Below are 144,179 nucleotides of genomic sequence, written 5' to 3'. Positions count from 1 at the left end.
AAGTTCTTGATTTTTCTCCACACACAACACTTCTATTTATACCTAAAAATATACCCGTTGGAAGAGATAGACGCTCCTCAAGACGTCAGCTGAATCAATCTGGAAGAGAATCACGTGGAAGGAAAATTTGCAATCTTGCAAATTGGAACACTTTTAGGCTTTAGTCAAAAGTGTACAAAAAAGCAAAAAGAAAAGTTAATTGAAATTATGTCATGTATGACTTTCCACATACTAATATATATGATACAATCAATGTTGTGTAAAAAAAAATCTAATTCCTCTCGTAATGTATATTATTTGTATTATATGCATTATATATGTAATGTTCTAATCAAATATTTGCATACACAGAAAATCTCTTTAAATAATTGAGAGGGTAATTTTTGGTGAAAATTGGGCCGAGCTATGAGATGGACTTTATGGCCCAAAGTATGAAGGACTGGGTAAAAAGGCTGAAAAGTTACTCCGGCCCAAGAGAAATAAAGTTACTCCGGCCCACAAGAGAGATAAAGTTACTCCGGTCCAGAAGCAACTTGGAGTTAGGCCGGTCTCAGCGTTAGTCCGGTCATGATGTATTATGGTTAGAACGGTCAAAACCTTGCTACTCGGTAGCTCGGTCTAAACACACCATGGGTTGAACAGGAGAGAACCGAGATAAGGAGGAGTAAAAAGAAACACCGAACTAGGTATAGTTTGGCATACTCTGTGGCTCAGCATAGCCAGTTTTATTTCGGTCATATGGTAGTTCGGCCATGGTAAAAACCATCTCACTGGGTTTAAGCAGTGAGGGGGGTGTGGAAGGATAAGCATTATCTTTCAGGAGTATGAATCCTAGGAGGACTCTGCTTGGAGGAATAGAAGTCCTACTAGGATTGTGCCACACGAAACCTATAAAAGCTCACAAACAACACCTTTGGGGAGGTAACACACAACTTTGCTTTCTGAATACTAAGAGCTTTGTCTATTTGTCAAGTTTGCTGACTTAGGCATCGGAGAGGTTTCCGTCACACACCCACCAGCTAGCTCACGTTTGTGTTTTCAGGTGACAAAGCGACGTCGTACGGAGGAGCACAGAGTCAACAGGATTATACGAGAAGAATTATTTCTTTCCCGTACAATTGGCGCCGTCTGTGGGAAAAACAGACAGAACAAAACCTCTTGATTAAAGCTTCTCCCCTTACAATCAATGGCACACATTGAAGAATTGCCGCAGTCCGCCGTCGACGGGCTAACTCTAGACGGAGGCGCAAGGTGTGAAGGATTACCTTCTGTCCCTCCCATGGCGGACTTGGAGTCCCAGCGACATAACTCCAGGAGAGATACTAGGGGAAGACGGACTCACAGCCCCCGTCAATCTCATTCTCAAAGTCCTGACAGGCAAAGGCGGAGGATTGACCCTCAAGCTCTAGAAGATCGCGTGAAAGAGCAAGATGAATTGATAAGAAAGATGGCGGCGGACATGGAGGCCTTGAAACGCCAGATGAAGAAAAAAGAAGTGGCGATAGGAGAGGGGCGCAAAAACAAGACGCCCCCTCGCCACTCAGAAAATCGTAGTAGGAATACTACGCCCTCGCAAGGAGAGAGCAGAAGCCTCAGGACAGGCGACACTCAATCTTGGTCTTTCAGAACTCGTCACTCCAGGTCTGAGAGGACGAGATCTGAAAGATCATACACTGAAGGAAGCACGTATTGGCCCTCGCATTCACACCAAACCAGATCTAGACAAATGAAGTTACCCAGGTCATCCGACTTACGAACCGTGCTCGAAGAAAAAGCACGATGCAAGGAGGATGCCAGGGCAAGGGATCCACACAGAGTTTCTGCCTTACAGCGGTTGGCTCCTCGGACGCATGGAAGCGTCGAGGGTGGAATGCCAATACCGCGCCCTGCCTACGAACCAACGGACAAAGCACTAGCAAGGCTGCAGACTTCGCCGTTTGTTCCAGCAATTGAAAATGCGCCCCTACCATCAGGCTTCCTTCAGCCGAAATTCACTACATATGAAGGGAAGACGGACCCGTACTCACACTTAAGCCACTTTCGCCAAGTGATGGCCGTTTATAGGCGAAACGAGGCCTTAATGTGCATACTCTTCCCATCTAGCCTTGGTGACCTAAGCTTGACTTGGTTCGAGAAACTTCCTGAGGGCAGCATAGCCTCTTGGGCGCAATTGGAGAAGCGTTCGTAACAAGGTTCCGAACAAACACTAAAACCCCGGTGGAGATCGACCAGCTACTCTCCATCGACATGGGCGATAAAGAGACCCTAAGATCCTACAACAGTCGCTACTGGGAGACATTCAATCAGATTGGGGACTGCCCCACCAATCTCGCCATTGCACAATATAAAAGAGGCCTTCCAGTTGGGAACAGACTAAGGGACTCGATCACCATGGCGCCACCCCTCACCATGGAAGCCCTGATGGAAAGAGTGCATCAGCACATCAGGGTAGAGAAGGATGGCGCATGTGCCAAAGCAAAATCTTGTGCGACCGCAGTACCAGAAAAGAAAACCTCAGCAAAGGTCAATACAGTGGATCGTCAGAACAGAAACGGACGTGGCAGACGAGATAACGGAGAAAACCCGGATAAAAGATGGTTAAGAATCCGCACTGCCATAACCACGGTGTTCAAGAAGCCGATATATCGGATTCTGAGCGAAATAAGAGATGAGCCTTTCGTCAAGTGGCCAGCCAAGCTGGGAGAAGCCCAGAAGGACTATGACGAAAGATCGCGGTGCACATTTCACAAAGAAAAGGGGCACCGAACTGAGAATTGCATACCATTGAGACAGCACCTGGAGGAGTTGGTGGCGGCAGGTCACTTGGACAAATACATTGAAGGAGGGGCGCAGCCTGCTCCCCAAGACCATAATAACCCCAATGGAATGCCAATCGACGCCCCACCTCAAGGCATTATCAATGTGATACATGGAGTCTTTGAACCTGAGCGTGCATGCGAGCTCAGGGGATCAATCAAAAAGGCTGAGCACTTTAGAGAAGTGCTAAGTGCCCAACCTGCCATCAAGAAGGGAAAAACAGAGGCAACAAACGTCATGTCTTTTTCGGATAAAGACTTGGATCGAATATACTGTCCTCACAATGATGCCCTGGTCGTCACTCTCCGAGTCAAGGATTTTGACGTCAAGCGGATTCTGATTGACCAGGGTAGTTCATGTGAAATCATGTACTATGAAACATTTAAACAACTGAAGCTGCAAGACAAAGACTTGGCGCCTGCAGTATCTCCCCTAATTGGATTCAACTCCATGCCAGAATGGCCCATCGGCAAAATAATTCTTCCAGTCAGAATAGGAAGCGTAACAAAACAAGTGGAGTTCTGGGTATTGAAGGTCCCCTCCACTTATAACATCATCCTGGGCAGGACATGGCTGCATGCCATGCGATCGGTGGCATCATCTTACCACCAAGTAATGCGGTTTCCCAACGACACCGGAATAATTGAAGAAGTCTATGGAGATCAGATCATGTCAAAGCAATGTTTCGCCACGGTGAATGGCAGCCGCGCTGCCAAAGGATATGTTCATTCGGTGGAAGAGCCTGAAAGCAATGAACTATTCGCGGATGTCGGCAAAGAGGCTGATCAGAAAGCAGTGAAGGACTTGGTAGAGGTAAAAATAGATGAAAAGAACCCGGATAAGTTCTTCTTGCTCGGCTCGTCGTTGTCCAGCACTGAGAGATTAGAGGTCTTGGAATTCTTGACCTCTAACGTCGAAGTGTTCGCCTGGACACCCTACGACATGCCAGGCATTGATCCAAACTTCATCAGTCACCAACTCAATGTCCACCCATCTGCCAGGCCGATCATTCAACGCACTCGCCTATCGGCACTTCACCATGCCGAAATAGTGGCGGAAGAAGTAGGTAACCTGCTGGAGGCAGGAGCAATTAGAGAAGTGCACTACCCAAGATGGATCTCCAACACGGTCGTAGTACCAAAGAAGAATGGCAAATGGCGTGTCTGCATCGACTACAAAACAGTCAACAAGGCATGCCCAAAAGACAGCTTTCCTCTACCACGGATAGATCAACTGGTAGACCTAACGGCGGGACACAACCAACTTAGCTTTCTGGATGCATACAGAGGCTACCACCAGATCGTCATGCATGAACCAGACCAGGAGGTCACGTCCTTTACGACTCCAAGAGGACTATACTGTTACAAGGTCATGCCCTTTGGCCTGAAGAACGCAGGGGCAACATTCCAACGAATGGTCACCAAGATGTTTGAACCATTGCTAGGCAGAACAATGGAGGCTTACATCGACGACATGGTGGTCAAGAGCAAGGATGAGAATGACCATCTTAAAGACCTAGGAGAGATGTTTGAGATCCTGAAGAAGCACAAGTTGCGCCTTAATGCGTCCAAGTGTGCATTCGGAGTAGGATCTGGCAAATTCCTAGGTTTCCTTGTGACCAACTGAGGTATAGAAGCAGACCCCTCTCAGATCAAAGCAATCCAAGATTTAGAGAGACCAAACTCTGTGAAAGAAGTGCAGCATCTCACCGGCATGGCAGCTGCACTTAACCGATTTATCAGCCGGTCGTCAGATAGACTACGACCATTTTTTCATGCCTTAAAGGCCAAGTTTGAGTGGGATGAAGAATGCGACCAAGCTCTGGAAAGCTTGAAAGAGTATATGTCTTCCCTACCACTGCTTGTTACCCCAGTACCTGGTGAAGAACTCTTCTTGTACCTGGCAGTCTCTCAGCACGCAGTTAGCGCAGTGTTGGTTCGTGCAGAAGGAATCCAACACTTGCCCATCTATTATGTCAGCAAGACATTGCTGGGAGCCGAAACAAGGTATTTGCCACTGGAAAAACTGGCATTAGCCTTGATGATGGCCTCCAGGAAATTGGCACACTACTTTCACGCCCACACCATAGTCGTCCTCACAGCTTTCCCACTAAAAGCTTTGTTTGAGAGGGCAAACTTTTCTGGGCGAATTTTGAAGTGGGCAGTAGAGTTGGGACAATTCGACATCAAGTTCCAACTAGAACCGCAATAAAAGCCCAATCTTTGGCAGACTTCGTCGCAGAATTTACTCCAGGAAGTCATCATATCTGCCCGGTCGACCTAACTGACACAACCGAACTAGGGATGGAAGTTGACACCGGAATAGTGCAACCCCTAGCAGACAGCACTCTGTCAAACTCCAAGGCAGACCAAATTAAAGACAGCAAAGAAGAAACAAACCAAGACTCACCAACAGTACAATCAGATGGCGAGGGGCAGACAGCAAGCAAGGACCTTGAAGAAAACACCATTCTTGACCCCACGACATCATCTGACCCCTCCACTTGCTAGAAGTTGTTCGTTGGAGAGATGTGGAAGCTCTTTGTGGATGGAGCATCCAACCGGCATGGTGCAGGACTCGACATAGTCCTCATCTCCCCAGACAGCCTGGTCATAGAGCAAGCAATCAACCTTGGCTTCCCAGCATCAAACAATGAAGTAGAGTACGAAGCACTTCTCGCAGGACTCAAATCAGCATATTACATGATGGCTACCGAACTAATGGTCTACAGCGACTCACAGTTTGTGGTAAACCAAATTTCTGGCGACTATGAAGCAAAGGATGATAGGATGGCCAAGTACCAAGAATTGGTCAGAACAGAGATCAAGAAGTTTGATGTAGTAAGGATAGAACAAATCGGCAGGGAGGAAAACAGCAGAGCAGACGAACTAGTAGGCCTCGCTTCAATGGCAGATACCTCCATACCTCATCCACTACTGATCGACTACCTACCTAGACCAAGCATTGAAGACCCCGAAGTAGAAGAGGTATGTTGCACAGAGCTAGGCCCCTTTTGGATGGACCCCATCATCCTATTTTTAAAAGACGGCATCTTACCAGAAGAGAAAAAAGAAGCCAACAGAATAAGAGCAAAGTCGCAGCGATTTTGGCTCTCTCCATCTTTGGCATTATACAAGAAGTCATTCTCAGGACCCTACCTGAAGTGTGTACATCCCAGCAAAGTAGAAGCATTCTTGTACGAGATACACGAAGGGGTGTGCGGAAGCTATCAAGGAGGAAGATCGCTAGCTTACAGGGCCATTTCACAAGGATACTAGTGGCCATACATGCAGGCAGACTCAGAAAAATATGTGAAGAAGTGTGAGAAATGCCAAAAATTCGCACACCAAATACATCAACCAGCAAGAGAACTCCTACCATTAACTAGCCCATGGCCTTTCGCAATGTGGGGCTTGGACATAGTAGGACCACTTCCAACAGCACCCGGCAACAGGAAGTTCTTTCTCGCAGCAACTGACTACTTCACAAAGTGGGTGGAAGCAGAAGCATTGGCATCAATCAAAGCAAAAGATGTGAAGAAGTTCGTTTGGCAGAATATCATCACTCGGTTTGGCATACCAAAAGCCCTAATCTCAGACAATGGCACTCAGTTCGACGGTAAAATCTTCAGAGGCTTTTGTGAAGAGTACAAGATAGAGTTCTACAATTCTACACCGGCATATCCTCAAGCAAATGGCCAAGCAGAAGCATCAAATAAAGTCGTCTTGGATGGATTGAAGAAAAGGTTAGAGAAGGCAAAAGGCAAGTGGGCGGATGAACTTCTCCATGTTTTATGGGCTTACCGCACCACACCTCGGCGATCGACAAGAGAGACACCATTCTCCTTAGCCTACGGAATGGAAGCAGTAATCCCACTGGAAGTTGGCCTCCCCACAATTCGAAGCGAAAATTTTGATCCAGACTTGAATGGAGAAGCCATAGCATTAGAACTTGACCTTGCGGAAGAAAGAAGGGAAAGAGCACTGGTTCACATTGCCTCATATCAACGAGAGTTAATCAGAAAATACAATAAAACGGTGCATCCAAGACAATTCAAGATCGGAGATTGGGTACTGCGCAAAGTGATGGGAAACACCTTGATACCAGGAGATGGCAAGTTAGGGCTAAACTGGGAAGGTCCTTACAAAGTGGTTGGATTAGCAGGCAAAGGGGCATACCACCTAGAAGACAAGGACGGCAAAGCAATCCCTAGGCCATGGAACACGGCCAATCTCAAGTTATTTTATTTTTAGCTTCTTTCTTTCCAAACATGTGTAATTTCTTTTTCTTCAATAAAACAATCAATTCTTTTCAGCATGCGTTGTTCTCTGTAAAAGTTAGCTTTAGTAAAGTTAGGAATATTGCAAACCTTTTATTCTAAGTTAGCTGGAAAAACTAACTTAGAGGTTGGCTGGATTAAACCAACACCCTTCCTAAGCCCAGGATAAGAATCCAGGCTGCAGGACGTTTGGTCGAAATAACCAAACATTCTTCTAAGTTAGCTGGAAAAACTAACTTAGAGGTTGGCTGGATTAAACCAACACCCTTCCTAAGCCCAGGATAAGGATCCAGGCTGCAGGACGTTTGGTTGGAATAACCAAACATTCATCTAAGTTAGTTGGAAAAACTAACTTAGAGGTTGGCTGGATTAAACCAACACCCTTCCTAAGCCTAGGATAAGGATCCAGGCTGCAGGACGTTTGGTCGGAATAACCAAACATTCATCTAAGTTAGCTGGAAAAACTAACCTAGAGGTTGGCTGGATTAAACCAACTCTTAGTACTCTTCAGCCGAAGTATGGGTATGGCTGAAGAGTGGTTGGCTGGATTAAACCAACTCTTTGTACTCTTCAACCGAAGTAAGGGTATGGCTGAAGAGTGGTTGGCTGGATTAAACCAACTCTTTATACTCTTCAGCCGAAGTATGGGTATGGCTGAAAGAGTGGTTGGCAGGATTAAACCAACTCTTTATACTCTTCAGCCGAAGTAAAGACACGGCTGAAGAGTGGTGGGTTGGATTAAACAACTGTGTACTCCTCAGCCGAAGTAATTATGTCGGCTAAGGAGTGGTTGGCTGGTAAGCATATTTAGTTTAAGCAAGCAAAAACCGAGATAACAGTTGAAAGCACAAAGATCATGGAAAAATCATAACAAGTACCAAAACGTACACATCAACCGAAGTAAGAGTTAATGAAAATTTTCATTCATCCGGAAGCAAGTACAAAGGAGGGGTCGTAGCCCGGTTACAACAGTAAAAAAGGTAGCCAAAAAAAAAAAAAAAAGAAGAAAATGTACAAAATCAAGAGAAAAGATCTTCAATTTCGGCATCAAAGGCAGCATCGGCATCAACATAAAGACCGGTTTAAGGCGGGAGCTTGTTCTCGGTCACAAGGGTGGTTTCGGTCGGAACCACGGTTTCACCTGGTTGTTTAATAGTTAGGTCTTCCACCGTGGGCTCCGGCCGAACTGACGGGTCCGCATTGACAATCGGAGTGTCCTCAGAGGCAGAGTCTTCATCAGAGTCTGAGCCTTCAAGAAATTGCTGCTGTATGGCATTAGCATACTCCACTAGGGAGTTCGGTATGAAGTAGGCTGGAGGGTTGAAGACCTCGGTCTGTGGATCGTGACCGAGCTTCTCAACAGCTGCCCTCCAGCCGCACTTGAAGAATAGTTCCTTGGCGGCTTCACACTGCCGGGTGTAAGCATTCTCTGCCTTCTTGAAACCTTTATTTTCGGCTCCTGTTGCGCTCTCCTTCAGCTGGGTTATCTCGGTATCCTTCTTCCTTTCAAGTTTCACCAGCTCGCGCAGATACTTGTCCTTTAGCACAATGGCAGCCTTCTGCTTTTCTGCCTTGGCCGAACTAACCAATCCGGCCAGTCGACCGTTCTCAGCTCGTAGCTCGGCCATCTATTTTCTGGCCTCCTCTAGCTCGGTCACCTTCGCTTCGGCTTCTGCACGGCTTGCCTTGTTGTTTTCCTGAGCTCAACCACCTTCCTGTAAGTGATGTTGTTTTTCTGAATGGCCTGAGAAAACAAAGACTTCCCTTGAGCCGAAGTGAAAGTTGGAAAAATTAGATAGAAAAACGGATAGAGCTACTTACCAAGATCATGGATTTTGTTGAAGACCGGATGGCCTTCAGTTCGGTGTTCAATTGCTTTTGGTGGTGCTCCATATCTTTGGGGAGGCACACACTCTTGGCCAGGTTGAAGGCCAACTAGTGATCCTTCTCAGCAACAATCGAGTCAGAATCTTGGATATCTCGGTTGTTGAAGGTAAGTTTTGGTACCCAGCAAGTAGTAGTTCGGTCAGAAGGCTTCGGTTGGGGGCTCGATGGCAGGTTTGGTGGAAGAGCAGTTTCTTCTTCGTCAACCAAACTTTGTTCGGTTTCGGCGGTCCGGGCGCGCTTGGTTCGGCGGGATGAGGACGGTTATTGAATAGGAAGGGCCACCACCGTTTCTTGGGTTTGACTTGCTGGTGGTACTTCGGCCCTGTTGGTTTCGGTCAGGAGAGCCCTTACTCTGTTCTTTTTGGCCATCTCCTCTTCAGCAGTGAGTGGAACTAGTCTGATTTGTGGTAAGGTTAGGTCCGGCTCTGGGGCGTCTTCAAGAAGAAAATCAGTCACTCTGGCTTTTCGGCGACCACTATATCTGTAGGTCGGCTCGAACTTCAGCAATTTAGCCCAGCTACGTTCTGGATACCGTAGTGCGGCGCGCAAAGTGGCTAGGTTTAGGTAGCGGTATAAAGAGTGAAGGTGCGCAGAATCTGCGAAAGAAGACAACTGTTAGTCCGGCTGAAAGATTCAAAAACCGAAATATAAGAAGGCAAGCAAGAAAACCGAAGTAAATTTACCGGGCTCTCCTTTTTTCCAATTTATAGGTCGGCCAGGAATCTGGGATTGATGATCTTCAAAGTTTTCAGACACCCAGAAAAAATCGTCGTCGTTTAAGTCTTTGTCCGATGTATATTTTATTATCTTCTCTCGGCGGCGACGTATTCTAAGATAATAGACCCACCCATCTTCTTTTGAACCAATGGAGTATTAGTGGAAGATTTCGGCCAGGCCAAGGTTTAGTCCGGCTTGGCGGTTCAGTTCAGCTATACCCATGATGATGCGGTATGAATTGGTGGATAGTTGGGTAGGGCATAATCTAGTTTGCCTAAGAAACTCACAGCTTAAAGGTTGGACTGGAAATCGTAGTCCGATTTCAATAATTGACAAAAGGGTGAAAGGGACAAAGCCTTCATTACCCCATGGAATGACATCTTTTTCGGCTAAGATCAAGTGGACGTCATCGGGTATATTATAATCTTTTCTGAATTCGGCTAGGCCGCCCGGAGTATTTACTAGATACCTATACTTACCCATTTGTTGTATAATTTACGAATAAGTTATATCAGTGCAAAAATTGTGCTCAGAAGCTCGGTTGAGCGCACGAAGGAGTGCCTGGGCAACCTAAGTCTGCAAAGTAGAAAACAAAGGGGTTAAGCACAGATCATTGGACCGTGCTACAAATTAAAGCAAGGTAAAAGAGCCCTACTTCGGCTTTGAGGACAGGTTCTATCTCGGTTCAGCAAAATGCTTGGTAGCTCGGTTTAAGCAGGGTTCTTATTAGCCAGATCTTGGCAAGCATCTCGGCATACTTGCTTCGGAAACGACTATGTTAGACCGGCTCATCGTCTAGGAGCAGCTTTCTAAGTTCGGTCTAAAAAAAACTAAGCTGGTTTAGCCCCAAAGGCCTAATTCGGTTGAACTATGAGTTTTGTTACTTCGGTTGAGCCTTTAGGGGCAGCTTTCTAAGTTTGGTTTAGAAACTAAGAAAGCTGGCTTAGCCCCAAGGCCTAGCTCGGTTGAATACCAAGGTTCCTAGTTTACTGATTACAAAACTTCGTTCGGTAAGCGTATCTCGGCTAAAGTGTATCTAGTTCGGTTATTGTCTGAATTGATCTACCTATATAGCACAAACAGTTTCCTAGTTCGGTTGGGACATGATTCTGGATCAAAAGCGAGTTTTCTATAGGATATATAACATATACTCATAGGTTTTACTGATTTTTCCATGAAAGCACAGAAGCAAAAACAAAAGTGTACAAACATGTTTCGCAAAAACATAGAAAGCAGAAATTAGAAAAACAAAGCAGATTTTGTGGAGCTTACCAGAAGAAGATGAAGCTGGTGATGGGAGCAACAGCACCAATAAAGAACACGAACTCAGGTTGGAGAAGCAGAGGCACGAAGAGAGAAGAAGGTAAAAAGTGCAGGTGAATGATTCAAAGGCAGAAAGCTTGTTTTGTGGAAAGAGAGAGAAGGGCGGGAACTGTTCAAAATTGCGAAATACGAAGACAGCGTTGACAGCTGCCTTCTACGAATGAGAACGTGCCACGTGTCATTGGAAAGAGAAACGTTACAGTCGCTGTGATTGCTGTGATTGAAAAGACGTTTTGACCGAACAAGTAGAGTCTGGAGTGAAATAAGCTCGGCTGGAAGGCTAAGGAGTTTTTTAGCTCTGCTGGAAAGGCTTAAAAACTTCAGCTCGGCTGGTGGACGGGTAATTCCAATCATGTTGTGCAGATGGAATTAAGGGGCAATTGAGAGGGTAATTTTTGGTGAAAATTGGGCCGAGCTATGAGATGGACTTTATGGCCCAAAGTATGAAGGACTGGGTAAAAAGGCCGAAAAGTTACTCCGGCCCAAGAGAGATAAAGTTACTCCGGCCCACAAGAGAGATAAAGTTACTCCGGCCCACGAGAGAGATAAAGTTACTCCGGTCCAGAAGCAACTTGGAGTTAGGCCGGTCTCAGCGTTAGTCCGGTCATGATGTATTGTGGTTAGAACGGTCAAAACCTTGCTACTCGGTAGCTCGGTCTAAACACACCATGGGTTGAACATGAGAGAACCGAGATAAGGAGGAGTAAAAGGAAACACCGAACTAGGTATAGTTCGGCATACTCTGTGGCTCAGCATAGCCAGTTTTATTTCGGTCATATGGTAGTTCGGCCATGGTAAAAACCATCTCACTTGGTTTAAGCAGTGAGGGGGTGTGGAAGGATAAGCATTATCTTTCAGGAGTATGAATCCTAGGAGGACTCTGCTTGGAGGAATAGAAGTCCTACTAGGATTGTGCCACACGAAACCTATAAAAGCTCACAAACAACACTTTTGGGGAGGTAACACACAACTTTACTTTCTGAATACTAAGAGCTTTGTCTATTTGTCAAGTTTGCTGACTTAGGCATCGGAGAGGTTTCCGGCACACACCCGCCGGCTAGCTCACGTTTGTGTTTTCAGGTGACAAAGCGACGTCGTACGGAGGAGCACAGAGTCAACAGGATTATACGAGAAGAATTATTTCTTTCCCGTACAATAATATTTATGATGAATTTGAAAATATATGCCCTCTTTAAACTATTGTATATGTTGTAGAGATTTTAAACTAAACATGTCCTACCACTCCATATCAATTTTGTCAAAACAAGACAACCCATCAATATCAAATTTGTCAAAATAATACAACCAATCAATTTGTCAAAAGATGAATAGTGATCAGCCTAATTTTTCAAAAAGTGAATAGTAAAGTTTTCAAAATATTTCCATTTGAATAATAGTTATAAAAAATATATCATACAACTTATATTTTAAACAGATAATATTTTGTGTCAAATAATACGTGTATTAAAAATTCATAGTTTTCAAATAATATTTTAGACATTATCAAAATTAAACAATATGATTAACAATCTCTCCATTTTTTATGATGGTAATATTTGTATGGATTTGATACAAAATAGAAATCAACAAGTTATTTGATAATTTTGCAACATAAGATATTTAGATATTTAAAGCACATGCACGCACAGCAGTTCAAAATCATATTTTTTCTTCCCCTTTGACATCATCAAAATAAAATATGGAGATAGGAAACAAACACATTTGATACAATAATCTGAGATGACAAAAATAAAATAATGGTCCTTAGGTCTTGTCGAGATCATTGTGGGAATTTTGGAGCATCTCTGGCGCTCGAAATGTTGACAAACAAAATATTTGAGCAGATACGCATCGAGTATTAGATCAGTGGAGTGTATAAAAAGTGACACAGATGATAGGCAAAGATACGAAACAATCAAGTGTGTGCAGTGAAAATTTGTTTTACCTTCTTGTGTAATCATGTCATTCCTTACGTTAACCATCAATGGTTCGGACATGTATGAGGTGCCTGTAATGCAGGCAAATGAGAGGTTTCTAGTGGTGCAGGCACCAGTAAATAAGGGTCCTAGAGTTATTGGTAATCGGAATGATATCGATGCTATTAATAACACTATGACTCTGAGTACACAAGCAATGACTGCAGTGTCCAATATGGCTCGACGATTACAGGCAAGAATACAAGAAAATTAGCAATGGAGAGATGAGGTGTGCTTGTTAAAACGACAACTAGCTAATATTCGTAAGGAGAAGAGAGAGCTAGAAAAGAAAAATGCGCAGTTGGAGAATGTTGTGCAATATTATGCAACAGTTATAATGCCAAGACTCACAGAAGTTGAAAATAAAGAGAGGCATGTAAAGGAGGCTCATGAAAAGTTGTTGAGAGAAGTGAAACGAAAAAAATCTGTAAAGCCTTCTGAAAACTTACATGTAATCGAGTAATATTTTCTCATTTTGAAATAAAATTGCAAGCACTTCTCATATTTTATTATTATTTTTTTTTTAAAAAAAATTTTGCCTTTGCAAAAAAAAATTTGTGGGTACAGATAAGGCGTAAAGAAAAAGAGTATATATACTCCCCCTAAAATTATGCGCAGAATATACAAACGCCTCCCTTTTTATTTTTTATTTTTTTTATATTTTTTTTTATAATTAATCTCAAAATATGAGTCTCCCCCTAAATTAATGCACTAAAAATTACGAAAATTGGAAGAAACAAATTACCAATCTATAATACCAAGGGCCATTAAGATCTGGCTATAAACAACTACACCAAGTGCATTAGCATAAAAAGAGAAAATAAAAATAAAAATAATTTCTTCAGACAAAGTAGAAGCAATCATTATTAAATCTAAAAGAGTTTGAAGCACATACAATAAGATAAACAATATAACACAGTGCAAAAAAAAATTTAACATGATGACCGATGATGACCTTGAGGATCAGAATGAATGGAGAAAATCGTGTAGATCAGTGACGAATTTTTGTAGATCGGTGATGGATCTTAGTGGATCAGTAACTGATCTTGTCGGATCGGTAATTGATCTGGATGAATCCAAAATGATGTTGAAGATCGATGATGGAAGTAGAGCCATGATGGATCTTGGTAAGTCGGTGAGGAATTTGAGAGGATGATGGTAGTGATGAAGGTGTTGGATGATGTTGTGGATGGTAGAGCTGATTGTGAACGATGATGAGGAAGAAGATGGTGTCGTCTAAGGATGAGAGGAAGAAAGAGAGAGCGAGAGAACGAGAAAAAGATAAAATAGAGAGTGAGAGAAAGAGCGGGTGAGAGATAGAGACAGAGTAGGTAAGAGAGAGAATATATATATATATAATTTATTATTATTATTATTATTGTTGTTGTTGTTTATTTATTTAAATATTTAATGTTTATTATTTATTTATAAAAAAAAATTATTTTTTAATATAAACATTATATTGGAGTATTCATTATACCAAGTTCAGTTCTAATATAACAAAATTGTTCTTCATTTAGAGGTTTGGTAAATATGTCAGCTAATTGATGATTTATAGGCACAAATTCGAGTTCAATGTCACTTTTGAGAACATGATCTCTTAGAAAATGGTGCCCTATTTCAATGTGTTTAGTGCATGAGTGCTGAATATGATTTTTTGAAAGGTTAATGGCACTTGTGTTGTCACATTTTATAAGAATATGATCATAGTGAAGTCCAAAATCTTGAAGTTGTTGTTTCATCCAAAGAAATTGTGCACAACACCCAGCAGCGGCAATGTATTTTGCTTCAACAGTTGATAGAGCCACTAAATTTTGTTTTTTACAAAACCAAGAAGTGAGAGAGTGTCCAAAAAAATGACTAGTGCCACTAGTGCTTTTTCGATCAAGTCTATATCCCGTAAAGTCGGCATCTGAGAACCAAAAAGTTCAAAGGTGGTTCCCTTAGGATACCATAATCCCAAATTTGGAGTGCCAACAAAATATCTGAAAATACGCTTGACTGCGGTGATGTGTGACTCTTTCGATGTGGATTGAAAATGTGCACACATACAAACACTAAACATTATATCGGGTCTACTTGCAGTAAGATAGAGTAGGGAACTAATCATACCTCGATATTGAGTAGCACTAAAAATATTACTCATCTTTGCCGATTTTTATTGATGTACTCATTGGAGTTGCTGCAAGCTTTAATAATTCCATTTCAAACCTTTTGAGTAGATCTTTGATATATTTCATTTGATTTAAATGGATCTCATCATTAATTTGTTTAATTTGTAGACCAAGAAAGTAATTTAACTCCCCCATCATACTCATTTCAAATTCACCCTGCATATCTTTAGCAAACTCTTTGCACAAATTTTCATTAGTAGCACCAAAAATGATATCATCAACATAAATTTGAACAATTAGTATATCTTCATTTTTTATTTTTATAAAAAGTGTTGTATCAATTTTTCCTCTACAAAAACCTTTGTCGAGTAGAAAATTACTCAATCTTTCATATTAAGCTCTAGGAGCTTGTTTTAAGCCGTATAAGCTTTTTGAAAGTTTGAAAATATGATCCGGGTATTTATGATTTTCAAAACCGGGAGGTTATTCAACATAAACTTCCTCCGAAATGTACCCATTTAAAAAAGCACTTTTAACATCCATTTGATATAATTTAAAATCTTTAAAACATGCAAAAGCAAGTAACATTTTAATAGCTTCAAGTCTAGCAACTGGTGCAAAAGTTTCATCAAAACCAATGCCCTCTTCTTGATCATTACTTACAAGATTCTTGGAAATAATGTTATTATATTCATCAAAAACAGCATGCACAAATTCTTCGACAAGTAGAGTTCTTTTATTGAATACTCTATAAGCTTTACTGGAAATTGAATAACCAAGAAATATAGTTTCATTTGATTTAGCATCAAATTTTCCTAAGCTATCTTTATTATTATTCAATACAAAGCATTTACAACCAAATGCACGCAAGTGAAGGTTTTCTACCTTTCCAAATTTCATAAGGTGTTTTCTTAAGAATAGGTCTAATCATAGCTCGGTTTACAATATAGCATGCAGTGTTAACGGCTTTTGCCTAAAAATCTTCAGGCAAATTATTTTCACAAAGCATAGTACGGGCCATTTCTTCAAGAGTTTTATTTTTTCTTTCAACTACACCATTTTGTTGAGGAGTTCTAGGGGATGAGAAATTATGATCTATTCCTAAGTCGTCACAAAATATAATAAAATCATCATTTTCAAATTCTCTACCATGAACACTTCTAATACTACAAATATTAAGATTTTTTTTTCATTTTAAATTCTTTTACACAACTTTGAAAAATAATAAAAAGCTTCATTTTTGTGTGCTAAAAATAATACTCATGTATATTTAGTATAATCATTAACACAAACAAGAGCATATGATTTTCCTCCTAAACTTAATATTCTAGATGGTCTGAATAAATCATTATGCAAAAGTTGAAGCGATTTAGTAGTTAAATCGATATTTTTGGATTTAAAAGTAATTTTAGTTTGTTTTCCAAATTGACAGACATCACAAAGTTTCTCTTTTTCAAAAACAATTTTTAGTAAACCAATGACTAACTCATTTTTTGAAAGTTTGGAAATTAAATCAAAATGGGTATGTCCTAATCTTCTATGTCAAAACCAACTATTATCATTTATAGCAGATAAGCATTTAATATTAAAATGAGAAGACAAATTATGCAAATCAAACACATATACATTCTCATGTCTATAATCTACAAATAAAGTTTTGTTTTCTAGGGTGTTCTCAATAGTGCAATGTGTTTTCTTAAAAATAACTCTATACCCTTTATCACATAATTGACTAATGCTAAGTAAGTTATGTTTTAAACCTTCAAAAAGTAAAACATTTTCAATAATAGGAGAAGGACTTTTACCAATACTTCCTACACCAATGATTTTACCCTTGCTATTGTCGCCGAAAGTCACATATCCGCCATCCTTTGGTTGGAGTGTGGTGAACATAGCTTTATTTCCAGTCATGTGCCTCGAACATGCACTGTCGAGATACCATCTATCGTTACTGGATTTTGTCTTCAAACATACCTACAAAAATTAAATTTTTCTATTGATACCCATATTTCCTTGGCTCCATAAAAGTTAGGATTTGACACTCTTGAAACGTCTTTAGGGACCCACATCTTTTTTGTTTTAACAAAACGATTTCTTTTAACAAGATATGAAGGTGAAATATGACCTTTTGTACCACAAAAATGACATGTGAGATGAGAGTGACTAGAAGATGCATGCACAAAGCCATTTTTGGTAGTTTTTACTTTTGAAAAAGGTTTATATCCAATTTTGGCTCTATCAAAAGTACAATTTTAATTTTTAAGAATTTTATCTAAAGTCTCTTTACTTTGAGTGAATTTTGAAAGAGTATTTTTCAAGTCTTCAATATTTTTTTTCAAAACAATTTGCTTATTTTTTAAAGACTCATTTTCTTCTTATAATACAACTAATTTTTTATCAGAAATTAAAAACTCTTTTCGAGTTAAAATCTCATTTTCCTTTTTCATTTTCATAGTTTCATTTTCTAAAGTATTTATCTTGGAATTTAAGGATTCATTTTCTTTTAATAAACTTGAAATCACTTTCTTTTGACAGTTACTTTTCAAACTAAGTTTCATAAATTCAGTATGTAATTCATCAAAAGCTGATTGTAATTCATCAAATATAAAAGATTCGATATTTGCCTCATCTTCGTTTCCAAGTGCCATTAAGCATAGGTTAGCAACCTCATTTTTGCAAACTTCAGTTTCTGAGTCACTTTCATCGTTATCTTCTTCCCATGCTGCAATCATGACTTTCTTCTTGTCTTTCTTGAATTGTTTCTTAAGTTCCGGACATTCTGATTTGTAGTGTCCAGGTTTGTTGCATTCATAGCAGATAACTTCAGATTTTTTATGATTTTCTCCCCTTTAAAAATCCCTATTGTTGAAATCTTTTCTGAAAAATTTTCGCACATCTTGTTTCTTTTTCACAAACCTTTTGAACTTTCGAGTGATGAATGCCATTTCCTTATCATCATCCGAATCATTTTCCTCATCCTTTTGATATTTCAAGATGGATTTGAAGGCTATTCATTTTTTATTATTGTTGTCCTCCTCTTCTTTTCCTTATTGCATTATGAGCTCATGAGTTAAGAGAGATCTCATTAACTAATCTAGACTTAGTTTTGATAAATCCTTAACTTCGGTAATGGCAATGACTTTTGTCTCACAACTTTTTAGTAATGACCTAAGCACTTTTCTTACAATTTCAATATTAGTATATATTTTTTCAAGAAAAGTTAAACCATTAATAATATCAGTAAAGCGAGTAAACATTTGAAGAATAGTTTCATTAGGCTTCATTTAAAAAAGTTCATAATTATGAACTAGCAAACTGACTCTAGATTCTTTAACTTACTCGGTTCCCTCATAAGTCACAATAAGCTTATCCCAAATTTCTTTTGCGGTTTTACATGTGAAAATTCTTTTGAATTCGTTAGCATCTAGGGCACAATACAACATGTTTGTGGTCTTGACATTAATTTGGGCCATTCTTGTAACAACCCTGATCCATGATTAACATTAATTCATGCTTAATTACGACTAATAAATACTTGAAGTGAGATGTTGCATCATATGTTGCCTTATGTGTGTATATATCTGTTTAACATAAAAAGATCTGTTCATATTTTCATTTCGATTTGTGAATTGAAGGCCTTATTGGCATCCAATTCAGAAATTGACTTGATTTATATGTTAATTAGAATTTTTAGAATTTTATGGTGGGTTTAATTGAAATTATTTTCGGAAGACTAAATTAGAGTAATTAGTGCTCAATTAAGACTAATTAATTAAATCCTTAAATCCAAGCCTAACTAAGGCACTAGTGGACTCTTATATACACCGATATACTCTCATTTCATTCTTTTTGGAGCTACAAACGTGAGAAAGGGAGAGAGAGACCAAAAGTGAGAGTGAGTTCAACAAGGAAGAAGGGATAGCTTACTAGAAATTGTTGAGAGTGAAAAGGATTTGAGATTTTCAACTTCAACACTTGTGAACTCAAGTCTCTAGGTAAGAATGTTATCCTTAAGCCTTGAAATCTAGACCATAATGCATGAACACAAGAGAATTATGTTGATTGATGCAAGAATTGAGTTAGAAATGAAGAGTATTGAGTCATACCATGCATGCATACATATTTTCTCACATTTTGAGCTTAATTTCCAAGAATTCCCTCATGCATGTCCTGAATTCACCTTAATTTTGGGAGATCATCAAGTTTCATGTTGTTTTGTAGCATTTGATCATGTTTTGAGGAGCTTAAGTTTAAAGGAATTCATGCATTTCATGTTAATGGATCATTCATAAATTTTAAGTTGAATTTTTGCACAATTGGCAAGTTATTTGGCCATGATTTCTTGAAAAGATTCTTAATTCATGTTATATTATGGATTTCTAAGTGTTCCTCAAGTTTGGCCCAGAAAAATCAACTTTTGATGCTTAATGATTGAGTTTTGAGCTTTGGAAGCAAATCTGGAAATTCCAGAATTCTGCTTCTACGCTCAAGTGACCACTCTGAGTGCGTGCACTTCCGCTCGAGCGACCATGAGTCCGCTCGAGTGTGAAATGCAAGCTCCCAGAAGTTCATGTGTTTTTGCAGATTGCTCGAGCGACAAAAGTCACGCTTGAGCGAGGGTTTGAGTCTAACGCTCGAGCGAGGATTGAGCATCCGTCAAGCATGCAAATCAAGTAACCAGTACTTTTTCAAAATTTACAGACCGCTCGAGCAAACCCTCATGTTTTGCATATCCGCTCGAGTGCCGAAAGCCACGCTCGAGCGTGGACCTTGTTTTCAGTAAGTTTTGAAAAATATTTTAAAGTACATTTTTGCATCATCATTCCATCCTAGACATTCCTATGCCAAGATTAAGATACCATAATGAGGATAAAGGCTAGAAACACACTAAGAACAATTAAATAAGTTATGTACACTCCGAGCGTGTGTTTCAATATATGTATCTGTTATGTTATGTAGGTCACGCGCCGCAAGATATCTGATTTGCTTATTCTGTCTGTTTACCTTGGAGCCTCTATTATCTGTGAGCAATAACTTGGTAAAGCTATGTTCAATTTATAAGTATTTTCTGAATAATATAAGATGATCTATTTTCTAAAATACTACTTTCTATATGAATGAACGGTTGTCCAATGTTTCTGAAATGTATTCGTAGCATTCTTATCTTCAGATGACATCTGTTATCTGTTCTATTACGTCCCAATTATGGGTCAACCGCACGTCTCATAAGCCAACTGTTATGGATCGTTTTGAATACGTCCCTTTATGGGCCAACTGTACGTCTCATGAGCCAACTGTACCGTCTCCGTGCATGTGAGTCAACTGTAAGCATTTATGGTCGTCCCTTTATAGGTCAACTGTATGCCTTTATGGTCGTCCCTTTATGGGTCAACTATTTCTGCTAATGCTAATGAATGTGCCACGTATGATTAATTGAAGGTTCTAATTATGAATACGACTCTGAAATTGTATCTGTTATGTACTATGATTCTTGAACATAATTACGAATTCATTTCTGACAATTATTGAATTCTATTTTCTGTAACTGTTATGGTCAACATTCACTAAACCTCTTTACTCTGTTATTATTCACTGAGCTCCAACTCACTATTTATAATATGTATGTAGGTGAGCAGGCACATGACCAGGGCCAGAGTTGACGGCCTATGTTTCTGTTTTGTCAGCTAGCTAGCGTGCCTCCTGAGGAGGTTCCTTTTGAGAGGTTTATGTCAGGGTTTTAGTTGAGCTTGTTTTGTATATCTGTACTTGGGCTATGTACCCTTTGACCCTATCTGTGTAATTAGGAGATGTAAGACTGATGTATTTTTGTCGACGCATCTGTATATGTATATAAGTTTGTTTGAAAATTTTTGTCCCATTTATGTCTACGCAGCTCTATGGACTATGTTAATTTTGTATATTTACTTCCGCAGCCCCTATTTTATGTTATCCTGTTCAGAGTCCTTTGGTAATCCAAGAATTACTGGCCTGTTACGACGCCAAACCCATAACGGCAGGTTGAGTGGTATCAGAGCACGTGTTATACCGCACACACGAGTCCATACGAGTTATAAGATGTCCTAGGAAAGAATTAAAGACATTCCATCCGTATGTGCAAGTATGTAATAATTTTTGTATATGAGAAAATTTCATCCGTACATAAACACATGAAATTGAATTGACTAAACTGAGAATAAATGTTCTGAACATTATGTAAAGGACTATTTGCCTATGTTTATTGCCCTTCTGTTTCCCTATAGCAATGGAAATACAAGAAGTGATGATACAGCAGGGTCGTCAGAGGCCTAAATGAACAGAATAAAACAGATGCTTGCAGCTCTGACTGAGGTAATAACGCAACAACAAAGACAATAACTTTTACCTCCTCCACCTCCGCCGGCCCAAGTTGAACTGGACAACAACGATATTATCAATCTGACTTAGAAGTTGATGAAAATGAAACTGCCAACCTTTCTTGGTGGAATTGAACCATTAAAGGCTGAAACATGGTTATTGGAGATGGAGAAATTATTTGAAGTATTTCCCTGTTTCGAGGTTTAGAAAGTTCTTTTGGCCACCTACACTCTGAAAGCCGAAGCTCGGAGATGGTGGTTATTGGTTCAAAACGGTAATGGAAATATGTCATGAGCTCAATTTAATACGATGTTTTATGACAAATATTTTCCACAGTGCTTCCGAGATCGAAAGGTTTCAGAATTTCAGGAACTCAAACAAGGCAGAATGTCTGTAGCTGAGTATAAGGCAAAGTTTACTGAGTTAGCCAGATTTGCTCCTCACATGGTGGACACGGACTATAAGAAAGCCCGCAAATTTGAGGGTGGATTGGATTTAAATATACTAGATCGGGTGGGAGTTCTCAACCTACCTACGTATGTGAATGTATTGGATAGAGCATTGATGGCAGAAGCCATTTTGGCAGCAAAAAGGCAAACTCCAGCCCCAACAACTGAATGGAAAGGCAAAAGATATGGATTCAGTTTTAAAAAGAACCGTTCAATTACCATGAATAAGAAACAAAATACGGGATCTTCTAACAGCTCAAGTCAAAGCAGTGGGTCTATGCCTGTTTGTACTCAATGTGGGAGGAGACATAAAGGAGTTTGCCATCAGGTATCGGGTGTTTGCTTTCGATGTGGCAAGACAGGCCACGTGATAAAGGATTGTCCAATCGGGTCAGAAAATAACAATCGTCCTGTGGCAAGTTCAGCAGGATCTGCTTCTAGGTCAAAAACAAATGCTAGAACTAATACTGGGAAAGAACCTTTGAGACAAGGTCGAGTGTTTGCCTTAATGCCTGGTGACGTACAGAACACCGAAGTTGTGGTGTCAGGTATACTCCCTATATGTTCTCAAAATGCATGTGTACTGGTAGATTCTGGTTCTACGTATTCATTTGTATCGCATGCTTTCTCTCGAAAATTAACTAGACCATTAGAACCTATGCCATATGTGTTATCTGTATCTGCACCGTCTGGGGATTCTATGATATGTGCTTATGTTTATCCGGCATGTGATATTGTGATTGGTGATATGACATTGTATATTGACTTGTTGCCCTTACGCATTGATCATTTTAATTGTATTCTGTGTATGGATTGGCTAACTAAATACTGTGCCACCATTGACTATACGAGTAAATCCGTTGTGTTTAGACTACCTGATACACCTGACTTTACTTTTATTGGAAATGGGTAGTTCCTCCACCATACTTGATTTCATTTATGAAAGCCAAGATGTTGTTGAGAAAAAGGTGTCGAGGCTATTTGTGTAGTGTGTTGACTATGCCTTCGGATAATACCAGTTTGGGAACTATTCCGGTAGTTTGTGACTTTCCCGATGTGTTTCCTAATGACCTGCTTAGGGATTTAATTGACAGAGAAATTGAGTTTACAATTGACATAGTACCTGGAACACAAAAATCCCATATAGAATGTCAACATTTGAACTGAAAGAGTTAAAAATCCAACTTTAAGAACTGTTAGACAATAAGTTTATTCGCCCGAGCACTTCACCATGGGGTGCTCCAGTGTTATTTGTCAAAAAAAAAAGACGGGTCTTTAAGGCTATGTATTGATTACCATGAGTTGAACAAAGTAACCGTCAAAAACAAGTACCCACTACCCCAAATAGATGACCTGTTTGATCAACTTTAGGGAGCCCAATTGTTTTTTAAAATTGATCTTAGATCAGGGTATCACCAGTTAAAGGTTAGGGCAGAAGATGTAGAGAAAACTTAATTCAAAACTAGATACGGTCACTAGGAATTTTTGGTAATGCTGTTAGGGGTGACTAATGCACCTACTGCCTTTATGGATCTTATGAATAGGTGTTTAAATCATATCTAGATGAATTTGTTGTTGTATTTATTAATGATATCTTGATTTACTCCAAAGGCAGGGAAGACCATGAGAATCACTTGAGAACCGTGTTACAGACTTTGAGAGAAAAGAAGCTTTATGCAAAATTGTCCAAATGTGAATTCTGGCTTGACAATGTAGCATTTCTGAGACATGTGATTAACAAGAATGGTGTATTAGTAGACCCACAGAAAATTGAAGGTATTGTCGACTGGCCAAGACCAACCAACGTGACAGAAGTTAGAAGTTTTCTAAGCTTGCTGGTTATTACAAAAGATTTGTGAAAGACTTTTCAAAACTTGCTATGCCATTGACCCAATTAACCCAGAAAAATGTCTCATTTGATTGGAATGATCAAAAAGAGTCTGCCTTCCAAGAGTTGAAAACCAGGTTAGTAACTGCACTAATTTTGAATCTGCCTAATGGTACTGATGGGTTTCAAATTTATAATGATGCTTCCTACAAAGGTTTGGGACGTGTGTTAATGCAAAATGGGAAAGTGATTGCTCATGCTTCTCGGCAACTCCGCTCTCATGAAAGGAACTATCCAACCCATGACCTTGAATTAGTCGCCGTAGTTTTTGCTTTAAAAATTTGGCGCCGTTATTTGTATGGAATGACTTGTGAGGTATACACACAGATCATAAAAGCTTAAAATACTTCTTTACCCAAAAGGAACTGAGCATGAGACAAAGAAGGTGGCTAGAATTGATTAAAGATTATGACCTGCAAATTTTGCGTCATCCAGGGAAGGCAAATACCGTTGCGAATGCATTGAGTCAAAAATCCATTGGGAATTTGTCGTGTTTGCTCATTGGCCAAAAGAAATTGTTATGTGACCTGGAAAAGAATGAAATTGAGATTGTGATGAGTGAACAGGGTGGAATCTTAGCTGTTATTTCCGCTCAGCCTGCAATCATTGAAGAAATTAAAGAGAAACAACCTTTAGATGAATTCTTGAAAAAGATCATGGATGAAATTGACTCAAAACCAAGGCCCGGGTTTGTACTTGAGAATAATGTGTTGAAATTTCAGAGTCACCTTTGTGTGTTGGCCTATGATGATTTGAGAAAACGCATTCTAATTGAGGCCCACAATCCCAAATTTGCTATGCATTAGGAAATACAAAAATGTATCATGATTTGAAGCATAATTTCTGGTGGTCGAGAATGAAAAAGGGTATCGAAGATTTTGTGGCTAGATCTTTATACTGCCAACAAGTTACAGCTGAACATCAACGACCTGCTGGTTGTTACAACCGCTTCCAATACCGAAATGGAAATGGGAGCACGTTACCATGGATTTCATTGTAGGATTTCCTCGCTCCTCCCGAGGTATGGATTTTATCTGGGTCATTGTTGACCGTTTAACTAAGTTTGCTCATTTTCTACCTGTCAAATCTATTTATAATGTAGACAAGTTAGTTAACATATATATAAATGAAATTGTGAGATTACATGGTGTACCAGTATCTATAGTGCCTGACAGAGATTCTAAGTTTACATCAAGATTCTGGCAGAGTTTACAGTAAGCTTTGGGGACTGAATTACAATTGAGTAGTGCCTACCACCCACTGACAGATGGCCAAATTGAACGAACAAATCAAACTTTGGAAAACATGTTAAGGATGTGTGTCTTAGACTTCCAAGGAAATTGGGAGACCTATTTACCATTTGCCGAATTTGTGTATAACAACAGCTATCATTCAAGTATTGAGATGGCTCCTTATGAGGCTTTGTATAGAAGGAAATGTCGTTCTCCTATTTGTTGGCCTGAAGTAGGTAACAGACCATTGTTGGGACCAGAACTTGTGCAAGAAACAACTAAAAATGTGAAATTGATTCGACAGAGATTGAAAACTGTACAAAGCCTCCAAAAGAGCTATGCAGATGTCCGAAGGCGAGATAGAGAATACGAAGTTGGGGATCATGTATTCATCAAATTGACTCCAATGAAGGCCAAACACGGTTTGGCATGAAAGGCAAATTGGCACCAAGATATGTTGGACCCTATGAAATCCTTGAAAAGATTAATTCAGTGACATATAGGGTAGCTTTACCACCAGTCATGGAACATATGCACAATGTATTTCATATCTCTATGCCTCAAGATTATTTAAGAGATCCACTACATGTGATTGAGCCAACTCATGTACTTCTGAATGATGATTATACATACGAAGAAAGGCCAATGCAAATTGTGAACTACCGAATCAAAAGACTAAGAAACAAGGAAATTCCATTAGTGAAGGTTGATTGGCAAAACCATGGAGAAACCTATGCTACATGGGAAACAGAAGAAGACATTATGAAGAGATATCCGGATTTGTTTCCGTTGGATCCAACATTTTTCCGAAACGAAGGTAATTCGAGTTTGGAGAACCAAACTCTTTAAGGGGGGAAGACTGTAACAACCCTGATCTATGATTAACATTAATTCATGCTTAATTACGCCTAATAAATAATTGAAGTGAAATGTTGCATCATATGATTCCTTATGTGTGTCTAGATCTGTTTAACATAGAAAGATATGTTCATGTTTTCATTTCGGTTTGCGAATTGAAAGCCTTATCGGCATCCGATTCAGAAATTGACTTGATTTATGTGTTAATTGGAATTTTTAGAATTTTATGGTAGATTTAATTGAAATTCGTTTCGGAACGACTAAATTAGAGTAATTAGTGCTCAATTAAGGTTAATTAATGAAATCCTTAAATCCAAGCCTAACTAACGCACTAGTGAACTTTTACATACACCCATATACTCTCATTTCATTCTTTTTGGAGCTACAAACGTGAGAAAGGGAGAGAGAAGAGACCAAAAGTGAGAGTGAGTTCAACAAGGAAGAAGGGATAGCTTACTAGAAATTGTTGAGAGTGAAGAGGATTTGAGATTTTCAACTTCAACACTTGTGAACTCAAGTCTCTAAGTAAGAATGTTATCCTTAAGCCTTGAAATCTAGACCATAATGCATGAACACAAGAGAATTATGTTGATTGATGCAAGAATTGAGTTAGAAATGAAGAGTATTGAGCCATACCATGCATGTATACATATTTTCTCACATTTTGAGTTTAATTTCCAAGAATTCCCTTATGCATGTCTTGAATTCACCTTAATTTTGGAAGATCATTAAGTTTCATGTTGTTTTGTAGCATTTGATCATGTTTTGAGGAGCTTAAGTTCAAAGGAATTCATGCATTTCATGTTCATGGATCATTCATAAATTTTAAGTTGAATTTTTGCACAATTGGCAAGTTATTTGGCCATGATTTCTTGAAAAGATTCTTAATTCATGGTGTATTATGGATTTCTAAGTGTTCCTTAAGTTTTGCCCCAGAAAAATCAAGTTTTGATGCTTAATGATTGAGTTTTGAGCTTTGGAAGCAAAATTGAAAATTCCAGAATTCTGCTTCCATGCTCGAGCGTAGGAGTCTACGCTCGAGCGACCACTCTGACTGCGTGCACTTCTGCTCGAGCGACCATGAGTCCGCTCAAGCATGAAATGCAAGCTCCCAGAAGTTCATGTGTTTTTGCAGATCGCTCGAGCGACAAAAGTCACGCTCGAACGAGGGTTTGAGTTTCACGCTCAAGCGACGATCGAGCGTCCGTCAAGCATAAAAATCAAGTAACCAGTACTTTTTCAAAATTTACAGACCGCTTGAGCGAACCCTCATGTTTTGCATGTCCGCTCGAGCGTGGACCCTATTTTCAGCAAGTTTTGAAAAATGTTTTAAAGTACATTTTTGCATCATCATTCTATCCTAGGCATTCCTAAGCCAAGATTAAGACATCATAATGAGGATAAAGGCTAGAAACAAACTAAGAACAATTAAATAAGTTATGTACACTCCGAGCGTGTGTTTCAATGTATGTACCTGTTATGTTATGCAGGTCACGCGCCGTAAGACATCTAATTTGCTTATTCTGTCTATTTACCTTGGAACCTCTGTTATCTGTGAGTAAAAACTTGGTAAAGCTATGTTCAATTTATAAGTATTTTCTGAATGATATAAGATGATCTGTTTTCTAAAATATTACTTTCTGTATGAATGAACAGTTGTCCAATGTTTCTGAAATGTATTCGTGGCATTCTTAGCTTTAGATGACATCTGTTATCTGTTCTGTTACGTCCCAGTTATGGGTCAACCGCACGTCTCATGAGCCAACTGTTATGGATCCTTCTGAATACGTCCCTTTATGGGCCAACTGTACGTCTCATGAGCCAACTGTACCATCTCCGTGCATGTGAGTCAACTGTAAGCATTTATGGCCATCCTTTTATAGGTCAACTGTATGCCTTTATGGTCGTCCCTTTATGGGTCAATTGTTTCTGCTAGTGCTAATGAATGTGCCACGAATGATTAATTGATGGTTCTAATTATGAATACGACTTTGAAATTGTATCTGTTATGTACTATGATTCCTGAACATAATTTCGAATTCATTTCTGACAACTATTGAATTTTGTTTTTTGTAACTGTTATTGACAACATTCATTAAGCCTCTTTACTCTGTTATTATTCACTAAGTTTCAGCTCACTATTTATAATATGTATGTAGGTGAGCAGACACGTGACCAGGGCTAGAGTTGACGGCCTATGTTTTTGTTTTGTCAGCCAGCTACCATGCCTCCTAAGGAGGTTCCTTTTGAGAGGTTTATGTCAGGGTTTTAGTTGAGCTTGTTTTGTATATCTGTACTTGGGCTATGTACCCTTTGACCCTATCTGTGTAGTTGGGAGACGTAAGACTGATGTATTTTTGTCGACGCATCTGTATATATATATATAAGTTTGTTTGAAAATATATGTCTCATGTATGTCTGCACAGCTCTATGGACTATGTTAATTTTGTATATTTACTTCCGCAGCCCCTATTTTATGTTATCCTGTTTAGAGACCTTTGGTAATCCAAGAATTACTGGCCGGTTACGACGCTGAACCCATAGGAGCGAGTTTGGGTCGTGACAATTGTAATATCTGATTCATTTTACTCATCTTTAGGTTTTGGTACATTGAGGCCATCTATGATTTTAGTAGGAATTTTTGGACCATTGCAAATAATTTTTCAACATTCATAATCATTAGATTGAACAGGTATGGTCATCCTAGTTTTTCAATAGTTAAAATTTGTGCTGCTAAACAGTGGTGGCCTATTAGATGCTTGTCCCTTAGGTAAGGAATAACTAAGGGTTGCTATGATTTACTCTAAGACGGTTAAGTTACACAAACTAGAGCTTAGGCTCTGATGTCAATTGTTATCCCAAGTAGGCAACCCAAGAGGGGGTAAATTGGGTTATTAAAAAAAATTACAATATTAAAATTTATAAACTCGATATTTAGAATTTTAACAAATATAAAACAGAATAATAATTATCAAAATAAAAAATTAAGAGAGATAGGGAGAAAAAATCAAACACTGAGATTTATAGTGGTTCAGCACGCTAAACCTATGCCCACTCCCCAAGGAACCTCCTTGAGAATTTCTTTACTATCAAAATGAATTAATACACCACCAAGTCTTCACTAAGCTTGTGGATTTTACACAAGACTTATTCTTATCTATTGAGTCTCACTCAACAATAAATGTCTCACTTTTACAAAAATCTCTCAAAAAATAATGAATAAAAATAAGTGGCACTTAAACAATCTTTTACAATAATTCTCTCACAAATAGTAAATATGAAAGTATAAGAACAAATGCTACACTTAGATCTAAAAGTGAAAGAGTAGAATACAATATACTCAAAATTTGGAAGCACACAGAAATTTTTTTCTTCAAGTTCTTGATTTTTCTCCACACACAACACTTCTATTTATACCCAAAAATATACCCGTTGGAAAATACAGACGCTCCTCAAGACGTCAGCTGAATCAATCTGAAAGAGAATCACGTAGAAGGAAAATTTGCAATCTTGCAAATTTGAACACTTTTAGGCTTTAGTCAAAAGTGTACAAAAAAGCAAAAAGAAAAGTAATTGAAATTATGTCATGTATGACTTTTCACATGCTAATATATATGATACAATCAATGTTGTGTAAAAAAAAATCTAATTGCTCCCGTGATGTATGCTATTTGTATTGTATGCATTATGTATATAATGTTCTAATCAAATATTTGCATACACAGAAAATCTCTTTAAATAATATTTATGATGGATCTGAAAATATATGCCCTCTTTAAAATATTGTATGTGTTGTAGAGATTTTAAACTAAATATATTCTACCACTTCATATCAATTTTGTCAAAACAAGACAATCCATCAATATCAAATTTGTCAAAATAATACAATCAATCAATTTGTCAAAAGATGAATAGTGATCAATCTAATTTTTCAAAAAGTGAATAGTAAAATTTTTCAAATATTTCCATTTAAATAATAGTTATAAAAAAATATATCATACAACTTATATTTTAAACAGATAATATTTTGTGTCAAATAATACGTGTATTAAAAATTCAAAATTTTTAAATAATATTTTAGACATCATCAAAATTAAACAATATGATTAACATATGGGTTTCAAAAATCCAACTGCCAAATCAGATCTGGACTAACATAGTCCTTTTCTCAGCCACTTTTTCTTATTTATGTGCAAAGTATGTCATCTTTTCTGACCTCTGAGCAGATCTTCTGGCACCATATCTTCTACCATGGAGTTGACTTATGAGATTGAGCATTAAATAAAAGCTTGTGCATTTAATGAACCTTCTCTTACCAAGTCCTGCCTACAGTCTGCGTTCGCCATACGCTAATCAAACACAGCTGGAAGATATCCTCCATGATTTGTTCCAATAGCTAGAAGATTCAAATCTCCTCTCTCCAACAGCTAGAAGCCATTAATGCTATAAAGATGAAGCTCTCCTTGTTCGATCTATACACTTTTACAATACAAGAAACCCAGAGCATTTAAGAGCATTTAATATACTTCCACTGTCATATCTGAGTGAGTATTTAGTTACTTGTGAGCTTACATTTTCATATCTATCTTTTGAGAGAATATTTGTAAAAGATGATAGTTGTACCTTGTATTATTGTTCCTTATTTTTTGAGTGAAACACTTATAAAGTGAGGCATTTAGTTAGAAGGTCCTCAACAGACTGAAGTAAGTCCTTTGTAAAAATCCACAAGCTAGGTGAAGTTTGGTGGTGCATTAATTCGTAATGAAGAAATTTTCAATGAGGTCTCTTGAGGAGTGGACGTAGACTGATGAGCCAAACCACTATAAATCCTTGTGTTGAACTCTTCTTTCCTTTCCTTTTATTTTCTGTGTATTTATTGATTGTCTGCTGCATTTAATCACTTAGTCTTTTGAAATCTATTTTCTGACCAAATTTTTTAATAACCCAATTCACCCCCTCTTGAGTTGCTTTCCTGTATAACAGAGACAATCATGATAAAATACAATTCCATTCAACAAATTCATTTAGAATGCAACCACATCCAAACAAAATACCATGCTCCTCTAAAACGCATTGAATTAAGTGAAGGCTATGATGCAAGTTTCAAGGCATCAATAGTTGCGTATGACTGCAAATTGGCTTGACATAAACAACAAAATTGCATGTCCTACCTAGAGTGGCATCATCCTGCAAACCTCATTGCCCTCCCATCAGCAAACAGGAGGGCACTACTAATGGAATTATGAACTAATAATGTTTTTTTGTTGGACATCATAGGAGTGAAAGTAAAGTTTAAAAAGGAAAAAAAAAAAAAAAAAAAAGAAAGAAAGAAGGAAGGAAAGATCTACTTGGACACTCAAATTGTTCTGACGATAAAGAAAATAAAGAAGGAAGGCATGATCGATCCAAATCCACTTATTCTTTCCCCAAAAAAGTGAAGGATTTGGCAGATTAGGATAAATTAGTTTGTGGTAGATGGCTTTGCCTGTGACCCTTTTTTCTAGTGATTTCTAAATTTTCCATATGACTCAGAAAATAGAATATTCCTATCCTTTATTTGGTTCTTCATTCATCAAAATGCTTTCACTCTCATTGTGTGTCTTTCTTCTCACTAAACATCCAAGCAAATAGATGGACCATCACTCTATTTCCCTTCCTTTACCTTCCTCTCCCATTTAGCCATCCATTTTTGCTTCATCTTTTGTCTAAACTCCAAAGGACAATGTAAAACAATATCATGAAATAAAGAAAGCAAGATTGAACACAAAGGCGACTCATACTAATTTCGGCCCAAACACTAGGAAATTATACAATTCTTCACAATTAAGATTCAACATCAACCCAAAAAAAAATAAATAAATAAATAAATAAACTCAAGACACGAATATGTTAATAAGACAAACAATTCATTTCAGACTCTAAATTTAGGACTTGTATAGAACAATTATTGAGCTGCATGCTTTAGAGGCCGCCCATTTGTGGGTGATTCGTAATTGTTGTTTGTGAGGCAAGCGAACTGGGAAAGGAGAAATTTTCTCGAAGGTCTGAAAGATAACCTGCAATGGATTCTCTTTCTTGGACATGGAATCAAAGCCACTTTGGTAATCCAGCACTGTAACCAAAAAATTTTTTCTCGTTTATATCTAACGATTTATTATGAGGGTTGTTATTAGCACTTACCTAATTTTTTAGATCCTCCGATTCTTACTTTTTTTTTAATTACAATTATACACCGAAGTAAAATTGCATTAAAGAACAATTTTTAACGAAACACCACCCACCAAATGAAAACAATTAGAATGATACTCTACAATATTATACACCCACCTCCACATATTCCTTACCAATCTAAAGTCTAATCGTATTCTTCTTCATCACCAACCTAAACTCACGTATTCATCTTCAATGAAAAACATTTGAAAATTACCTAATCAGTTAACGTTGCAAACAATCCTATTACAGACAACAGATTTCTACATTTGTAGTTGTTTTCACCACTCGTTGATACTTATAGAGTAATGGAGGACGATAACAACAACTGTGATAAGGTTGGCGTTGCATTAGTAAGTTTATTTATTTTGTATTTATGATTCTGGGTCATTTTCAGTTCGGTTCGATACTAGTTTGCCAACAGTTAAGGTTTTGTTCAGTAGTACAGTGCTGAACATAAACATTTTGTTCGGCATTGGAATACTGAACAGTTCCATTTTGTAGGATTTCTTTTCCCTATTTTTGTTTTATCTAAAGGTTTTTCCCTCTAAAACCCGTTGTATCAAGGGTTTTACTCGAAATAAACAAAAAAAAGTAATATGTGATGGGGAGTTGGAGGTTACCTAAGAGAAGAAGAAAGAGACAGAGATTTCCAACGAAATTTTCAACTAAGATACCGTTGTTTACAATAACAAGGAGAAAGAGACTATCATTTATGAGAGAAAGAGAAGAGAGGGACAGTTAATTTGTCTCTCAATCATTTGTTGTTCTCAATCGTTCATCATTTACTGAGAGAAAAAGAAAATAGAGTATGTAAAATTAGGTGGGTGTGTACTTAGGTGTGATGATATTATGAATATGGGTAAAAGTGGAGTGTTCAAAAAAATCTTATTAAAATTTAAAGTTTAAAGTGGAGGTTCAAAAAAATACGGGGTCCAAAAAAGTTAGGTAGGTGCTAATAGTAGCCTCCTTTATTATTTTGAGAAAATTATATATATATATATATAAGAGAATTTTATATGTGCGCATGGTTAAGGCTGCAAATGAACCGAGTTGTTCGAGAGCTGGCTTAGTTCAGCTTGTTAAGGGTTTGGTTCAGCTCATTTAGTAAACAAGCCGAGCTTAAGCTCGAGTTCGAATAAATTTGGCTCATCAAGCTTAGCTCTTTTATTTTTATTTAAATTATATAATAAATATTTAATATATAAATAATAATAAGAAATTCGGTTAGTTATTGAGTTGAGTTCGAACTCAATAAACGTGCTCAATAAGTAAACGAGCCGAACTCAAACTCAGTAAAGTTCGGTTCGATTCGGCTTGGCTCGGCTCATTTGTAGCCTTACGCGCGGTACGGTTCGGATAGTTTGAAAGTAAAATTATTAAATTAAATGACGGATTGACAAATAAAAAAATCGCAATTTGGGTGTTTGGAGCAGATTGACGGATTGAAGAATATTACTGACCAATTATCAATCATTTGTATAATATATAACATTAATTTGTATAATATTTTTCATATATATAATATAAACTAATTTTACATACGAATATTTTTCATATATAACTATTTATTTCTAACAAATTTCACATCTTAAATATTTTTCATCACACTCATTTTTATTTTAATATTTCATTAGAGGTTAAAAAATATATCCGTATTAACTATAGCAGAACGGAACTATTTCGAAGACAGACTATAAATTTTAAAATTTAATCTGCAATTAACAGATAGAATAGTGCAGATTAGTGCAGTTTTAGTGGATTAAATGATATTTTACACAACCCTACTTATAACAAAATAAACCTTGAATTTTTTATTTTTTCAATTTAAATTTCTAATACTTTGATTTGTTTTCAATCTAAATTAACTATCAATTTTTGTTAAGTAAAATTGATTGAAAAAATATATATTTTAGTCATTAAACTCAATAAAAAAATATAATTTAGACATTTTACGTAAATTTATACCCGAGTTTAATGGTCAAAATGCACTTTTTTAGTCAATTTTACTTAATAAAAATTGATAGTTTGTTTAGATTGAAAACAGGTAGTAGAAGATTTGTTTGGACACTCAAATTGTTATGACAATAAAGAAAATAAGGAAGGCACGACCAATCTAGATCCACTTATTCTTTCCCCAAAAAAGTGGAAGGATTTGGCAGGTAAGGATAAATTTATTAAATTAGTTTTTGTTTGATGGCTTTGCCTGTGACCCTTTTTTTCTAGTGATTCCTAAATTTTCCCATATGACTCTGAAAATAGAACATTCATATCCTTTATTTGGTTTTCCGTTCATCAAAATGCTCTCACTTTCGTTTTGTGTCTTTCCTCTCATTAAACACCCAAGCAAATAGATGGACCATCACTCTTTTTCCAATTCTTTAGCCATCCATTTTTCCATCTAAACTCCAAAGGACAATGTAAACAATATTGTGAAATAAAGAAAGCAAGCTTGAACACAAAAGCAGCTCATACAACACTAGGAAATTATACAATTCTTCACAATTAAGATTCAACTTCAACCCCAAAAAAAAATTTAAACTCAAAACATGAAAATGTTAACAAGACAAACAATTCATTTCAGACTAACCATTCAGGACTTTTATCGAACAGTTACCGAGCTTCATACTTCAGTTCACTATCTTTCAATACCAATCAACAAGAACACTTTCAATTACGAACTTCAAGCCAAGTACAATGAATTAAGTAGATTTAGAACGAGAAGAGAACTGGGTACCTCATTGAGGATCTCCTTTGGTTGGAAAAGAGTGGAATGTTCGCTTGCGATCAATGGGTTTGCTTTGAATGACGAGGAGAGAGCAAAGAGAGGCCACCCATTTTTGGGTGATGGGTAATTGTTGTCTGTGAGACAGGCGAATTGGGAAAGGTAGATTCAAACGCCACGAGAGATTTTCTCGAAGGTCTGAAAATAGCCTGCAATGGATTCTCTTTCTAGACATGAAATCAGAGCCGCTTTGGTAATCCGGCGCTGCGACTAGGTTTTTTTTTTTTTTTCCTTTTCTTATATCTAACGATTATTATTTTGAGAAAATTATATATATATATATATATATATAAGAACTGCTTAGCTGCATAAGATTTATCTTTTTTTTTTGATTTTGTCTTTTTATTTTGAATAATTTACTAATTGTGGCCCATATGTTGAGTGCAATTTTTTTCGTAATTACGCAAATATTCTTGGTCAATTATGTAAGGTTTTTTCGTAATTACACAAATATTCTTAGTCAATCATGAAACAAATTTTTTTGTAATTACGCAAACATTCTTGGACAATTATAAAACATAAATCTTTTATTTTTTAATAAATTATAAATACACCTATAAGGTTTGTTTAAAATAAGAATTGGTCTTATAATACTAAAAATTACAACTACTGTTTGTTATAAATTTTCATTTAACACAATACTCAACGGGGAAAAAAAAAATCTCCTATGCAATAATAAATTATCAAAATTATTTATTGAAAATTATTTCTCATATCATCTAAAACTATTAATTGACTTAATGATTTATTTATTAACAAAATGGTTAACTGAAAAATATTTTTCATATCATTACAAATTGTTAATTTACTTAATAATTTACTTATTAATAAAATTGGTCATTCGTTATACGACTATGATTTATGTGTTAATAAAATTAGTTATTTGTATATATATATATATATATATATATATATATATATATATATATATATGTATTGTATTTTGCTTCTTTACTAGTTTAGTGAATTATCTTAATAGTTTTTTTTAGATGGAAGAATTATCTTAATATTTGTTTTATATTTATCTGTTGAGAAAAGCTATATACACCATAATTTATTTTTTTTAGGGCAAATTACACTAACAGTCCCTATAGTTTGAGGCTCATGTCATTTTAGTCCTTAACTTTTTAATTGTGACACATTTGACCCTGAATTTTGAATCTTGTTTCAAATAAGGACAATTGAACATACCATTACTTAATTTCAATGGCAAAATCGTCAATTTGATAAAATATAAACTAATTTGACAAAAATAAATGTCAAAAAAATATTTTAAAATTATAAAAAATTAATAAAAATTACATGATCATCATCCAAATACATAATAAAAATTAATTTGGTAAAAAAAATAAATGTTTAAAAGATTTATCAATTTTATATAATTTTATCTTTAGTAGGTACAAATAATTTTAAAAAATTCAAAATTAATTTTTTGATATTTATTTTTGTCAAATTAATTTATATTTTATCAAATTGACAAATTTACCCTTGAAAAATCTAATAGTATCTTTTATTGTCCTTATTTGGAACAAGATTTAAAATTCAGGATCAAATGTGTCACGGTTGAAAAGTTATGGACCAAAGTGACACAAATCCCAAACTATAGGGACCGTTGGTGTAATTCATCCATTTTTTTTATAAATTTAGAAGAAATGTTAAAGACTCATAAATTCACCCAAAATGATATGGTAATAAAATTAAAGTCTACATCATTGGTTGTATAACAAATCAAAAAATGATACATATCATACCACATAATTCTATTATATACCTAATGATTTATTCTATTCAATTTCATAGAACAATATTTTAATTTTTAAAAAATTATCAAAATACAAAACTTAAATATACTGTAATAATAATTCGTGCCTTGCATGAGCCTTTTAAACTAGTGTGTATATATATATATATTTGAGCTCGTTTAGGATGAAGCTTTGGGCTAAAATAGCTATATAAGACAAAATAGGCTATTTTAGACAAATAGGATAAAATGTCACATCTAAACTATAATCATTTCATTTTTTCTCTCACAAAAGTCAAAAAAGTCAAAAAATTTATCTCAAACGAGACTTTTTAGCCCAGGCTAAAATAGTTAAAAAACTAAAAAGCCAACCCACATCCCAAACGAGCTCAAAAGAGAATTTTACCTTACAACTGTGACGTGGACGATGCAGTTTGAATGGTTTAAGAGTAAAATTATTCAATTAAATGACGGATTGACAAATAAAAAAAATCACAATTTGGACATTTGGGATAGATTAGTGGATTGAAAAATATTCCTAATCAATTATCAAGTATTTATATAATAATATGTATAATATTTTTTATATATATAATACAAATTAATTTTACATACTAATATTTTTCATATATATAACTACTTATTTGTAATAAATTTCACATCTTAAATATTTATCACACTCATTTTTACTTTAATATTTCATTAGAGGTTAAAAAATATATGTGTCTTAACTATAGCGAAGCGAAACGATTTCAAAGGCAAGTTATAAATTTTAAAGTTTAATCGGCGTTTAGCAGATAAAACAGTACAGATCGGTGAGGTTTTAGCAAATTAGACGATATTTTGCACAGCTCTACTTATAACAAAATAAATCTTGAATTTTTTATTTTTTTCAATTTAAACTACTAATATTTTGATTTATTTGCAATCTAAATCAGCTGTCAATTTTTGTTAAGTAAAATTGCTTGAGAAAATATATTTTAGTCATTAAACTCAATAAAAAAGTATACTTTAGACATTTTACATAAATTTATATTGAGTTTAATGATTAAAATGTATTTTTTTTAGTCAAATTTACTTAACAAAAATTGGCAATTTGTTTAGATTGAAAAGAAATCAAAGTAGTAAAAGTTTAAATTCATAAAATTAAAAATTAAAGATTTATTTTGTTATAAGGATCAAAACATATTCAGTGTGTTTGGTTTGAGTTTTTTGAATTAAGTTTTTTGAAAATTGACTTTTTTTATTTTCGTGTTTTTTTGTTTTTAGTGAATATTTTTTAAATTTTAAACATTTTTTTACTTTTTTAGATGCACCTTACTTAGATGTATCTAAAAAGTAAAAAAATTATCAAAAAATATTTTAAAAAATTAATAAATACATAAAAATACAAAAAATGTACTGAATTCTTGCATTTTTTTATATTTTTGGTATTTAGTGAATTTTTAAAAGATTTTTTTTAATTTTTTTTTATTTTTTAGGTGTATTTATGTTAGGTGTGTCTAAAAAGTAAAAAAAAATTACTTAAAATATTAAAAAAATTCAGTAAAAATAAAAAAACACAGAAAATAAGAAAGTATAATTTTCTGAAAAGTGTTTTTTGAAAAGTGGAAACAAGCAAGGTTTTTCTTTTAATTTCTCTTATATTTTTTAATATAATTTATTTCTTAAATTCTTTTTTTTTTTTAAAGTTCTACAATAAAACACGATTCTAAACTTGAAATATATAATCCATCCATCTCAAAATATTAGTTTTTTTTAGGAAATTTAATTTTTTTTAGTAGTACAATTATTATACTTCAAAAATATTAATTTTTCAAAATTGTAAAATTATAACACTTTAAAAATATTAATGTTATTCAATTTAAAAGAATGGCAAAATAAGAAATTCATGTGTATTTTTGCCCTTAATGTTTAAAAATAAACTAATATTTTAGAATAATAAGATGGGATTTTTTTTTTTTTTGGTCCCTGATATTAAGATTTTATAGGATAAAAGACATTCAATATTTTCATAATATCTAAGGTCCCTCAAGTCGATCCAGATAAAATTCTGGACTTTCCAGAGAAATTCTTTCCAAACCAAAGAAATTCTCTCCAAACCCGAGAAATTTGCCTTATTACATGCAGAGAATTACTTTGGGTTCAAACCAGTGGGAAAAAAATGCAAGAATCAAGCAAATTGATCAAAATGCCAAGTTAAAAATCCAACTGAATGATGGTTTTATTCAAATTAATTACAATTATAATGCATTTTAAGAACAACAGAGAATAGTTCTAGAACACAGTCAATACAATCAAAGACAAACTAGAACGAAAGATATTCAATTTATACACAAAAAATACATAACGTGACATCTAATTAAAAAAATAAATGATAAAAGGAAACAAAAATTTCAAATTCATAGGTAGCAAATAGAAATTAAATCTAACAAAAATTCAAATAGTAGAAATCATTCATACGACGAAACAATTTATTCAAAAATAAAGAGCTCTATACCACAAGAACACAAATCCGTGGTGCAAGAACAGAAGCCGACGAGTTCCTCAAAAGAATCATCTCCTCCATCCTCTGCTTGGCGGATCGCCAGAGGAAGAGACGGAAGCATAGGGAATATGAACTTCTCGAAATCAAAGGAGAAAAATTCAGACTTCTCAAGGAAGTCCTCCATGAGAGCCGATTTGGAGTCGCAGAAGCCATTTTTTTTTGAGGAAATCTAGCACAGATTCGATGCCAGAGAGAATTCAAGAAAAAAAAAAAAGCAAGAGCTAAAGAGTTAGACAGAGAGAGAGAAATGAAGTTTGATTTAAGAGAGTTAAATTTCTCTGTGATATATGGGTGTGAGATTGAGGGACCTTAGATATCACAAAATAATATTATGGACCTCTTCCATTATTAAAAACAAAAATGCTTCCTACCCCCACTGGGGGTCGACCCCCAGTGAGGTGTCACTCCGGGATTGGCCCAAAAAAAAAACTATTTTTTTTTTTTTTTGAGTTTTCAGCCAGTGCGGGCGCGCCACGTCACTGGGGGCGCGACCCCCACTGGGGGTATGCAGCGGGACTGTATTAAAAATGAGAGGGATTTTAGACTAATTTTCTTTAATAAAAAATAGAATAAATGACTAATATTTTAAAATAGAGGAAGTATTTGTTATATATTTGTTAATTTTATTTTATATTTATTTATTTATTTTTTATTTTTTTTGAGGAACAATGTTTACCTTTAGACAGCCTTTCTAGGGGTGTAATTTTGGCTCGGCCCGATGCATTTGTGCTCAGGCCTGGCCGGGCCCATGTCGGGCCTTGCGGGCTCCTGCCAAAAAAATCGGGTCGGGCAACGGGCCAGAAAACTAGGCCCAAGATATTCGGGCTTTGGACGGGCCCATGGGCTTGGGCCTGGGCTCGGGCTTTGGACGGGTTTGGGCAGGCCTAAACAATTTTTTAAAATTTTTCCCACCAAAATTTTATTATTTTCCATTAATAAAAAATGGGCATCGGGTGGACCGGGCGGGCCGGGCTTTTAGGTTGGCCTTGAGCGGGCCAAGCGGGCCGGGCTTCAAAACGATGGCCCAAGCCCACCTCGAGCCGCAGGCGGGCTTCGGGCCACCCGCGAGCCACGGGCCAAAATTACACCCCTAAGCCTTCCCTATCAAACAAAACTTATCCGCATTAAAGCTAGTCATTGTCACCAACATACTCATAACTATTAATAATAAATATTATTTTATTTTTTCATTTATAAATTTATATATTTTAATTCTTTAATTATAAAATATATCAATTTCGTCCTTGTAAGCCACCTAAAAACGATTTTTATAATGGATGACGAATGGATACATATTCATAAATAAAGGATAAAAAGTAGTTGAGGGATTTTAGTGCAATTATCTTTTTAATAAGGATTTGGTTAATATGTATTTGTACGGGTATGAAATATTCTTCCCGTATAATCCTGTTGATCAAGTCTGCGCTTTTCCGTACGTCGTCGCTTTACTCCCTGAAAACACAAACGTGAGCTAGCCGACGGGTGTGTGCCGGATACCTCTCCGATGCCTAAGTCAGCAAAATAGACAAACAGATAAAAAGCTCTGTGAATTCGAGAGTCAAAGTTGTGTGTTACCTCTCCATAGGTGATGCTTGTGAGCTTTTGTAGGTTCCGTGTGGCATAATCCTAGTAGGACTTTTACTCTCCCATGTAGAGTCCTCTTAGGATTCATACTCCTGAAAGATAATGCTTATCCTTTAACACCCCCCTCACTGCTTAAACCAAGTGAGATGGTTTCAAACCGGTAGTATGGCAAAACGACCGAGATAACATAGCCATGCTAAACGGGACAAAACGACCGAACTCTAGTTAGCCCGGCTCTGTCTTCACAGCTTGTACCCCGGTTTCACCTATTGAGACCGAGCTAACCGTAGCAAACTTAGACCGGGCTAACCAAAGCTAGGCTTACCGTGTGAAGTCGCCGTACCTCAGCTCCGAATGGCGTGACTGAACTAACTTCTTCTAGTCGCGGTGACCGAACTAACCGTTGCTCTTTTTAGGACCAGACTAATTACCAAGCCTTTTTACTTAGTCTGGCGGCAAAAGCCTTACTTTGGACCGAGCTAACACTTGACCGTGGCCCATTTCCCAAGCGTCTTCATTACGTCCCAAAGAACAGCCCATTGCCCAGCTCGACCTAATTTACATATAAATTACCCTCTCAATTGCCCCTTAATTCCATCTGCACTGCATGATAGGGATTACCTGTCACCAGGTGAGCTAAAAAGTTTCAGCCTTCCAACCGAGCTAAAAACCCTTTAGCCTTTCCATCCGGGTTAAAAACCCTTATAGCCTTTCTAGCCGAGCTAAATTCACACCGGGTTGTACCTGTCTGGTCAAAACGTCTCTTCAACCACACCAACTGAATCGCTTCTCATTCCTATGACACGTGGCATACTCTGATTGGCCCAAGGCAGCTGTCACGCCGTCTTCGTACTCCGTGTTTTTTGAATAGTCCCACTCTTTTTTGTCCTTTCTCCTTCACAAAACAAACCCTAGCATTTTTTAATCATTCTCATACTATTCATCTCCCTCTCTCTCTTTCGTCTCTGAGCCTCTTTTGTTCTTCAATCTGGTAACTGCGAAGCTCTTGCCTCCTAGTGCCATTTCCATCTTTCAGTGCCGCTTGACTTGATAAGTTACTCAAATCTCTCTTGTTTTTGTTGTTTTTGCACTCGCTTTATACAATCCATAGCATAGTGTTTGTGTTTTTGCAAAACATATTTTTTCCATTTTGTGCTATGCCTTGCATTTTCTGGAAAACACCTTGTAAAAACCACTTTGTATTCATGAAACTACCTGTAAAACGCTGTATTTAATCCAAAATCACGATGTAACCGGAGTAAAAAGTTGTTTGTAGTTGATGTCAATCCAACCAGACTACCAACCGGACTAGCACTTATGTTAAACTCGTAGTTTCACTAAGTCAAACCATCTTTTGCTTTGTTTAACTTAGCCGAGCTATGGATCCGTACCAGATCTGTAACAGTATATATGAAAGCCTCAAATTCGATCGAGCTATAACTTGAGGCTAAACCAGCCTTCTTAACTCAGACCGAGCTAAGAATGCTGCCCCTAGAGGCTCAATCGGGTTAACAAATCCTTCGTCCACACCGAGCTGACAGACCTCTTGCTGACACCGAGCTAACAGACCCCTTGCTCCAACCGAGCTAAGTCACGAAGCAAATCATATAGCCGAGCTAGGACTTTATTTATCTTGCCTGTATTTCTTTTAGCACGCTCCAATCGATCTGTGCTTAACACCTTCATTTTTCACTTTGCAGACTTAGGTTGCCCAGGCACTCCTTTAAGCGCTCAACCGAGCTACTCAGCACCTTTCTTCGACCGAGCTAAAACTCTGATTTAATTTATTCATAACTTAAACCATAAATGGGAAAGTATAGGTTTTTAGTAGACACACCTGGTGGCTTGGCCGAATTCCGAAGGGAGTATAACATTCCTGACGATGTCCATCTCACCCTAGCCGAACAAGATATCACACCATGGGGAAACCAAGGTTTTGTACCTTTTACCCTCTTGTCCATTATAGAAACCGGACTGAGATTCCCTGTACAGTCTTTACTTTGTGAATTCCTTAGGCAAACTAGGATATGCCCCACCCAACTTTTCACAAATTCATACCGCATAATTAATGGTATAGCCGAACTAAACCGCCGAGCTGGCATTAACCTCGGCTTAGCCGAACTCTTCCATCAATATTCCATAGGATCAAAAAGAAGATGGCCGGGTCTATTATCTAAGAATACGCCGTCGTCAAGAGAAAATAATAACGGACACGCCGGATAAAGACTTGAACGATGATGATTTTTTTTAGGTATCTGGGAATTTTGAAGACCACCAAGCCTAGATTCCAAGCCGCAGTATAAACTGGAAGAAATGAACCCCCGGTATAATTACCTCGGCTTCTTTGTATGCCTCCCTTTATTTCGGTTTCCTGTTCTTGAACCGAACTGACAGTTGTCTTCTTTATGCAGATTCAGCCCACCTCAAGTCACTGTACAGCTACCCCAATCTAAACACACTTCGCGCCGCACTACGATATCCTGAAAGAAGTTGGGCCAAGCTGCTGAATTTTGAACCGACGTACAGATACAGCAGTCGACGAAAAGCCAGAGTAACAGACTTCTTGCTGGAAGCATCTCCTGAACCGGATCCAACCTTGCCACAAATTAACCTGGTCCGAACTACTGCAGAACAAGAGATGGCCAAGAGGAATAGAGTAAGGACCCTGCTAACCGAAACAAACCGAGCCGAGGCACCACCACTGAACCAGACTCAGGAAACCGTGGTGGCCCTTTCATCTCAACAACCCTCCTCATCTCGCCCAAGCAAGCATGCCCGGACTACCCCAACCGAGCAACGCCTTGAAGATGAAGACGAAACCATTCTTCCACCAAGCCCTCCACCGAGCCCATAACCGGAGCACTCCGACCGAGCCAGCTCCTCCAAGTGGGCACCCAAAATCACTTTTCAAAACCGAGAAATTCAGGACACTGACTCAGTGGTCGCTGAAAAAGATCACTTAATGGCATTTAACCTTGCCAAGAGTGTCTGCCTTCCAGCAAACATGGAGCACCACAAGCATCTGACCAAACTAAGGGCTATCCGTTCGGCCACGAAATCCATGGTGCTTGTAAGTAGCTTCTTCTGTTAACCTTTCTAATTTGCACAACTTTTATCTCGGTTTAATTACAAGTCTTCCCCTCCTTTTGCAGGCCATGCAGAAGAGCCACATCGCTCATAAGCGCGTGCTTGAACTTCGCAAGACTACAAGGCGAGCCCTGGCCGAAGTGACTAAAAAAACTGCCGAGCTGGAACAAGCCAGGCAGCAAATAGCCGAGCTAAAATCCAAGAACGGTCGTCTGACCGGACTTGTTAGCTCAGCTGAAGCAGAAAAACAAAAAGCTGTAGCCGTGATAAAAGACAAATATCTGCACGAACTGGCTAAACTTGAGGGAAAGAAAAACGCCGAGATAGAGCAGCTGAAGAAGAGTGCTGATAACGCCGAGCTCCGGGGTTACAAGAAGGGGGAAGCGACTTACATTAAACAATGTGAAGCTGCCAAGGATCTCTTCTTCAAATGTAGTTGGAGGGCGGCTGTAGAGAAGCTCGGTCACGGTCCAGAGACTGAGGTCTTCAACGCTCCAGCATACTTCATTCCGAGCTCTATGACGGAATATGCTGCTGCCCTTCAGCAACAATTTCTTGAGGATTCAGATGACGAAGAAGTCACCGTGGCCAAAGATACCCCGACTGTCAATGATCCCGTCGATCAGTCGGTTCGGTCGGAGCTAATAGTGGAAGATCCGACCAATGAGCTGCCTACTGAAACCGTTCTTCCAACCGAGACCGTGTTATCGAGTGAAACCGGGCTCCGAGTTGATATTGATGCCGACCTTGATGATCTGTTTAACTAACTTTGTATTTTTCTTCTTTTTGCTGTTGGAAACAAATTGTAACCGGGCTGAGGCCCCACCCTTTGTACTTGTTTTGAATTTTCAATGAAGTCTGCTTTTTTGTTCAACTCTTATTTCGGTTGATCTTCATGGTTATACTTTACTTTCTAACCGAAATCTTGGATGAGGCATTCACTTGCCGAGATACTTATTTTGGTCTTGATCTTGCAATCTAATTATAGCTGCCAACCACTCTTCAGCCGAGATACCTACCTCGGCTGAAGAGTACTAACAGTTGGCTCAGTCCAGCCAACCATTCTTTAGCCGATCCTTACTTTGGCTGAACAGTATTAAGAGTAGGTTTAATCCTGGCAACCTACTCTTTAGCCGATATCCTTACATCGGTTGAAGAGTACTAAGAGTTGGTTTAATCCAGCCAACCACTCTTTAGTCGATATCCTTACTTCGACTGAAGAGTTCAAAGAGTTGGTTTAATCCAGCCAACCTCTAAATTGGTTATTCCAGCCAACCTAGAGTAAAGTGTTTGGTTATTCCAACCAAACGTCCTGCAGCCTGGATCCTTATCCTAGGCTTAGGAGGGGTGTTGGTTTTTCCAGCCAACCTATAGTAAAGTGTTTGGTTATTCCGACCAAACGTCCTGCAGCCTGGATGCTTATCCTGGGCTTAGGAGGAGCGTTGATTTTTCCGGCCAACCTCTAGATTGGTTTTTCCTAGCCAACATAGAGTAAAGTGTTTGGATATTCCGACCAAACGTCCTGCAGCCTGGATCCTTATCCTGGGCTTAGAAGGGGTGTTGGTTTAATCCAGCTAACTATGTTTTCAATGCCTCTAACTCACCAAAACGATTTTTACAGAATAAAACATTTATGCTGAAAAGAAAACTACTTGTTTTATTGGGAAAAATAAAAATTACAAGTATTTTGAAGAAAAGCTAAAAATAAAACAGTTTGAGATTGACAGTGTTCCATGGCCTGGGAATTGCTTTGCCGTCCTCATCTTCTAAGTGGTATGCCCCCTTGCCAGCTAATCCGGCCACTTTGTAAGGTCCTTCCCAATTAGGCCCCAATTTGCCATCTCCTGGGACCAAGATGTTTCCCATTACTTTACGCAGTACCCAATTTCCGATTTTGAATTGTCTTGGATGTACTGTCTTGTTGTATTTCCTGGATAACTTTTGTTGGTATGAGGCGATGTGAACCAGTACTTTTTCTCTTCTTTCTTCGGCGAGGTCGAGCTCCAATGCTATGGCTTCTCTATTCAAGTCTGGATCAAAATTTTCGCTTCTAATTGTGGGGAGGCCAACTTCCAGCGGGATTACTGCTTCCATGCCATAGGCTAAGGAGAATGGTGTTTCTCCTGTTGATCGTCGAGATGTGGTGCGGTAAGCCCATAAAACATGAGGAAGCTCTTCAGCCCATTTGCCTTTTGCTCTTTCTAACCTTTTCTTCAGTCCATCCAAGATGACCTTTTTTGACGCTTCCGCCTAGCAATTGGCTTGAGGATATGCCGGTGTAGAATTGTAGAACTTTATCTTGTATTCTTCACAAAAGCCTCTAAAGATTCTGCCATCAAACTGGGTGCTGTTGTCTGATATTAGGGCTTTAGGTATGCCGAATGGAGTAATGATATTCTGCCAGACGAACTTCTTCACATCTTTTTCCTTGATTGATGCCAATGCTTCTGCTTCTACCCACTTTGTGAAGTAGTCTGTTGCTGCGAGAAAGAACTTCCTGTTTCCGGGTGCTGTTGGAAGTGGTCCTATTATGTCCAAGCCTCACATTGCAAAGGGCCATGGGCTGGTCAATGGTAAGAGTTCTCTGGCCGGCTGATGTATTTGGTGTGCGAACTTCTAACATTTCTTGCACTTCTTCACATACTTCTCCGAGTCTGCCTGCATGTATGGCCACCAGTATCCTTGTAAAATGGCTCTGTAGGCTAACGATCTTCCTCCTTGGTGGCTTCCGCACACCCCTTCGTGTATTTCGAACAAGAATGCTTCTACTTTGCTGGGGTGGACACACTTTAGATAAGGTCCTGAGAATGACTTTTTGTACAATGCCATAGATGGGGAGAGCCAAAATCGCTGCGACTTTGCTCTAATTTTGTTGGCTTCATTTTTTCTTCCGGTAAGACGTCGTCTTTTAATAACAGTATGATGGGATCCATCCATGAGGGGCCTAATTCGGCGCAACACATCTCTTCTTTTTCGGGGTCCTCAATGCTTGGTCTTGGTAGGCAGTCAATCAGTAGTGGATGAGGGCTGGATATATCTGCCATTGACGTAAAGCCTGCTAGTTCGTTTGCTCTGCTGTTTTCCTCCCTGCCAATCTGTTCTATCTTTCCTACTTCAAATTTCTTGATCTCTGTTCTGACCAATTCTTGGTACTTGGCCATCATGTCATCCTTTGCCTTGTAGTCGCCTGAAATTTGATTTACCACCAACTGTGAGTCGCTGTACACCATTAGCTCGGTGGCCTTCATGTAGGATGCTAATTTGAGACCTGCAAGAAGCGCTTCATACTCCGCTTTGTTGTTTGATGCTGGGAATCCAAGGTTGACTGCTTGCTCCACAACTAGGCCGTCTGGTGAGATGAGGACTATGCCAAGTCCTGCACCATGTCATTTGGATGCTCTATCCACAAAGAGTTTCCACATCTCTCCGACGAACAATTTCCAGCAAGTGGAGGGGTCAGACGATGTCGTGGGGTCAAGAATGTCGCTGGTGTTTTTTTTAAGGTCCATACTTGCTGTCTGCCCCTCACTATCTGATTGAACCAAGTCTTTATTTATTGGTGAGTCTTGGCTTGGTGTAGCATGGTTCGCTTCTGCCTTGCTTTCTTTACTCTGGTCTGCCTTGGGGTCTGACTGAATATCCTGCACCAGGGGTTGTGCTATTCCGGTGTCAACTTCTATCCCTGGTTTGGTTGTATCAATCAGATCGACTAAGCAGATATGATGACTTCCTGGGGTGAATTATGCGACAAAGTCTGCCAAAGCTTGGGCCTTTATCGCGGTTCTAGGTTGGAATTTGATGTCGAATTGTCCCAACTCTACTACCCACTTCAAGATTCGCCCAGAAAGTTTGCCCTCTCAAACAAAGCTTTTAATGGGAATGCTGTGAGGACGACTATGGTGTGGGCGTGGAAGTAGTGCGACAACTTTCTTGAGGCCATCATTAAGGCCAATGCCAGTTTTTCCAGCGGCAAGTACCTCGTTTCCGCGCCCAGCAATGTTTTGCTGACATAATAAATGGGCAGATGTTGGATTCCTTCTACACGGACCAATACTGCGCTAATTGTGTGCTGAGAGACCGCCAGGTACAGGAAGAGTTCTTCTCCAGGTATTAAGGTGACAAGTAGTGGTGGAGAAGACATGTATTCTTTCAAGTTTTCCAGAGCGCAGTCGCATTCTTCGTCCCACTCGAACTTAGCTTTCAATGCTTGAAAAAATGGTCGTAATCTGTCTGACGACCGGGTAATGAATCGGTTGAGTGCAGCTGCCATGCCAGTGAGATATTGTACTTCTTTTACTAAGTTAGGTCTCTCCAGATCCTGAATAGCTTTGATCTGGGTGGGGTCTGCTTCTATACCCCAGTTGGTCACTAGGAAGCCCAAGAATTTGCCAGATCCTACACCGAACGTGCACTTAGATGTATTAAGGCGCAACTTGTGCCTCTTCGGAATCTGGAACATCTCACCTAGGTCCCTTAGATGATCGTTCTCATCCTTGCTTTTGACCACCATATCGTCGATGTAAGCTTCCATTGTTCTGCCTAACAACGGCTCAAACATCTTGGTGACCATTCTCTGAAATGTTACCCCTGCGTTCTTTAGGCCAAAGGGCATGACCTTATAACAATACAGTCCTCTTAGAGTGGTAAAGGACGTGACCTCTTGGTCTGGTTCGTACATGGCAATCTGATGGTAGCCTCTGTACGCATCCAGAAAGCTAAGTCGGTTGTGTCCCGCCGTTAGGTCTACCAATTGATCTATCCGTGGTAGGGGAAAGCTATCCTTTGGGCATGCTTTGTTGACTGTCTTATAGTCGACGCAAATACGCCATTTGCCATTCTTTTTTGGCACCACGACTGTGTTGGAAATCCATCTGGGGTAGTACAACTCTCTGATAGCTCCTGTCTCTAGCAGATTTCCCACTTCTTCCGCCACTATCTTGGCGTGGTTGAGTGTCGATCTGCGAGTGCGCTGAATGATTGGTCTGGCGGATGGGTGGACATTGAGTTGGCGACAAATGAAGTTTGGATCAATGCCTGGCATGTCGTAGGGTGTCCAGGCGAACACTTCGATGTTAGAGGTCAAGAATTCCAAGACCTCTAATCTCTCAGTGCTGGACAACAAAAAGAACTTATCCGGGTTCTTTTCATCTATTCTTACCTCTACCAAGTCTTCCACCGCTTTTTGATCAGCTGCTTTGCCGACATCCGCGAACAGTTCATTGCTCTCAGGTTCTTCCACCGAATGAACATATCCCTTGGCAACGCGACTGCCATTAGCCGTGACAAAGCATTGCTTGGACATAATCTGGTCTCCAAAGACCTCTTCAATTACTCCGGCTTCGTTGGGGAACCGCATTACTTGATGGTAGGATGATGCTACTGATTTCATGGCATGGCGCCATGTTTTTTCCAAGATTATGTTGTAAGTGGAAGGGACCTTCAACACCCAAAATTTCACTTGTTTTATCACGCTTCTTGCCCTGACTGGCAGGATAATTTTGCCGACTGGCCATTCTGGCATTGAGTTGAATCCGATCAGGAGGGATACAGCTGGTGCCAGGTCTTTGTCCTCCAATTTCAGTTGTTTGAAGGTGTCGTAGTACATTATCTCACACGAGCTACCTTGGTCTATCAGAATTCGCTTGACGTCGTAATCCTTGACGCGGAGGGTGACGACCAGTGCATCGTTGTGAGGGCAATATATTCTTTCCAAATCCTTGTCTGAAAAAGACATGACGTTCATGGCCTCTGTTCTCTCCTTTTTAATGGTGGACTAGGCACTCAATACCTCTGTTAAGTGCTCAGCCTTCTTGATCGATCATTTGAGCTCGCATACACACTTATGTTCGAATACTCCATGTATCACATTGATCACACCTTGAGGTGGGGCGTCAATTGGCATTCCATTGGGGTTATTGTGGTCCTGGGGGGTTGGTTGCGTCCCTCCTTCAATGTATTTATCCAGGTGACCGGCTGCCACCAACTCCTCTAGATGCTATCTCAATACAATTTTCAATGCGGTGCCCCTTTTCTTTGTGGAAGGTGCATCGCGACCTTTCGTCGTAGTCTTTCTGTGCTTCTCCTAGCTTAGCTGGCCATCTGACGAAAGGCTCATCGCGTATTTCGCTCAGATCCCGATAGATCGGTTTCTTGAATACCGTGGTTATGGCAGTGCGGACTCTCAACCATCTTTTATTCTGGTCCTCTTCGTTGTCTCGCCTGCCGCATCCGTTTTTGTTTGGACATTCTACCACGTTGACCTTTGTCGTAGTCTTTTTATCTGGTACTACGGTCGTGCTAGACTTTGCCTTAGTACGGGCGCCATCTTCTTCAACCCGAATGTGCTGGTGCACTCTTTTCATTAAGGCCTCCATCGTGAGAGGTGGTGTCATAGTGATTGAGTCCCTTAGTCTGTTCCCGACTGGAAGGCCTCTTTTGTACTGTGCGATGGCGAGATTGGTGGGGCAGTCCCCAATCTAGTTGAAGTTCTCCCAGTAGCGGCTATTATAGGATTTTAATGACTCTTTTTCGCCCATGTCGATGGAGAGCAGTTGATCAATTTCCACCGGGGTTTTGGTGTTCGTTCTGAACCTTGTTACGAACGCCTCCACCAATTGGGCCCAGGAGGCTATGCTGCCTTCTGGAAGTTTTTCGAACCAAGTTAAGCCTAGGTCACCAAGGCTTGATGGGAAGAGGATGCACATCAAAACCTTGTTTCGTCGATATACCGCCATAACCTGGCGGAAGTGGCTTAGGTGCATGTAAGGGTCTGTCTTCCCTTCGTACTGGATGAAGTCTGAGGGTAATGATGCGTTCTCAATCGCGGGAACAAACGGCGAACTATGTAGTCTTGCCAATGCTTTATCTGTTGGTTCGTAGGCAAGGTGTGGTGCTGGCATTCCAACCTCGACGCTTCCATGCGTCCGAGGAGCCAACCACCGAAGAGCTGAAACTCTGTGTGGGTCGCGTGCCCTGGCATCCTCCTTCTGTCGCGCCCTTTCTTCAAGCACAGTCTGTAAGTCGGACGATCTAGGCAACTTCGTTTGCCTGGATGATGTATGGTGCGTGTGTGAGCGCCGATAGGTACTTCCCTCTGTGTAAGACCTTAATGATCTCGTTCTCTCAGACCTGGAGTAACGAGTTCTGGAAGTCCTTGATTGAGTGTCGCTCGTTCTGAGGCTTCTACTCTCTGCATGCGATGTCGTGGTGTGTCTACTACGATCTTCTGAGTAGCGAGGAGGCGCATTGCCTTTGCGCCCCTCTCATGTCGCCACCCATTTTCCCTTGATCTGGCGCATCATGGCCTCTATGTCCGCCGCCATCTTCCTTATTAATTCATTTTGCTCCTTCACGCAGTCCTCCAGAACTTGAGGATCAATCCTCCGTCTTTGTCTGTCAGGACTTCGTGAATGAGAGTGACAGGGGCTGTTAGTCCGCCTTCTCCCCCTTGCATCCCTCCTAGGATTTTGTTGTTGTGGCTCCAAGTCTGCCATGGAAGGGATAGAAGGTAGGCCTTCGCGCCTTGCACCCCCCTCTGGTGTTTGTCCATCGATGGCGGACTGCGGCAAATCTTCGTTGTGCGCCATTGCTTCTAAAGAGGAAAAGCTTAATCAAGAGGTTTTGTTCTAGTCTGATGTTTCCCACAGATGGCGCCAATTGTACGGGCACGAAATATTCTTCCCGTATAATCCTGTTGATCAAGTCTGCGCTCCTCCGTACGTCGTCGCTTTACTCCCTGAAAACACAAACGTAAGCTAGCCGGCGGGTGTATGCCGGATACCTCTCCGATGCCTAAGTCAGCAAAATAGACAAACAGATAAAAAGCTCTGTGAATTCGAGAGTCAAAGTTGTGTGTTACCTCTCCATAGGTGATGCTTGTGAGCTTTTGTAGGTTCCATGTGGCATAATCCTAGTAGGACTTTTACTCTTCCATATAGAGTCCTCTTAGGATTTATACTCCTGAAAGATAATGCTTATCCTTCAACACCCCCCTCACTGCTTAAACCAAGTGAGATGGTTTCAAACCGGTAGTATGGCAAAATGACCGGGATAACATAGCCATGCTAAACGGGCCAAAACGACCGAACTCTAGTTAGCCCGGCTCTGTCTTTACTGCTTGTACCCCGGTTTCACCTATTGAGACCGAGCTAATCATAGCAAGCTTAGACCGGGCTAACCAAAGCTAGGCTTACCGTGTGAAGTCGCCGTACCTCAGCTCCGAATGGCGTGACCGAACTAACTTCTTCTAGTAACGGTGACCGAACTAACCGTTGCTCTTTTTAGGACCAAACTAATTACCAAGCCTTTTTACTTAGTCTGGCGGCAAGAGCCTTACTTTGGACCGAGCTAACACTTGACCGTGGCCCATCTCCCAAGCCTCTTCATTACGGCCCAAAGAACAGCCCATTGCCCAGCTCGGCCTAATTTACATATAAATTACCCTCTCAGTATCCTAAAGGAACATGTTAAGAAAGTAATAAATAAATTTTAACCACTTAAACTTGCATGGAAAATGTACGAATATAATAAAAATTAATTATGATGTTTTTGAGGAGTTAATTTTTTATTAATATGGACATAACTACCCTTTGTTTTTGTAAGACAAAAATTCTTTAACTACTATGTAGGGGTAATTAAAAAAATAAAAATAAAAATAAAAAGTATTCTATATTTTTTTTGAATGGTTCTAATATGGTGAGAGCTCAACCAACATTTATAAATGTACATTGAAAAAACTTTAGTTGTAGAATATTTTTATTTGATTTAATTTCTAGAATTTGTATTTAAAATTTATTTCAAAAAAATTATAAATTTTTTTGACAAAACTAAATATAAATATATATTCAAATATTATTTTATATTTCAAAAAAATAATATGAAAATAAGTGTTTGATTTTTAAAAATTTTATTTTTCACCAAACTAAATTTTAATTTTAATAAAAACATATTTAAAAAATCCAATCAAAAATAAAAGAGGAGGATCGTGCAAAGCAAAAAATGATATTTTGGTGTCATTATAAATATATATTTTTTTTTAATTAAGATAACTTTTAATGTTGTCTTATTTTATCTCATTTAATACTTTCTTAACCTAGGTTATTAGGTAGAGAGATTTGGTCAAAACATTCTCATAATAAAATTTTACAATTTTAATAGAGACCTCCACATATACATGACCCTCATAACCCCCACTCTCATCCAAACCATTCATAATGTGAGATACACACATACATGAGTAGACTACATACACACATCAAGGGCCAAGATCAAATTGAGAGTCATGGAACCCTCCAAAAAGGGGGTCCCAAACATTTTCTCAAAATTTTAATACATTAATGATAAGTACAAAAAGTTTTTCTTGAAAAATCCAATAAACATCACTATTATCAAAATATTAAACTTTAAAATAACATCACTTTTGATGTAGATGTCGATTTTTAATAAAATTAATATTTTTAGAAATCTATCAAATAAGATCTATGTTGACTATGGAATTCTTTAAAAAAAAAAATTATTACCGTTAAAATTAATGTAAACAGTAACAGTAATATATTACTCTATATTACTCTGATAATATTATCCAATAAAGAAAAAATATATATATATATATATATTTATTTTTATTTTATCTTTACAAAATTATTACCATTTTTTATTTTTATTTTAAAGAGTTTAGGAAAGAAAAATAAATTAAATTATCCTTCTCACCAAATAAGGATCAATTGGGAGATTTTGACTAAATTTCTCTCTGAGTAGTTAGGAGGTACCCAAAAAAAAAAAAAAATGGTTAATTTGAGACTTATGTCACTTTAGTTCCTGACTTTTCAATTGTGACATCCTGAATTTTGAATCTTGATCCAAATAAAGACAATTGAAAATATTATTAGATTTTTCAAGGGTAAAATTGTCAATTTGATAAAATATAAACTAATTTGACAAAAATAAATGTCAAAAAAATATTTTTAATTTTTTTAAAATTATTTTTATCCACCAATGATAAAATTATGTAAAATTAATAAAAATTACATGATTAATTTTTTAAAATTAATTTCACATGATCATCATCCGAACACATAATAAAAATTAATTTGATAAAAATAAATAAATAAATGTCTAAAAAAATTATTAATTTTACATAATTTTATTTTTAGTAGGTAGAAATAATTTTTAAAAATTCAAAAATATTTGTTTGACATTTATTTTTGTCAAATTAATTTATATTTTATCAAATTGACAATTTTACCCTTAAAAAATCTAATTATATATTCAATTGTTCTTATTTAGAATAAGATTCGAAATTTAAGATTAAATGTGTCACAATTGAAAAGTCAGGACCAAAGTGACACAAGTCCAAACTATAGGGACTATTTGTATAATTTCTCCAAAAAAAAAAAAAAAAAAAAAAAAAAAAAAAAAACCTTCCAATATATACGGAATGGATACATGTTCATGAATGACGGAAATAGTTGAGGGATTTTAGGGCAATTATGTTTAATAATTCTGAAAAAAATTTGTACGCAATCCAAGAGAATTTGATGGCAACCAACCGCGCGTGTGTTGACTTCAAAGCTCATTCCGTGTTCCAAATCACAAATCCACCAAAACTTCAACTCATTTCGTAGGCATCGCCACTGTGAATTCCTTTTCATTTGGTTGAATTTCATTGGCTGATCTTTCAGGCAATACCCATTTGGCTAATCCTTCAAAGTATGTACTTTTCATTTTAATAGATCTGTTTATAGATGATATATAGTTGGGTTGTCTTGATTAATCGGTATGCAGTTGATTACATCTTCACACCCATCAGATGTTTGATGTTTGATGCTTGATGTTTGATGTTTGGACCAAACCACAGTCACTAAATCCTTCATACAATTTGTTGGGGCAAACTTGAAACAATCTCTCTCCTCCTGTTTGTTGATGGGTGAAGAAGAGGGAATTGTGGAAAGTGATGTCAAGAACACTTCAACAAAATCAAACCCAAAACTCAAACTACTTCCTCTTATTGCTTTGATCTTTTATGATGTGTCTGGTGGTCCATTTGGTGTGGAAGATTCAGTTAAGGATGGAGGTGGCCCTCTATTATCATTGCTTGGATTCTTGATTTTCCCCTTATTTTGGAGCATCCCAGAAGCTCTGGTGACTGCTGAGCTTGCCACAAGCTTCCCTGAAAATGGTGGCTATGTTGTTTGGATATCCTCTGCTTTTGGGCCTTTTTGGGGATTCCAAGAAGGTTTCTGGAAATGGTTTAGTGGGGTTATGGACAATGCCCTTTACCCTGTATTGTTTCTTGATTACTTGAAGCATTCATTTCCAATCTTCAATCAAATGGTTGCTCGAATTCCAGCTCTTTTAGGAATCACAGTTTCCTTAACCTATTTGAATTATCGCGGCCTGCATATTGTTGGGTTTTCTGCAGTTTTGCTTGCTGGTTTCTCGCTTTTCCCGTTTCTTGTTTTGGGTATTCTCTCAATTCCTCAAATTAGGCCTCGACGGTGGCTAGTCGTAGATTTTAAGAAGGTGGAGTGGAGAGGATACTTCAATAGCATGTTTTGGAATTTGAATTACTGGGATAAAGCAAGTACACTTGCTGGGGAGATCCAAGACCCGAGTCAGACATTTCCGAAAGCTCTCCTTGGGGCTGTGGTTTTGGTGGTCTCTTCATATTTGATTCCACTTCTTGCTGGTACTGGAGCTTTAAACACTAATCCTAGTGAGTGGAGTGATGGGTTTTTTGCGGAAGTTGGGATGCTGATAGGAGGGTCTTGGCTTAAATGGTGGATCCAAGCAGCAGCTGCAATGTCTAACCTGGGGTTGTTTGAAGCAGAAATGAGCAGCGATGCCTTCCAACTTCTTGGGATGAGTGAGATGGGAATGCTTCCGTCTATATTTGCTTCAAGGTCAGTCAAAATGGCTTGTTTCACTTTGTTACTTGTTTTTGTTGAAATCATTTCATATTCATTCATGTTATACAACCCGTAAATATGGTTTTTGGGCCTGTATACAAACATTTTCAATATCCAAGATGGTTGTTTGTTTAAATTTCACGGTATTCATGTTTCTTTGAAGAATCATAATTAGATTAGAAATTGATTAAACATGAATTAGAATCTTATATAACAATAGAGCATACAGCCATACATTTCTATTTTCTTGAATATTCACAAGGCCTATGTTGTTTGAAGAAGAAAATTATCTGAAACTTATGCAAACAGTAGGGATAAATTTGCAATAAAAACCTAATTTGAAGTTTTCTTCAATATGTTTTGTTTCTACCATAAATTGATATCACAATAATTATTCATTTGGCAGTGGAAGTTTTGTTGTTTGGAGAAATTATGTGACCTATTTTTCCAATGATCCTTGTAGATCGAAGCATGGGACACCGACCATTAGCATAGTGTGCTCTGCAACTGGTGTGATCTTCTTGTCTTGGATGAGTTTCCAAGAAATCTTGGAATTTCTTAACTTCCTTTATGCCATTGGAATGCTTCTCGAGTTGGTAGCATTCGTAAGATTGCGAATAAAGAAGCCAGATCTTTTTAGACCATACAGAGTTCCGGTACAAACATTTGGCGCAACAATGCTTTGCGTGCCTCCTGCACTATTGCTTGTTCTTGTGATGAGTTTGGCATCTGCAAGGACATATTTAGTTAGCGGTTGTGTTGTTATTGTTGGGATGTTGTTGTATCCTGCTGTAAATCATGCAAAGGATAGGAAATGGATTCGATTCAACACAGAGCAACCAGCAAATCCTGATGATGATGATAATGATATTGAAGACCATTCAATTGTGTCAGAACAGAATCAAGGAGTCACTGATGAAGCTTCGGTTAGTCTTCTTTCAGCCTTACCATCTTCTAAGACAGAACCAGCCTCTGAAATGTCATCTGAAGGAGTTCAGAAATTGGAGTAGTTGAAGTTGCTTTGATATATTTTTTACCTCATTTACGTGCAATTTTTTTTTTATTATTTATATGATCAGAAGATACAAAATTTACAGTATAATTTGAATTATTGCAGTCTAAACTATGCTGTTGTAATTTATGTAAAACACCTATGAACTGTAAACTTTGAAACGGGTTAATTATAGCCTTTAGAATGGGATAGTTGTGTTTTATCATTTTCTATCCCACTGCACTCGGCACTCGTCACTGCAGGATCTTGAAAAGGTCAAGTTTACGCAACCTTACATCGGCCTACTGTGAAACTGTTTTCATGATTGCATAATTTGTGCCCTTCTGAGATATTTTCATGATTATATAATTTGTGCCCTAATGAGAGAACCAATAAATACCCCAGCTCAACTATATTAAAATGTTGAATTATTGGCATTATATTGGCTTGAGACCAACCATGTCATTGTTTTGCGACCAATTTAGAAATAGAGAGGGAAAAAACTTTTGTTATTTAACACTTTCAGATGAATAAATCTAAGTGTATAAATAATTTTTACAATGTAACAAAGGGTGAGTCTATATATGGTGAATTCTATATGTGGGACCTATTTTTTATTTCAAATCCATATATTATTTTATGAAAATCTTTTTTATTCATAACTGCTTTTTAATGATTGGAGTGAAAGAAATAATTAATAAAATTTTAGCTCGAAAGAGCAAAAATAAACATGTTAAGCCTCCGTTTGGGAAGCGGATTGGCTTTTTGACTTTTTAATTTTTTTGGCTATTTTAGTCTGGGGCTAAAAAGTCTGGTTTGGGAATGATTTTTTGACTTTTTAGTTTTTTGACTTTTTGGTGAGGTGCCTTTATGGTAAATTACCAAACTACCCTTGACACATGATTCTCATGGCAAGTCACACTCAAATGGTCCTCCACGTCAGTGCCATGTACAGGATCGAAATTGTTTGAATTTTTTTTTTTCGGTTTAGATTTGGCGTATTTTCCTTTAAATTTTATTTTTATTTTTATTTTGAGTTTGGATTTGGCGTATTTTGCTTAATTTTTATTTTTTTATTTTGGGTTTCGATTTCGCGTATTTTACTTAAATTTTTTATTTGTTTTTATTTTGGGTTTGGATTTGGCATATTTTTTTTATCTTTTTTATTTTTATTGGTATACAATAACTTTTTTTTTTATTTTTCAAAAATGAGTTTTCATGTGTTTTATTTATTTTTAAATTACGTCGCGAATTGTAATTTATGTTTTTAAATTTTTTTAAAATATTTTTTAACAAGACGTATTTTTCTCGTTATTTTTTTTTTAATTTACGTTTTTGTCATTTTTTAATTCGTACATATTAATTTGTTTTTATATTTCAAAAATAGGTTTTCATGTGTTTTATTTATTTGTAAATTACATGGCAAATGGTAATTTTTGGTTTTTTTTTTTTTAACTTTTTGGATGAGGCGTATTTTTGTCGTTCTTTTTTTTTGAATTTACGTTTTTGTAATTTTTAAAATATTTTTAAATATTTTTGAATGAGACGTATTTTTTTAAAATAATTTATGTATTTTAAATTTTTTTTTTGGTAAATGGTTTTTTCATGTGTTTTTTATTTTTTTTTTATTTTTTTTTCATTTTCTGTGAAATGATAAAAAGTGAGGTTTTATTTTATTGTCCTGTGTATTTTAAATAATTTACTTTTAATTTAATTTTAATTTTAATTTTTATTTTATTTTAAATATTTAAATAATCTAAATAATTTAATAAGCAAAAATTTAAAATAAATATTCAAAAAATTTAAATCTTAAAAATTTAAATAATTTAAATATTCAAAAAATTATTTTAACAAAAAAATGTAAATAATTTAAATATTCAAAAAAATTAAATTATTTTAAATGTTAATATTTTAAATTTAAAAACAACTCTACACTCAAATCGTAATCAAACACATAAAATAAAACTCAATTAATAAATTATTTTTAAAACTCATAACAAACACATAACTCGAAACTCCATACTACTTTCACAACTCTACACTCAAATCATAACCAAATACATAACAAAAAAATTAAAATATTTTAAAAATATTTTTATAAAATGGAGTTTGAATTTATTTTTATAAAATATTTTAACAAAAAACAAAAAAAAATGTTTTTAATTTTTTTTTTCAACTTTCTTTGTTTTTTCTGGGAAAAGATGTTTTTTTGGAAAAAGGTTTTTTTTTTTTACTTTGAAAATTTCTGACACTGAGGCTAAATTAGCCCCTCTTTCATGTGGGGGTAGTTTCGTAAATTTACCTGTGGAATGGTTGTTGCCAAGCCCTTGCCATGCTTTTGTCTCCATGTGGCTGAATTAGCCACTTTTGTCCGTATGTGGCTAATTTAGCCTCAAATTACCTTCCCAAACACAGGCTAACAATGCTTTTTTGGGGGGGTAATTTTTCAAGTAGTAGGAACACATTTGTTGTGTCTATCTTGATGCTTTAACGGACGGATTTTGGATATCTCGTTAATACCATATGCATAGAATGATAATTTCATTTAATTCATGTTTGATTCACAAGATTAATAGTGAAGTATTAATAATTTTATTAAATTAGTGTGGTATTTACTGTCCAATTGAATTAATATCCATTGGATTAATAATCCCACCCATACCTCATTACTAATAATCCTACAAATTTATTGGATTAATTATCCATTGAATTAATAATCCTAAACCAAAATGTGAAAACAAACATAGGATAATTGGGCCCACGAATTAATAATCTCAGTCTCATGCTCTAATCCACCCAATCAAACATGCCCTTAAAGTACAAGAGATCGATAGTTATAATTGAAAGTGGGGAACTAGTGAAATTTTGTTAAAATTACAAAGGAGTTAAATGTGACTAATCTAAAAAATAAAAACTTTTGGCTGTGTTTGGAGAAGCTCTCTAAACACATTTCCATCTATTGATTTTAGTGTGCTATTTGTTTTGAGTTTTCAAATTATAATTCCACACCCACTTTTGAAAACTCCTTTTTAGGCGAGAAAATTTGGCTAACCCGTGTTGGGAAAAACTACTCACATTACATAATTTCACATTGCATATCGCAAAATTATGAGATGAACAAAACAAACATTCAATCCCAGGAAAAATAGCATGCTGAATAAAATACAGATAAAATATAAATGGTTAAAGGAAGCAAACCGAAGCCTGTGTGATACCACAGTCTCCTTAAAATAGATTCGTCGCCTCACCGTTGGGTGCTGGAGGTACGCCGACGTCTACTTCCTAGGATACGACGGTTTTTACCAGAGTGTATGGATGTCAAGGAAAAATTTTATATCTCTTTTCAAGGAATAGGGCCTCTTTTTATACACCATGGGGGAGAGAGGAGGAGCCTCTAGCCATCAAGGTTGGCAACTAATGCTAGCAAAACTGCCTAATCAATTTTGTAAAACTGATGAGCCTTAAATGTGTGAGTTATATACACATTTATGAGGCAATTTCTTATTCAACCATTTTTCTCCAACAATCCCCCACATGAATAAAAATTGACCAAATACAGTAAACGCTCAACGTTTATCAACAAAGACTCGGAAAGAGAGAGAGCACATAGACTAACCCTGCATAAAAAAAGGTAGATGTTGGCCTTAAACCTTTCGTAGTGAAAGCCTATCGAATTTACTGGCTGACCAGTGAACGTGATGTCATGAACTGTTCTGCCGTTTATGTAAACCGAGACAATAGACCTCACACAGGAGTTAGTCCAACCATTGTTCTTGTTCTCACTGGTGTGTCCGGTATGGCCCTGAAACACTAGCCTGGTTCTGTGAGTGTTTTTAAAGAATTCGGCCTTGGCAATTCTTAAAGAAGCGGCCTCACTTCGCACTCACATAGGTGACCTAGATACGGTATTTCATTATACCACATCACTAAGGTCATTAAAAACATTAGCTTAACCTTCCACCCCCATAGGGCATCACTGTATAAAGGAATGGGCAAGAGGATTTACCTCTTCAGTGACTCACCCGTTACACGAAGTTAGGTTGTCCCTTTGAACCTAGATCTTGGGATTTCCAGTCAACTAGGTTGAATTTTCCGTTTCGGTAACCTTTACTAAAGGCCTTAATCCCATTCCTCTTGACGACTTTTCTAGTAACTCTCGAGTTAACCCTTTGGTTAGCGGATCCACAATGTTGTCCTTAGACTTGACATAGTCTAAAGAGACAACTCCATTTGAGAGTAGTTGTCGTATGGAATTATGTCTACGACGAATATGTCTAGACTTTCCATTATACATATTACTCTGTGCCCGACCAATCGCTGATTGGCTATCACAATGAATACTGATAGCTGGCACAGGTTTCGGCCAACGTAGAATATCCTCGACAAACTGGCGAAGCCATTCAGCTTCTTCAGTTGCTTTATCTAAAGCAATAAACTCAGATTCCATCGTTGATCTCGAGATACACGTTTGCTTGGCAGATTTCCAAGACACGGCTGCCCCTCCGAGGGTAAACACATAACCACTAGTGGATTTGGAATCTTTTATATCAAATATTCAATTTGTGTCACTATACCCTTCTAGTACCGCTGGGTATCTGGTATAATGGAGCCCATAATCTAGGGTGTAACGGATATACCCCAACACCCGCATAATGCCCTTCCAATGAGTAGCATTAAGATTACTCGTGTATCTACTCAGCCTACTAACAGCATAGGCGATATCCGGCCTTGTACAACTCATCAGATACATCAAACTCCCAATGACCCGAGAATATTCTAGTTGAGAGACACTCTCACCATTATTCTTGGTCAAATATAGACTTAAGTCTACCGGTGTCCTAGACATACTTGTATCTGACTTTCCAAATTTCTCAAGTATCTTATTAACATAATGAGCTTGAGAAAGTACAATACCACCAGATGCTCTGGTGATCTTAACACCCAGAATGACATCTGCAAGGCCCATATCCTTCATGTCAAACTTAGAATTTAACAATCTTTTGGTAGCTTTAATCATTTCATCATTGCTACCAACAATGAGTATGTCATCAACGTATAGACACAAAATGACATAACCTTTGTCAGTGTCTTTAACATATACGCACTTATCACACTCATTGATTCGAAACCCATTTGACAACATAGCATTGTCAAACTTCTCATGCCATTGTTTGGGAGCTTACTTCAAACCATACAATGACTTCACAAACTTACAGACTTTCTTACTTTTTCCTGGAGCTGAAAACCCCTCGAGTTGCTCCATGTAGATTTCTTCATCTAAATCTCCATTTAAGAAAACTGTCTTTGCATCCATCTGATGTATTTCTAAACCACGTAAAGGTGCTATTGCAATCACCATGCGAATGGATGTAATCCTTGTCACAGGTGAATACGTATCAAAGTAATTCAGGCCTTCTCGTTGTCTGTATCCTTTGATAACTAGCCGAGCTTTATATTTGTCAATTGACCCATCCGTTTTCATCTTTCTTCGAAAGATCCACTTACTCCCCAAGGCCTTACTACCTGGGGGTAGATCAACCAACTTCCAAGTATGGTTCTGTAAGATGGAGTCAATCTCACTCTTAATTGCTTCTTTCCAAAAAGGACTTTCAGGTGAAGTCACAGCTTCATGGAACGTTCGAGGTTCTCCCTCTAACATATAAGTCAAGAAGTCTGGACCAAAAGACTTTGTGGTTCTAGCCTTTTACTCCTTCTTAGCTCATCTACTTCATCAGCTTGATCATCTACTTGATCAGTTATTTGATCAGCTGTTTGATCATCCATGTGATCATCTATGTGATCGTCTTCGTGATCATCTATTTCTTTCATTGAACTCGGAACCATGTCTTGGGGACGACACGAAAATACATCTTCAAAGAAAGATACACTTCTAGATTCCATGATAGTATTCTTGTGTATATCTGAAATATTAGACTTGTGCACAAGAAATCTATATGCACTACTATTTTGTGCATAACCAATGAAAATACAGTCTACGATTTTCGGACTTATCCTAACCCGCTTGGGTGTAGGTACCGCCACTTTTGCAAGACACCCCCACATTCGTAGGTATTTATATGAAGGCTTGTGACCTTTCCATAACTCATATGGAGTCTTGTCCACTTTCTTCCGTGGTATTCTATTAAGAATATAATTCGCGGAGAGAATTGCTTCCCCCCATAAGTTCTGTGGCAACCCAGAACTTATCAACATTGCATTCATCATCTCTTTCAGTGCCCTGTTCTTCCGCTCAGCAACACCATTTGACTGAGGCGAATAAGGCGTTGTGGTTTGGTGAATAATCCCAAATTAAGCACAAGTCTCGGCAAACAGAGATTCATACTCACCACCACGATCACTTCTCAATGCCTTGATTTTCCGGCTTAATTGATTCTCAACTTCATTCTTAAAAAGAATAAATTTATCAATAGCCTCGTCTTTGCTTTTAAGCAAATACACATAACAGTATTTAGTGCAATCATCAACAAAAGTGATGAAGTACTTGTTGCCACCACGTGATTGTACAACTTTCAAGTCACACACATCACTATACACTAAACCCAAAGGCTGGGTACTTCTTTCAATGGAATGAAAAGAAGACCTTGTCAATTTTGCTTCTACACAAGTTTCACACTTGTGTTGTGGATTAATCTTAAAAGATGGTATGTGATCTAACTTGATTAATCTACGTAAAGAGTCAAAATTTACATGACCTAATCTACCATGCCATAAATTAGGGGACTCAAGCATATAAGCAGAACAATAAGCTTTCTCATTAATCTTAGGGATAAGTGTCATTACATTCAATTTAAGCATACCACCTGACATATATCCCTTCCCCACATAGACCTCGCCCTTGGTCAACACGACCTTGTCTGATTTAAACACCATGCGGAAGCCATGCTTGCTTAGAAGAGACCCCGAGACAAGGTTCTTACGAATGTCAGGCACAAAAAGGACATCGTTCAAAGTCAGTTCTTTTCCTGAAGTCATCTTCAGGATCACCTTGCCTTTACCCTCAACAGCTGAGGTTGCAGAGTTTCCCATAAACAACTTCTCCCCGTTTGAAATCGGTTCGAAAGTTGTGAACATTCTCTTCTCTACACAAATATGGCGAGTGGTCCCAGTGTCCACCTACCACTCCCTCAGGTTTGACCCCACCATGTTCACTTTTGACATGACGGCTGACAGATGCATGTCGTCCACATCGTGTGACAATTCCTCCATTTCAGCCATATGTGCCCGATTTTTGTGTTGGGGAGGGTTTTTCCTATAGGGCTTCTTATTCAGACAATCAACTACCCGATGCCCGTCACTTCCACAGTTGAAGCATTTGCCATCGAACCTAAAAGTAGGCTCCTTTGGCTTGTAGGCTAGCCTTTTGGAGATTCCTCCTCTAGCCCCCAACTTTGAGCTTTTGCCTGTCGGTGGTTTTTTCCTTGCCCCCGAGGACTCGCCATGCTCAACCATGTTGGCTTTGACAGTGGAGGTACTCCCTCCTTTCTTCCTGTTGTCCTCTTCAATCCGGAGCCTGACAACGAGCTCTTCGACTGTCATCTCCTTTCGTTTGTGCTTCAAGTAGTTCTTGAAGTCTTTCCAGCCGTTAGGCAGCTTCTCAATCAAAGCAGCTGCCTGGAATGACTCACTTAGGACCATCCATTCTGCATGTATCTCGTGCAGAATCACTTGGAACTCTTGGACTTGGCTCAGGACAGTTTTAGAGTCCACCATCTTGAAGTCCAGGAACCAGCCGACAATAAATTTCTTTACCCCAGCATCCTCGGTCTTATACTTTTTGTCCAAGGCATCCCACAACGCCTTAGCCGATTTCTTGGCATAGAACACGTTGAAAAGCAGATCCGCCAAGCCGTTCAGCATGTAATTCCGGCATAAGAAGTCTACTTGTTTCCAAGCATCCAGAGCCATGAGCTTTTGTTTATCTTGCTCATTCTCCTCTACGGCTGGTACATCTTCACTCAGAAACCTCGCAAGGCTTAGAGTAGTCAAATAAACAGCATCTTCTGCTGCCATCTCTTGAAATTCACTCCCGTGAACTTCTCCGGACGCTCGTGATGATTGAGCGGTCCTCCCGGAACAGCTAGAGTAACAACAGGAGGATTGACCACAGAGGTCACATTAGGGGTTGGCAAGCCAATCGCCTCGGGGTTCGGATCCCCACCAACATTAGCAGCAGCAGCAGTAGCATCAGAGACAGTTGCCATTTCTGAAAAATTACAGCCGAATTTTCACTATTCTGTATTTCCAGAAATCAAACTTAACACTAGAAAATTCCACATTTGGAAATTTAATTCAAAACTAGTCTCACCACGTAACCTAGAATCGAACATGGTCAGGAAAGTTTCCAGGAAGACTGGAAGGGTCACACCGGTCCCACTTAAACCCCAGTTAATCTTAGACAAAACTTTCAAGAGCATGTTGACTCCTAGTCAATGGGAAACAACTTTAAGAATTAAATTTTTCAAGGGATAAACTAGGTTAAACACACCAAGTTCCAAACTGTACAAGCAATTACAACAAAATTGCTACAATAATTACAAGCAAATAAAACGTGCTTTACATATTGGTGAATAACCACAAATGAACACTCAAGCAAACAATTGCTTCAAATATTTAGTCCAAATTAATTCCTTTTCCCATTTTCATAGGTATTCCTGCAATAAAGAGTTAGCAGCAAAATACAACAAAACCTCCCTCAGCTTTTCTTTACTTTTGGCAAAGTAGTGCTTGATGGGGAGGGTACTAGCAAATAAATTAATAAATAACGTTGGGTAAAGATTAAAACCAACCCTTAAGTTACACATCTAGAATTTAAACTAAAAAAAACTGTAAAAAATTAATTACATAATAAACATGTAATTAACTATATAAGTTACAGACCTAAATTAAACATAATTAAACCATATTTTAAATTGGTAAAAGTTACATATGAACTTATGGTACACTAAACATGTAATTAATTGAGGCAAGTTACAAACATTTTATAACTCCTAAATACTTAAATCACATTACTAGGCAAGAATTGCAAATGACATGATTAACATGCAAATAATTCTAGAGAAATTAACATGAATTTAAATATAGGCAAGTTATAAACTTTACAACTCCACACCTAAATTAAAGATTAATAGCTATAAGTTACATGAAAATTTTACTACCTAATAAACATGCTAGAAATGTAAATTACACTAAAAATTAAACCCGAATGATCATGTAATTTATATTGTAAACTAGAAGCATGTGAACTAGAAGCATGTAAATCTAGAAATACAAGGCATGAACCGGTACACCATAAATTAATAAATTAATTAGAAAATACAGTGAATTAACGTTGCACCAATGGAACTCTTCTTTCCTATTGATAACAGTGGCCTTTTCCATGCCATGGGAAGACCAAACAGTAGCATACACAAAATGGCAAAATCAAAAGCTTAACCCTGTGTATATGCATCTAATAAACCAATTAACTCGCTATTACTACCAGTGGCTAATTACATGAAAAATTATTACACACACCTATGAATTTATTAATCTAATTCTATGATAAACGACGAATCTATTTTAAGCTTGTTGGGAAAAACTACTCACATTACATAATTTCACATTGCATATCGCAAAATTATGAGATGAACAAAACAAACCTTCAATCCTAGGAAAAATAACATGCTGAATAAAATACAAATAAAATATAAAATGGTTAAAGGAAACAAACCGAAACCTGTGTGATACCACAGTCTCCTTAAAATAGATTCGCCGCCTCACCGTTGGGTGCTGGAGGTATGCTGGCGTCTACTTCCCAGGATATGACGGTTTTTACCAGAGTGTATGGATGTCAAGGAAAAATTCTATATCTCTTTTCAAGGAATAGGGCCTCCTTTTATACACCATGGGGGAAAGGGGAGGAGCCTCTAACCATCAAGGCTAGCAACTAATGCTAGCAAAACTGCCCAATCAATTTTGTAAAACTGATGAGCCTTAAATGTGTGAGTTATATACACATTTATGAGGCAATTTCTTATTCAACCATATTTCTCCAACAACCCGGACGTCTGGCCGATTGATCAGAACAGTGTTTGTTTTGTTTTGTTTTTTTTTTGCACCTGTTTTTTTTATATTTTAAATAAAAAATATTTCTAGAATTTTTTTAAAAAAAATTTATGAGCTTTGAATAGGATTTTGGGTTATGTGTTTGGTTATGAGTTGTAAGTTTTTGAATTAAATATCATATGTCACATCATTCATTTCAAACTCAATTCAAAACTCTTTTCAAAACTCATAACCAAACAAATTTTTCACACTCAAATTATAATTCCAAAACTCACTAACTCAAAATACAACTCTATTCTCATATCATATTTAGAAAATTTTACCAAACGCTACCTTTGTTTTTTTACTTTGTGATGTTTATGGTTAGTGTTAGCATCTAAATTTCTCACAAATGTGTCATAAAACACGCTAATTTAATTTGAAAAATAGTTTACCCTTTTTTTTTCATTGTTGAAAATGATAAATTGTATTAATTTTTTAGTATCTAACTTGTCCTTAAAAAAGACAAGAATTATATAGATCATTTCAAAAGTTCTTAGTATTTTAAAACTTATTTCTCTTGCTATAATACAGATTGCAATCACTCTCTCTCATCTCAATAACTCTTCTCTCTGTCTCGCTCTTGTCATTGTTACTCTTTATCAGCGCCATCACCACTTTCCATTGGCGCCACCATTGCTCACCATGGAACTCTTTCTCCATCGTCTTCGTCACCACCATCACTTATTGTATCTACAACTTCAAATCTGAGATCATTCACAGTTATTGTTGTCAAAAAATAACAATTTGCGACGGTTCGCAAACCTCAAATCTGAGATCCGTCACACACACACACACTCTCTCTCTCTCTCTCTCCCCTTCTTATTCTTTTTTTTCTTCTTCTCCTTTATTTTCGAACTTTGTCTCTCTATCTCTCTTTCTTCTTCTCATGATGCTCTGTTCTTGCAACAGTAAAATTTTACTCTGGTTCATGACACAACACTCTCCTGTAAAGCCATCATCGCAGTTTGTTTTAAAGTAAAATTTTACTTTGAATCATAGTAAATTTCACTCTGATTTAGAGTAAAATTTTACTTTGTAATAAATATATAAAAAAAAAAGAGAGTAAAATTTAACTCTGAATCATAGTAAAACTTACTATGATTTAAAATAAAATTTTACTGTCGATAAGCAGATCAACATGTTGTTAACTAGAGTAAAATTTTATTGTTACAAAAACAGAGTATATATTAAATGAAAGAACTAGAGTCAAATTTTATTTTTAGATCTATAAACAAACAAATAAAAAACTCTTGATTTTTCATTGCAATATATCGATTTCTTATTTTTCTATCAAATCTAAGGTTTTTATTTTTTTTATTTTTTTATCTCAAATATGAAATTATTGATCTCAAATATGAGTTCGTAGAAGATAGTGGTGGTTTGACGGTAAAAATGGTGATTGCCGACCGACGATGAGAATAAGTGACGCCGATAGACAATGGAAATAGTGAAGATGATGAACAACCATCGAGTTGGTGAAAAGAGAGAGAGATGAGGTATAATTGTAACAACCCTCATACTGTTTACCGACTTATGACTGATTGATTACCGATAACCATCGATTATCGTTAAACTGAATTGATTATGACTGATAATTGAACTGATTAAAGTACTGAACTGACTGACTGAAATTGGAAACCGAATTGATTGAGTATATGTTAGTTAATTGCATTCTATCTGTTTGACTGTATGATTATCTGTTCATGCTTATATGTTTAAACTGCTAATTGAAGGCCTTACCGACGGCCGAATCTGAAACCGATTAGTGTTCTATGATCCTTAGAATTAAGGTGATTTTATAGTATAATTATCTGAAAATTGATTGGGTATGATTAAATTAGATTAAAATAAGCTATTTGAAGAGTTGGACTTAATTACCGTTCCGCCACTTAGTGGCCACCACACCACACCTCTTGAGCCTTTTACACTCCACGTATGTGATCAAACCAAACATTTCTTCTCCTCTTCTTGCCTCAACCGACCTCAACCGACCTTAGAGAGAGAGAGACTTGAGGAGTTAGATTTCACCTCTTTTGGCTTGGTTTTGCTTGGTAATTGAAGAAATTGTTGAAGTGTAGATTGCATATTTGAGCTCCCTTCTTGAACTACAAGACTAAAGGTAGCTCCATTGTCTTCTTGTCCATGTTTTGAGTTGATTGTTGCATGGTCCATGCTAGATTGTAGAGCTAAGTCATGTTTTGGGTCATTAATGGTGAATTGAAGCTTAAGTGTTGCATGCATGTACATATATTGAAGTTTTGAGGTTGTGGTTCATCATACCTCACATGCATGTCCATCTTTTGGTCATACTCCATGAGTTCATCTTGTTTTTGAAGGCTTGAGCTCTCTTGAAACAGCATTAAAGCTTTGAAAATGATTTAAGATCATGCATGTCATGTTTGAAAATTGTTCTTGGAAAATGATTTGAAATTGGTTCGAAATTGGGTTTGAATTAAACACCCTTGGGCTTTGATTTCTCGAATTGAGCTTTGAATCATGTTACTCCATGTGTTTATAAGAGTTTTCCAGAAAATGAGCCCAAGAGGATCGGTTTTGATGCATTTAAACTTGAGTTTGAGCTTGGAGGTGCAATCTGGGTTTTCCAGATTTCGCACTTCCGCTCGAGCGGGGAATTTACGCTCGAGCGTGGAATCCGAGCAACCAGCATCTCTCTCTGCACTGTTTTGCAGTCCGCTCGAGCGGAGGATTAGGCGCTCGAGCGGAGTCATGTCTCAAGCTCGAGCGGGCGTCGAGCGGAGATTTCACCCATCCAGTACTTTTACAGTACGCTCGAGCGGGAAAGTTTGCGCTCGAGCGTGTACCTTTGTTTGCCTGTACGCTCGAGCGGGGGAAACCTGAGCTCGAGCGGGACTCTGTTTTTCTGAAAATCCTGAACATGCTTGTAAATGTACATCTGTGCATCCTCATCCCATTCTAGGCATTCTTAGGCCTAGTTTAAGGCATCTTGTTGAGGATATAGATGTAGAACACACCGAGGAATTAGGGATTAAGTTATAATATTTCCCAACTGTATAGCTTAGTGTGTGTTCAACCTGTGAACTGTGTAGGGTTGGCAACTGGGGAGACACGCTCTAGCATACTGTAGCCCAAAACTCTGTGAGTAACAATTGTGTAAAGATATGTTCAACTGATTATCTTCTGAATACTGAACTGAACTGTTTACTGAACTGGTATTATTTACTGAATGAATGTATGTCCTTTATTTCTGAACTGTACTGTGGCATCCTTAGTATCTACGGTTTACTGTTACTGTTACTGTCACAGAGATCTCTGTCGGTTTCCTTGTGAAACCACTACTGTTTACTGACTGATGGCCATCATTACTGTTCGGTCTTTTAAGACCTACTGTTACTGTTATGCTAATGGATGTACCACATATGACTGTTTACTGTACTGAGCAACTGAATTACTGATTGAAATGAACTGTTTTCATTACTGTAAGGACATTCATTCTAAACCCCTTTACGCTTTATGTTATTCACTGGGCCTTAGCTCACTGCTCATATATATATGTAGGTGTACAGGCACCAGAACGGAGCTAGGAGCGTCAGGGTAACTTCAGTTTTGTCAAGCCAGCTTTTGTGCCTCACTGCGAGGTTCCGAGCCTACTGTTAAGGCTTAGGGGTGCTTTAGAATTTCCCCCTTTTTGTACTGTTTCACTGTTTTGTATAGACTGACTGTTTACTGTACTGTTATACAGGGATTAGGTCCCTGTACTGTGTGACTGTTAATTTTGTATACTGTGTTGTACAGACGGAATGCTTTTCTGTACCGCTATCTAGGGTTGAGTCCCTAGATTGAATGAATGTCAATATTGTACGTACTGTTTATGTATAAATGTGTGAAAACCCTTTTTGCATACAGACTGTCACAGCTCAATGGACACTATTTATTTACTGTATTGGCTTCCGCCAGGCCCTGTACTCTGTTTTACTGTATTACTGTTCTGCAGGCCTTCGGTAATCTCGGATTACTGGCCGGTTACGGTACTAAACCCATAGGGCCGGGTTTGGGTCGTGACAGAGTGGTATCAGAGCGATACTTATCACGAGTTATACCGCACCCACGTGTCCAAATGAGCTATAGGGTGTCCTAGAAAAGTTATTAGGGCATCTCATGAACTTAAAAAGTGTGTGGTTATGTTATGACTGAAGATCTGCTAATGTGTTAAACTGGTAAACAAATGACTGCTTATGTTTAAAACTGTTATAACTGCTTATAGTGAAATGGACAATGCAAATGAACCTGAGTCCTCATCTACTGAGGCAAGAATGGAAAGAATGGAAAGAATGATCGAACTGATAACTGCTAGACTTGAACAACAACAGAACCAACCGCCCCCACCTCCTCCTCCTCCGGTTCAGCCGGAACCTAATGTGAATGTGAATGATGGGGATATAATTGCTCTCACCCATAAATTCAGCAAGATGAAACCGCCATCCTTTCAGGGAGGCCTCGAACCGTTAAAGGCTGAAGCTTGGGTTCTGGAAACAGAAAAATTGTTCGAAGTGTTTCCGTGCTCAGAAGCGAACAAAGTACTGTTAGCTACCTTCACCTTACAAGAAGAAGCTAGAAGGTGGTGGATGTTAATCCGTGATACAAATACTGTTATGACTTGGGCTCAGTTCAAGGAGTCCTTCTTTGAAAAGTATTTCCCTCAGTGTGTTAGGGATAGAAAAGTGACTGAATTTGAACAGTTGAAGCAGGGCACAATGTCCGTTGCAGAATATGAAACCAAATTTACTGAACTTGCCCGTTATGAACCGCATATGGTGGATACTGAGTATAAGAAGGCCAGAAAATTTGAAGGTGGCCTTAATGTTGCAATTCTTGATCGAATAAATGTTTTGAAATTACCGACTTTTGTGGGTGTTCTTGACCGGGCATTGATGGCCGAGTCGAACATTGCAGCGGTGAAACAATCTGAAACACCAACAACTGAATGGCATGGAAAAAGGCAGGGTTTCAAATTCAAGAAAGGCAAGCACAACCCAACCAATAAGAAACAGAACACGGGATCAATGACTAGCCCCAGCCAAGGGAGTGGGTTCATTCCACCCTGCTCTGTATGTGGCAACAGGCACAAAGGGGTTTGTCACAAATTATCTGGAGCCTGTTTCAGGTGTGGCAAGGTGGGCCACATGGTTAAAGATTGCCCTTCTACTCCTCAAGGCAATAGCAAAGCTGCAGCCAGCGGCGCAGCATCAAATGCTCCACCAAAGCCTAACCCTAAAGTTGCCGGGAAAGAGCCTGTGAGGCAAGGCCGAGTGTTCGCACTAGTACCGGGAGATGTGCAGAATACCGAGACCGTTGTGTCAGGTATTCTCTCTATCTGTACTCAAAATGCATATGTACTGATTGATTCGGGGTCTACGCATTCTTATGTATCGCATGCTTTCTCACGGAAATTGAATAGACCCTTAGAACCTTTGAACTATCTGCTAGCCGTATCATCACCCGTAGGGGGATCCATGACATGTGCTTATATGTACCCTGCATGTGAAATCATTGTTGGGGATATGCATCTGTTTATTGATTTACTGCCATTGAACATTGATCATTTTGACGTAATATTGGGGATGGATTGGTTACAAAAATATCATGCCACTATTGACTGTGTGACCAAGCAAGTTGTTTTCCGTCCACCTGGTTTGCCTGAATTTGTGTTTAATGGGAGTGGAGTAGTACCTCCTCCGTATTTGATTTCATCTGTGAAGGCTGTTAAACTGATTAGAAAGGGCTGTAAAGGATATCTGTGTTCTGTACTGACTGTGTCCACTGATGATAGTATTAAAACTGATGTGAATTGTATTCCTATAGTCAGAGAATTTCCAGATGTTTTTCCAGAGAATTTGCCAGGGGATTTGATTGACAGGGAGATTGAATTCACCGTGGATGTGATTCCCGGAACACAGCCAGTTTCGAAAGCTCCTTACCGAATGGCTCCAACTGAACTGAAGGAGTTGAAAGTGCAACTGCAAGAACTGTTAGATAAAAAGTTCATCAGACCCAGTACCTCACCATGGGGTGCACCAGTTTTGTTTGTAAAGAAGAAAGATGGCTCACTGAGACTGTGCATTGACTACCGTGAACTGAATAAGGTAACTGTAAAGAACAAATACCCATTACCGCGTATTGATGACCTGTTTGATCAGTTACAGGGTGCTAAAGTATTTTCCAAGATTGATCTCAGATCCGGATACCATCAGTTGAAGGTTAAACCGGAAGACATTGATAAAACTGCTTTTAGAACAAGGTATGGACACTACGAATTTTTGGTTATGCCTTTTGGAGTCACGAATGCCCCTGCTGCCTTTATGGACCTTATGAACAGAATTTTTAAACCATACCTTGATGACTTTATCGTTGTATTTATCGATGACATATTGATTTACTCCAAAAGTGTAGAACAACATGAACATCATCTGAGACTTGCCCTGCAAACCTTAAGAGAACAGAAACTGTATGCTAAACTGTCTAAATGTGAATTTTGGCTTGACCATGTTATGTTTTTGGGGCATGTTGTTAGCAAAGATGGAATTTCTGTTGATCCGCAGAAAATTGAAGCTGTAGTGAACTGGCCTAGACCAACAAATGTGACTGAAGTCCGAAGCTTTTTGGGATTGGCTGGATATTACAGAAGATTTGTCAAAGATTTCTCCAAAATTGCCCTACCACTGACACAGTTAACACAAAAGGGGACATCATTTGACTGGACTGACCAAAGGGAATCAGCATTCCAAGAGTTGAAAACTCGACTTGTGACTGCACCGGTTTTGACTTTACCATCAGGTACGGATGGCTATACTGTATTTAGTGATGCTTCTCATAAGGGTTTGGGATGTGTTTTAATGCAGAATGGGAAGGTTATTGCTTATGCTTCCCGACAACTGAGACCGCACGAAAAGAACTACCCGACCCATGATCTGGAACTTGCTGCAGTAGTATTCGCACTGAAAATTTGGCGTCACTATCTGTACGGGGTGACATGTGAAGTATACACCGACCACAAGAGTTTAAAGTATTTCTTCACACAGAAAGAACTGAACATGAGACAGCGGAGATGGCTGGAACTGATTAAAGACTATGACCTACAGATATTGTACCATCCGGGAAAAGCCAATACCGTTGCCGATGCATTGAGCCGGAAATCGATTGGAAACTTAGCCTGTTTGCTTACAGGACAGAAAGAGTTGCTTTGTGACCTTGAAAAATCTGAAATCGAAATTGTTTTACGAGAACAATGTGGAACCTTAGCTGCTATTTCTGCTCAACCGGCACTGATTGAAGAGATTAAAGAGAAACAGCAACTGGATGACTTCTTGAAGAAGATCATCGAAGGAAGAGAATCTAAACCGAGACCGGGATTCAAATTTGAGAACAATGTACTGAAATTTCATGAAAGACTGTGTGTACCAAATGATACTGAACTGAAAAGAAGAGTTCTGCAAGAAGGCCACAATTCGAAATTGTCTATCCACCCGGGGAATACGAAAATGTACCAAGATCTGAAACAGAATTTCTGGTGGCCGGGAATGAAGAAAGAAATTGCTGATTTTGTATCCAGATGTCTTCATTGCCAACAGGTCAAAGCTGAACATCAACGACCTGCCGGACTATTGCAACCCCTACCCATACCAGAGTGGAAATGGGAGCATATCACGATGGATTTTATCGTTGGATTACCTCGCTCCAGAAAAGGTATGGATTCCATTTGGGTTATTGTTGATAGACTAACCAAATCTGCTCACTTCTTACCTGTCAAGACGATTTATAATGCGGACAAATTGCCTGTCATCTATATTGATGAAATTGTTAGACTGCATGGAGTGCCTGTGTCTATTGTTTCTGACAGGGATTCGAAGTTTACATCGAGGTTTTGGCAAAGCCTACAGACGGCACTGGGTACTGAACTGAGACTGAGTAGTGCCTATCATCCTCAGACAGATGGACAGTCAGAAAGGACCATCCAAACTCTGGAGGATTTACTGAGAATGTGTGTCCTTGATTTTCAGGGAGACTGGAAAAGTCATCTGCCATTAGTTGAATTCGCCTACAACAATAGCTACCATTCGAGTATTGGTATGGCGCCTTTCGAGGCATTGTATGGCAGAAAATGTAGATCTCCGATTTGCTGGGCAGAAGTTGGAGATGGGCCGTTGCTTGGGCCCGAGATTGTGTATGAAACAACTGAAAAAGTGAAACTGATACAGCAAAGACTGAAAACTGCACAGAGTAGACAGAAAAGTTATGCAGATGTCAGAAGACGGGACAGAGAGTATGAAGTGGGTGATCACGTTTTTGTGAAAGTGACACCAATGAAAGGCCAGACTCGTTTTGGAGTCAAAGGCAAGTTAGCACCGAGATACGTCGGACCATATGAGATCATTGAGAAAATCAATCCGGTGGCGTATCAAGTTGCGCTCCCTCCTGAAATGGAGCATATGCATAACGTCTTCCACATCTCTATGTTGAGAGGCTACCTTCGGGATCCTTTCCATGTAATAGAGCCTACTCGTGTAGTGTTGAGTGATGACTACACTTACGAGGAACGGCCTATACAGATTGTAAACAGACGAATCAAGAAACTGAGGAACAAAGAAATCCCGTTAGTGAAAGTTGACTGGCAAAACCACGGTGGCGTGTATGCCACTTGGGAAAGGGAAGATGACATGGCCAAACGATATCCTGAACTGTTTCCACTGAATCATGTTTTCTTCCAGAATGAAGGTAACTCGAGTTTAGAGGACTAAACTCTTTATAAGGAGGGGAGACTGTAACAACCCTCATACTGTTTACCGACTTATGACTGATTGATTACCGATAACCATCGATTATCGTTAAACTGAATTGATTATGACTGATAATTGAACTGATTAAAGTACTGAACTGACTGACTGAAATTGGAAACCGAATTGATTGAGTATATGTTAGTTAATTGCATTCTATCTGTTTGACTGTATGATTATCTGTTCATGCTTATATGTTTAAACTGCTAATTGAAGGCCTTACCGACGGCCGAATCTGAAACCGATTAGTGTTCTATGATCCTTAGAATTAAGGTGATTTTATAGTATAATTATCTGAAAATTGATTGGGTATGATTAAATTAGATTAAAATAAGCTATTTGAAGAGTTGGACTTAATTACCGTTCCGCCACTTAGTGGCCACCACACCACACCTCTTGAGCCTTTTACACTCCACGTATGTGATCAAACCAAACATTTCTTCTCCTCTTCTTGCCTCAACCGACCTCAACCGACCTTAGAGAGAGAGAGACTTGAGGAGTTAGATTTCACCTCTTTTGGCTTGGTTTTGCTTGGTAATTGAAGAAATTGTTGAAGTGTAGATTGCATATTTGAGCTCCCTTCTTGAACTACAAGACTAAAGGTAGCTCCATTGTCTTCTTGTCCATGTTTTGAGTTGATTGTTGCATGGTCCATGCTAGATTGTAGAGCTAAGTCATGTTTTGGGTCATTAATGGTGAATTGAAGCTTAAGTGTTGCATGCATGTACATATATTGAAGTTTTGAGGTTGTGGTTCATCATACCTCACATGCATGTCCATCTTTTGGTCATACTCCATGAGTTCATCTTGTTTTTGAAGGCTTGAGCTCTCTTGAAACAGCATTAAAGCTTTGAAAATGATTTAAGATCATGCATGTCATGTTTGAAAATTGTTCTTGGAAAATGATTTGAAATTGGTTCGAAATTGGGTTTGAATTAAACACCCTTGGGCTTTGATTTCTCGAATTGAGCTTTGAATCATGTTACTCCATGTGTTTATAAGAGTTTTCCAGAAAATGAGCCCAAGAGGATCGGTTTTGATGCATTTAAACTTGAGTTTGAGCTTGGAGGTGCAATCTGGGTTTTCCAGATTTCGCACTTCCGCTCGAGCGGGGAATTTACGCTCGAGCGTGGAATCCGAGCAACCAGCATCTCTCTCTGCACTGTTTTGCAGTCCGCTCGAGCGGAGGATTAGGCGCTCGAGCGGAGTCATGTCTCAAGCTCGAGCGGGCGTCGAGCGGAGATTTCACCCATCCAGTACTTTTACAGTACGCTCGAGCGGGAAAGTTTGCGCTCGAGCGTGTACCTTTGTTTGCCTGTACGCTCGAGCGGGGGAAACCTGAGCTCGAGCGGGACTCTGTTTTTCTGAAAATCCTGAACATGCTTGTAAATGTACATCTGTGCATCCTCATCCCATTCTAGGCATTCTTAGGCCTAGTTTAAGGCATCTTGTTGAGGATATAGATGTAGAACACACCGAGGAATTAGGGATTAAGTTATAATATTTCCCAACTGTATAGCTTAGTGTGTGTTCAACCTGTGAACTGTGTAGGGTTGGCAACTGGGGAGACACGCTCTAGCATACTGTAGCCCAAAACTCTGTGAGTAACAATTGTGTAAAGATATGTTCAACTGATTATCTTCTGAATACTGAACTGAACTGTTTACTGAACTGGTATTATTTACTGAATGAATGTATGTCCTTTATTTCTGAACTGTACTGTGGCATCCTTAGTATCTACGGTTTACTGTTACTGTTACTGTCACAGAGATCTCTGTCGGTTTCCTTGTGAAACCACTACTGTTTACTGACTGATGGCCATCATTACTGTTCGGTCTTTTAAGACCTACTGTTACTGTTATGCTAATGGATGTACCACATATGACTGTTTACTGTACTGAGCAACTGAATTACTGATTGAAATGAACTGTTTTCATTACTGTAAGGACATTCATTCTAAACCCCTTTACGCTTTATGTTATTCACTGGGCCTTAGCTCACTGCTCATATATATATGTAGGTGTACAGGCACCAGAACGGAGCTAGGAGCGTCAGGGTAACTTCAGTTTTGTCAAGCCAGCCTTTGTGCCTCACTGCGAGGTTCCGAGCCTACTGTTAAGGCTTAGGGGTGCTTTAGAATTTCCCCCTTTTTGTACTGTTTCACTGTTTTGTATAGACTGACTGTTTACTGTACTGTTATACAGGGATTAGGTCCCTGTACTGTGTGACTGTTAATTTTGTATACTGTGTTGTACAGACGGAATGCTTTTCTGTACCGCTATCTAGGGTTGAGTCCCTAGATTGAATGAATGTCAATATTGTACGTACTGTTTATGTATAAATGTGTGAAAACCCTTTTTGCATACAGACTGTCACAGCTCAATGGACACTATTTATTTACTGTATTGGCTTCCGCCAGGCCCTGTACTCTGTTTTACTGTATTACTGTTCTGCAGGCCTTCGGTAATCTCGGATTACTGGCCGGTTACGGTACTAAACCCATAGGGCCGGGTTTGGGTCGTGACAATAATAGGTGAATAAAATATTCAAAAGAGAAGAAAGAGATGGTATAATGGTCAAATAAAATATTTAAATAACAAATTTTGTCCTTCATACATGACTTTATAAATGTGATTCTTTACACCACTACTTTGTCTCTTTACACCCTCCATATGCTTTTTTTTTTTTTTTTTTTCAATTTTATCCATGTGTGAAATTACCTTTAAGGAAAAAACTACTAAAATTAAATATATTTTATTATCTCCTTACACCTCTTGATCTTTAATCCCTACTTCTCTTTTTCTTTTCTTAATTTTTCTTTTGTCTTACACATCTCTTTTAAAAAAGTGATAATCATAGAATTTTGATCACTAAAGAAAGTAATGAATGAAAAAACAGTGATGAAGAACCATCAAAAAAGTGAAATGGTGAGTTATTTATTTATTTGGCAGGTTTTTGTTTCGTTTTTCTGGATTGGTGTTCGACTTTCGTTCGGTGGTTCGAAATTGAATAAAATAAAATAGTCCAGCATTACATTGCCGAACAAAAAATATAAGTCTGGTAACGAATTACCAAATAAAAGATACATTCCCGGTAACCCCAAACCGAATTTTTTTTAATTTATTCAGCTTCTCATTACCATGTATTTTCAGTTTCATTTTTTATTATTTTTTAATTTTTTGCCTGGAAGAATTATACTTATACTCATTGCAACAACGCAAGTACTGCAATATTAGTGGACTTTAGTTATGAATTCATTACAAACGAAGTTTGTTAAGTTTTTTTTTTATGAATATGATTTTTTCTTATTTTTAATTTGTATTGAGTTTTATTAATAATTTGACGTATAAATATTTATTATCTTTAGATTTTTCGTAGTTATGAAGCATTAATTAAATGGGCTTCTGACGTTGGGAAGAAAACTGGATTTGTTGTTGTTATAAAGGCATCAGATGCGGGAGGGAATGACAGAAAATCAAGACTTACACTTGCTTGTAAAAGAAGTGGTTACTATAGAGACAATAGGAAAATGAAAGGAGAACAATTGAAGTTGACAGATTTTAAAAAGTGTTAATGTCTATCTTTATTAAGGGGAAAAAATTACCTACAAATTACCAAGACGGATTGTGATGACATGTTTAATTAATGAATGCAAACAATGACAGATTTTATGAATACTTTATGGATATTCGTACACTTGATATTTTTATGAATAATTTTATAGATACTTTTTATGTATGATTTCATGGGTGCATATTTGATTTATGAATTTTTTTATGGATGCTACAAGGAAAAAGTAAATATTTCAATGTACAGCGATAGGGGCCTAAACAACTCTATTGTAATTTGGTAATATGTCACAAGAGTAAACCTATTTGTACAACAATGTATCACTGAATATGCACTTCACAAGTGGCCCAAATTAATTTATTGTTATCATCTAATTGGACGGCAACATAATGCTGGAAAAAAAAATATTATCCAGTAATATGACATTGGAGTAATTTAAATTAATTAGCGTTATATTACCGAACAGGCCCACCACAGATTAAAAAATTATTGTTTGGAAGAAAAGTGTCTCTATAAATGTATAGCAACAAAATGTTGGAGAGATCTATTTTTTCCGACAACATAGTACCGGAATAGTGTAAATTGTTTAGCACCGTGTTACCAAAATTAGTGATGTAAAGAGATGAAATAGTTAATTTAGGATTAGTTTTGGTAATATAGGGGTGTAATGAGAATTACATTTTTTTAATGGTATAATGAGAAGGAAGGTGTAAAAAGGTTAAATAGTGATGTAAATATAATCACCCCTTTATAATTATTAAGAGATTTTTAAAATATTAAATTTTGTTTTTTTATCCTTTTAACAAGAAAGGAAAATTAGGAGGAGTTTATGACCAAATTTCTCTAATTTTTTTATATACAAAATCATATGAATAGATAGTTTTGCAAATGAATATAAATATTTATATGGAAAATACCCAGACCCGCAGCGGGGGTGACTTTCACCACCCTTACTGATTTTTGATTGGCTCAAATTTTATTTTATTTTATTTTATTTATTTTTAACCTTACACTCACAGTAAGACATATGGAGCTGGGGCGTGCTGGGGTCCCAGCACGGTTGTATTTATATATCATATTATTTTGATATATTCAATTGTATAACATTACCCCATTTCATAACCAGTTTAATCATAAAACAGAGAGAGAAAAAAAAAGAGAATTAAAAAAAAAAAGGATTGATTGTAAATTGTAAAAAAAATACAGCCAAACACGTCCTTAGAAAAACCCACACATGAAAACCGCACGTGTGTAATGACTTCGGAAGAACGATTGGAAATGTCTTCATGGGTTTGCTGTCCAATGTTAAATATCAAAAAAACACAGACAAAGCATCGATCGAACGAATTGGGGCAACGATTACACTGAAAATCTCCTCGAATCAGGTCCATTTCTCTCTCTAATGCTCAATACGCTTATTGAGTTTTCACTTCTCCTCAAAATCTCATAAGGGTTTTCAATTACTTCTCAGAATCACACTTTCAATTTCTCTCAATTTTATTCTCATTTTAGTTCTTCTAGTTATCTTTCTACTTCTACTTTCTTCGATTGCTTGATTTGCGTTTTGGGTTTTCTTTTCTCATTCAAATCTCATATTGGTTTTAATAGTTGTTGGTTTGCTTTCAGTCTATAATTTTTGATATTGCTTTAGAATACAAATTTTGTGTAATTTTTATGTTAATGTTGTGCGTTAAGCTTTATCTCATGATTGAATGATAATTACCATCTAGAGAACGTTGCAATTGTTGTTTGAGCTTAACGTCTATATGGTTTTTCTTGTTTCTAGTTTCAAAATGTTGTTAGTTCATAATTGTGACTATCTTTTTGTTGCAATTGTTTCAATTATACAGATGAAAACTGTGTTTGGCAATTAGGGTTTCCAACTACGGATTGAAATTTGTGTTTTTTCCTGGAATGTTGATGTGGGTTTGATATTGGTAGGTGTGTTAGTTGGAAGTAAAATGGTTGCCAATCAGCATTATTCTCGAATCGACACTTTAGAGCTCAAAGCTCTTGTTTATCAGAAGATTGGACATCAAAGAGCAGACAAATACTTTGATCAGCTCAAACAGTTATTTAGTTCCAAGATTAGCAAGAATGAGTTTGATAAGTTCTGCATTCAAACAATTGGGAGGGAGCATATATCTCTTCACAATCGGCTTATTCGTTCCATTGTCAAGAATGCTTGCCTTGCTAAAGTTCCACCATTGAAAGTTAGAAGGGTAGAAGAGTCCCTAAATGTTAAAGTTGCAAATGTTTCTCAAAGAAATTGCCTTCAATCTCTTTATGGTGAATCGTTTCCTCCGTCCCCTCGGAAGGGTAGGTCTCATGTTAATAGGGATCGCAAGTTTCGGGATCGTCCAAGTCCTCTTGGACCCAATGGGAAGACCCAAAGTGCCACGTGTGAGGAACCAGTTCCGAGAGTACAAGAGCAGCAAAGCACAACGGAGTTGCTTTCTCTTGGTAGCCGACCTCCTGTTGAAGTTACATCTGTGGAAGATGGGGAAGAGGTTGAACAGATGGCTGGAAGCCCTGGTGTCCAAAGCAGGAGCCCTGTTACAGCTCCTTTTGGTATTTCCATGAATGTTGGCTGTGCTCGTAAAACTATTTTTAATGGATCTGTGTATAATTTTCATCCCCAGACCTGCCAAAACAGTGGTGAGCTACCTGATGCTAAAACTCTAAGGAGCCGTTTACAGCAAAAGTTGGAGATAGAGGGCCTTAGCATCTCAGTGGACTGTGTAAACCTGTTAAATAATGGTTTGGATGTGTTTCTGAAGAGGTTGATTGAACCTTGTATGGGACTAGCTGGGTCAAGGTGTGAAAAAGAGCACCTTAGGCAACTAAATGGTCAGATTATTAATGGTTTGAATGGGGTTTTACCTGGAGGATACATGCAAAAACCAGCCCAATCTGTTTATGCATCTATGTTGGATTTTCGTGTCTCAATGGAGTCAAGTCCTTGTATACTTGGAGAAGATTGGGCAATACAACTTGAGAAGATCTGCTCACGTGCATCCGAGGAATGAACAGAGGCTAACTAGAAAACCTACTCAACAGTTTGACATAAGGTCGGACCCTGGGGCATGAGTTCAAGATTCCCCGTGAAGGGATGATACGACTCTTTTTCCATTGAAGATTTGCTCTTAGATGAATCTTGAGCTCCAGTGTTAATGTGGTATTCACAACCACTGCCAAAGGGAATAAGCTGTGATTTGGGAAGTTTCAGATTAAGTAGTTAGGTTACATTTAGATTAGCAATATAGTTGTTGGGGATGGAAACATGTTTATACGGTCATTTTACACATTTTGATACTATGGGAAACCTTGCTTGTCTCAAGAGATCCAACATCATTCTTCAATTGATACCTGTTGTAGTGTTGTGCCTTGTGTATTGAGTTTTCCATGGAATAAAGCATTATTTAATTCCAAAATTGTTAAGTTACTAGATTTGTCAACTAAGATCTTAATTGAACGTGATGTGGAAGTGAGTATCTACTTTTTTGTTGTTTTATACAACCATTTTATTTCTCCATGACCCATCCATCATGTGTAAGTTTTATGTTCGTCCTGAGCTATCATATCATTTGGTACTTACCAATGTGACTTTAAAATATAGGGGGAGGAAGTTACCATTTTATTTTTTATAAGTTTGAAGCATTTGAAAATTTTACAAAGAAATAAAAAACATTGCGGATGGGATTGCTATCCAATTTTAACCAAATTGCATCAGGCATCCACAAGGATAAAATGTTTTTTTTTAGTATATACGCAGGAATGCCTGATTTGCTCTGTGCAATGGACATGAATTATTTCCTTTTGCTCAAGATGTTATGCCCGTATGTGCAGTCCTTGTCCTCTTGCGATAGTTTTTCGCTTGAGATGTTATGGACTTGTGTCCAAATTACTTGTTAATTGGTTTGAAGTTCCTCTGCAAAAAAAAAGTCTGATTGAGGACTTCAATTCAAAAGGTGGTTGCAAATGGAATATGCACTGTCACAGGTCAGCTTGCTTTTGATTGACATGTTGAGCTTCCAAGAAATTATTGAATGGTGCAACATCATACTTGATCTCAATTTATGCGATTTTTTCATTTTGGAAATAAATTAATTGAACTGAACTCAAGTTGAGGGTGGCGCTTGGAAAGTTTCTCTTTTCTTGCAGATCATATGTACTCGGATAGGCAAGACCTCTACCCGCTAATGGATTCTTTGAGTGAGATGAAATGGAGTGGGTGGATGAATCAGCAAGTACTTAGGAATGTAAGTCAGTTGAATGACTTGGTAAGAACAAATTATGCTTATTTATATTGCAAAATGTATTTTCTATTTTCTGTATTCTGTTTTCTTTATGTTTTGCTTTTACATTTTGAATGATATTCTTGCCTCATTCAGGAGAAGATCAAAATGTCTGTGTGCATGTTGGCCATCCGCTGCACCATGCTGGCCTCCCGCAAAGCTCTCATATGCAATCATTGGCATCGACATCCATGAACTGACAAACGAGAATAGAACTGGGTGTATGAACCCATTTCAAACAAGAAGCAAGTTTAATTTTCTCTTGTCTAGTAAAGGCTTAATATCCTGTATTGTTTTTGTTTGTGGAGTTTGTCGTCGGGAAGGAAAGGTCAACTTCACTCAGTGTCTATGGATGATTTTCAGGCAATTCTTGGTTTGAACTTCACTCAGTGTCTATGGATGATTTTCAGGCAATTCTTGGTTTGAAATTCTTGCGTTACACCAAGACAGCAGTGATGCCTTACTCCCAACTCCATGCATCCTATGGGGGAGAAGCCACGTCTCATACCCACAATGTCGACTACGAACATCGACAAGTTCTTTTATGCTATGCAGATTAAGGGGGTGAGATGAGGTGAGCAAAATTCGGTTGCAGTATTGAATAAGACAATGAAGTGTGTCCTAGGGCAATTTGTTGATGTAATGCTTGAACAACTGCCTAAAGAGTTGCCTCACGTCCAGGTGTGGATCAGGCAATTAAACTTGTGCCTTGTGCAAAGCGTCCCGTCCACGCACCATACAATATGGCTATTCCTGAATTGCAAGACGCACCATACAATATGGCTATTCCTGAATTGCAAGAGTTGAGGAACCAGCCCACGCACCATACAATATGGCCATTCCTGAATTGCAAGAGTTGAGCGATGGATGGTTGTTTCCATTGTTATTGTTAGTTCTATAGATCTCAAGTTTATTTCTTCCTTTTTTCCCTTCTATTTTTTTTTCCTGCTCACAGACTTGTTGGATGATAGTTTCATTATTATTGTCAATTCTATAGATAAGTTTTTTTCTTTTTTTTCTTTTTTTTGGTCATTGTTTCTTTCTCTCATTTACTTGCTTTATCACTAAATGAAGTTCTTTTTCTTTGCCAAAAATTAATATTCCAATTCCAATTTACGAATCCAACTTGGAATATGCCAACACTTTCTTTCTGGACAGGGATTGAAAAGCTGTAGTTGGAAGCAAGAGAGTGATACAAGTGAATTAAAAAGAAATAACTTCTGTAGCTTACAAGTATGTCAATACAAATATTATTTCAATTAAATATAGTTCTAACATCATAGAGTTGATCACAAAAACACAACCGTGCCTGATTTTTACTGCTCAACTGATAAATATATGGGCTCTTCTGGTTCTTCAACCACACTCCCGCTTTAGACGTCCCATCATCGGCAGATGCACTCATGGAGTTCGGCGTGTATGATTCAACGCAAATGCACATGACGAGGAGGTGCAGTGAGTATGATCCAACGCATCAGCAGTACCATTGGGTCATCAGCTGATACATCTCACTTAAGTAGTGCTGCTTGCTTTATCTAAGCTTGCCATGTATGTCATGTAAATAGTCCATAAATATGAAAATGAATTGCTCACCAATGGCTGCCACAATAAAACACCAAAGCCAAAAGATATGAGCTAAAAAGAATATCCCGTAATGTTAATCTGATAAGATTAGTCTTCCTTGTTCATATATTCAAACTAGGGTGTAATTTCCTAATATGCAGATAATGTCTCACGTTTACCTGTAAATGAACGGGGATGAATTTGAATGTCACAAAATCACATATGGGCCAATACATAACACCACTCAGCATCGTAGGGAGCAAGTCTCGCTTCAATCGTGCAATTATTTCCGCACCATTTTCACCTGAGGTGGGGAACAATGGAAAACCATCATAACAACATTATTATAGTCAAACAACATAATAACATGAATAGTTTGTACTTGATGCCGTGAAGCAAGGGTAGAAAGTAGCAAGTTCAAGAGAAGTAGGACAGACACAGCAATGACACAACAGCATTTTGATGTATCTATACAAAGACCTAGATAGGGGTTATGTATTATGCACAAATAGCATTATGAGCAAACCACCACCTAAATTTTGTTAACTAATCCCCACAAAACAAATACCAAAATTTGTGATTGTTAATCTTCATTGTTCACAATATGTTTCCCCGTTCCATTTCTTAAATTGTGTTATTTGAACCAAAAGAGTGTAAAGGCCAACCTTAATTCTACAATCTAATAACTATGCTTTGCTGGTCATTTTGACAACAGAATAGCCACAATCCACCTGACCATTGAGATCATCTAAACATTGACATCTCAAATTAAATCCACACACTAGGTCATTCTGCTAGGATGATTCGGAGCACCAAAATCCTGCACATCATGAAGAAGGGCAGGGTAGGCCTTATAGCTGCAAAACTTGTTATATCTTTACTACAAAATTTAGTAGATAATTATATGAGCTATTCCATCATGAATTAACTTTCTGATGGATGAATGGGAACAGGAAAGGAATCCCAACGTCTTCATTTAATATGGATATTTATAGTTAAAAACCATGCAAGCAATAAATAAGGACCAAAATGAAGAATAGAAGGTGCATTTCCTAGGCTAATTTGCATTCGAAATATTCATATCTGTATAATAATAATTTTTCTTGTCAGCCTAGCTGCTTTGTTCACAGTTTTTAGATGCGTGTGATAGACTAGTAGCATTGCTGTTAAACATAACAACAATATTCTTGACATTGTATTAAATTAGAACAATTGGCTTTAACTTTGGGTTACTTGAGAAGAATAACAATGAGGTAGATCATATTAATGACACCAAGTTCATTGTATGCATAAGCCTAACAAATCAACTATCTTCAACAATATGAATATTAAAAATTTTGAATTTTGTTTACCTTGTAGGGCTGCATTCACAGAAAAGAAAACAACAGTCATAATAGGTCCATATAATGTCTGCCCCATGACAATTTTTTTCAATGTTGTGGTGAAATCGCGCTTTGGAAGGACTTTTGACATGAAGTTGAACCAAAAATGCAACGATGGTCCCAAAATAATCATTCCATATCCAGCCATGCGTAAGGTCCTCAAAAAATCATAAGGTTCTGAAGATGGCTCAACAATTGTCTGAAAAAAAAAAGTTCAAATGATGTGTCAAATCCACACAAAGTAAATAGACTTCAAAAAAATTCATTGAGTGCAATATTAAATTTAGCATTCAAACACAAAAAGAGATCATTACCTAATATTGTGTGCAACATATATATAAGAATTTCATCAAATTTCTTTTGTAAAACAAACAGTTCAGAGAAATCCAAGATAGAATACGGACATGCAATGAAATAGAGACATAACGTCTTCTCTGAGAAATCTACTGAGTGCAAAAACAAATTTAACGCTCAAACACACAACAGTACATATAAAGAGATCATTTGCTGATATAGCATGCAACAGATGTAAAAGATTTCATCAATTTTCTTTTGTAAAATTACAGTTCAGAAATATCTATAGTGCAGTTTGTGGGTGATAAAGATTAGAGGCGATCGGTCATTGACCTCTGGGAAGATGGTAGGCACTTAAATGGCCTGAGATCACCGGAGGTGGAGAGGAGGAGGTCAAGGCAAGCTTGGAGAGGGAGAGGTTGGTAGTGATAAACCTTTGAACACTAATGTAAAGTATGAGAAAGTGTTTAAGCATGAGACTTGGTTGTATTGTTGTTGTTGTGTCTCGCTGCATATACGATACGTTACATAGGCCACAGGAGTATTGGAGTCCAAGCGAACTGTTGGACAGGTGGCTCGTTCTCCTCAACTCTGCCAGAAGTGATATAAGCCCTTCTATCGTCTGTGGCTTGCCGGCAGGCGGAGAGCAACGTTTCATGGCAGGCAGAAAGTAACATTTCGTATATGCATCGGATGACATGAATGTAAGGTCATTGTTGCCTCTTCTCCAAGCCTGGTTGAGATGGAGTTGTCTTAGCAAGAAGACAACCATCTGGACGATCCCATGACCTCAGCCGCCAGTCCAGTATCCTCTGATGATCCCGAGCAGTAACGCCTGGGTCCTGCTCCCAACCCAGGCATCCAAGTAGATAAATGGGCCAGGGCCTACCTTAGTGTTTAAGAGAGCCAAGGGCTCGCTTCCAAGTGACCAAGTAAGAGAATGGGCTGCGGGCTTAGCTCAATGTTTAAGAGAGGGGCTAGCTTCTGAGCGATCAAGTAGGAGAATGGGCCGCAGGCCTATCTCAATGTTTAGGAGAGCCATTGTTTATCAATCTAAGTCCAAGTGAGCCGGGGGCTGATTATATTGTTGTTTGGCCTTGGAGCGAGGTATGAAGGACCATGGGCCCTGCAGGGCCATGGTGCTGCCTGTTGCAGGGCTCTTTATATCTAGATATATTTGGGCTTGTATATATGCTCCCGCTTAGGCTAAGCATATAGTTTTGATTGCCCTGGCACATGGCGCCCATAGGGCTCGCCATACGACATGCCAGACGTGGTGCCTTATTGGTCTGCCACGTAGGTGGGGTTTTGGTGATGTGGCACCTATAGGGCTTGCCACGTATTGAGCTTGATACAAGTACCCACAATAATGCCCCCTTGTACAGATGCTCTTATAGCTGATAAGAGTATTTGTACATGACTATGTTAAAAAGTTTTGAAAAATATTAACTCATGCAAACAAGTATTCAGATAGAATCGTCTAAAATTAGGCTTTTGATATAATGGGGACATTTGGATTGCTCATGGAGAGTTTACATTTTAAATTTCATCTGGTGCGAGCCGGCCGGATAAAGATGTGGGCTTGTTGGGTGATGGCTTGATTCTGGGGAATTTCCACTACTTCACAGGAGATTTCGGCTTCGTTCCATAGGCACCAAATTCCGCCTCTCACCCTTTCTATGCCGCTAGGAGGGGGGCAATGGTCTTGGTGTTAGAAAAGCCCATGATTTGGCTCATGAACTGGGCCTCGCTTCCTTCTTTTTTTGTGTTTGTGATGATGACGAGGTGGAAGCGTCTGCTAGAATGTAGGTGTATGTAGTGTTGGAGGAAGTTGGGGCGAGCAACACCCTCAGTGTTGAAGAAGAGGATGTTAAGCGGAATGTTGTAGGGGATGTTTGGCTGAGCACTGCGGGAAACGCTCTCTTCTCCTATGTTGAGATCTGCAAGGCTCTCTATGTCCCATCCAAGTCCCAAATCTTCATTTGGGTTTTCCAATGGCGCAGACATGATGGAGATGTAGTGGTCTAGATCTCTCTCTGTTGGTCTTTGCGAGAGGATGTTGATACGGATCCCCTCGAGATGTGGGACTAACACCTGATTTGCCTGGCAGGTGGAACCCTGGAGAGTGAGGTTGATTTATTGGTTTAGCAAAAACCAAGTATGGGACAGTGGTATTGTGTAAAGTTCTAGAATGGTTAGTGCTTTGTACCATCCTCTTATTTTACCCCGGAATTCTTCCGGCACCTCTACTACTGCATGAGCAGACATTGGGTGTTGGATCCAAAGGGATTCGAATAGTTGATCTTGGAATTGCCATGGAGGCATGGAGAGCATCTTTCGAAAAAACTCACACACAGGGCGGCGACGGCGGTGAGTAGGAGTGGAGCTCGAAGCTCTAGAGCTGGAGCTTGAAGCTCTATAGCTTGGACCTCTCGTGTTTGGAGCTTTGTTCACCGGCTGCCAAACGGTGTTATCTCGGTGCCCCTGGCCGCCGGAAGCCATTTAGAGAGGATGGGTTGAAAGGAGAGTGTTAGCAATTAGATATGAATTTGTCTGCGTTTTTGTGTGTTGTTGTCCTGTATTTGTGCTCTTTTATAAAGATGGGAAAGAGGGGGTGAATTTATTGACTTTTGCAGCTTTTTGTTGGGAAAGAGCGATCTATGGAGAATGGAGAAGACAACTCATCAATTGGATTTATAGGTTTAGAGCAGACTACTAATATTAGCTGATTTGGAGCTGCTTGGTAGCGTGCGATAGCTTGAGCGATTTGTTTGAAGAGTCTAAGGTTGTTGCAGTCTGCTTTTAATATTTGTAACAGGTAAAAAGAATTTTTGATTGGTTTAAGGATTTTCCTTGGGAAGGTACAACCTCAGTATGTATATAAAATTATTTAATCTTTTTTTTTTTTTGGAACTTCTCGTCCTGCTTGAACGTTGCATTATTGCCACATAAAAGATTGTGTATATTTTTGGTATAACTTGAACTTGTTCGAACCATTCGAATAGTGAGATCGTTGTTTTGTAGAAATAAAGACTCTCTTTATATATAGATATATATATTTTTTGAATCAGGTAGGAGCTCTGTTTGCACTTTTTACCCATTGTATGGAAGGGTGTGTTGTAGACTTGGTTACCGTAGTTGGGTTTTCGTTTTTGTGTTTAGATTAATGTACCGTTTAAAAAAAAAGGGTTCCACAGTCTCTCAGGTTGATTTCTGGGTTTCTATACTCCCTCTCCTCCTCTCTCTAAAGTTGGTGGGCTGCGTTTGTTGTATTCAAGCTTTTAGAGAGAACAAGAGGTTGTCATCGGTGGGTCGCGAGAGTGTGGAGTGGTGCAGCAATGGTGAGGCGACTCGCAGGCTGTCTCGGACTGAAGCAGATTGCGACAGTGGAGGTTCGGATTTTGGGTATAGAAGAGTGGCTAGAGTTTTGTGTTGTTGGTTGCATGTTGGGGAACCGAACTTCGAAGTCGCGAAAGGGGAAGAGAGACAAGTCGGGCAAGGAGACAAAGGAGGGAAGAAAAGTGCTGTGTCTCGGATGGGTTGCGAAGCAATCGGTTGGGCTGTCGGAAGTTGAGTTCTGATTCTGGTTTGGCTGCTGGGGCTGGGTTTTGTTTGGGTCTTGATCGAAGAACCTGTGCGTGAGCCATCGGCAGGAAAGGCTGGGTTCGATCTGTTTGATTCGATAAATTCTAAGGGTAATTGCTATGGGTGAATCCTGAGAGGAGCAACGAACCAGGAAGGGGAAGAAGAAGATCCGCGAGCACTCGCGTAGCTCATCGCGATTGGCGCTGCCGTGGGCTTGAAAGGTATGTGTATTGCTCAGTTGAATTTGATGTATGTTTTCATACATAGATTCATATATATATATATATATATATAGTGTTGTTTTGTGGAAAATAGGAGGCTGTTTGAAAAATAGAGGTGAGCCACGAAATAAAAATATTTTTTTGTTGTTATTTTTTTTTTATTTATATATTTATTTATTTGTTTATTTTATATATATATATATATATATATATATATTTTAGCATGAGGCAGATCAATAAAAAAAAAAAGGTTGTGTTGTGGAGAATTGGAGAGGTCTATAATAAAATGTTAATTAGGTAAAGGGTGAAAAGGTTGGAAAGTTATTAATAACGAATACTGGAGAGATGTATGCTTAGAAAAATAAAAATAAACTGTTAGAATAAATATGGGAGAGCTACTTGGCAAAATTTAAGGATTGTATTGAGAGTTATGAGGTTTTATTGTTTTATGATTTATAGGTTGTAAACAGAAAAGCTGAACCGAGGGAAGCTCTCAAAAGGATTTGGAGAAATATAAAAATAAGGTAAATGAATAGAATAATGAAGGGCTATTTAATTTAATTTAATTTTCAAATTGATGAGGTAATAGAGGACTGTAAATAAAGGAGAGCTATAAAAGATGAAGCCCATGAAACAAATTCGGGAAGTATAAGAAAATGAGCCGAGGGAGGCGCAAGAATTTTTTTTTTTTTTTTTTTTTTTACAAAATAGAATTTCGCGAAAGAAAGATGAAGCGAGGGGGGATCGGTGTGAGGGGAAGTAAAGATTAACGCGAGGGATGGGGGGATTTGCGAGGGAGGGGTTTGGTTATGCGAGGGAAAGGGGCTATCCCAAAATATGGGTTTTGTTTTGTTATGTGAGGGAAAGGGGTATCTCAAAATATGAGTTTTTTTTTTTTTTTTTTAATGAAAATAAAATAATGAAGGGAAAGGAGCTATCCCAAAATATGGGTTTTGTTATGCGAGGGAAAAGGGCTATCCAAAATATAGGTTTTGTTATGCGAGGGAAAGGGACTATCTTAAAATAGGGGTTTAGCCTTAGCGAGGGAAAGAGGTATCTCAAAATGTGAGTTTTGTTATGCGAGGGGAAAAGGGTATCTCAAAATATGGGTTTTGTTATGCGAGGGAAAGAGACTATCTTAAAAGAGGTTGAGCCTTAAGAGTTTTGTTATGCAAGGGAAAGGGGTTTCTCAAAATATGATTTTTTTTTTTTTTTAAATGAAAAGAAAATAATGAAGGGAAATGGGCTATCCCAAAATATGGGTTTTGTTATGCGAGGGAAAGGGGCTATCTTAAAAAGGGTTTAGCCTTAGCGAGGGAAAGAGGTATCTCAAAAGGTGAGTTTTGTTATGCGAGGGAAAGGGGTATCTCAAAATATGAGTTTTTTTTTTTTTTTTTTTATTTTTTTAAATGAAAAGAAAATAATGAAAGGAAAGGGGCTATCCAAAATATGGGTTTTGTTATGCGAGGAAAAAGGGCTATCCAAAATATGGATTTTGTTATGCGAGGGAAATGGGTATCTCAAAATAGTGCCTTAGCCTTAGCAAGGGAAAGAGCTTTTTTTTTTTCGGTGAGAAGGGCTATGCGAGGGAAAGGGGCTATGCGAGGGATGGATTATACGAGGTTTTTTTTTTTTTTTTTTTTTTTTTGGGTGAGAAGGGTTACATGCGAGGGGTGAGGAGAGTTGCAAGGGATGGGCTTGGTTGTGCGAGGGAAAGGGGCTAGCTAAAAATATGGTGATTTTTTTTTTTTTTTTTTTTTTCCCGGTGGAAATAATTAGAAAATTAGTGAGGGATGCGAGAGATAGAAGCCTAGCGAGGGGAAGAGGCCTAACTCCAAATAGCTTCTTCTTCTTCTTCTTTTTTTTATTTTATTTATTTTTTATTAATGAAAGGGATAAAGACATAAGAAATGGATAGAAACATACCTGGAAGGTGAGGGAGAGGTGAATTGCGAGCGGAAGGCCTAACTCAAAATAGTGCCTCATAAAATGCACCTCAAAAGTGAATGACATTTCTGATTTGTAAATCTTGTGTTGATGTAGGAAAGGCGAGCTTTTGTGATATGGCTAAAGTAAAAGGAGAAAGTGTTGTGTCCCGTCGCAGCGCGCAACAATCACTAGCAGGTTCTTCTGGCATTTCCAAGTCAAGAGGGTAAATCCAAGAAAAATCTTTTTAAGGCCAAAAAGGACGCGGATCCTCCAATCGTCCCTCCAGCAGAATATTGGTGTAGGGCACCTTTCTTTGGTGTCAGGGATTTGTTTTGGGCGAGGGTGGACTTATTTGATGACAATGGCAGGGGCCCAACTGATTTTCTTCTTGGTGGGGTTGAGCCAGAGAAAGGGGTTGAAGCTTTTGTTCCTCCAGAGTCTGTTGTACGTTTTCATGTGGAAAGGGGCACTTATCCTTATTCTTTTCCGGCTTTTGAGGATCATACGGGGCCCAAAGATGACTTCGATGTGTGGAGTGCAGCTATCTTTCGCCATCCCTCATATTGTGAGGTGCTTACTAGGGCTAAGATTGCTACTACTATTTGTCAGTGTATGCGGATTAGATGGGAGCCATCTTGGCTGGGGTTCGCATTGTCACGTTGGAGTTCAAGTTCTCATACTTTTATTGCGCAGTGGGGCGAGACGACGCCTACTCTAGAGGATGTGGCTATCTTGACGGGGTTAGAGCACCTTGGATTAGCGAATCCTAGCGTAGGAAGTTTGTCCCTTAGCCAGATGGCTATTGTTGGGAGATTCGAGGAGGCCGTGGCACCGGCAGGGAAGTTATTGAGTTGTTATCAAAATAAAGTGTTAGTAACATCTCGATCACGAAAACGACCAAAAAACACTTTCGGGGGATGGCTTCGATATTGGTTTCAAGATCTTAGCCATCAGGTGCAAGGAAATGCAGAGGATGGATTCATAGGTCCAGGGATGGAAGGGGACAAGTGGGAGAGTATTGAGCATTTAGCTACTTTCATTACATATTGGTTGTCGCGGTACGTCTTGATGGGTAGACCCCAAGACGGTATTTGCCATGAGCTCTTTCCTCTTGTTGCCATTCTTGTTTCCGGCCGTCCGATTCCGTTGGCTCCTTTATTTCTAGGGGGGCTGTATAGGAGGTTAGATATGTATTAGGAGGGTGTTGATCGTTCCAAAGGACGATACGATGTTACCAGCTTCCTCCCTACTACCTTTCTGCAGTTGTTTTTGTATGAGAGATTTCCTAGGTTGGCCCCTATGCCAAAGGTGTTTCTATTGAAGAAAGTGAGCAGCGTTCTGCTAGGTGGGCTGAGGGATGTGTACAGGGGAGTTTGGCCAGCATTTTTGATTTTGAGGACAAGTTTGTTGCTCATCCTTATGTCAAGCCAGTTTGTGGAGTATCTTCTACCGTTGCCTACCGCCTAGATGATTGCGAGCTTGTTCTCGAGCCAGGTGTGTCTTATTTGGGGGATGCGGATTCAGTGATGGTTCTTAGCACCGTTTCTGGGTATTTACCTTATTTTCTGGATGGCACATACGATGTGGTGGCCTATAATCCTTTAAGGATTGCTCGACAGTTTGGTTTGGACCAAGGGGTTCCTCAACATCTTCCTTCTCCTATACCTTCAGCCGCCGACTGTATGCAATTATATGTATACTTTTTTCTTTCAGAAGAATTAAGGCGTCGGGGGCGAGTTGTGCTAGCAAGTAAGGGTAGAATTGGCGAAACCACCCCTAGTTGGAGGAAGTATTGGAGATGCAATCTTGCATTATTTCGGGCTTTCTTGAGTAGCTATCTTGATCCTGTCCACGTTGAGCTCATTCCATCTGATGACCTTGAGTTATGTATGGCTCGCGGAGAGCGGGGCTTGTCAACTGCAGATAGGGGGGAACTCAGCCCACTGGCTCGCTTATCTAAGGTGACTATTGCTTTGGAACAAACCCAGATAGTTTCTCCTGACCGACCTTCTAGTGCCAAGCGTAAAAGGCCACCCCCTTCCTCCGTTCTTGTTCCAGTGCCTGGGAGAGTACCTCCACAGATTAGAGGTATGGATCCGCCTACTAAAACCAGGGTTGCCTGCCAAGCGAGGGGTTGCTCGACTGACACCATTGATTCGTCACAGGTAAACTCATATTTTGTATTTTGGAATTATTTGTGAGTTTGTGGCGTTTCCAATACGTTTGTATTAAAATACCTGTGTTGTTTGCAGGGGGCGGCTGGCGCGTGTTAGATAAAATTGGCGCGGCATAAAGTCTTGCCCATAGGTGCTGAGGACGATGTAGAAAATTCAGAGGATGATGAAGAGGGTTCGGATCAGAGTCTTGAGGTTATGGGGGCAAGGGATGATGTTGAAGACGATGTTGAAGATGATATTGGATGTGACATGGTTAGTGCTAGGCCTTCTTTGTTGGATACACCAAATTCTAGGGATGCATTGGTTCCTTTGCGGGCCAAGATTGGAGGTGGTGTCCCTATTGCTCGCTTGTTTGAAGGTGGTTGTAATTTTTCACATAGCGATGTGCTTAGCTCACGAGTTGGAGATGCGAGTACATCCGTGAGCTTGTCGTGTGGCATTGGCTCTTCTGCACCCATTTCTTTACATGCTTCTACGACCTCTGTGAGCCTAGAAAGTAATGTGCCCACCATTCCTTCGGGCTCCAAAGTTGGAATCAACTTGCCTATTGTTTCAGCTGGTGCAAACTTGGGTGGTGTGCTCGTACGCGAGTTGTTTGGCTTCATTCAGAAAGGTGCTAGTGATATTGGGGGTAGCCTTCAAAGGCCATCACTGCCAACTATTGATGGAGATTATTCCCTCATTCATGCTACTGATGGAGATTTTTCTCCTATTTATCTTCCCCGTGGCAGTGTGGTTCTTAAAGGGATCGATGGGAAGGAAAAACTACTGGATCCAGCTGTGGTGTTTGCCGGGGTAAAAGCAAAGTTAATTCCTCGACTGCTCTTTGTTCTTCATTATAAACCGACCACTTTCATGCACTTGGGTAGCTCTTATCTTCGGACTTATTTTTTGGATGGTTTTGGAGAATTCCTTAAGGAGCTTTACAAGTTATCCCCACAGACAACTTCTTTTGATGAGGTGTTGGCCCAATGTGCTGTTTTGGGCGAATTTCGTGATGACCGGATTAACAGATTGGAGGTGGGTTGGTTGGATGATTGGTTATCTCTTCTTGAATCCAAGGTCAGGAGGAGGATGATTGAGGCTGAGCTAGGCGAGGTAGATAAGGCTTTGGTTGTTGCTGTACGAGTGAAGGAGGAACGTAAGCTATCTTTTGAGCGAGCACAGAAAGCTTTGAATGAAGCAGAATTGGCGACTTCTAGCTTGAGAGAAAAGAAAACGATTCTTGAAGCAAGATTGGCGGGTGAAGAAGAAGAAGATCACCGTTCCAAAGACTTGACTTAGTTGGATCATAGCTTTGTAGCATATGATAGCTTTATAGCATATGATAACTTTATAGCCTAAAACTTTTTTGTATGTTGGAGATTTGGGCCTCCCTTTCTTTTTTGTAATTGAAAATCTTCAACTACTTAATGGAGCTGACTTTAGAGTTAAAGCGTAATCTTTTATTAATTGTGATTATAGTTAGAATAAGTGTGGAAATTATATAGCAATGAGTAATTTCTAAGGATAGTAAGCCTTTAACCATTTCGCATTGATAGGGCTCAGGAGGGTTTGAGAGTCAGAAATTCTGTAATACCCATTTTCATTGACTTCCCTTACTACATAAGGACCCTGCCATTTGGGTGTGAACTTGTGGGTTGATGTTTCCCTCATGACGTGAGGTGCAGCCCGTAATACTAAATCACCTTCATGGAACTGTCTTGGACGTACCAGAGTATCATAAACTGTAGCTATACGGCTCTGGTAAACTTTAAGATTAGTCTGGGCCTTGTCCCTTCTTTCATCAAGGACTTCCAACTCTGACGGTCTAGAGTACGGGCTTGTTCCACTTCGGAAGGCCATGCGAGCTGAGGGTATGGCAATTTCCATTGGAAGGACGGCTTCCGTGCCATATACCAACGAAAATGGGGTCATTTGAGTTGGTCTTCTTTTGGAAGTTCTGTTTGCCCAGAGCGCCATTGGAAGCACATGTGCCCAGTCCCTTTGACAATCCTTGAGAGTCCTTGAAAGGATTCTAAGGAGTGTTTTTTTGGTTGCTTCAGCTTGTCCATTGCCCTGGGGATAGTAAGGCGTTGATTTATGGTGTGTGATGTCGTAGGAGACTAAGAGTTTCCCCACTTGGCAGTTGACAAAAGGGGTCCCATTATCTGACAGGATTACTCTAGGAATACCAAAACGACATATAATGAATTCTCGAATGAAATTGGAGACAGCGGCTCCTGTTGCCTTCTTCAGGGGGATGGCTTCTACCCACTTAGTGTAAGTCTCCGTGGCCGCTACGATCCATATGTGTCCCTTTGACGGTGGAGAGATGGGGCCAATAAGATCCATAGCCCATGTGTGGAAAGGCCATGGTGAACTCAAACTATGCAGATCAGTGGTTGGTGCGTGAATAAGGTTACCATGGAGTTGACAAGGTTTGCAACGTTTGGCATATATTTTAGCATCCGCATCCATGGTGGGCCAATAATAACCTATATGCAAAAGATGTTGGAATAGCTTGGCTCCGCCTTGGTGCTCCGACCCATGAGCAAGTTCTAAAACTTTATGGATTTCTGCTCCCGATAAGCAGCGTAAAGGCTTCTCGTCAAAGCCATGCCTGAAAAGTTGCCCTTCCTGCAAAAAGAATTTCGAAGCTCGCTTCTAGATTATTGCAGCTGTAGAGCGATCTAGCGGCAATGATGCTTCTTTGAGGTAATCTATATACACTTGACGCCAGTCGGAGGTGATTTCTGCGAAATTGCATTCAGCTTTTGGAGGGAATTCCTGGCATTTGGTGCACCTTCCCTGAAGGTTGTCTGCTTCTTTGACCATAGTAGGCCAATAATATCCCTGTCGTTGTAGCCTTCTGTAGAGGCTCGCGTCTCCTGTTCCGCAAGAACGATTGTGAACCCCTTCTAGCTTAGACTTGGCCTCGGTAAAGTCGATGCATCGTGCTAGCAGACCCCCAGGCCCTCTGTAGCAGAGGACTCCTTGGTAAATCGTGAAGTGATTGATTTCGCACAAAGGTAGTTTACTTGAGGAGGCGCGGAGCTCATCGATGATTGGGGCTCTCCAGTCGGCGGGTTCTTTTTCAGGAAAAATAGTTGTTACCGAGCACGGCATGGAGCGCTTCAGCACTTCTATCTTAGTTGATTCTTCCGCAAATTCTACTTTAGAAGCCAAGGTAGCAAGGGCGTCTGGGTGTCGATTGTGGAAGCGAGGAGCGTGTTTTATCCTTACCATGTCAAATTTATCTGTCAACCTTTGGACAATGGTTCTGTACGAGGCTAAAGGGGGCTCTTTAATAGCATAGTCCCCATTGGTCTTCTTGACCACCAAATTAGAGTCGCCTTTGATACATAGGAGACTTACTCCTAGGTGGAGTGCTGCCATAAGCCCTAATATCAGGGCTTCGTATTCCACCTCGTTGTTAGAGCATTTAAAATTCAGTTTATATGACAAATTGACTTCAGTTTGATTTGGGGAAATAAGGACTATTCCAGCTCCTCCCCCTTTAGAGGTGGATGATCCATCGAAACTCAAACTCCATTCTCCTTCGGTGTTTACTTCGGCTGCTTGGAACTCATCTCCTGGCAATTCGTCCGAAGGTGGTTCATGCTCTCCACTAGGGAAGTGAGCCAAGAGGTCGGCAAGTGCTTGACTCTTGATGGCCTTGGGAGCTTTGCCAGTGATGTCATATTCTGCTAATGATAGGAGCCAGCGAGCTGGCCTGTCGGAGAGCGCTAGTCTAGTGAGGAGAAAGCGGATGGGATCGCTTCTGGTCATGAGATGGATGGGATAAGAAAGAAGGTAATGGCGGAGCTTTTTAACAGTAAAGACTAGGGCGAGGCAGTGCCGCTCAATGGGGGAATATCGGATCTCAGCTCCTTGGACGACTCTACTTATGTAGTACACGGGTCGTTTGAGTCCGTCAATTTCCTGGGCGAGCAGAGCTCCAACTGATTTTGGCGTGGAAGTGATGTAGAGGAGTAAGGGCCTTGCCGGCTGAGGAGGAATCATGGAGAGAGGGGAAATTAAAGCTGACTTCACTTTTTCGAATGCTTGTTGGTGCTCCTCATTCCAAATGAACCTGACGTCCTTCTTTAGTAATGAATTGAAGGGTTGTGTTATTTTGGCCATAGCTGGGATAAACCGTCTCAAGTAAGATGCCTGACCAAGGAAGGTTCTCAACTCATCCAGACTGGTTGGTCGTGGCATATTTGTGATGGCGGCGACCTTTGCTGGGTCGGGGTCTATCCCATGGCGATGAACGGTGCAGCCAAGGAACTTGCCGGCAGTGACTCCGAATGCGCATTTAAGCGGGTTCATTCTGAGTCTGTATTTCTTACAGCGTTCAAAGACTCTTTGAAGGTCTCTAAGGTGACTGGTCTCCTCCTTGGATTTCACTACCAAATCATCAATGTAACATTCCAAGGATTTGTGCAGCATGTCATGAAAGATGGCTGTCATAGCTCTCTGGTATGTTGCTCCTGCGTTTTTTAATCCAAAAGGCATTACAATATAGAAAAAGTTACCTATAGGAGTGCGAAACGCTGTCTTTGGGGCATCCTCTGGGGCCATCTTGATCTAGTTATAGCCGCTGAAGCCAGCCATGAATGAGAACATATGGTGCCCCGCCGCTGAATCAATCAAGGTATCTATGTTTGGGAGTGGGAACTCATCTTTGGGGCAAGATTTGTTTAGATCTCTGAAATCGACGCACACTCGAATTTGACCATTCTTTTTGATAACTGGGACGATACTAGAAAGCCAGGTGGGATGTTGGATGGGTTTGATAAACCCTGCTCCAAGCAGCTTCACCACTTCGTCCTTGATGTTGAGCTCCACCTCGGGCTTATAAAATCTTACTCCTTGCTTGACTGGGCGAGCCAGGGGGATGACATTCAAACGGTGCATGGTAACATCTTTGTCTAATCCTGGTATTTCTTCATATGTCCACGCGAAAACGTCCGAATACTTCTTGATCAACTCGATGAGGGGCCCCCATTGTTCTGCTGGAAGATCTTTGCAAATGAAGATAGGACATCTGGGTTCTCCTTCGGGGGCTATGTTGATTTCTTCCAGTTCTTGCTTTTGGGGCCGAGGGCCATCCTGTAAACACTCTGGAGCAGAACGGACTTCTTGCAATCCATCTTGCTTGGCGGGGACCTAGTTAGGAGATGAAATGGCTGCCTTGGCGAGGGGTTTAACTTTTGAGCTTTCAGCTCCATCCATATGAGTTACCGCAGGACAATAGGATTTGTCAGAGTGTTTATCTGTTACTGGAAAAGCCACAGCTTTTTTTCTCCTTCTGCTCTTCTTGTCTCTACTTTTTTTATTCTTTGCCATTGGCAGGCGTTGGGTCAGCACAAACAAGGTGTAGCAACAGTGATCTTCTCCACTTAGTTCACGATGGACAATTGCTACGTCGTCTAGCTGGGGGTCGGCATTGGTAACATTTGCCAACCCCTCGCACCATCATAAACTGTATACCACTCTGCCATCTCTTGTTTGAAACCTGGTGACTTTAGGGAGCTTTCTTGAGGGCTCTGATTTGGTGAATGTCTTTCTACGAGGTGGTGATGAACCTTCTTCAGAGAGGTCATCCCAGTCAGGTATAAGAGTTCCTCGAAGTGGCAAAGGAGGTTCATCTTCATCGACATGATTGTAAAATACTGCATCTGCCATGTGAGCTTCATTTACTCGAAAAGGCTTTTGAGAGCCAGCTATGGCTACTACCTCATTGTTGTAGATTGCTTTGACACATTGATGGTAAGTGGACGAAATCGCAGCATATCTGTGAAGCCAAGTTCTCCCTAGAAGAGCCTGATAGGTCGTCTCTGCTTCTATAACATGAAACTTAGTAGTAGAGCGAATTGGTCCCACTGCTAAGTCTAACTGGACATGACCTATGGTTTTAATTTTTTGGCTTCCAAAACCGGCGATGGAGATGGGTTGTCTAACTAAGTGCTTTTGTGGGATCCCGGCTGCCTGGAAAGTAAAATGAGGCATCACATTGAGTGAAGCTCCTCCATCCATGAATCCTCTTTGAAACTCCATCCCATTGATGAATACTGGGACGTAGAGGAGACGGTTATGTGGAAATGGTACTTGTTTGTCGGCCTCGGAAAAGGTTATTGCCAAGGAGTTATCCCAAAATACTTTCCTTACTGATCCGCTTACACTCATGCACGTTTCACCATTCTGCTCTGCAAGTCTTAAAAAGGCCTTGGTGGCTTCAAAGCGTGTTGCTTCAGACAGGCCGAATTGGTCGAAGAACCACTTGAACTTTGTCGATTTCTTAAGTGCTATCACCCGTCTGGTCTCAAAATCCGAACAAGTGGGAGCTGGGAGTTCAGCGAGCTCGCACACCATTGGCTCTTCCATCTCGTCATAATGTGAAAGCATCATGACCGTCTTACCATTATCCTTATGGCGCGGGAGAGGATCTTTCAAGACATCTTCTGTTTGGCGAGGTAGCTCCAAAGCGTCTTCAGACATCATTTTTTGAACTAGGGATCTGCGTGCCCAACATTCCGTAGTAGGATGTTTAACGGAACAATGGTATATGCAATAATTTGCCCGCGCTTGATCCTTTTTGTTAACAGGTTGCCTTGGCTCGGGGAGGTGAACTTTTCCATCTTCTAACCAAGCGTTGAGGAGTGCCTGTGCTTCATTCACTGAGATAGGTAATGGTGGGGGAATTTGATCGAACTTTCTCTTTTTTGCCTACGGGTCTTCTCTTCCCAAGAGGAGCCCTTGGCTGCATACACAGCGTGGTTGCGTCGGTTAGGCCTCCATGAGAAAGGTTGAGGTGCTGTTGGTCGCCATGAGTAGGGTTGTGGTGCTGTCATTCGTGCCCCTGATCTTATTGTTTCACTTATGTTTCGGGCCGCAGCACATAAAGCGGAAAAGTCAGGGAAGTGGTGGTTGACTAGCTGGAGTTTATAAGTCGTGAGCATTCCTTCAATGCACAATGACACCAGTTGGTGTTCTTCCATCGGGTCTTGAATGTCTACTGCTTTTTTCCTGAAACGGCGGACGTAAACGAGAATGTCCTCCCCAAGTCGTTGTGTTTCCCTCATAAGGTGAAGGGTGGTTAACCTTTCTTCAACGTAGAAAAACTTGATATAAAACTTTTTTACCAAGTCTTCCCATGAAGAAATAGAGCCAGCAGCGAGGTTAGCATACCACGAGAATGCTCGATTTGTGAGGGATTTGGAGAATTCCCTCATGCGGAGGTTTCGGTCCTCTCGGTGAGCTCCAAGGGCGTCAAGAAAGCGTGAAACATGCTCCCTGGCATTCCCTTTTCGTCCGTCAAAGCGAACAAACTTGGGTACTGTGTACCCCGCCGGATATGGAAGACTTGCGATGTGAATAGGGTAAGGGGGACGGAGGTCCAATTCTGGGGAGGCAGGGATGTGACCTTTGTTTGTCTGAAGTAGACTGTGTATGTGCTCTTTTACTACTTCCAATGTTAATGGCTGGGAAGGGTTCTGATCCACCGGGAGAGCAAGAGAGCTAGTGGAAGTCACTGCGGTGGGAGCTCCGCTAATGGATCCAACCTGCGGTGGGGGTATTTGGCTGGGAGCTGACGGAGGGAGCGGGGCGACCGTTTGTCTTCCTGCCTGGGTTCGCAAGTTGTTTTGCGTAGCGAGGTTGGCTTCCGAGCCATTTTGGGCTAATGGCGGAGCGCCATTTTGTGATGCTGAAAGAGGGTTAGACGATGATGGAAGTGTAGGTGCCCTTTGTAAGGCTAGTAAGGCGTCCATTAAGAGTTGTTGGTTCTGTTGCAGAGAGGTGATGCTCTCAGTCAACGCACATAGTTGGTCCGCTATGACCGGTTGGGAGGATTGTTCTTCTGGAGAGCCGCCGGAGTTGTGTTCCGAGGTCTCCGCCAGGGTCTCCCTACCGCCACCTTGGGATGTTGCTATTCCAGTTCCAATGTTCTTTTTGGACGCCATGTGAAGCGAGCACCACTCTTCCCCAGCAGAGTATAATGTGGGTGATAGAGATTAGAGGCGATCAGTCGTTGACCTCTGGGAAGATGGTAGGCACTTCAATGGCCTGAGATCACCGAAGGTGGAGAGGAGGTCAAGGCAAGCTTGGAGAGTGAGAGGTTGGCAGTGATAGACCTTTGAACACTAATGTAAAGTATGAGAGAGTGTTTAAGCACGAGACTTGGTTGTATTGTTATTGTTGTGTCTCGCTGCATATACGATACGTTATATAGGCCACAGGAGTATTAGAGTCCAAGCGAACTGTTTGACAGGTGGCTCGTTCTCCTCAACTCTGCCAGAAGTGATATAAGCCCTTCTGCCGTCTGTGGCTTGCTGGCAGGCGGAGAGCAACGTTTCATGGCAGGCAAAAAGTAATGTTTCGTATATGCATCGGATGACATGAATGTAAGGTCATTGTTGCCTCTTCTCCAAGCCTGGTCGAGATGGAGTTGTCTTAGCAAGAAGACAACCATCTGGACGATCCCATGACCTCAGCCGCCAGTCCAGTATCCTCTGATGATCCCGAGCAGTAGTGCCTGGGTCCTGCTCCTAACCCAGGCATCCAAGTAGATAAATGTTCCAGGGCCTACCTTAGTGTTTAAGAGAGCCAAGGGCTCGCTTCCAAGTGACCAAGTAGGAGAATGGGCCGCGGGCTTAGCTCAATGTTTAAGAGAGGGGCTCGTTTCTGAGCGATCAAGTAGGAGAATGGGCCGCAGGCCTATCTCAATGTTTAGGAGAGCCATTGTTTATCAATCCAAGTCCAAGTGAGCAGGGGGCTGATTGTATTGTAATTTGGCCTTGGAGCGAGGTATGAAGGGGCCATGGTGCTACCTGTTGCAGGGCTCTTCATATCTAGATATATTTGGGCTTGTATATATACTCCTGCTTAGGCTAAGCATATAGTTTTGGTTGCCTTGGCACATGGCGGCCATAGGGCTCGCCATATGACATGCCAGACGTGGTGCCTTATTGGTCTGCCACGTAGGTGGGATTTTGGTGATGTGGCACCTGTAGGGCTTGCCACGTATTGAGCTTGATACAAGTACCCACACAGTTTAAACAAAAATATATGGTATTGTAAATAAGTAGTAGAAGATGATGCCTTTGAGATGCAAAGAGAAAAAGAGGGAGAGTAGGGTGGGGGGCAGAATAAAAGAAAAGTTCAAGATAGAATATGAGAAAACATAAGTTCCAGCATTATTTCCACAAAAGGATTACCTTCAGACTAGAAGCTGCTTCTCAGGTTTTTCAGCCCCTTCTTTTATGTCAAATAGATCAACAACCGCAGCTTCTTTACATTAATAATTGTGCATGATCTTAATGATTGCAATTGAACTTTCCAGCCACAGTAAAGATTAAATAGGGTAACAGGTCCATTATGTTTTCAAAGCAAATATATTTAGTCTGACTGTTAACTGCAAGAGTTCCTCATAAACCAATTGCATTGATAAAACTTTAGTCTATTGTGTTGCACTTGGGAATGCATCATAATGGGTTAGTAGACTAAGTTGAGAAACTGAAAATTTCAGGCTTGAATATTTGCCCAGATCTACTGACGTTACTCCATTATATCATCAGGTATATATATGCATAAGTATGATGCATTAGTTTAGAACACTTGTTCTTTAAATTGCATTACTTACCTTTCTTGAGTCTCGATACACATAGAATTGGATTTTCCTTCCAAAACATGACTTTGGTCTGTTTTCCGAGGCTAGATCAACGTCTGGCCAAAGGCTGCTCAAATGGGATGGTACTTTCGGCATTTCAACTACAGATAGGATTGCCTAAAGTGGGTTCAACTTCAGTTAAGAGGAAAGGTGTCTTTTATTTTTTGAAATAACTCCTGTAAGGTCCTGATTCCTGCTCCACCTGTGCTCGAGCAGGCCCTGGGTGTGGGACTCTGGATGTTAGTTTTCTAATCCAGTAGCTGTGCGTCTGCAGCCTGCCAAAGAGGCTCAAGTGCACGTACAGAAATTTGCCTAATTAGGTCAAAACACTGATTTTTGTAATTGTTGATGTATGCTGTAGAGGGCTGCACACTTTGAGGGAGAAAGCCTAAGGAAAATTGGCTTACTTTTATCTTACTTGAAAGTTGAAACCCATCTTTCGCAAACTATGTATTGGACCTATTTGGTGAGTAAATTATGAGTGAAATTCTTGTTTGAGTATTTCTCTTAAGAACTCCGCACATACATTGTGTATTTGCATACCTATCCACAAACCAAGGTAAACAGATTTCAAACAGAACTTTTAATTTCAGGGGCCTCTAGGCACAAACAAGTCCTTCACTATACAAAAAATTTATTCTGTTTAGGACACTCAGTTGTTGAGTTACTCTGCTAGTCAGATGCTTATTGCTCCTATGAGTAACATTTCACTCACTTCGCTCGTTTTGTTTGAGTGATTTGGAGAGAAGAAATGAAATGGAGAGAAATGGATTTCAATCACTTGTTTGGATTACCATATATGAGAAAGAGAGAAATGGAAAGAACACAATTCTCTCATAACCCATATTTTCAATTTTTATTTTCAATCTCTCTACTTACTAGAACACCAAAATTACCATTTTAAATATAGAACAAATAAAAAGACTAACACCTACATAAAAGATTAATTTGGTAATATAACATTATATCATTTCTTTTCTTTTATGTAGCTTAACTAAATAAGATATGAGAGACTTTTCTTTTCTTTTCTCTCTTATCTATCCAAACAAAAGGGGAAAAAAATTTGCAATCTTTTTTTTATTTTCTCTCATAACTTACCTAATCAAAAAAAATTAAAATTAAAATTCAACCCACCTATAAAACAAAAGCAACTATTCACCCCTCTAGGCAAATACAAAAATTGATTCTGTTTAAGACATTCAGTTGTTGAGTTACTGAACTATTCAGCTGCCTATTGCTCCTATGAGTAACAATTTACCAAATGCATTGACACCCAATCCTCTATTTAAGTTTAAACCCACCGTCTTTATTATATGTTTAAAGCAGCTAGAGAATATTCTTTACCAGGATACCACATTCTAGGAAAAGATAACAAAATATGGGGAGTTTTTCTTTTAAATACCTGAGATGAAAAATCAGCAGATGTATAAATGAAGGCACAGGTAATGCTTTTGGTGAGAATAGGGCGAGACTTCACCATCCCCAAATACCACCCAACGATCCCAATCTTCGGCGACGACGAAACAGTAGATGAAAAGGACGAAGAGAATGTAGTGGAAGAATAGCGCTCGAGCGCTCTAGTTTTTGGGCAAAATGAATGTGGAAATCGAGCATAAACCCTTGATTGTTGCTGTTGTTGTTGTAGTTGTCGGTGGAGAATCGGAGCTTTGGCTGAGTCGGCGATTGAATGTCTTTGAAGAAGTAGGTTGCGAATGGAGTGGAAGCTTTTGCTGCCATTTCTGAGGAAATTGGAGCTCATCTTTGTCTCCCTCTCTTACTCTCCCTCTAGAATCTGGAATCTGCTTGCTTTTTGTGTTTTCTGAGAGGGAGAGAGAGAGAGAGAAGAAAATATAGAGGGGAGGAGAGAGAAACAGGAAATGCGTGAAGGAGGTGGGAAAATATGAAATGGGCTCCGTCCTTTAAAATATTATGGTTGGTAACCACTTTCTCGAGTATGGAATGAATGCATACTCGCATCTCTTTCATTTTTTTTGCCCTTTTAACTTTAAATAATAGAAATTATAAATAATAATAATAAATTTAACTCATATAATAAAATAAGTCTTTGAGTTTATAATTTGATCGATTTAAGTCATAAATTTTTTATTTATTTTTAATTTAAATTATTTATTTATTTTTATTGACGAAAAAATGTATTTTAACTATTAAACTAAATGAAAAAATATATTTTAGACATTATATGTACACCTATATTAGTTTAATGACTAAGATATTATTTTTAAGTTGGTTTTATTTAATGGAGTTAGGTTGATAATTTAAATTAAAAACAAATCAAACGATTAGAATTTAAATTGACAAAGTTTATAATTTATTTTGTTACAAAGGTCAAATTATGTTTATTTATTTATTTTTTATAATTTTTCCAAAATATAAGTAAGGTCAGATTTTTAGATTTGTAATGAATGCAAAATTCTATCAAAAATCATGGAAAATTATAAGTTTTTTTTATTTGATAATTAAAACAAATAATTTGGGAATAAAATCTTGTGGGAAATTGGGGGGAAAATGGCAAACTATTAGTAAAATTAATGTTATCCAAAATTTTAGTAGGGACAAATTAAATATTGTACTTAATAATTTTGAATTTTAAAAAATATATATAGATAAGTCATTTTCAAACATCTAATTAAATGGCAAAACAAACATGGAATATATATTATTTTTAGCTAAATAGTTAATAAACTATTTATTAAAAAATAATAGTTCACCGCATTGCTATCTCTGTTTATCTTTTGACGTAACAAATACGGCCTATATGAGAAAATATTTTAATATGTCATCAACAAGGTATATTGAAAGGGTACTAACTAGGAAATACTCTTTTCGTTTTGGGATTTGAATATAATTTTTTGTAAAATGTGCAATAAAATTTAATTTTTTAACATTATACTACTGTTAATAAGACCTATGAAAAATATAAATTTCCAAACATCAGTGGAGCAATGCCCCCCACTATTCATGCATGAGATTGGCATAATTTCACCTTCCAAATATAATGGCAAAATGTTGTTTTTTTTTCTTCTTCAAAAACATAACCAATAAATTTTTAAAATATTTAGAAGCTTATTTTAAAAAATAAATTAAATTAATTTTTTTTAACAATTAAATTTTTAAAAATACTATAAAAGCTATTTTGAATTTTTAAAAACTAATTTTTCTTATAAAAAAATGACATGAAAAATGTTTTTTTAACTTTAAATATTTTATTTTTAAAATATATGAAAAACGAAACTAACACGGTATTTATTTAGGTAGAAAATATTTGTTTAAAATAATTTTTCATATTTTCTGACATTTAATACAATAAAAAACAAAAATTAATAAAAAAATTTATAAGAAAACAAATTTACTTTCTTATAAAAATCAACATATTTTTTAAACTAAAATTTTATTAATATTACCATATCACCACCGACACTCTCACTCCCATCACCAAACTACCATCACCACTGCCACCACCCACAACAATTTTCACTTTGAAAAATGATTAAGACCCCCTTTCTCTCACCCCTTTTGACCCTCTCTCTTTTTTAATTGGCCAATTTTTCTTTTCTTTTTTTTTCTTTTCCTCGAATCACCACTCGCCACGTATGTGTGAGCTGGTGGGGGTTGGTGATTGAGGGAGTCTCAATCACAGTCTTTTCACTTTCACCTTCCTTCCATCACCTGCGAGTGCCCCTACCAAAAATTAAAAGAAAAAATAAATCAAAGAATGAAAAAATAGGGTAAATACCTGCGAGTACGCTAAGTTGAGAGTACACATTGCACAGCTCAAACTCTTCCAGAAGTTTCTGTCAAGTCCTCAAAAGGCAAATGAAGTTGAAGTTTCTCCAGTAGTTTAGGCAGCCTTTACATTTTTAACACGTGTAAAGGTATGCCACCTCTTTCAACCACGTGTCCATTCTATGCAACACGTTATACTTGTTTTTGCCGTTGAACCCTTCGATATTTGCATAATTACACTTTGCCTCATGTGAATTTTCATGTTTGTTACCTGCCTGCCTTCCATTCTTCATTTGCTCTTATGTCCCTGTTTTACTTTAGATTTATGTTTCTTGTTTTCTTAGACTCTTTTTAGGCAAACTTATCCTCGTAGTTTCACTCGAGTTTCATTTTGATCCTCCTTGGTTTTTTTTTTTAGATTCATAGATCCTCCTTGTTTTAATTGCAATATTTGTTATCTTAAATTTTTTTATTTTGTGTCAATTAAGTACAATAAGAAACGGTCAATTAACTTTTGAGTGACAAATACATGTCCATTTATTTCTTAGGGGCATTTTAGACATTACAACAATTTCTTCCATTAACTTAACTCGTTGAGTTGACTCACCTAAAATCGAACATTGATGTAGACTCAACTCATTATCATATACATATTTCCATTCCATTAGGAGTGTAATTTTAGCTTGGTCCAACCTATTCGGATATAGGTTCGAGTCAGCCTACCTTCGCACCTCGCATGCTCCTGTCAAAAATTAAGTTAAGGCAACTTACTCGTATGAAATCTCGGCCAAGCCCAAGCCCAAGCCCAAGCCCTAGGAAAATTCAGGCCTTAAGTTGAGTCTTGGGCCTGGGCACAGGCCCAATAGGTTTTTTTAATTTCTTTTTACTAAAAGGGGAAATTACCCACAGGTCCCATGTGGAACATGTGGACACCATTTAATCCCATAACTTTTTGGGTACATCCAAAAGTCCTTTCCTCCATCTCTCTGGTTTTTTCCTCCCTTTTTACGTTTTCTTCTTTTTCTTTTTTTCTACATTTTTCACTCATCGTCTTCGTCATAGACGATGGTGCAAGTGTTCATGTCTTTCTCCATTGATCGGGGTTCACTGATAACTGCCAACCATCGAAATCAACTCATGATTTCACTCTCACCGACGGCGAAGATATATATTTCCGACGAAGAAGATGAGTGGATCTATTTAGATCTGATCAGATCTGAGTAGATCTACATCAAATTTGGCTAGATCTAAACAAAAAATAATTATCGGAGTATAATCCTCTCTCTACATCCGCCTTTCTCCTTCGATCTTTTTTTTTTCCTCTGCTATACACTTCTGTTTTTCTGTTCTAATAGAGAAAATTTTCGAATTCTGAACAAGTAGTTTTCGAGTTTTAGTTACAGGCAATGAAAACTGTAAAATTTTGCATTTTCAAAATTTTTTTTTGGTACTGGAATGAATCATGGTTTAAAACTATAAAATTTTGCAGTTTTATAACATTCTTTAGAACTGTAAAATTTTACAGTTTCATAACATGTTTTTAATTTTTTTTCCCGGCAATATTCTAAACATTCCGGTGAGTCTTCGGCGACCGTTAAATGGAAGTCCAACGGTAGTAAGATGTGAACAGTGTCTGTAAATTAAAAAAAAAAAAAAGATTTTTTGGTAACAATTAAAAATGTATTGGACTAATTGGTGCAAGTGTTTTGTTTTGGGATTAGCTGGATCTTGAACTTGGTACATGGGATTTATCAGTAAGTTCCCCTTACTAAAATAGCTTAAAAATAACACTGAACCTCAGTCAGCCCTTGGGTGGGCTTCAAAGTATGGCTAAACGTGACACCCAAAAATTTTTTTTTTTTTTGAAACGTCATAAGATTTTAAATAACAATAACTTGCTAGATAAAATTTTAACTACTAGTTAGGAACTTTTAAGTTCTTACAAAGCCAAAATCCAACGACAAAATAAAACTACGAGTTCACACACAACGTCACAACATAGTTTAATCATAATACAAGGGATAACAGGATTTTATTCTGACAAAATCTTGACTCTAAGTCAGCCAAGGTTCGATATTGGCAGCAGCTCCAATTTCAGCCTCAGTCCCTTCTTCAACATAATCTGGCATGAAACGCCAGGGCAACAAAATATATGCCATGAGTTTTGCAACACAGTAAGAAAACGTAACCAACCTACCATTCTTTTTAAGAGACAAATAATAATATTCTAAACATGAGATAACAATATAATTATACACAGAAATTACAACCATTAGAATAGTTTCAGTAATTTTAATAAATTAGGTGACACTCGAAATCTCACCAAAGAGATTTAACTTACCAACCACTAAGCATGGCAACGGTTAATTTGAAACCCTCCCTTGGTCAAATATTTAAGTGTTACCAACCGTAACTACCAGGGATGCCCACGTCCGGAGTTATATACCCAAGTAGTGGTATCCGTGGTTTGCCCCAAGGAAACGGTCTGCCAGGGGTAAGCAACCTCCCTGTGTGCCACCTGTACATCCACCCTTATTCCAAAACCGAATACCGAAAAGGGTTCAAATAAGTCCCGTGCCATCTTAGAGTTTCGCAACACAATTTACGTGAGGATTATCAAAACCAGGGCTCACCCTGAACAACCGGTGTTAACCGTCAGCCCTTAATTCCGTAAAGTCTTTAAACCAAGACTCACCCCGAACAACTGGTATTAACCGTCAATTGTTAACTTTGTATATGCCGTTAATCATTTCAGTTAATTTTGATATTAATCACAAATAATTTCAAATTTTTAATCACAAATAATGTTATACCAACTCATTAAAATTCCCAATCATAAAATATTGCATGTGTCACGCAATACTAAATAAAAGTACAGAATTTAAATAAATAATTTATTTAAACCATAGTATGAAATAATAACTTAGATACAAGAATTAAACCCTAAACACACACATGCACAAATTTTTGATTTACAAAATTAGACTAGCATAATATTAAAGTGGTGATTTTATTCTGTCCAGAAAAATTTTCAGAGTATATATCTTGCAATTAAAATTATAAATACATTACTTATACAACTCTAAAATTCATATCAATCTACAGGATACTCAATAAACATGTTATGGTTATTTTTCAGAAAGCTTTTTCCAAAAATAACTTATAAATAATTCTAAACAAATTCTAAGGGTGTTTATGACACAGATTTGTCACATTTCCTTACATTAATTCCATGCTTAAATTTATAGATCAAACCCATAATCTAAAAATTTATTATGAAACTAGACTTCTCAAATTTCATATTCTAGTTAGAAATTACCAGATTTGGCTTAGTATAGAATTTTAAATAAATTTTCAAATACATGGTAAAATCTGTCTCACAGTTTCAGATTTAGTTAGAAATTTGTATAAATTCGTAGAAAGCTCGAAAATTGTTTCCAAAAATTTCTGGATAAACTAGACATCATTATCAACAACTTTGTAGAAGAAATCATCTCGAAATTCTGAGTATAAAATTGTCTAAAAATTCGGGTAACATGCTGGCAGATTCAAGACAGATTTCTCAACACAGTTTCAGATTTAGTTAAAAATTTGTATAAATTCGTAGAGGGCTCAAAAATTGTTTCCAAAAATTTATGGATAAACTAGACATCATTATCAACAACTTTGTAGAAGAAATCATCTCGAAATTCTGAGTATAAAATTGTCTAAAAATTCGGGTAACATGTTGGCAGATTCAAGACAGATTTCTCAACACAGTTTCAGATTTAGTTAAAAATTTGTATAAATTCGTAGAAAGCTCAAAAATTATTTCCAAAAATTTCTGGATAAACTAGACATCATTATCAACAATTTTGTAGAAGAAATCATCGCGAAATTTTGAGTATAAAATTGTCTAAAAATTCGGGCAACATGCTGGCAGATTCAACATAGATTATCTTCAACACAATTTAGACAATGTATCATATGTACACAATCTGAAAATTTCAATTATGTAAAAAAATGAGAGGATTGAGAGGGTTTTCTTACTTAGTAATAGGGTGACAAAATGGTTGAGAATTTTGGCTTCCTTAATCTCCTACTCTTCTTCCTCCCCTATCACTAAGCTTTGTTGCTTTGGGGATTTCTCTCTTTTTTTTTTTTTTTTTTTTTCCCACCGAATGCTTGCATGCATATATATAAATTGAAGACATCTCTCTCTCCCTCTCATTCTTTCCATTATTTTATTTTCTCAAAAACATTCCATTCCCTTTCTCCAATTTCTAAGAGCAAACTTTCTCTAATTTTTATAAGTTCTTCCCTAAATTTTATAAAGGATGGTGGGTTTGGTAGGAGCTGTGGGTTGTTTGCCCACGGTTTGTTTGTTTGTATTATTATTATTATTTTTTTTAAATTTATTTAATTTTATTTTTTTTTGTGTGGATTTTTGAAAATTGACACACTAAGATTTTTAACTAAAGTATTTAGTAAGAATAGTTATTATATTGAATCCTAATTAAAATAATTTATAAACAACAAATATTGAACGCCCACAAAATTATTATTTTTAATAATGTCTTGTTAGTGATTGAATTGAGTCGATTTAAAACTAACTTTTACACTAATATATAATTCAGATAGACTGTGGATTAATTAATTTTCTTTAAAGAATAATTAAAAGATGGGTTTTCACACTAAATTAGGTCTCAGGCTAGGCTGGGCTAGGCCATAAAACTCACAACCCAGGCTTGAGGGCTTGAGCTCGAGCTTGGGCTCGGGCATAGTCAGACAGTAGGCGGATTTCAAGTAAATTTCAGACCGACGAGCTATTTTTACACTCCTATACTACACTCGACTTAGGACTATAAAATTGGCCTGCAGGCTAGGCCTGAACCCGAGCCAATTTGGGATCCAAGGATTGGGCTTGGGCCTCGGCCATTTATTTTACAATCTAGCCTATCGACCTACTATAAGGCCACTCAAGATTTAGTGTTATTTTTTATGGAATAAAAAATAAAATTTCAGTAAAAAATAAAATAAAAAAATAGTAAGGCCCGACCTAGATCTGTACTAAACTAGAACCTAAGCCTAGATCCACTTGCTCGACCCGTGACTTGAATGCCATCTGAGACTAAGGCCTAGTTTGGGAAGACTAAATAAGTGCACTTTTTGATTTTTTATGAAATATGGGTTGAGTTTGGGTTGGGTTTGAAGTGATGTGTTAGAGAGGTGATGTGACTTAAATAAGATGGTGTGACTTAAATAGGATAATGACTTTTTGACTTTTTATTTTTTTTGTCTCATGCCAAACTTGACCTAATTTTCTAATCCATAAATCGGCTCGAAATTTGATAAAAGCTCGCGAAATCTAATGTAAACCAACCCAAACCTAGACCCGAGTGCGATAAGCTGAGTTTACACCCTAAGGTCATGTTTGTTTGGGCGGACTGGATTAGCATTCCCATGACTAATAGTCCTAGGGGTACAAATCTATTGGATTATGGATCCTATCTTAACTAATAGTCAAGTTTAAAATAATTAGTCCGTACTTTAATTGTTTAATCAAACATTGAATTAGTAATTTTATTGAACTATTAGTCCAATCCCAAGCTCATGTCCACCCAAACAAACATGACCTAACTGCACCAAACAATCCACCAGCAACCCCAACTATTATTAAAACCCACCGCCATTTTTGTTAGAGAGAAATGTGACTGCCGCATGCAAGACAAACCCACCTCCTTACCTCCATAAACTACAAGGATTAATAATGACCAACTTCAGATTTTGGACTCCAAGATCAATTTAATCAACTATTAAAGCTACTAAAGTAAAATTTTTAACAGGAAATATGTATAGTAAAATTATTTTTTTTTAAAAAAAGACTTCAAACAGAATGAACAATTTTGTCGAATGAAGTGGATTAAAGATGCAACCAAACAAGCCTTGTGCACCATGGCCAGTTTTCCGTACGAAGAAACTGTGCGGATACATATAAAGAGTGAAAGCGGTCCTCTCTCTCTCTCTCTCTCTCTCTCTTCTCATTCATTTCGAGGTCTACGGGGGTAACTGATTTACTGTGATTCGTATTTGATAGTGATATATATATATACATACATGAGAGCACATTCAATACCTATAAATCTTTCAATTATTTGTAGTTTACTTTGATTGATCGCATTCTTTGTGTATGTTTCCCAAGAAAATATGAATGAAAGCATCTCTGGAGAGTCAAAGGTGTTTTCTTAGTCAGTTTTGTTCAACATTTTACTTAATTGCATTACTTGTGTTGTGTGCTTGTTCAGATTAATTATGGAAACATGTGTGCTTTTGTGTATTGACTAGTAAATTGTCTTGTGCTATGTTTCTTTATATGTTGGATTTGTGGTGGGAGGAAAAAAAAATGTTTATAATTCATTCAATTTTCCCATGTATTTTCTTTTCTATCAGCAATTTGCTCAAAAAATGAAAGATCGAAACGTTAATGGTTTTCTCTTATGCTAGAGATTTTGATTGATTCCTAACAAGAACTATTTCAGAGCTATCATCACATGGCGGGTTCTAGTTATTACGTTACACTCATTTAGGGTAGTGAAAAGGGTCTTTAAAAGGGTAGGAAGAATGCTTTTGCAATTTTATATTTAAATTATTGGATAATTTGACGATTGAGAAAACTGATTAGCAATTTTGGACGGTTTGATGCAATTATGCAACAATTATTGGATGTGACAGTTATGAGGTGGGAATGGATGACACTTATTGAGTGGGAAGGGTATTATTGGAAAAGTCAAACGGTGACAATATTCATACCAATACCCTTTATATAATAGTATACAAAGTATAGATGAAGTATAGATAGTATAGATACATAAGAGTGGTACAAAGCATTCAGAGAAGACTAAAAGTGCTACAGTCTGACATATTCCCCCTAAGAGAACGAAATTGAGGCCAAACAACATCTTTTTATGTTGGAAAAACTTCCAAGAGATGAAGAATTTTATGAGTCCCAATAAGGGCTGTAATTGCTGGTTTGGGAAAAATAGAAATACAAGTTTTTTCATTAGCAATTAGCACAGCTACCTCCAACTGGGCTAGGTCCCAAATCAGGTCTCTTAGATTTTACAGGCAAGTGGGTAATAAACAATATTGTATAAAAAAAATTGTGTATATAGAGTATCTTCTTGATGTTTTTACTAGAAATATGCTCATGTCACCTGAAGTGTATAATCAGCAGTTAGCACTTCCCTTAATTTGCGGAGGCAATTAATGGAGGAACATTAATGATTTTCTGACAAATTTTGGCATACAATTGGTTCAAGAGGAGTTATCACTTCATTGGTTTTGGAATTTCAGAATGCTTTCGTTCTGTGCAGGCATATTTTGGAAATCCTGTTTGAGAATTCTAGTAAATTATGTTTTATGGCTGCTTTAACTACTTTTGAAGCAAATCAACTTGAAAAAAAAAAAAAAAAGGGAACAAAGAAAAAACAAGTTTCAGTTGTGAAATCACTTCTTTTTTTTCTTTTTTTTTTTTCTTTTCTCCCCTCTGATGGAGACAATTGAACATGATGCTGATTCTGATAATCAGCACGAAAAAACTGGAAGCTAAATGAAGGAATTCAGGTCATTTTGGTACAGAAAGAGTCTATCGATGATCAGCAACCAGGGCAGGAAGAGCAGTATTCTGTCCAGTTCTTTCAAACTAAATAGATCCAGGTTTCTCAAGAAAACCCTGCCAACATCCCAGATGTGGAAAAGCAGTTTCTCGGCAACCAACACCAACATTCAGTACTAGAGAAGTTGAATACTAAATGCACAAAAGGTAGCCAACCTGAGTGTCAAGTTAGAGTGCAATTTGCTGAATTGCTCAAATCTATAATTCCCCAAGTTGATAATGAGAGAGCTACACAGCTACACAAGTTATTTTTCAGACTCAGGGTGAGTCGTTTGCATAGATTTAGTTATCAACTTTGCTTCACTACTTAGGCATAAACTGATTAGACTATTCCTTATACTCAAATGTTGAAATGTTGACTGATATAACTGCTATTCCTAGAAAAATAAAATCACTGGTGAGAACTTTCTCCTGCTTGTGAAGGATATTGTGGGGTGTCAGTTGCTTACAGAGGCAGTTAAGAAAGTGCAAATTCAGGTAAATTGGTCATAATGTTCATGCAATTACTCATATTGGCATTTTTTCATTGACAAACTAATTCCCTGCAAGTTTGCATCCTTTTGTTATCTATCCTTTCTCCTTTAGCACTGTAGGTTCTGTGACATAACCGTACACTTTAGATAACTATTGCATTGTCTGGTTTTGAAATATTCTGTCTATTTTTCGTGCAATGGAAAATGTTGGTTTGCAAGTTGTTGCCATCCAACAAACTTTCGAATGCTATTTTTGGATATGATACACCATTTACTCCTCTTACCCAAAACTTGCTCAGGTCTCATCTACAAAAACTTTGGTTGGTCCTGGAACTGAAGCCAAGCTGCCCTCAAAGCGACATTGTGGTCAGGAGAAGCCAATAGAAGAGCTTGTAACTCTACTACCACCCTCAAGGTTTATTTAACTTCTCTATTTCTGTTGCTTCATTCTGAAGATTCAACTCTCAAATTCCAAAAGCCTTGACTGAGATTTTGTCAATGAGCATCAGCATTTTTGTGCAACTTCTTACAGTAAAAGGCAAAAGACATCTGAAATGATTTCTGATCAGAGCATTGAACAGTTTAATAATGTTACTGCTGTCAGTGCACTCAATTTAGAGGTATGGTATTTTGTTTGGTTTTTCTAGGTTGAGTCCACCATTTTTTGAACATTATAAACACTTGAAAACTAGTGAAGCTTATAATATTGTAAATGAGATATGTTTTTGATCAGGAGGAGCAAGAGAAGCTATTTTCTGGATCTCTGGTAGGACGCCAAGTGTCAAAATTATCACTAAGGGTAGTGCAAGGGGAAGAAGAAGGAATGCTGGTTTTGCAGAAAAGTCCTCTGCGGGGAAAATTGGCAAAAATCAGTTAGTACTAGTGCACATTCTAACGTTTCATTGAGCAATTTTTTAGTGGCATTTAGTACTTGCACCTTAAAGTAAGTCCTGACTTCTGGTGTCTTTGACAGCATCCAAATTTGGAATTAAAAATATAAGTAAGGATGTCGAACAGTGCTTGTCATTGGTGAGATGATTACTTATAATATGTTCTTATTCAAAGCTGGTATGGTTGCTGAGCTCTTCTGCAACTAAACTTTCAGTTTGTGGAGGAAAGAATGCGAGGGTTGATAAGTAATTTGATAAGGATTTCAAAACAGGTTGATATTCATTTCTCCTCACAACCTTTAGCTATGCCACTTTATTTCTTTCTTAATTTTTAGATGTCTTGTCTGTAGAGGCTTGACTTTGAAAAGAGAAGACAAAATACTCTTGTTACTTCTGGTATTTGACATCAGGTTGAAGTAATCAACCGGAAAGTCAGGGAGGACTGGGAGAAACAACAGGCTGAAGAGGTAGAAGCATTAGGGGTTCTTTGGTAAAAAATTAATACTCCATTCAATTATTCAGAAGCTCACTTTGTATTTCACATTTAGTAATTGGAATAGGAAGATGCACCCAATTCTAGTTATGTGAGAATGTTTGCTGAGGAAGAAGTGAGGGTGTGTTTGGAATGGTCCGGTTGTTATATCATTTGTTTTATTCAACGTATTTAAAGATGCAATTTGCATCAATGTTTACTCTTTCAAGAAAGAAAAGAAAAAAAAAATTTGTTGTGCGATGCTTCTCTGTCCATTTCTACCATTTTCTGTCGTGTAATGTTTTTCTCTTTATATCTGAATTCTCTCTATACTAGTCATGTATATTGAGGGGGGAAAAAAAGTCATTCCAATTCCATACACGTCCCAATCCAGATGGGAATGAGGATGAGTAGAAACAGTTTAAAACGGATTGGGTGATTAATTGAATTAGATAGACATTTTTCTCCAAACCTGTGAACTAACTTTGGTAGGAAAATATGTGAGTGCAGTTTGGAGGAAATCAGGTTGGTGGTGTCACGGAGAAGGATGCCAATTGTTCAGCAACATTGAAGGTATGCTTAGACATCAATTACATCAATTTCTTTCTTTCTCTCTGTAAGAATATATGTAATTTATGTATTATTGATTTATTGATATCTGATTGATGTATTACAAGATTGCTGTGTATCTGTATATTGATTACAACTCCTATATATAGAAGAGAAGGTAGCAGATTGTGGTGGTGCTGGTAGGGGGTGAAGTGGAGGTGGTAGGTAGAGTTGAGTGTGTTAGGTGAAGTGGAGGTGGTAGGTGGAGTACAATTTACATTTACAATTTACATTAACAGCCCCCCTCAAACTCAAGGAGGATAGGCACTAGCCAACTTGAGTTTGGAGAGAGTCACAAAACAGAAAAATAAACTGATAAATAAAACAGGATAGGAGACACGGTATGGTCGTGTCAGACCGATGTAGCAGACAGTTTATGGGGTCATGTCGGACCGTTGTGGCAGACAGTTTACGGGGTCATGTCGGACCGTTGTAGCAGACACTGTGTGGTCGTGTCAGACCGATGTAGAAGACAGTTTATGGGGTCATGTCGGACCGATGTAGCAGGACAGTTTACGGGGTCATGTCGGACCGGTGTAGAAGACAGTTTACGGGGTCATGTCGGACCGTTGTAGCAGACAGTTTACGGGGTCATGTCGGACCGATGTAGCAGGACAGTTTACGGGGTCATGTCGGACCGTTGTAGAAGACAGTTTACGGGGTCATGTCGGACCGATGTAGCAGACACTGTGTGGTCGTGTCAGACCGTTGTAGAAGACAGTTTATGGGGTCATGTCGGACCGTTGTAGAAGACAGTTTATGGGGTCATGTTGGACCATTGTAGAAGCTGACCGGAATCAATGTCGGGACAGTTTATGGGGTCATGTCGGACCGTTATAAAATCGCATCCTCAAAAGGTGCGCCCAATTTTTCAAAAAGCGTGCCATCAAAAGGCGTGCCCACTTTATCAAAAGATGTGCCATGAAAAGGCGTGCCAGTTTGTCGGGCGGCAAGAGGCGCACGATGCGCGTGGCTGGCCCTGGCTATTTAAAACAAGGTTGAGGCGAAGGCTGTGCATACGAGTCTGAAACCTCTGAACGCTCGGAGAGCTTGTTTCTGCAAATCTTGAAACACCCGGAAACCAACCCTTCTCTGAAACACTTAGCAACTCAAAAACATGGCCTCTTCTTCCCGTCCAGTTACCCAGAACCTGCTCACGCTCTTTCCAGAACTGAACGAGCCCACAAGAGAAATAAATGGTGCGGTGGCCAGTGAACCGCAACCAAACACCTCTGGTTTTGCTCCATTGAACTTTCCGATGCGGTCGGTGGAGCAAAAAATGGCGATGCAAACTGATATTGAGGCTAATCAGTATACTCTGAAGTCATGCGTGGAAACCATGACGACGGTCACAAATTTGTCGAACCGGCTGCAGAGTAGGACAAATGAGGTGCAGCATTTAAATTCCCAGCTGGCTCTGCTCCAACGCATGTATAAGGATGCGCGAGCAGAGATCAGTGTGCTAAAGACAGAAAACAAGGAGCTGAAGCGGAAGGCCACCGTGATGTTCCGTTTTGGAGGTCCGCCATATGCTGTAGTGGAGGAGCAGGGTGGAGTGATCGTGCCCAGTGGAGTGGGAAACACGGAGGCAACACTGGCAAGGGCCGCTCAGGACGGAGGAAAAAAGAAGAGACCTGCTGCAGAGTAGAGAAGAAAAATCCCACTGTGGGTGTGGATGTTTTGTTTTGTTTTTTTTTTTTTTTTTTTTTTTTTTTTTTTTTTTTTTGTAAAATGGTGATCGGGGTGAGCCCCAACATGAATAAAATGAGTGTGGTAGCAGTTCGTCTTCTTCCTCTGTTGTTTTTTTTTTTTTTTTTTTTTATATATTTTTTTTATTTTATTTTTTTTTTGTTTTTTTTTTTTAAATAATAATAATAAAAATAATAATAATAATAATAAGAATAATAATAAAGCAGAAAGCATAGGCACGGGTGAAAGCAGAAAGCATAAAGTGCTTGTGGGATGGAAAGTGGAGGACGTTGGGGGATGGTGTAAAGATCAAAAAAGAATAAATAAAACATAAAATAATGATTTAAAAAACTAGTGACAGTGCATGAATCTGTGAGTGGGGGGCAAAAAGAGGAAGGATGTGCAGCATATGATCTTCTGGTCAAAGATGAAAGTATTCTTTCATTAAGAGGTGGATGGGATTTATGAGAGTCAGGAGCTTGGTATGCAGTCTCAACCGTCTCAGCAGTCTCAATAGGTTCAGTCATATTCGCCAGCCTTCACATCAAGCATTTCCTTCTCTTTCTTTTCATCCTGGAGTGATCAAAGCTCTGAACAGAGTCGAACGATGGAGAAGAAAGTCTCAGATCTCAAATCCACAGAGAGAGAGAGATGTAAACCGAAGGAAGAGAGAGATCAGTACCCCTCCCCTCCCCTGTGTATGTTTGTGGTCTATATCAGAGAGTGAGTGAGACGGCGGTGGTGATGCCGATCTGCTACATCTTCATGAGCCACATGTTGGACATTGACTGGAGGCTCGGATGATGAATTATTCTGAATGAATCAAACTATGGTAGGAGATGATGATCCGAAAGTCCATGATGAGAAAGAGAGCGATGGAGGAGGGGCAGGCTCTCTTGCTTCACAGGACCACCATAACCACAACCATCCATTTACCGAGGGAGATGAGGAAGAGATGAAGAATAGAGAAGACACGTTAACGGTGCGATCAACCATCACTGAGAGTGAACCTGTGGTGGGAATTAGCGGTAATGGAAAGAGTACACCGAATGTGGCAATGGATGCGAACAGTGTAGAGGTCCGGCGGGCGGCCAAGGCGAGGCTGCCGCCCGCCGGTGAAGCAGAATTACTAGTTTCTTAACCTTGCTCTGATACCATGTAATAATATATGTAATTTATGTATTATTGATTTATTGATATCTGATTGATGTATTACAAGATTGCTGTGTATCTGTATATTGATTACAACTCCTATATATAGAAGAGAAGGTAGCAGATTGTGGTGGTGCTGGTAGGGGGTGAAGTGGAGGTGGTAGGTAGAGTTGAGTGTGTTAGGTGAAGTGGAGGTGGTAGGTGGAGTACAATTTACATTTACAATTTACATTAACACTCTCTAATATATTAACACAGTACCTATTAAGAAGAACATATGAGATATCAAAGCTTTAAATTTTCTGATTAATAACTAGAGATCAATTGAGGAAAACAAAATATGAAGTTCATTGTATAAGGGCGAACCTCCTTATATGTGAATCTGCATGTAAGCCATCACTTTCCAAGGGACAAACCTCCGTAGTCAAAGTTCTAGTTTCTAGAACAATTTCAAGTAATTATAACTGAATGATTTGCTATCAACCTCTAAAATAGTTCATTTTTATTTCTCTGAAGAAGCCTGTGTGTGCCCCCACAACATTTGGCGATCATCTTGGAAAATTGCAAAATAGATATATAAAATAGAACGCTATTTTGGATCTTGCATCAGGATCTCAATAGAAGATTTCGTCAGCAACAGCTCTTTGTTTGTTAATGCCATTCATAGTCACTAGTTTGGGAATCTGACATTGATTTTATGGTATAGAAACTTGAAATGTAATTATGCTATTCATACTAAAAAAAGTTAGTAACTGAAGTGGCATGCTGTTATTGCATACCTTATTTTTAAAACATGTGCTGATGCTGATATAGCAAACGCAGATAAGGTGGCACATCAGTTTCTAAATGACATTTGTACAAATTTTAAATAAGTGTAGCATTTTCTAAACTGGAAATGGGACGCATGATCTGTTGAGAAATATTTATCTTGTGACTTTAAAAGAACAGTTCAAGATTGAAAGACGATGACGTTTATTTTTAAAAAGCCAATAAAAACATTTTCTTTATGATTCAAATATTCTCGGCATCAATTGGTTCCATTACTCTTCACATGGATTCCCCTTAGTTTTGAGCAGCCTCGGAAACTTTTTTTTTTTTGGTTCCGCACAAGAGAGTTAGTGATAATTATGTGGTAATTTTTGAAGGGAAATCCAGTGGTATGTTTTATCTAGCTGGCTAATTTGACATATTGGAATCCTGAGAACTAGATACTTCTTCATTTACACCTTGTTTGCAGGCAAACGAAGTGAAAAGAATGGTAAATGAAATATTGCACACATCTGCTATGAATGTTGCTGCTCAGGCAGCTGTTGGGGGAGATGACTTGACATCAAAATGGAAGCTTATGGCCAAGAAAGCGCCACTGAAGCATGATAAAAGAATAGGGGCAATGTCTAATGCGCAGCTAGATGAACAAATGATTTACATGTCTTCACAGACATAGCCAAGGAAAAGTGGTGATGGTCAAGAATCAAAAGAAAAAGGTACATTAGATCTACTGCTGTTGACAACTTGATGTATGTTAGGTTTTCATTGATTTCAAGGTGAATGGATTGTCCCTTCTGTTATAGCAAAGAAGACTGGTGACAAGGTGCATGAATGACCTCTTTGAACTTGCAAAGCTTTAGCAAGGTTTAGAATGTATGACTGCGAAGCAGCTCGAACCAGATTAATGCTTTAACTTAGTACTTTGAGATGTGGACTGAGCTCCATTGGGTTAAATGAAAATGACCTTGGCACCTTTCAAAATTTGTGAGTGATTGGCAATCTAAGGAAGTTTTTCTGTCTTGCAGGAAGTTTTATTTTGCCTTCGACTAATGTGTTTGCCATTGAAATTGTCATAACCTTTTTTCTACACCCATCATGACAAAAACACTAGGTTTGATTTTTTTTTTTTTTTTTTTTTTTTTTAAATTTTGTAATTGAACCCATGTTCTTCAATGTTGAATAAATTGTTGTAAAATGATCATCTCTTTCTTTGTGATAGGGAACAAAAATACATTCCAAGGCCATCAATGTTTGATGTCCCAGAAGTTTGTGCACCCTATATCCACCAAAGACATCTTAGCAGTGCTAGAAAGGGATCGCCAAATGACAAATTCCAGATTTGGCTATTGTTTGTATGAGAGATTAAATGCCAAAGCTTCTGCAGTCTGAACTTCGGTAAGGAGGCAACACAACCACTTGCTGCAGTTCTAGAGAAGCAAAAGATAGTTACTTTTTTCCTTCTTTTTTTTTTTTTTTAGCTTGATTACTGTTCAGTTTAATTCTGCTTCTCAATCTTGTAAAGAGTTTTATTTCCCCTTGGATGCATGTTTGTTTCCTCTGATTTTGTCAAGCATTTTGATGACAGTTATTGGGGCTGCAAGTATAGGAAAAGTAGCAATGAATACAAAGGAAGGTTGGATTACCAATTTGATTCAAAGATAAATGGCAGCTTTGGTAGTTTTCATTTCAGGTTTTAAGTTCCTTCCCATAGTTGATTTATTTCTTCTAAATGCGCCAGAGATGCCACCTTCCCAGTTCCAAGCTACCTCCTTACCACATGTTGACCTCGCCATGTGATGGACGGAGGAGAACTTGACAGAGCCCTTGCCACTCTCTCCACATCTTTTCTTATCTTGATTTACAGGCACATGGCTTATTCCAAGACACGATCATTTTTCAATGAAAAAATACATATATAGCCAAGATAGCCAAGGTTTCTAATCAAATGTCGCCAGCCACCTTCAGGCTATTGCAGATCTCAATTTGCAACTCGATGCTAGTAACTCAATGTAACTTTTTGGTACAACAATCTTAGCACAAAGATTGTACTTCAGCTTTTGAAGCTCATTATTATTGCACAAATTACAATACTTATGTTTAACTTAACCTACTATATGATTTTTCCATTGTTAAAGTACACAATATAGATATGTAAAATGTAGCATATAATTCATCGATTTCTGGCGTGAGCAATCATGAAGGAGAGGCTCCAGCTGTCCCAGTCTTCTTCAGCATCCAAAGTCGTAGGACACCAGTCCTTTTAGCTCTGGTCCGTTGAGTCTATTGTTTTCAAAACTGAAATAAAAGCCAGGAGTCAAATTATCAATGACACAAAATGACAATGAATTTACCATTTGATCAAAGAATCAATGCTAGAAGATTCTAAACTAGCACATTCTTCAGCCAGAAGTCAAATTATCAATGACACAAAATGACACTGAATTTACCATTTGATCAAAGAATCAATGCTAGAAGATTCCAAAACTAGCACATTCTTCAACTACATACTAGCATTTATAAAATTTCAAAAACAAAAGGCAAATGTGATTGGGAAAAAGTTGAAGGTTTTGTCAAACAAGAGGTATCCCAATGAAAATCACCAAAATCTTAGCGGTGAAAGATGCAAACTAGCTCAAATACCAAGCTATCATCAAAGGGATGCCAACTTTCTCAAGTTTCCAAACACGAAGATTATTCACATTGCAGTAGAGTGGTTTATTTCATATTCTATCACCTCACATATGCTTTTAGTATGGTATTCAATCTTATAGTCCAGAGAGATAGATAGGGAAAGTTCTCTCTTTATTGCCTTTAGTTCAATGTAAATCGGGGCTTGTGGGTAATCTGAAGTTTTGACATTTATGTCCAACTCAAACCATAATATATGACACGTACATATATACACAGTACGTCCAAGAGAGCTTATCAGCAGGCTGATTATTATATCTGTTCTCTGTAGGATTAACTACGTCAAGACAAGTGTCAAATAAACTGAACGTATGTGGAATAGTTGCAAAATCAACTTTTCAATGGACAAAAAAGGGTTTACAAAATTGGTAACTTCAAACTTTTTAACCAGGAACCATTTTGGTAGCACCCAAAATAAGAAAAAAAAAATTGAATTCAAACTTGGGTAATCAAAACAATGCATCTTTGGATTGATGAACATTTTAGAATTTTTCCTAGGTTTAATGTATCGACACATCCATCACCCCAAATACCTCAATCTTGCCACTAATTAGTAGAATGTAACAATTGTCTTCTGAAAGGGAAGAACTCAACGCTCTATTAATCAATTAGGAAGATAGAATATATTAGAACCTTTCTTGTTTTCACCAAGGTACATTATCTATTTAGTGTGAGATGTCAAAAAAACAAGAGACAAAAAAATGGTATAAACTAGACTTAGCACTTAGGTTCCATTTGGATAGATGGATTTCAAATGAAGGGATTGGAGGTTAAGCTTTATAAAAATATAAAAGAGTTGGCTATTAGAGATAGATTGAGAAACTAAATGGGAAGTAGAGCAAGAAGAGAATGTTTCATTATATTATTTGTATAACTATAATATAATCCTCAGCATGAAGAATTTTAAATAATTAATTTTACATCGTTATTTCATCATAACCATCACGCTAATGCTCTCAAATTAAATATTGGAATCCATATCTAAATTTGAGTTAATTCTCCTTGAATGATTAGTACCCAAATCATTTCATTAAAAATCTATAAATCCAAACACAACCTTATAGTAAGACAGGGACACCACAAAGAAGAAGGGTGATAGCAAAGATACCTTTCCATCGGAAAATTTCCAAAAGGGCCATCAACTGGAATTGTTCCGCAGAGATCATTATTGGAAACATCACTGCAACATTTAACATTTCACAACATTATATACAAAAATCAAAACCAAGTAACTCCGGTAATAGAAGACTCGAGTCAAAACTTTTATATACTTACAAAATTTTAAGGTCAGTGAGAGTTGTGAGTTCCCTGGGAATCGGCCCTTGTAAATTGTTGTTGTTTAGGCGTCTGCACCATCAAATTACAGATCCAATTATTAATCAAAATGAGATAAACAGGCCATTCAAGATTCCGACGTGTCAAATATATGGTTTTACAGTATTAATATTCTTACAGGAATCGAAGAGACTTCAATTTAGCAAAAGACTTCGGAATTTCTCCTTCGAATTTGTTTCCATACAAATCCATGCTAATCAGGCTTTTCAAATTTCCCAATTCCTTCGGGATCTTCCCTCCTATGTTATTCCTATAAAGCTCCCTGCAATCCACCAAAAAACGAAGCTTAGTCACAGAAGAAATTGAATAAAAGACAAATACATATATGAATTCCTTAATTTTACTCGAAGCATCTCCAATCCTTCATCAAAGTTTTCATCAAATTAAAATCACTAAAAGTGTGATCCACTCATTTCATCAACTCTGTATCAAATCAAGGAGTCGAAATTTTTTTCACCAAATTCCCAACATTTATATATATATTTTTATCAAATTTGATGAAATTTTAAGAAGCGAAGGATAGGAGTCTGTTTTCTTTCATCAAAAATGGTTAAAACAAGGTTTTTTAGTAAAGTTTTGTAAGTTCTCAAAAAGATCTGATTAAGTAAATTGGAATTATTGGAGTGTTCCATATCAGATCAAGATTTTAACCAAAATTTCACTCAAATTTGATGAAAGAGAGAGGGGATTGGAGATGCTCTTAGCACAGGAAAAAACAAAACAAAACAAAACAAAACAAAAATTCATAGAAAAATTAATCAAACAGTTAAAAAACAAATCAAAAGAGTTAAGGGGTATACAAGTATTGAAGGTGTTTGAGTTCACCAAGTTCTGAACCCAAAGACCCAGAAATATTACAATTGCCCAAGTCCCTGAAATCACAAATCAACAAAACATCACAATTGTATAATTATACAGAACCAAACAACACCCAAAAAAATAAAAAATAAAAAATACTGAAAAAGATCAGAGAGACAGAGAGAGATTTTACAGGCGAATGACATGGTTGCTGGAGTCACAGGTGACATGAAACCAAGTGCAAGGATTGACAAGAGTTGGGTCCCAACTCTGCAAGACATTGGTGGGGTCAGAGAATCTGCTTCTCAAAGCATGCAAGGCATTTCCTGAAATCCCAAAAAAAAAAAAGGGAGGGGGGGGGGGGGGGGGAACAAGAACATGGGTTGGGTAAGTTAAGATGGGAATTGTGAGAAATTGAACTGAAAAAAACCCTAGAAGAAAGAGATGGCAAACATCATCAGCTTAAAAAAAGAAAGAAAAAGAGTTGTTATACCTTCAGAATTGGTGGAGAGGGTGGGGGAGATAGAGAGGAGGAGAGAGAATAGGAGGGAAAAGAGGGTTGGGAAAGCCATTGTAGAGGGAGAGAGTAGAAATGGTGGAGAGACAGAGAGAGAGAGAGAGAGAGAGAGATGTGAAAAAGAGGAGAAGAAAATGGTGATGAAAAAGGAGTTTTTTTTTGTGGGGGATGAGTGGAGTCAAACCTAGACTTAGTCAAAGTCAACATATTGTTAGTTTTGAGAAGTTATTCAGTGGTTTTGGATCAATACTTATCTAATTATTTTTTAAGGTCAAGTTTGGCATGATTGAAAAAAGACAAAAAGTCAAAAAGTCACTATCCTATTTAAGTCACATCATCTTATTTAAGTCACATCACCTCTCTAACACATCACTTCAAACCCAACCCAAACCCAACTCATATTTCATAAAAAGTCAAAAAGTACACTTATTTAGTCTTTCCAAACTAGGCCTAAAAAAGTGATGAGAAATTATTTTTTAAAAAACTACATTCTAGTATGGCGTTAGAAAAAATAATTACAAAATTATTGAAAAATATATAATTTGAATTATTAATATTGACAAAAGTTTTCATTGATTTGTAATTATTTTTTTGACGCTATATTGATAGTTCCTATTATTTTTTGTTTTTGAGATAATGTCATATGGTGTTTTTATTTGATATTGATTGGTTAAAATAATAAGATTTAATATTTTTTTGGGATATTTTAGAACAAATTAACAAGTGTCAAATGATATAGCATGAAGTAATACTCCAAAATTATAAAATAATCACTCGATAGAGGGGTATTTTGCAAATCATCTTTCAACTTTTAACCGATTTTAAATTATATCATTTCTTATATTTTTTATATGTTTTTTCAATAAAAGTAAAAAAAAAAATTAAAAAGTAATTTTTAATCATTTTAACAAAACAACCCAAAGTCTACTATTTCAACCAATGGTTCCAATTAAAGTTGACCTAGGAGTAGCGTATAATTTTCCCACAAGTTCATGCCTTGGCCGTGATTTTCCTTGTAGTTGCGTGTAAGTTGGGGTGGGCCCACTCCTAGGCTGCTACTGACCTGGTCTTTGTTTGCTTCTTGTTCTACGATGTTGAGTTAATTACACTTTAGAAAAATAACAATAATACATCATTTTACGATTAGAGTTTTAACTGGGCTTTACTGAGATGAAATGTCTAAAAAAGAAAAAAAATCATAATATCACATCATATGAGCCTCACATACATATTAAAATTATTAGAGTTCATAAATTAGAGTTCTAAAAATGTTTTGAAACTCTAATTTTTGAGTTTTAAAATCAGCTAACAATGAATTTTACTTGTTATGATGTGATGTTTTTTTCTTTTTTTTTTTTCTTGTCATGTCATTAGTATTCTGAATCATTTATGTTACACTCTATTCTTATGTTACAGTCTATTCTTTTGTTGTAATTAAGAAGATAATATGGTATTTTGTAATAAGTCAAGTAGTCATTTAGAAAGTTCGATTTGGGTGAATTGAGATTAAAAGAGTCACAGAAAAAGATAAAATGAATTTTTTAATCATAAATTAAAAGTTATCACATTCAAATCATAATTATCTTATTTTTTTCTCTCAAAAAAGTTTTAAAAAAATCAAAAAAGTCCATCTCAAACAAGATTTTTTAACCGAGTAATGTTAGGGATCATGAAAAAAATATCACGAAGATGATCATGAAAGATTCTCCACCTTTAAATTACACCTATAATAAAACACCACACACTAATCAAATGATGAAAAATCTTCATGATACATTTCATGATATTTTTTTCATGATCCCTAGCATTATTCTTTTTAACTCTAGGTTAAAATAATCAAAAAATCAAAAGTTAAAAAGTCAACTCACATCCCAAACGAAACCAAAAAATAATGCGTAACTAATTTGAATTATAAAATTTTAAATTTATTAAAAATTTAAAAGCATTTGTTATTTAATTTCAGAATAATTAAAATTTTAAATTTATTTGAAGACTCATATTAAATTTACATGTTTATGTAAAAATTATTATATTAAGAAGATTTCATAAGTTTAATAAAAAAAATACTTAATACATAATTTATATATATATATATATATATATTGTTAAAATTGCACATGCGTGTACAGACTGCTAGTAATGTCTCCTTGCATTCATGCATAAATAATATAAAACAAAATAAAAAGACAAACAATCAATTTAGGCCATGTTTGTTTGGGCGAACTGGATTAGTATTCCCATGATTAATAGTTCTAGAACTATCAATCCGTTGGATTATGTATCCTATTTTAACTAATAGTCAAGTTTAAAATAATTAATCCGTACTTCAATTATTTAACCAAATATTGAATTAATAATTTTATTAGACTATTAATCCAATCCCAAGCTCATATCCACCCAAACAAACGTGTACTTAAAGGGTAACAAATAAACAACCCATTACGTTTGAAAAATGAGGAACTCGGGGTGGTCTACGGTCTTTGTTTCCTTTGCCAATTTCCATGGCTATCATCATTTACCCCACATCAATGAATCATAGGTTGAAGATATTTTTTTTCTTTTTCGTTTCTTCTTCGTATCTAGGCAGACCATTGACTAACGAAAAAATATTCCGACACCCAAAATTTCCACCACCAAAATTGTTCTCTCACATTTGTTTACAATTTTTAATAATCGCAATAGTATTATTCTTCGTTATTTAAAATTTTAATGATAATTTAAATTGTCATAGTACACCATTTAAATAAGAAAAGGATTAAACAAATATTTACAAAAATATGATAAACATTATAAATACTAATAATTAAAATCATAATTCTTTTTATAAATGTTTTTTCCTAATCTCACTAATGAATACTTCACCCTTTTAAATATCTCAATAATTTCCCTTTTATATGCAAATTTTATATCAATTTCCATTAATTAAAAGGCAATATAATGTAAGACATTCAAATGTTAAACGAGTGAGTTTGATGGTGCAAAATCTAGTCATTCCACAACTTGCAGCTTATAAAAGATTCATCACCAAACCATTATTAAAAAATAAATAACCAATTCCTCTTTTTCAAATCCATTACTCATCCCAAACTCTCTTGTAAGTAAGTGAGAACATTGTGCACTAGACATGACCTTTTAACAAGTACACGTTTATCACCAACAATTAAAAATAAATAAAATAATTAATTTTTTTTTTAAAAAAAAATCATAAATCTTTTAGTCTCTAGAAACAAGATAATGGCCAACAATCACAAGAATTTCGAATGGAATGTCTTTTCAAAATTTTCACAATGCATTTCACATAAATCGGATGATTCATTCATGTGGGGTACATATTTTAAGCTAACTGCTCAAAGAGGATATTTCTGTGATGATGATGTTGATAATAGTTTTAATTAACTGTGAATCTCAACACAGTCAAAGCTAGCAAGAACATTTAGGGCAAAAGGTTTCCCTCTACGTGTAGAAATTAGTCATATAGCTCTTGATCTCTGATCCACTTTGTAGCCACCCATTTCTCACCTTTAATAACCGGACAACTTCCATGAAGAGAGGTCTGCAAGAAAAATAACTTCGGGATATTAGAGGAAATTCAACACAAACACAAAAAGCCATTGCAATCATATATTGCTCCATTTCAGCACTAATACAGTGAAGGAAAAGGAATGGAATTTGGGTTGTGAAAACAACAGTTCCAAGCATGAATGATAGCTAGTTTCCAACCAGAGTTCAAAAGCTTGCAACTAAAGAATCTAGGGCTTGATTGCATACCAAAACCTACAACAATCAAAGTAATTCACTAAAAAAAGATATTGGAAACTTGTGTTCTCTTTTTTCTTTGTAGTGTTGTATGCATAATACCTAAATCTGGATGATGATACTAGGAAAACAGAATGGAATGAGAGGGTTTCCATAAACAACCATTATGAAGAGGCAAATATAGTTGTGGAGATACCGATAAGTTGGATTAGTGAAGGTTGTTGAATAATGGATGCTTCACAGAAAAATCAGATCATATTTTCCCAAAGTAAGGATGTAAGAGACATAAGGATGATATTTTGGAATTAAAGGAGAAATTGGAGGCCTTCATCTAGTCTTAGCATGCCATTTCCTATTCACTACCATCTTGGCAATGCCGCCTCAATATAGAGCGAGTATTTCAATCTAGGCTTGATAGATTTCCTGAAATCAAGAGTTCTGATTTTGCTCCAAGACTTACTTTTTTTATGGCAGCATCAAACTAGGAATTTTGTCAATTGTGCTTTGAATCAATGAAGAGACCAATATCTTGGGAGGCACACTAGTCAATACTTCAGTTCCCTACTAGCTAGAAAAAGATCAAATTATATGCACAGAGGTTCAATTACATAACTAATAAACGAAAACGCATACCTTGTCAATTGTGCCATTTGGAAACAATGAATAAAACAGAAGTCCATCCCCTTGGCGTGGCTTCACTTTCAAACCGATGCACTTTTCGTAGTCATAACCCACACCAATGTTTGAGCCATTCTGCATATCAGAACATTCTAATGGTTGCCCTATCCATCACATGTGAAACCAGTAATAAAAAGTGAAAAATCTTCTGATCTTACCTCAAAAGGGAACATGGTCTCTCCACCTTCTTCCACATCAGATAGATATAACAAGAAGGATGCCATCTGCAAGACAATTTAATCAAATCATGCAATAATTCTTTGGCAAAAGGTTTAATACTTCCCAGCATCCATAACAAATCCAGCGAGACAGATATCTGATACAAAGCAATATCTGACAGGCCATTTTAAGTATGCATTTCAAATCTATCACACAAGTGACTAATCACAACAAGATTGTCTAGCAAAGATACCATAAAAAGTATGGCCCCGGTAATTATCTTGAAGGTATTGGGGGTGATAAATAAATAAACTTGAGCAAATGATTGTATGAACCACCCAATGTAGTCATGTCCTAAAAAACAAGACATGGTGAATGCATAACTAATTTTTTATGGGTGCAACGATCCAGGCAATCATTTCTGCAAATAAGTCTTATGTTATACAAGCATAGCATGGAAATTGAATTCTTATATCCAAGTTTATTATTAATATTATGGGTGTATGTCATACAATACAACTAACATTAATGACCCAATGGTGAGATTTACATTAAGATATTTGGACGTATCTTCAACACACCAGCAGCAGCATATCACTTCACAATTTAAAAAATATTCTAGCACTCTGTTTTGGGGGGGTGGCTGGTGCACAGAAGGCAGATCACCATTAGAAAAAAAAGGCTGCCTTAACTGAAGAACTTCCGCATCAAATCAAACCGCTATCTTCTAAAGGAAGCATAAAGAAAATTAAGGGGTAGCTTCGACATAACCAAGAAACAGAGATGCTCTGATAGTATTGTACCCTTTGGCTCTTCTGTGGGCCATACTCAGTTGGGTTGAATGCATCATAATGAGAAACATATCTCTGTCCAATCTCATAGCGTAAAATGTTGAATGCCTGCAATATGGTGACATCCCGGCATTACTATCTCAGAATTGACCTGTAATGAAAGATTAACTTTTTCAAATTTCCAATGCAGGGAAAAAAAATTTGAACGTGTGTTTGGTAGAACATTTGTTTTGTCCTAGTATTGGGAAATGCAGAATGTTTGTGTGAGATTAAACAACCCTTGGGACGTCATGATAAGCTACACATGACCATAGAGCAGAGAAAAAGTAATTGTCAATAATATGAAGTAATGATTCTAAATGTAAACAGCAGCCTTGTCATCACCGTAAGGTTATCAGATTAAGTTTACTATGTTGAATAGCTTGATACACATTGTTGGTCCAATTTCCCATCAATTTAAGCTTTTGGGATAATTGGTGACTTAACATACTCATCCATACATAAGTCTTCAATCTTTTCCCACTTTTCTTTGCCAATGTTTTTATTCCTAAATTTTCCTTTGTGAGAGATCGAAGGGATAGATCCAGTACAATCTAATATGAAGTGATGGACACAGACTCAAGTATTTACTAAAAAACAGAAACCTGCAATGATATTATTAAAAATTACATAAACAACAAATTGCCAAACCATTAAAGATTATACCTCCCCATGGCTCCTTGGGATCATTGTAGCCCTTGCAATTTTTTGCTCAACAGCTGCCAAAACTCCAGTTCTGTCCTCTGATGCACTGATAAATGTGCCCGAACTGTTTCCAAGGAAAGTGTCAGCTAAGAATAATCAATTCAACAGGAGCCATTGCGTTATGTCTCAAAATTACTCACAAATAGAAGGCACTAGTGGTTGAAGATGGCAGACAGTACAAGTCTGCAGAATCAACTTATTGATGCTTCAATTCACTTCGGGTGTTTTGTAGCATTACGGGTAATATCAGTATAATTAGAATTTTTCAATATTTTTTCATGGCAGCACTGCATTACCTTTAAAAAAAGATATCAGCCATGCCATGTAATCATGTAATAATTTTCATTTATCAGGCAGCAGTTATTATGACTCGCAAAAGTATACTTTCAAATAGAATATATAAAACAAGTTAAATGAACCAGAACTTTGATGTACAAAGAAAGTACCTTGTTCTTACTCCCTTTGTGTTTTCGGCAGTTTCTCCCTTCCGCAGAGCCAGGGTTGATGGTTTAAGCTTTAACCTTGCCATTTCAATTATGCTTTGGCATTGTTCTGCGGTTGCAAAATTAGGAAAATAAAGTGCTCGTGGTTCCCAACTCAACACCTGCACATTCAAGAGGGTAGAGGCAAAATCGACGATATTACTCAACCCAACAGCCCAACAAATAATAAAATCATATAATCAACCCCACAGCTGCTAAACCTATTGGATTAGTAGTTCAATACTCATTTTGAGTGGTGCAACTGTTTTTTATGTAATTTTTTTCCTCACTACCGTTCTGATTGATAAACACAACTCAATTAAGAATTTCAGCTCCAGCAACTACTTAAATCCAAAATCATGAATTCATTTATTTATTTTTTGCTGGATCAGCGGAAGTCATATCAGATAAACCTATTAGTCCACAAAACATGCTCACAAAAAAATTAAAAAACTAAAAATTGAAATTAATATACTGCATCACACCGTTACACTGTAAAATCGATTTGAATTAGGTCAATACAAATGGGTACAAACAAGAGCACCTGAAAGGGAATCGAAGCAACCCGAGACTCCCCAGTTTCTCCGTGCGGCGTCGAATTATCCTCTTCCTCTACTGATTCAAGCCATCTCGGCGGCGATCGAACACCCGGCACATCCTGAAAACACGATTTAACGCACTCTCAACCGATTAACATACATACATATATACATACACACATATGAGCTTATACATATGTATATACCTGAAAGAGTAGAGTGGATCCAAAGAGGCCAGCGAGGAAGAAGAGGGAGCAGAGGAGGAAGATGATCGGTAACCCTAGCTTGGACTTGAATCCCCAAATTCGTTTTCCTTTGGGTTTCATTTGTGGTAAAAACTGTGATTTCATTTCTCCGATGAGTTCGCGTTAGTTTCGCTTCGATTTCAATCAGAGATTCAGAATCAAAGTCTCATCTATTCTCCTCTCTCTCTCTCTCTCTCTCTGTGTGATGTGTGCAATATGGAAAATAAATATAGCGATATGCTGATTCGAGAGACGACACAACGCGACAATGGCGGGAGTTTTCTTCTTCTTCTGCTGGCTTTTACCGTTGAATATTTTTGCAAGGTTTTGCTTAGTTTTCATGCTGTGGAGAACTGTTACAATCGTGTGACAGTTATTTTAAGTTTTTAATATTTGCAATTTAATTTAACAACCATTTTAAATTTTTTACCCAAAAATCTATTAAACACTTACACGAGGTCCCACATGTGTATGGCCCCACATCATGTTAGGGTTTGTTTGGTTTATTTCAAAATAATGATTTTAGTATGGAGTTATGTCTTAAATTTTAGTTTTTGAATTATAATTTAAAAATATAAAATTTGTTTGGTTATAAGTTTTAAAAATAATTTTAAGATGATTTTTATATATATATATATATATTTTTTTGATTGATTAATTGATATATAGAATGTGAAAGAATATAAAATGAAAGATGAGAGATTTTTTTTTTATTAAAAATAAATTTCCATTAATGAAGTCAAACGACACTTACAATGGTGAGTCCATCCAACAGGAAGCTTATACCAAGTAAAGAAAAAATAAATCAAAGAATACACAGGAGTAAAAACTATGAAAAACACAACCGCGCATCTCGTACTTGTACTTATACTGCAAAACAGAAACCAAACAATCGACCATAGAGCGTGGCTAAAATAGATTATCGGTTACAACCACAGAATGAGTAAACCATAGCACAACATCGATCGACTTCATAAAAACACTACCAAACTAAAAAAATAAAAAAATAGAAAACTCAACCTCAAAATCGAAGCAACAGCTGGATCTTTGGAGGTTTCCAGATCTGAAGCAGATCTAGTAGAGGAATGAAGGTGATGACTCTGGCAAACAACAGTGGGAGAGGAATATATGACCGATTTGACACCAAAAAAATAGAGAAGGAGGAAACAACGAACTTCTACTAAGGAGAAGAGACTCCTCATAAAGAGAAAGAGATCGGGAAGAAGGCTCTCCCAAAGCTAATTGAGCAGAACAAATAAGAGGGAAAGAAAATGAGGAAGAGATGAGAGTGGTGGTTGGAGGCCGAAGCCCCCTTCCCTTTCCCAATCAATGTCATTTACAAGAAACTCTAAGAGAAAAGGTAGAAAGAAAAGCTTTCGTTGTTATCAATTGGGCTGGGGTTTTTGTCCTTGATTTTGAATTTAGGAGAAATGAGAGACGAGAGAGAGAAAGTGATTGATTGATTGATTAATAATAATAATAAAATAAAAGAAAATTGTTTTCAAAGTAATTTTGAATTGTGTTTTAAAAAGTATTTGGTTTATATCCAAGTTGTAATTTAAAAATAGAGTTGAATTTTGAATATTAAACCAAACGCGACCTAAGTGGTTTGATAGATTTTTTTGATAACTTTGTTTGTATTCCTAACAATTTTCTTAATTTAATTTAATGTAAAATTTGAAATTCTATTGAGGGATTGTTTGAAAAGTGTTAAATAAATATACTTTTTGACTTTTTATGAAAATATATGTGCAAAAAAAATGTTACCTAAAAAAATAAAAAGATAAAATAGTGTGATAATATCGAACTTCCCAAACAACCTCTAATTGTTTAAAGAGCCGTGCTACGTAGCTCGAAAGAGCGTCCCCCCTAATCCCCCGAAACGAGAAACGACGTCGTTTCGACGTTTTTGATTTTTTTTTTTTTTTTCTTTTTCCGGTTCAATCAGAGAAGAAGAAGCAGACGAAGGGAAGAAGGGAAGAAGAGAAGAAGAAGGGAAGAAGGCAGAGGCGGAGGCGACGTCGGCCGGGCGGAGCTACGACGATCGGCGGAGCTGCGACGATCGGACGATCGACCGGAATGCAGGGGCCTCTGTGTGTGTGTGTCTCCATTCCCTCTTCTCTCTTCTCTCCATCGCTCTCCCTCTCTCTCTCTCCCTCTCCCTCTTCCCCCTGCGTTTGAGCTTGAAAATGGTCGGAAAAAAAAAGCCTAATGTCCAAAACGACGTCGTTTTGGGCATTAGGGGGATTAGGAGAGGCAAGTTTCGAGCTCTCAAACATTTTCCTTGTTTAAATCTAGGGAAACACTATGATACGCACATTTTAATATGCATCTTATAATTAAAGAAAAAATTGACATCACATTCATATTTTGTGAACCATAACTACAAAAATATCATAACTAAAATATCTTATGAGTTATAATTAAAATAATATCATAATTAAAGAAGAAAATTAGTAATAACTAAAAAAAAGACATAATTAAAAATATATATGATACACTCTTTTTAAGGGTGTATATTAAAATTTCCTTAAATCAATTCATTTCTAGTTTTTTTAAAATTTTAAAACTTGTTTTAATAATCAAAGACAGAGTCAAGAATAGGATCATTTTAACTTGAATGAGTTGGTGACCATAAATATATAAATTAATTTTATAATTTAATAATATGTCTCTTCTATATTTTTGTTTATCATTGATATTTTTGCAAATTTATAGTATATCTGGATATTAGCTTGTCTCCCATCTAAAATGATGGTGATGTTTGGGCTCATGAGTCTTATTTTGTTAAGTTCAATAATTCATTTTTTAGATTATAACATTTAAATTATTCATAAAAAAATAAAATAGACTTGATAAATAAAAATAAATAATTTAATTTTCAAATTATATTTGTGATTCATTTTTTATAAATAGACTAACATTGAAAGTCACAATTGCCGCAAAAGTCGCTCTAATTATTTTAAAATAATGAAATTTAGATTTGTTTTAAGAAGTAAATTAAAAATTAATTTTTTGATTTATTTTTAATAAAACATAAAAAAATAAAAAAATAACGTGACTCAAAAAAATTAAAAAATTAAAAAGCTGGCCAAATTTCCCAAATAAGTATGTTTTCGTCAAACCTAACAAATAAAAGACAATAGAGCAAAAAATAAAATAAAAGATCAATCTAATTATTATTGTTAGGGTAAATCACATTTTACCCTCTTAAAGTTTCATCTATTTTTTGACCTTTTAAGTTTAATTTTTCTTATTTTGGCTTTTTATGTTTGCGATCTTTTCCATTTAGGTTTTTTAAATTTAATTTTTCTCACTTTGGCTCTTCATATTTGCAATGCATCCCACTTTGGCCCTGCATAGTTACAATCCTTTCCGCTTTATTTCTAGACTAACTTCCATCCAAAAAGCTAACATAATTTGTCACATCACTAACACATCAGCTCCATGTGTAATATAAAAAATTAAGTGAAAAGCAAAAAAAAAAAAAAAATAGAAAACAAATTTTTTTTTTAATCTTTAGTGAACTTTTTTTTTTCAAATTTATTCATAAATATTATTATATTATAGATGCATCTAGATTAGATGCAGCTAAAAAAACAAATACAAATTTAACTAAAAAAAGAAAAAAATTTACTAAAGAAGAAAAAAATGAAAATATACTGACTCAAACATCTATATTGTCAATTCTAAAATGGAAAATTTATTATTGTTTTTTGTTTTCCATTTTTAGTGAATTTTTTTTTTAATTTTTTAGTTAAATTTGTTTTTATCTTTTTAGCTGCATCTAATCTAGATGTATCTATAATGTAATAATATTTATGAATAAATTTGAAAAAAAAGTTCACTAAAGATTAAAAAAAAAATCAATTTTATTTTTTATTTTTTGCATCTTTAGTAAATTTTTTACATCATATATGGAGTTGATGTGCAAATGATATGACCAATTCGGTTACTTTTTTGAATGGAAGTTAGTCTAGGGCCTTGTTTGTTTGGGGTTGTAAGAAGGGGATTGGGGCTACTAATACCTTGGTATTACTAATACCTTGTTTGTTTTGAGAGATGGTATTGAGACTACTAATACCTTGGTATTACTAATACTCTTGGAAGGGGGATTCATAGTAAGGAGGTAGAGATGGTATTAGAAAAATAATGAGGGGATTAGAAATTTTTTAATTTTTTTAATTTTTTATATAATGGAAATTTTTTTTAAAATATTAATGTTTAATTTTTATATTTATTATTTTATATAAAAATAGTTTAACAATTTTTTACTATTAATCCCCTCACTATCAATCCTCTCACTAACAATCCCCTCACTATCAATCCCCTCCATTTTATAGCTGAAAACAAACGGAGCCTAGAAGTAAAATAGGAAGGATTGCAAATATGAAGGGTCAAAGCGGAGAATTACAAATATGAAGGGCTAAAGTGGAAAAAATCGAACTTAAAGGACCAAAGTGAAAAATTATAAATATGAATGATCAAAGTGAGAATAATTATAAACATAAATGGTCAAAGTAAAAAAAAAAAAATTAAACTTAAAAGATCAAAATAAAAAATAAAAAAGTGAAACTTTAAGGGATAAATTGTAATTAACCCTTATTATTATTCCTTTAAAAAATAGAGTACAATCTACGCTGTCCACTTTACACAAGGACATCATGGATATGTTTTCAGGCATGATTAATGGTGATATGATAGGCCACCAAATTGGGAGTATCCCTAGGTTTAATCATTTCCCTTCCGGACGCGAGTGATGGCAAGATTCGATCTAATTTCTTTGCACGATTATCAAGAGAGACTTTATCAATTAGTTAGATAAATTACACTCACACCCTTAAAATTTATATTTATTACAGTTTTTTCTTATATTTGAAAAATTACATTGACCCTCGTCTTCAGTGTAATTATTTGACAGTATTAACTTTTAAGTTAAAATGACATATTTACCCTTAATTTTTACATATATTTTAAAGGGTAAATAACATTGACATCCCATGAGGTTTCAATTTAATACGGACCCTCCTCTGACATTTGAAAAAAAAACTAATTTAATAAAAATAAATAAGAAAAAATATATTTAATTTGTAGAAAATTATTTCTAACCACTTGAAAGATAAAAATTATATAAAAATGATAATTATTTTTTATTTCTTAACCAAATTAATTTTTAACTTTTAAATTTTTTTCTAAAAATCAAACCATACATATCCTAAGAATCTTTTGATAAGTTATTTCTTATGTTGGTAACTTATTTAATTATTTGTTAATTTTATGATATTTTTACCATCTGAAGCCTGTTTGGTAACCATTTCGTTTTCAATTTTCAATTTATATTTACAAAATTTTTAAAAACTGTCATAAAAACTTGTTTAATAATTTTTTTGATTTATAAATGGTTGTCTCCATTTGTAAATTTGAGGAAAAAAACGTAAATTAAAAAAATGAGTTTACGTTGATTTTTTAAACAGAAATTTAAATATTTGACTAACAAATTTTTTTTTCAATTAATTTTTTTTCCAACTAATACTAATCGAGGGAGCAATTGGTAATGCTACTTTAAACTTTAGGGAGAGGATTGTAATTTCTAAAATATGAGGGGTGTCAGTGTTATTTACCCAGTGAGGGCAAGATTGGTATTTAAAAAAATTAAATTGCTGATATCAGTAAAATCTGTTAGTTGACTGTTAAACTGAGGGAGCAATCTGTAATAAAACTTTAAACCTCAAGAAGGAGGATGTGATTTCAAAAGGTGATGGGAAACTGTAATAAATATAAATTTCATGGGGTGTCAATGTAATTTATCCTTAATTAATTTAAAAAATAAAAAGTGTATAAAATAAGGAAAAAATAGTTGTTTTTTTTAAAAAAAAAAAATTAATTATTAATGGATGAAAAAATTTATCACTTCACACCTTAGTACTTGTAAAGATTATCTTTACTCCCTCCGTCCCAAAATATTGGTCCCTTTTGGGGAATCCAACTTTTTTTGGTAGTACACTTATTGCATTTGAAAAAAGTTGGTTTTCCAAAATTACCCTTTTGATAGTACATTTTTTGGGAATATCAATGTCATAATTGTACTTTTTAAATTGTTTATTAATTTAAAAGATGGGCAAAATAGGAAATTTACATTATTTTTGTACTTGATTTATAAAGAGGGACTAATATTTTGGGACAATAAAAAATGGAATAAGGGACTAATATTTTGGGACGGAGGGAGTATTTTTTTTCAAATGCGCACTGACGTGGAATTGTGTTTATATAAAAGATAAATCGATCAAAAATTTACTCAATTTTAAGTCAATGACAGCTTTTGAGATCAAATCACGAATAAATATTGATTTTTTTTTTTTTTAGATTTGAATAAATATTGACATTTGATTACATATTCTGAGTATTTTTAAAGTTTTCTATCTGAATTTGTAGATATACTAAAAACAAACCAATAATACTAAGAATATAAAAATATATATATATATATATTAAATATTTTATCAAATATTTCATCTACTCATATAAAATATTTGATAAAACTCTTCGGAAAAATATTGAGGTCTTATCATTTTTCAAAATCAAAAGGGTATGGTTTTTCTCCTATTCGTGATCACGTTGGAGGGTGCTGTTGAACCCATAAAGCGCACCATGAGTCCCGTTGCGATAATCTGAACTGTTGAATATGTAGAATTAGTCAAGTGCTATATAACTGTAAAAAATCACTTTGATCAGATATTGATAGTTACGTGATCAAATCAGTTTTATATAATAAAAAATGAACGGTAAAAAAATAAACGGTTGACAGAAATCTGATTCGATAAGATAGCTATCGATATCCAATCAACATAATTTTTTACAGACATATAGTACTCGATGAGTTTTATACATTAAACAGTTAAATTATCAAAACAAGATCCGTAATGAATTTCTACAAATTTAACAATACATTCCAGTCCGATCACAGATAAAAGGAAAGCTAGATTCAAATCAAAATATCATAGGAAAATGATTGGTGGCCCTAAAAAAATTGCCCCTAATACCCCTAATTTCTATTTTGGGAAACTGTTTTTTTTTTCTTTCTTTTTTCCTTTTTTTTTTTTTTTTTTTTACTTGAAATGGAATTTCGGGACATTCGAGCCCCGAAATCTCGGGCCCTCAAGCAGCGCCGAATATCATAACAAGGAACAAATGCAAATCACCAAAAAAGATTCCTAGTACGTTGTAATGTAAAGTGGTTTTGGATTTATATGCTAAGCTGCTATTTTTCAATGGGTAAATTAGACTTATAGCCTTGAGATTTAGATTTAATATATATTATTTTTTAATGTTTAAAAAATTACATTGACTTCTTTGTTATTGTAATTATTAGGTGGAATTAATATTAGTCTAAAAACGATATTGAATTCATATATATTTTTTTTCTTATTTTGCTTTACTCTTTTTTTTTTTCTTATTTTGCTTTACTCTTTTTTTTTTTCTTTCTTTCTTCTGCTTTACTTTTTCAATGTAATTTTTTATATTTTTCTATTAAGAGTTATTGTCTTTTATATAAATAGAAAGTTTGTGAAATGAAAATATTAACTACAAGGGTGAAAATATAATTTCCATAATGTTAGAAACTAGGATATAATCGGATCAAATCTCAGGATGTGCAGCATAATTTACCCTTTTTCAATTAATAGTTTTGCCACGATTATCAAGAAATACTTTTTGTCAATTAACTTTTCAGACAATTATCAAGAGGTTGTATTTATTAGTAGTTAACTTTTCAAAATTCTTACTTAGCTTTATTTTGAGAACTTGGATGTAAATTATTTTTGTTTAACTTATCCACAAAATTATTTGATAAGATTGGAAATTTTATTTTATTTTTTTAATATTATTTGTTTATAGTGTCATATCACTAGACAAATAGATAAATTGATCATCTTATCCCCATGTAGTTTGTAAAATTACAATTTTATCATCACATGATGGTATTTTTGGTGTCATATCACATGAGAGTATTTTGATAATTTTGAAACTTGATTTATTTCCAACTTCTCAAATGATTTTTTGCTAAAAAAACTTACTTTTAATGACTTTTTTTATTTTTATTTTTAAAAAGTCATAAAAACAGCTTATATCCTTGTTCCAAAAATACGCCTTAAACATCACATTAAAGATAAGAAATCATCTTATCTACTAGTTGATCAGACATGGTTATTCACAAAACACCTACTCCTATTTGAATTTAAAAAAATAAATAAATTAAAAATTGGTAAAAAATCGATATATTATATAAACAAAATAGGGTTTCTAATGAGAAGGTTTGTGTAACAACCTCGACCTATGATTAACGTATAATCCATGATTAAGAAGGCTTAATAAGTAATTAAAGTGAAATTTTTCATTAATTGCGCATGTGTTGCATTATTTGTATTCATATCTGTTTATCGTAGAAAGATCTGTTCATGTAATTGTTTTGTTTTGCGAATTGACGGCCTTATCGGCATCCGATCAAGAAATTAACTTGAGCTCAAACCACTCCATGCATGTCATATTCATGTTATGTTTTCACAAGTCAAGTTTTAGTTTGCTCAATTGACAAGCTTATTGGCCTTGATTTCATGAAATGATCTTTAATTCTTTATGTTTTCCAAATTTAGACTTGTTTTTCTCAAGTTTTGGGGTATAAGAGTTGTGTTTTGAAGGGTTGAATTCGAGTTTTGAGCTAGGGAGTGCAATTTGGAAATTCCAAATTCTGCTTCTTCGCTTGAGCGATGGATTCTCCGCTTGAGCGACCACTCTGTGATCTTGCACTTCCGTTCGAATGACCAGAAGTTCGTTCGAGTGTGAAATGCAAGATCCCAGAAGTTTTATATTTTTGTAGATTGCTCGAGCGACAAGAGTTGTGCTCGAGGGAGGAACTGAGTCTCACGCTCAAGCGACCATCGAGCGGCCGTTGAGTGGAAAAATCACACAACCAGCACTTTTGTAGAATTTACAGACCGCTCGAGTGATAGAAGTTACGCTTGAGCGACCACTCATATTTTTGCATGTCCGCTCGAGCGAAGAAAGTTGCGCTCGAGCGGGAACCCTATTTTCAGTGAATTTTGTTAAGTGTTTTCAAGTACATTTTAACATCTTCATTGCATCCTAGGCATTCCTAGGTCATGATTAAGACACAATAAGAGATTTAGACCAAGAAACACACTCCAATGAGACGAAAGAAGTTAAATACCAATCGAGTGTGTGTTTCATTATGTGTTTTTGTTATATATATATATATAGGTCACACACCACAAGTTATCTGATTTGTCTGTTCTACAAGTGGAGCCATCTGTGAGTAATAACTTAGTAAAACTATATTCAAGTTAAATTATTTTCTGTATGTGGAATAAGATATATTCTATGAAATGCTATGTTTTGTAATATGAATGATTGTCCAACTCTGACAAAAAAATTTGTGGCATTAATGTTGTGACTCAAGTATGCTATCTGTACCCGGACCGAAGGTTCCTTATGGAACTGACAAGTTATCTGCACCCGGCTGGAGGTTTCTATATAGATCTGACAAGTTATCCGTTTCCAGTCCGGAGGTTCCTTTATGGAACTGACAAGTTATCCATACCCGACTGGAGGTTCCTCTATGGAACTGACAAGTATGATCTATGATG

General features: G+C 37.3%; 6 protein-coding genes and 2 long non-coding RNA genes across 9 annotated transcripts; 4 read left to right on the top strand and 4 right to left on the bottom strand.

The window, feature by feature from the left end:
- Positions 1 to 29,919: 29,919 nt before the first annotated feature.
- Positions 29,920 to 35,142, bottom strand: LOC145819966 (uncharacterized). Its single transcript, XR_014360799.1, has 3 exons — positions 34,842 to 35,142; positions 30,518 to 30,866; positions 29,920 to 30,373 (listed from the first exon to the last, which is right to left on the bottom strand). It is a non-coding gene; the product is annotated as an uncharacterized LOC145819966 (long non-coding RNA).
- A 19,160-nt stretch (positions 35,143 to 54,302) lies between these two features.
- PUT5 (Amino acid permease family protein) lies at positions 54,303 to 56,972 on the top strand. The gene is made up of 2 exons (XM_028262661.2): positions 54,303 to 55,749; positions 56,219 to 56,972. Exons 1-2 carry the CDS (start codon positions 54,770 to 54,772, stop codon positions 56,763 to 56,765), a joined length of 1,527 nt encoding a protein of 508 aa, XP_028118462.2. The 5' UTR covers positions 54,303 to 54,769; the 3' UTR covers positions 56,766 to 56,972.
- A 23,393-nt stretch (positions 56,973 to 80,365) lies between these two features.
- On the top strand, positions 80,366 to 82,667 carry LOC114316011 (uncharacterized). 2 transcript variants are annotated; one of them, XM_028262662.2, is made up of 2 exons: positions 80,366 to 80,618; positions 81,084 to 82,667. In XM_028262662.2, exon 2 carries the CDS (start codon positions 81,195 to 81,197, stop codon positions 82,260 to 82,262), a length of 1,068 nt encoding a protein of 355 aa, XP_028118463.2. In that variant the 5' UTR covers positions 80,366 to 80,618; positions 81,084 to 81,194; the 3' UTR covers positions 82,263 to 82,667. The 2 variants fall into 2 exon arrangements, with proteins under 2 accessions (XP_028118463.2, XP_028118464.2); XM_028262663.2 differs by having other exon boundaries at positions 80,484 to 80,618; positions 81,175 to 82,667.
- Positions 82,668 to 83,913: 1,246 nt separating this feature from the next.
- LOC114316013 (uncharacterized) lies at positions 83,914 to 84,551 on the top strand. Its single transcript, XR_014360798.1, has 2 exons — positions 83,914 to 84,105; positions 84,213 to 84,551. It is a non-coding gene; the product is annotated as an uncharacterized LOC114316013 (long non-coding RNA).
- A 155-nt stretch (positions 84,552 to 84,706) lies between these two features.
- Positions 84,707 to 106,297, bottom strand: LOC114316012 (uncharacterized). The gene is made up of 4 exons (XM_082914087.1): positions 105,740 to 106,297; positions 86,447 to 86,675; positions 85,274 to 85,398; positions 84,707 to 85,130 (listed from the first exon to the last, which is right to left on the bottom strand). Exons 1-4 carry the CDS (start codon positions 106,094 to 106,096, stop codon positions 85,044 to 85,046), a joined length of 798 nt encoding a protein of 265 aa, XP_082770213.1. The 5' UTR covers positions 106,097 to 106,297; the 3' UTR covers positions 84,707 to 85,043.
- Positions 106,298 to 114,767: 8,470 nt separating this feature from the next.
- LOC114316050 (transcription initiation factor TFIID subunit 4b) lies at positions 114,768 to 124,010 on the top strand. The gene is given in 14 exon segments (XM_082908200.1): positions 114,768 to 114,854; positions 115,771 to 115,998; positions 116,117 to 116,212; positions 116,508 to 116,623; positions 116,741 to 116,828; positions 116,942 to 117,080; positions 117,182 to 117,237; positions 117,314 to 117,370; positions 117,449 to 117,565; positions 118,081 to 118,143; positions 122,258 to 122,504; positions 122,814 to 122,899; positions 123,008 to 123,183; positions 123,374 to 124,010. Coding segments are annotated over 11 exon segments (1,254 nt in total). The 3' UTR covers positions 122,465 to 122,504; positions 122,814 to 122,899; positions 123,008 to 123,183; positions 123,374 to 124,010.
- On the bottom strand, positions 123,723 to 127,328 carry LOC114316014 (leucine-rich repeat protein 2). Its single transcript, XM_028262665.2, has 7 exons — positions 127,103 to 127,328; positions 126,803 to 126,935; positions 126,612 to 126,683; positions 125,930 to 126,073; positions 125,752 to 125,823; positions 125,585 to 125,656; positions 123,723 to 124,083 (listed from the first exon to the last, which is right to left on the bottom strand). The coding sequence occupies exons 1-7, from the start codon at positions 127,179 to 127,181 to the stop codon at positions 124,017 to 124,019; spliced, it is 639 nt and encodes a 212-aa protein (XP_028118466.2). The 5' UTR covers positions 127,182 to 127,328; the 3' UTR covers positions 123,723 to 124,016.
- Positions 127,329 to 130,396: 3,068 nt separating this feature from the next.
- On the bottom strand, positions 130,397 to 134,869 carry LOC114316015 (putative prolyl 4-hydroxylase 9). Its single transcript, XM_028262666.2, has 8 exons — positions 134,482 to 134,869; positions 134,281 to 134,394; positions 133,701 to 133,858; positions 133,216 to 133,318; positions 132,523 to 132,618; positions 131,719 to 131,784; positions 131,516 to 131,635; positions 130,397 to 130,679 (listed from the first exon to the last, which is right to left on the bottom strand). The coding sequence occupies exons 1-8, from the start codon at positions 134,623 to 134,625 to the stop codon at positions 130,593 to 130,595; spliced, it is 888 nt and encodes a 295-aa protein (XP_028118467.1). The 5' UTR covers positions 134,626 to 134,869; the 3' UTR covers positions 130,397 to 130,592.
- Between the last annotated feature and the right edge of the window lie 9,310 nt (positions 134,870 to 144,179).

The sequence above is a fragment of the Camellia sinensis genome, chromosome 2, assembly GCF_055761805.1.
Source record: "Camellia sinensis isolate YWXY chromosome 2, ASM5576180v1, whole genome shotgun sequence".
Lineage (NCBI taxonomy): Eukaryota > Viridiplantae > Streptophyta > Magnoliopsida > Ericales > Theaceae > Camellia > Camellia sinensis.
The sequence above is the reverse complement of the archived record's forward strand: the minus strand, read 5'-3'. Positions and strand labels throughout refer to the sequence as shown.

Bases quoted from the DNA above. Each gene is read 5' to 3' on its own strand.
- PUT5 (XM_028262661.2), top strand. From the start codon at position 54,770: ATGGGTGAAGAAGAGGGAATTGTGGAAAGTGATGTCAAGAACACTTCA. The intron at 55,750-56,218 runs GTCAGTCAAAAT...TGATCCTTGTAG, and splicing joins CCGTCTATATTTGCTTCAAG to ATCGAAGCATGGGACACCGA.
- LOC114316011 (XM_028262662.2), top strand. From the start codon at position 81,195: ATGGTTGCCAATCAGCATTATTCTCGAATCGACACTTTAGAGCTCAAA.
- LOC114316012 (XM_082914087.1), bottom strand. From the start codon at position 106,096: ATGAGCTCCAATTTCCTCAGAAATGGCAGCAAAAGCTTCCACTCCATT. The intron at 85,399-86,446 runs GTAAACAAAATT...TCCCCACCTCAG, and splicing joins TGTGAATGCAGCCCTACAAG to GTGAAAATGGTGCGGAAATA. The intron at 85,131-85,273 runs GTAAACGTGAGA...TTATTGTGGCAG, and splicing joins TCATCCCCGTTCATTTACAG to CCATTGGTGAGCAATTCATT.
- LOC114316014 (XM_028262665.2), bottom strand. From the start codon at position 127,181: ATGGCTTTCCCAACCCTCTTTTCCCTCCTATTCTCTCTCCTCCTCTCT. The intron at 126,074-126,611 runs GTATACCCCTTA...GGTGGATTGCAG, and splicing joins CTCAAACACCTTCAATACTT to GGAGCTTTATAGGAATAACA. The intron at 124,084-125,584 runs GTATCTTTGCTA...CTTTTATTTCAG, and splicing joins GGAAATTTTCCGATGGAAAG to TTTTGAAAACAATAGACTCA.
- LOC114316015 (XM_028262666.2), bottom strand. From the start codon at position 134,625: ATGAAATCACAGTTTTTACCACAAATGAAACCCAAAGGAAAACGAATT. The intron at 133,859-134,280 runs GTGCTCTTGTTT...TTGAATGTGCAG, and splicing joins TTGCTTCGATTCCCTTTCAG to GTGTTGAGTTGGGAACCACG. The intron at 131,636-131,718 runs GTAAGATCAGAA...TCTGATATGCAG, and splicing joins AGACCATGTTCCCTTTTGAG to AATGGCTCAAACATTGGTGT.